General features: G+C 38.4%; 4 protein-coding genes across 8 annotated transcripts; 1 reads left to right on the top strand and 3 right to left on the bottom strand.

Annotated features, from left to right (window-relative positions):
• Positions 1 to 1,793: 1,793 nt before the first annotated feature.
• Positions 1,794 to 4,093, bottom strand: LOC117432174 (cyclin-dependent kinase inhibitor 1C-like). The gene is made up of 3 exons (XM_059002046.1): positions 3,361 to 4,093; positions 3,020 to 3,131; positions 1,794 to 2,490 (listed from the first exon to the last, which is right to left on the bottom strand). The coding sequence occupies exons 1-2, from the start codon at positions 3,923 to 3,925 to the stop codon at positions 3,022 to 3,024; spliced, it is 675 nt and encodes a 224-aa protein (XP_058858029.1). The 5' UTR covers positions 3,926 to 4,093; the 3' UTR covers positions 1,794 to 2,490; positions 3,020 to 3,021.
• A 12,770-nt stretch (positions 4,094 to 16,863) lies between these two features.
• On the bottom strand, positions 16,864 to 28,495 carry LOC117431997 (uncharacterized). Its single transcript, XM_059002052.1, has 7 exons — positions 28,408 to 28,495; positions 23,456 to 23,567; positions 22,627 to 22,778; positions 21,911 to 22,106; positions 20,195 to 20,337; positions 18,587 to 18,766; positions 16,864 to 17,189 (listed from the first exon to the last, which is right to left on the bottom strand). The coding sequence occupies exons 3-7, from the start codon at positions 22,755 to 22,757 to the stop codon at positions 17,114 to 17,116; spliced, it is 726 nt and encodes a 241-aa protein (XP_058858035.1). The 5' UTR covers positions 22,758 to 22,778; positions 23,456 to 23,567; positions 28,408 to 28,495; the 3' UTR covers positions 16,864 to 17,113.
• Positions 27,767 to 76,253, top strand: LOC117431967 (phosphatidylserine synthase 2). Of its 4 annotated transcripts, XM_059002050.1 has the most exons (15): positions 27,767 to 27,862; positions 28,510 to 28,583; positions 29,154 to 29,342; positions 29,792 to 30,010; positions 39,863 to 39,964; positions 46,046 to 46,128; positions 54,022 to 54,089; positions 58,449 to 58,583; positions 61,873 to 61,923; positions 62,119 to 62,232; positions 62,950 to 63,068; positions 63,571 to 63,685; positions 64,444 to 64,589; positions 65,929 to 66,114; positions 70,643 to 76,253. In XM_059002050.1, the coding sequence occupies exons 4-15, from the start codon at positions 29,793 to 29,795 to the stop codon at positions 70,785 to 70,787; spliced, it is 1,482 nt and encodes a 493-aa protein (XP_058858033.1). In that variant the 5' UTR covers positions 27,767 to 27,862; positions 28,510 to 28,583; positions 29,154 to 29,342; position 29,792; the 3' UTR covers positions 70,788 to 76,253. The 4 variants fall into 4 exon arrangements, with proteins under 4 accessions (XP_058858033.1, XP_058858032.1, XP_058858030.1 ...); XM_059002049.1 differs by lacking the exon at positions 29,154 to 29,342 and having other exon boundaries at positions 27,767 to 27,853; positions 28,515 to 28,583; XM_059002047.1 differs by lacking the exons at positions 27,767 to 27,862; positions 29,154 to 29,342 and having other exon boundaries at positions 28,415 to 28,583.
• A 1,517-nt stretch (positions 76,254 to 77,770) lies between these two features.
• Positions 77,771 to 121,325, bottom strand: LOC117432361 (transient receptor potential cation channel subfamily M member 5-like). 2 transcript variants are annotated; one of them, XM_034054165.3, is made up of 26 exons: positions 121,222 to 121,325; positions 115,758 to 115,825; positions 107,091 to 107,271; positions 106,497 to 106,677; positions 105,199 to 105,365; positions 103,891 to 104,068; positions 103,150 to 103,211; positions 100,427 to 100,609; positions 99,366 to 99,468; positions 96,219 to 96,337; positions 94,010 to 94,351; positions 92,802 to 92,945; positions 92,292 to 92,415; positions 91,766 to 91,911; positions 90,920 to 91,032; positions 89,968 to 90,066; positions 89,272 to 89,530; positions 88,156 to 88,274; positions 87,790 to 87,922; positions 86,563 to 86,737; positions 82,600 to 82,768; positions 81,312 to 81,490; positions 80,136 to 80,268; positions 79,448 to 79,520; positions 78,822 to 78,912; positions 77,771 to 78,521 (listed from the first exon to the last, which is right to left on the bottom strand). In XM_034054165.3, exons 1-26 carry the CDS (start codon positions 121,246 to 121,248, stop codon positions 78,415 to 78,417), a joined length of 3,675 nt encoding a protein of 1,224 aa, XP_033910056.3. In that variant the 5' UTR covers positions 121,249 to 121,325; the 3' UTR covers positions 77,771 to 78,414. The 2 variants fall into 2 exon arrangements, with proteins under 2 accessions (XP_033910056.3, XP_033910057.3); XM_034054166.3 differs by lacking the exon at positions 121,222 to 121,325 and adding an exon at positions 116,892 to 117,172.
• Between the last annotated feature and the right edge of the window lie 7,584 nt (positions 121,326 to 128,909).

The following is a 128,909-nucleotide window of genomic DNA, read 5'->3' on the forward strand; positions in this document are numbered from 1 at the left end:
TGCAACTTTAACTTGACTTGTTACACAGCACTGTAATGTTGGTGATCATTAAAAATATTTAAATGAAAAAGTGTGGCTGTTGCATTCATATGATTTTTAAACTAAACAGGTTTATATAAAGTGCACAAAATACACTCCATGCGGCGTTCCTCTAAGAGTTCATTCGGTAACAGAAAAAAAGGTTCTGATTTGCAAGCGACTCAAAATGCAAAACTATTTTCTATAATGTACTCGAAACTTATAGAGCAAACTGATATTACAGCAGACATAATGTGTGTGTACGTTTACATGAAATGTTATAATTTCATACAGCGCATTATTGTTGTGTTATTATTTTCCGGTCAGCTAGCCTATGCAGTTTTGTTTCTTATGTTTGTTTGTTTCTTTTTTTAATGACAGAATGTCCATCCAATCTGGCAGTTTGAAGGAATAATTCGAACTCTTTCTTCCCGGCGCTGTTGTGAGTTTCCAGTCACCTGCTCTCTGATGTTTCAGCGTCCCTTATTTTCATTCAAAAATGAAACTTCAGCCATGAACGGTGAGCATCCTTTTCACACAGAGGGAGGGGGATGAGGAGGGGGAGGGGGAGGGGGAGGGGGAGGGGGAGGGGGACGGGGGGTGGGGAGAGACACGTGGACTTGTAGAGAAACGATCATTTGACACATTTGGCAGTAGTAAAGTTGTATACGGGTCAAAGTGATGCTTGAGAATTTGTTTATTTTGTAATGTATCGTTGTTTTGTATTGTGTTACCTTACAAAACAGAATTATATGATTCATAGACGTTACCCGTTAAAATTTGTAAAGCTACAACAGTGTAATTTAGTTCATTTTCAAAAAAAAAAAAAAATCTAGTTACCTGCAAAATACCGTTTGTTATGGTTACACTGTATTTACAGACTTTTAAGTGGTTTTGTCTGTGTTTTCATTTTGCCATCGCTTTTTCACAATATAGTCTACGACTAAAAAATCACAGATAACCAAATAATTTTAGGTCAACATCATGTTGTTTTTGCATGAAACTTGACCTGAGCAATGCCGTCTTAAATGTAGCTTTGATCCACCAAACGCATCAATTGTTCTACGCAGGGTGAACCAGCTTTTTAAACCCAGCGCATCTGGTTCTGTGGCAGCTGCCATTAGGGATATCCCTGAATTTTCAGTCTTAGAAAGTTGAAACATAGCGGGGATATGTTTTACAGAGGGGCGCCAAACCACCATGTTATTTATATATGTATCTCTTTGTTGTATTTTGTTTTTAAAGGGCTGATGGTAACAGGTGTTATGGTCTTTTGATAAAGAGAGGATTAAACACACCGGCTTGGAACTCGTCGTGTAAATGAGTTTGTTTATATTCATAGCCTTTGTAGTTTAGGCTAATGCAATTTCTGAACAGGTGTTTAGAAACTGAGTCACCGCCTCCTCTCCAACAAACAACTTGTATGTATTATATACCGAACCTCTTAATAATGGTCACTGGATTTTAAGCGATAGCTTGATTTTAGTCAGATGTTTGGTCTGTAATGCGGTGGCTAGTTTCAAAATATAATGTGTGTGTGTATATAATATACAGCGATATAGTGCTATGACTGTTGTTTGATTTAACAACACAGACGCTACCAATACCCCGTGCATACTAATGCGCCTTTTGTTGTGTGCGTGTTGAGGGGCTTTTCTTGTAAAATACCAGGGTTTACCATCTGTGACTAAAACGTCTGCACTTGAACACTGGAAAGAGGATGATCAGAAAACATCTCATACAAGGAGGGTAGACGAGAAGAAAATTAACAAAAATCAGAGTAAACCATTTTTTTTATTCTGTTCTTGTGAAATTATTGTAAAACGGCAGTGATACATACAAAAACAGGCTCAGAAACATTTAATTTCAAGTACACTAAAGATTTCAAAGCTACATCATGATGTGATTGCAAGAAACGAAAAAAAAACTATAAAAAATAGAACATTTGTTTGTTTCTGTTTTTTTTTTTTTTTTTTACATTTTGTAAATAAGCAAAACAAAAAAGTGCCCTTTGGCTCAAAACATAAAAAAATGAAACTTTCGGCTTTCGCCAACGTGAACTCAATACATAAATACAAAATATAAGTTAGTATATTTTTAAAAACCTTTGTACAAATATACAACTCAAGTTGCACCAATAACACATCAGCAGAAATAAAAATATTCTTTTAATATTTAGGACTTTTAAAGCTTTACACTTTTGCCAGTGTAGACAGTATAGAAAAAAAGAAAAAAAACACACACACGCTCCATTGCACAGTTGTTAATTCGTTTAACACTGCGTGGCTACATTATAAAGCCACTGGTTTGCTACATTTGGAAGCAGTCCCTCCCGTCCCCTTTCCTCTCCGCGTCTTTCGCCCGGATAGACTTTCTTCAGAACCATCGAGGGGGACAGTCTGTCTTTTTTTCTTGATCAGAAAAAAAACCAAAAAAAAAACACGAATCTTCACCAGGATTTTGTGCAACTATCTGTAAATAAAAAGAAAAGATATCGTGAGCAATCAGATGTTCCCCGGGCACAAAAAACATTTATGTGTTTCCCCTCCACCTCCAAGCACAATCAAACCCCCCTACTCCCAACACTAACTGCATGAGTCAGCTAAAAAAAAAGAGAGAGCTGCTAACGTCACCATGCTACTAGAGCGTTTCCCGCCACGTTGACGTCAAATCCCCCCCCCCTTACACACAAGTTTTTACAGAATGAACTCCAAATACTTAACGAGGGAGTTTAAAAGTCACTGCTACTATGTTGCCAACAGCCATTTTATATGCAAATCACCACATTGCGTTAGCCGTGCAAGTTTAACTAACACACTTAAATCAGCCCTTTATAAAACTTCACCAAAACGTAACTAAGATTACATTTTTATTTTCTTTTGATTTTACCTTTTTTGTTGTTTACTACAACTCCACACACCCACATTTATTGATAACCAACTGTAAGTAAATACAAAGAATCTCAAAGTACAGAAAACACACTAGAAGCGCTCGTTCTTACCTTCATCGGATTCTTTTGCGAGGAGTCTGTTCTGTTGCCATCACAGACGCCGATGGGGAACCGTTCTCAGACTGTTTACATTCCAATATTCGTTTCCTCTTTACAAAGAAATCTGGATAGAATAGAATAGAAGTGATTAGTATAAATTGCAGGGAAAATGATAAGTCAACGACATAACTATATTTCTATTAAACCAGGTACTTAAACCACTGCTACACATATTGCTTGACGCATATTAATCTTTACATCTAGGTTTGTCTACGTGTTTAGTACAGGCTATTTAAAAACAAATCCACATGGTACAAATGAAAGCCTCAGAAATGCGTGGATGCAATGTTTACCTGTAATGTGCGCTGTTGCTGAAGACGCAGATGCCCTTTTTCTTGAAGTGCAAGGATCGCTTTTGCTGGTTTTAATTCCTGAGTTTAATTTATCCGATCTATTTTCTTGATTCGTTTCCCCGGAGCGAACAATGCTATCCAAATCAGACAACCTGTCGTTCTCCTGGGAAGGGGGAGAGGATAATTCCTGGCTGGAGTTAGAGTCCATGCTGTTCTTGATAGTGTCCAAAGATGTTTTTGCCCTGACTGGGACTGTAATCCTAGTTTTACCCATCTGGATGGATTCTCTGTAAAAAACAGGCGTTGCATCCACCTCGCTCTCTTCCCATTCGTAGTGCCCACCTTCCAATGGAGTGCTGGTCTCGAAATTGAAGTTCCATCTACGCTGGTCTCGCTCGCTTATCTCCCGGAGCTTGGACTTCATCTCGCGGTTCAGCTCGTCATGGTCAATCGGCCCAAACAGGTTCCTACAGACCCCCGTCCTGGCGTGAAGGGGGAAGGTCCTTCTGGCAGCCAATCTGTCCAAGGACGTGCTGGACAGCTGAACGCTGGACATAGTGCTCATATGAAAGGGCGATCCAACAGAATTAAGAAAAAACAAACAGAAGCGCACGCAAAAGCCTGGGATTAAACCAAGTTTTATCGCCGTATCGTTTGCGTGTATTTCCTTAAAGCCGCTATTGCACGTTGCTCAAACCTAGTGCGAAAGGTTGGGTTCTGTGGCTGAGTTGTTATCAACCTTGTATTTAAAGTCCATGAGCATTCAATAGGGGCGTGCACTCATATGTTGCTCGTAAAACTCACTCGTGATTGGTTAGTCTTAACCACCTATTCAAGTCCTAACCCGTCTCTGATTTTTTTATTGGATGTTGGGCAGGCTTGGACTGGCGCCAACTTCAGGGTTGCTGTGATTGGTTGTTTATAAAGTTAGTGTTGGAGACTGGGTTCTGTTGTTGTAAAATGAGTTGTAGTTTAGCCCTGGGCAGGTTTTGCTTACTCGGGAGTTTTTTTTTTTGTTTTTACTTTTGGCTTGGTTTGTAATCACACGCATTAGAGTGAAACAGTTACTGAAAACCACAGTTATACAACCGTGAAGTAAAAGCCAATCTGTAACGCCGCTGGATTGTAACACCACAAAGCAATATTGGCACATTTTGTAGGCGTGTTAATTTTAAAGCGAAGTTTCAGACAGACCGATACAACTTACTACGGCCAGACCTTTAAATGTTTAAACTTTTGATTCCCACCCCAGCATGCAATGCATTTCATAGACAAATACAGAGCTGTTCGTGTGCTTTCTGTCTGCATATTCAGCGATTCATATTTTGATGTATAAAATCGGATTATTCTTTGACCGTTTCGTTCAATATTCATTTGAAATAACTGATTTATTTTGGAATCACACCATCTCAAACGATTTGTATACTTGATTCAATCTGCAAAAAAGAAAAAGCAAATAGATTTACTGCCATTAAAATGTGTGTAAACTAGCAACTGAAAACATTTATTTGTAGTGGTTTAGTATAACGTGATACTACATCAAAAACTGCGCACCGCAACACTACATTTGCGGTAGCAAATGGCAGCTAGATATTTGCCTCGCTATGGTAATGTATAATTAGTGAACCAACACCCATGACTAAAACGATCTAAAATAAACAGATACATAAAAACAAAGTAACTTTCTTAGAAAATACACAAAACAATGCATAATAATAATAAGAAAGGAAAACAGTGTTACAACGCTAAGTGTAGGCTAAATGTGTCTCATTCGCATACTGCATTTTATAATGTCTAAATGCTGCAACTTGGGAGAAAAAAAATCTTTTAAGTAGCTACTTGTTAAATGCGAAATGTTCAATTTGGATGCCCCAGCTGTTAAACAGTGCCACCAAGCGGTTGATTCTAGTAATACAACATACCGTTTATACGACAATAAAAAGTTAAAAATAAAAATAATAATAGTCACGCTGTTTTTTGGAGAACCTCGGAAAATATGGTTGCAATTACGAAACTTTGCCTGTATAATAATGCTTATTAAGTGACTCGGATATCAGATTGCTGCATAAACTAATATTTACACACAAATATATTTTTACACCCCAATTGATACAGAATTACGGGATAGAGTCTACGGTATATTTCACGTTCTTCTGTAAATGTTCCGGTTTATATGATTGTGTATATTTTACAGACATTCAGTTAACGAACGCTTAAAAGAATACTAAAAAAGAAACTCGTGCTTTTAAAAGACTAGGGGGATGGTGTGTAATTAATCCACTACCGACTAGTTATATCCACAAAACAACTGCTATTCTTGAAAGGGCTGCTTTTATAGAATGCACATTAATGAATACATTAATTAATATAATTGTATAAAGAAAAACGTTGTTTAAACTAAACGTTATCAAGATCAATTTTTTAAAATGCAGCAAATGTCAATTTATTAACACTTATGTGCGGCTTAAAGTGGTTAGAAAAACAAAATCTCTCATTTTGATGTTGTAGAGTGTTTTGCCTCAGGGAAATGTCATGCTGTACGTTTACAAAACTGTATTAATATAGCCTATAGGCCTACTTGGAAGTGGCTGAAGGGGTTCGTTAAGACCTGAAATAAGAGCGCCACTGAGCGCCAATAAATTGCCGTTTACTGAACAATCTTATCAGTACAAGTCGACCACAGTCGCAACCGAAATCTGTAGCGATCAGATGAATGAATCAGATCTGTGGACTTAAGGCGGGGCCCCTGGAAACTTGCCGCCAACTTAAACCACAACGTTAAATTACTCCTGAGCCGTGCCTCCAGCGTGTGCTTCAATTCTACTGCAGGACTGTGGAGCACACCGTTTTATCTGCTTCATTTCAACATGTTGTTATTTACAGAGGCTAAAGTGTGTGTGTGTGTGTGTGTGTGTGTGCGTGTGCGTGCGTGTGTTTAATTATGAGTTGCACCCATATATAACTATAAAACCTAGAATTGAAAATGACTTAGTCCAGTCAAGATTTTTTGTCAGAATGTTTATTTTGGCAAAATTCAACAAGTAAAAATCAAATAATTATTTAAAGGTTAATGTAATCGTTTGTGAAGAATAGGCCTTATACATACGGGCATATTAATTCTAGTGTTTAGGTGTAGTAGGCTTATATGTGATATTAAGGTCCCATTATATTTCATTGTTACGTCTCATAAATGTGTGTGTGTGTGTGTGTGAGAGAGAGAGAGAGAGAGAGAGAGAGAGAGAGAGAGAGAGAGAGAGAGAGAGAGAGTTTTTGCATCACTATATATAACTAGGGTAATTAATTTTGCTTCATAAAGTCAAATGAAACCTGCTGAATAATGTTACTTACATACCGCTTTATAGTTTCCTATAAATGCCACTTAAAGAAAAACTGAAAAAATGTGACATATCGAAATCTAACATGAAATACTGTACTAATATTATGGCTTCTGGTAGACTTATGCAATATCATTTTGTAGTTTCTTTGATGGTAAATAAAATACCTAAATTATGTTCATATATATATATATATATATATATATATATATATATATATATATATATATATATATATATCCTCTTGCTAAAGGCAACACACTTATTTATATCGAAGCAAATAGCAAATACACACTGTACATTGCCAATCAATGTATAATTTATGTAAAATCTGACAAAATATGAATACCTACTGATAAAAATAACATGCAGTATGATATCCTATGTAAATCATTCAGGCATATCCCATAAAAGAAAACCCTTGACGAATATCAAGTTGCTAGGTGCACGTACACAGGATGAGTCCTGTGCTAAAATGCCCTTACATATTGTCGCTACAACCTTGGGACTAAAGCAATCGAAAAGTTAAACAAACAGTACCGTCTGGATTGAGTATTTGAAGAATTTTACAGCACCACGCACAATAAAGCTTACAGCGACCTACTGTCTCCAACATTATTTAATCAGTGTTAGAAAAATGCAATAATACATTGTTTAATGGCTGAAAGTGATTTGAATGATGCTTATGCATTCCAGACATTTTTGGGATTGTAGTTTTAGTGCTTGCAGACAGAGCTCATTAAAGAAATGCAGGAATGTTATTCACAGTCCTGTTTGGGTTAAATGTTGGAGAAATATACGCAACATAGCGGACAAAACATACAGACGGTGTAGAAACAGTTCAACGGAGTTATGCAATGACAACCACTAAAGCATTCCTGAATTACGACCTCACAATAGCGCACGTTAATTATGAACATTCCAAAATAATCTTATCTGATTATATAGAGGTGCAATTTGATCATATATTTGGAGTTTATTTATTTAACTTTCAGGTTATTTCCAAATATTTAAAAGTACCACACACATTTGTGATTAACCCAGGGTTTCGCTAAACTACTCCTTTATAGTTTTGGAAAACACTTTTTATTGTTTATTTTTTATAAAAACAATTCCTCAATTAAATCATCTGTTTCAAAGTGATGCGATGTGATATTACAGTACAGATATATTTATAGCTAAACATTGCTGGTAGCGTTTCGCCATCTTGTGGAACAACATGGAACAGCATGCAAACAAAACTGCGTGATTTCATGATTTTTAACACTCATGTCAGTTTTTTTTTAAACTCGGCCTTGTGGAACTTTAGAATTAAAAGAAAAACCATTGACATTTAACGACCGATTATAAAATTACTCAACCGTGAAGTCGGTACAGATTATGAAGTGCAGTATCAATTATTTGCAGCCAAAACCTGATAAGTGAGACTAATTACTTTCCTACGGGGTTCCACTTAATTTAGTGTCAACTCATTATGGAATTCACTTCTCGTAACTTCCTTACATCCTACAAACCTGTCATCTTTAACACCTGTGTGGTCAGCAATACCGGATTTAACAACAGCATCCTCACGTTACTATAGTGAAATCTGTTTGAACACTACAGATTCATTTCCAAACAGCTGTCTTATACAGTACAATGATATGATTTAAGAATACCACGTTATATTGAATTATAAGTAGACATAATTAATAGGATGTTTGTTGTGACAGATGAATAATATCAAATAATACAACTAAAAAACTTTTGTATTTTAACTATACATCTGTTATATCATCCAAAACTTTTTTTTTTAAAACTATGCAATGTACACGACTGTCATGTTATTTTAAAGAATAAATTAAGTCGTCATTATAGCCATCTCTTGTCATCTCTTGCTAACAAGCACATTTTAAAAAAATAATGCTGTAAAAAAAACACACACTCCTAAGTGCCACAACTCGATGTTAATCTTAAAAGACCAAACCGAATAACGTGATACTAATCATTTCATAATGGATCACATTTTGACATTCTAAAAATGAGATAATCAGCTGTTAATAGTTGTGAATGAGAATGTCGCCCTGCAAAAGATTATCACAAATGCATCGTTTCTATGGCCTTCGTTCTTAAATCCTGTTTATTGAACAAAAAACAGCTTGCATTGGACAGTTTGAAGCTGTTGCTTGACATTATGCTGTTCTTGCGTTATTGAAAGTGAATCTGTTCCTACATAAAAGGTCCTACAATAAAAACACGTTTTTTTTTCATTCAATAACAGCATGAATATGTTTTATATTTAACAGTATTTTAGATTTAATCCTATCGAATGCGTTAAGCTATTATGTTGTGATTAAACTTTTTTTTAACCCTTTAAATGCTGCTTAACCTATTAAAGTCCGACTATATTTAATATGGACATGTACAACACACAACGATACATTTTATACATACAGATCTATTTTATATTTTAAAATACAATTACCAACAAACAAATAAAATAAATAAACACACACACACAATGTTTTAAAATACAACAAGTAAAGCATTTTGTGGTTACTTCAGGCTGTTACGTTTGGTTTTTTTTATGAAAAAATTATGTAGTCATAAAAACAGACAGAAACCCCTTCACCCTGGTAAACACTCTCAACAGAAGAAATGAGGTTCATTGGAATATTGGGGACGTCTCTCACATAGCCTCCCTCTCCAAGCGATTCACTATAATTTTTTAATCAGAAGCCATGTCAAAGATGCTGCGCACACATTTTCCGATGCCCTCTGTCGCTGTAATTGTCTCAGCCTATGTCTTAAAATACACAGCATAAATTAGAGCAGCCATGTTTCTCAAAGTTCAATGGAGTTAATGACTGGTGCTCCTGTCGTATCTATACGACAGGTGTATAGGTGTCGGTGAACTAGGTAATACGACCAAGTAGTGTGAGCGACGTTGATAGAAACGAGCCCCTTGTCTATCATAAATATTCTCTATTGCGTTAACAACGTTTTAAACTAACACATCAGAGAAAATCAATGGGTATAATCATGTGACTTAAAGCGGGATCAGCCGTTTATCCAATACACTAGCCAGATGTATGCAAAACAGTGAGGTAATTGCAGTAACACCTGTGAAGTGTAGACTTTATAGTTTCACCAGGCAAGGTGACATATTCTCACCGTCCGCGAATCCGCTCATTCGACAGCTGCATAACATCCTTACCGCCTGCTGAAAACGGAAGCCTGAAAGTGGTGTTTGGGTACATTGGACCCCATGTGTCAAATTAATTAAAAACGAAACATCATATTGAGAGGCAAAGTGAACTACAGGTTATTGGGTTCCTTTTCAGAGTAGGGCAATTTTTGGTTGAAAATTGTTGAAGTTCAAAAAACAATGCATTAAAATCAATGTATTTGAGAGAGAGAGAGAGAGAGAGAGAGAGAGAGAGAGAGAGAGAGAGAGAGAGAGAGAGAGCAAGAGCAAAAGAGTGGGTATATCTAGCGTGGGATATATTTTTGTTATCTCACTTGAGTGGGATAACATGCTTACCGAGGGCTGGTTTTGAATGTGTCTTTGTTTACACTCCAATCCAGTGATGTGCTGTGTTAAGTAAAATCGTATTATAAGAAATAATTTACAATAAGCGACTGATAAATTTTGCCCAGACCTTGTAGAAAATTCGTACTAACAGGAAATTCGTATAATCCGAGTTTGTTTTTAATGAGAATTGACTGTATTTTACAGTTACAAGTGACGTGAACAACATTGGAACCAGTTACAGTAACTTATTACCGGTACTTTGAAAAAAATGTAAAAAGTTACAGTTATAAATAAAAAAAAGACTTCTCGGGCACAGATGATTGCATTTAACAGACACATTTTTCTGTTTGGACAGGCTGCAGCTCAATACATTCTTTGAATGTCCCATTATCGAACCCACTCGTACCCTCCACTGACGCCATGTTCTAGCAAGAAGATATGAAAAGCGCATTCATGTGACATGTAAGATTTGACCTGGTTTCAGATGTAACTGAAAGCAAAAACGTTACTTTTTCATGTAAATGTAATCCGTTACATTACAGTTACAAGTTACTAAAAAACATGGTCGATTTAATATGGTCGATTTAATGCTGTCTCATTTATAGTTTCAGACAAAGTGATGGATAACACTATGTAACACAATTTTTGTTCCTGGGTATTAAGTGTTATTTCCTAATTGCTTATGCCTCAAAAGTATAGAAAATGGCTATTATTCCCCACAAACTTTGCTTTTGTGACCAGGACAGTGATATTTTGAAATTTACCTATTTCCAATGAGAAAACGGGCGAATTTGTGTCTTTTCGTTCACATAAAGTCAGAATAAAACAACATATGAATCCAAATTAACATGTATTTATACTAAAGTAATACAAAAATGACTACAAAAGATTTAGAAGTGAGTAGTTTTTCGAGATTTACGATTATACTGTAAATCACTTTCACGAATCAGCCCCCAAATGTAGTCTCCCATCATGTTCTCGTTATACTGTCCTTCATTGACAGCTCATCCAGGAGCCTCAAAGCCTTGCTGCTCCATAATGGTAACAAGTACCCGTCTCTTCCCCTGGCTCACTCGGTGCACCTCAAAGAGGATTACAACAGCATCAAGACCTTGCTGGACGCCTTGAAGTATGATGAGTACGGCTGGGACCCCCGGAAGGTGCTGATGCCACCACTGCACATCAAATTGGGCCTTATGAAACAATTTGTCAGAGCTCTAGATAAGGAGTCGGCAGCCTTCAAGTACCTTCAAGACTTCTTCCCTAAGCTGTCTGAGGCAAAGGTCAAAGCCGGTGTCTTCGTCGGACCACAGATAAAGTAGATCCTGGAGTGCAATGAATTCCCCAAAAAGCTCACTAGTAAGGAGAAAGCGGCTTGGAACAGCTTTGTCACAGTGGTTCGGGGCTTCCTGGGCAATCACAAGGCCGAAAACTATGTGGAGCTGGTTGAGACTCTGGTGAAGAACTACGGCACAATGGGCTGTAGGATGTCCCTCAAAGTCCATATCCTTCATGCTAATCTTGCTAATCTTGAGAACGAAAAGACACAAATTCGCCCGTTTTCTCATTGGAAATAGGTAAATTTCAAAATATCACTGTCCTGGTCACAAAAGCAAAGTTTGTGGGGAATAATAGCCATTTTCTATACTTTTGAGGCATAAGCAATTAGGAAATAACACTTACTACCCAGGAACCAAAAAAAAAAACAACTGTTACACGGTGTAATGAACCACCGTACAAGAAAAGAAAAGATGTTGCTACAGATTTCAACATTCCCACAAACACTTTGTCAACCATTCTAGATAACCAGGATGCAACAATACAGGCTTATGAACAGCAAACTGTGGATGCAAGTCATCAATGTTTCTGATTTGCTCAATACCCTGATGTTGGCGACACCTTCTTTTGTGGTTTAAAAATGCGATCAGAATGCAGGTTTCAATTTCAAGTGCAGTTCATTTGCAACGCATACTTTTTAAAAGTTCATTTATAGCTGTATTTTTACATTTACAATACTTTTCATTGTTCTGTAATTGAAATTTGATTTCAGCGTTACTGTAACTTCAATAAAAACTTGGCTTTAGATTCCTGATAATATGAATAACTACATGACACATTTTTTTGCTGGTCCCTTAAAAGTCATGAGAATTGACTGTATTACTTTTTAAAAGTAACTTCCCCACTGAGCATCATCAATCGCTGAATTGTGTCAATGTGTATCAGTGACTCATCCTAGTTCTATAGGAGTTCATATGTTTTATTTTGATTCAGAATGACACCCCTGGGTAAGGGCATTGGAGCCAGGCTTCCCTGTAGTAGTGCTCCCTGTGGGGGCTGTCAGCTGCTGGGCACGCTCACACATCTCCGCAATCCTCTTGTACAGCCCCATAACTGTAGAGGAACTGCAAACAACACAGTTTAAAGTTATAGTACCACATGGAGGCCTTACAGGGTACACGAGGACCTTTTAATTTTATTGTGTTACCATCTGTTGCTATAACTGTTTACGAAAGATGTGTGTATTGTTTTAATGGACCTCTCAGAACTACATTTCCCATCATCCTCCTGCTCACTGGTAACATGTAGTTCTGAGAGGCCATCTTGAGGCAGGGAATGCAATTTAAAAGTTTAAAAAAGTGGTCAAATTTTTTTTTAAAAAAATGTTATTAAAACAAAACACACACCTTACGTAAACAGTTGTAGCAACACATTGGAACATGTAACACAATAAAATAAAAAGGTCCTTATGTACCCTTTAATGCATTGTAAAGTACCAGGTACAGCTGTGCATAAATAACTTATAAAACAGCCATATTCAATATTAACTTTGAACACTTAAGTGAGCATTGATTCTGAGTATGAATGAAAGTTAAGTGAGTCTACACTGTTGTTTCTGAATATGGCTCTTAGTCTAGTGCCCCTAAAAAAAAGAACACGTTTTTAATGTAACATTTAAAACACATGTATAATAAGCGGCATCTACTATGTGTGTATATATATATATATATATTGTAACATAGCAGGGAGGGGGTTAAAATCCTCCCTGCGTAAGACATGTGTGCAGGCACATTATTGTTAGTTTTGTTAATTGTTTGGTTTGGTTTAATTTGGTAATTGTTTTATTGTTTAATTATCCCCTGCACCTGGGTAGTAATTGTAAATTAGGACCAGGTGCAGGGTATAAAAGTAAAGCAGTTAGTTTCCTCAGGGCTGCTGCTGAGGAGAAGGAGGCAGATGAGGTGCTCTGCTTCCAAGCAGTCGAGAGAAAAAGAGTGTACAATTTAAACCTGTGTGGTTTGTATAAAGTGGTTTGTATTACAGGTAAACGGCTTAGCCGTCCTGTGAGGTAGTCAGGGAGTTACCTGTGTAGTCAGCGCTCCAAGAAGGAGTTAGGTTTTTATTTTGTGTTTGTTTTACTTTGTTTGTGTGAATTAAAAGAATAGCGCAATCGCTTGAAAAATCTAATTCTGGTGTCTGGGTCAATTTTTAAAGGGGCAACAAAGCCGTGTAGGTATATATATATATATATATATATATATATATATATATATATATATTCAATGACCATATTGTGAACTATATATTGACGCACAAAGAAAATACAGAAATGTCTTCTGATACTGATTGTACAGATCTTGTGCTACATACTTGTTGGTAGCTCCTGCAAGAGAAACGTGATTCTGTAAGCGGATAAGTTCATCTTTCAGCAATCGTATATTAGACTCCAGCACAGTACTGTGAAGATGCTGCTGATGTAACTGGTCTTGAAGCTCCTGTACACACAGACACGCAAACTTTATCATGCATTCAAAAGAAAAGCACTGCGTTCTAGTTCAGTATTTCTCAACTTTATTGATGCTGGTTCAATATCTGGGAAGATAATGTTGGGGAAGTTACTTGAACCAAAATGTACCTAGTTACAGTTTCAAATAGTTTCTTCTCAGGTATGGTTACATTTTACAGAGAGTTTTTTTTTCGATTTGGTCAGGCTGCAGCTGGAGAGCCATCTATAAAAGGCCCTCATTCCATCTGATGCCATTTTCTAGCAGCATGATATAAAAACCGTGTTCATGTGACATTAAGGTTTGATGAGCACTGATACCCCAACTCTATGTCCCCAGACCTGCGTTGGCCCTCTAATCTGAGTCCCCAACTCTACGTCCCCAACTCCTGGTCCCCAACTCTACGTCCCCAGACCTGCGTTGGCCCTCTAATCTGAGTCCCCAGCTCTACTCCGCTACGCTTGCCCCCTTAATCTGAGCCCAGCGCTATCCAGACCTGCTTTAGTCCCAGACTGGCTGCTGATCCCTGCTTGCTCAGACTCTAAGAAACTACAAGACTGCACCTGGAGCCCTCAGCTCTCAGTATTTATCCATCAAGGTTGGGGGCCCTGACACTCAGAGAAACACAAGGTAACAGAACTGCTTGCCAGGCTAGGTAACAATACAATACTAAAATATCTATTCAGGTATTGTGCGATCCCTTTTTGTTGTGTCAGTATGTACTAGTATTTTGTTGGTAAATTGTTGTTTTAAACCTTAGTTCTCATTATAATGCTTTTAATGTGACTTTAATTGTGTAACTGTTTTGTGTGATTTTCAAACTTTTATATTGTTGCATGCTTAATAAATACCATCTTTCTAAGAAGAGATTCCCAGTATTGAGTCATTCGCTCATGTTGAACAAACACAATTTATGAACTTTGAACAGTCTGGAATGTGGTCTATTTTTGGCTTGTTGTATTGTGTAAATCCGCCATCGTTTTCAGAGAGCGATATTAAAAACGGGTTTGTACATTATAATAGGACACTGTTTATTGTAGAGGTCCCACCGAGATCTTGACTATCGAAGGTATCTCTTTATCCCCTACAGTTTTTGGAGGTCCTTTAATTTATTGCTCTTAAGAATATATTAACTGCCTACAATAGTACCCACATATTGTTTCAACAGAAAATGTAATCTGAAAAATATAATTGGAGTACAGTAAGTTTACCCATGCAAGTTACAACACAATTGGATGAGTGGTTTTCTAGATTCAAGTCAAAATGTAAGTGTGAACTATACACACTGACAGACAGGCAGGCAGACTCAGATATATATGTCCAAAGCAAGATTCATTACTGATACATGTAAAACTGGTTCCCCTGATACATGTAAAACTCTAAAGTGGGAAATATGTATTACGTACAGACGGCTGCATTATATTGAGTAAGTATATAAGAGCAAGCTGCTTCATATTATATTCTCCTCATTGTTTTTACTGATTCTTCACATTTTTATGGTGTTATTCTTATTGTAACTACACCAATATTGTGTTTATATTGTTTGAGAAGTCTGTGTTAAGGTGCTTTGCTTCAGTTTAGGAGCTGCTCTTCAGTTCTAGTTGCCTGCCATGGACATGTTTTGTGTGTCTTCATTAGTAAGTGCCAGCCCTATCCAGTGCAAACCAGTGCATTGTCAACAAAACCAAAGGAAACCTGACCCAAAGTGGCACTAGATGGCGCTGGCTCTTCTGACTATGAAGAGACTGATCTAGCCTGGGTTACATGTATCTGTGGCAGGAAGCTAGAGCAGAAGAGCCACTCCTAAACTCAGCTGACAGAACATTAACAATGGTTGCAAATATAATAAAAAAGGTAAGGGGACGGTAAAATAAAAAGAAGAAAAAAAAGAGATCTGAAGCTATCAGATATATTTCCAGTAATCGGTAATATAATAAGTCTACCTGAACCTTCTGCCTGGACATTTGGTATTCCAGATAAACTGATTCCTCCCCCAGCTGTGCCTTCCTGGACAAGGCTGCTGCAGCATCTCTCTCTATCATTGCACAGCACTGCGACAAACTGTTCAAATGAATTGGAACAAGAATGAAAAAGTACCTTACTTATACGTAACTTAAAGGCAATACCTTCTAGTATCCACAGTTACATTTAATTTCATACCTGTTAAATATCTTGTGTGTCCTGCATGGTTCTCTATTTTTGCTTCTGCTTAGATCATTATTTCCCATGTTTACTAATTATTCCAGCAAAAAAATATTTCTAATAAGATTCCTCAAGGCTGATTGTGGGGAAACATATTAGCGTTGCACATGCTGCAAAATGGTTCACCTAACGTGCTTCCCAACATCACTTCCCCACAATGAGGAGTTTGTTCAGAAGCATATGTTGACGCAATAGTTAGTAAGCATATGTAAGGATCAAAACAGGCAAGACAATACACATTAGGAAAATGTAGATGATATGAAGCATCTAACTTTGTATTATAGACTTTATCCATTACAACACATGAGTACAGACTTTAATATAAAATAGCGGTTTACAGTTATTGTTTTGCTGTTCGGGTTTGTAAAGCAGGATATTTTTTTGTTTCTGAAAGGGAAGCAGGATCATTCAATTCTCAGTGTGGAGAATGGATAGCATTCTCAGGGCAGGTTGAGAGAGCACACAGGAGAAGATGTCATAGGTGCAGAGGGTCAAAATTCCTAAACTTAATTTCAAAAGCTGAGATATAAAAATGTAACCTGGTGGAGTGATGAAGAACCAAAGAGGGTAGTTTTTAACAAACAATAGAGAAGACGTAACTATTATTAGTATGTTATTTATTCTTTATATGTTTAAGTAAGCTCTTCTTTTACAAACAATGTTTGAGTGGACAAGAGGACTTTTACACATAAGCAAAGTCCTCACAAGAAGGCTTGTACCAATTAAAAAAAACAAACAGAACTATTGTATATATCAATAGAATTATTAATCATTATTAGTGGGCCTACATCAGATTCGATACACATGGAAAAATTACAAATGTTAATTTCGGCAAATATTCCCTACGGTAATTTCATTATAGGTGAAACAACTTTCATGGTAAATATTTCATTTGTTTTCCATTTTTGAGTTTGAAGTCTTTACCAAGGATGTCCAGGGTCCTGTTGATAAGCTGTTTCTTGATAATCCCCTGCCTGGTTGGTTGCATTCTTTATTCTGCAAATAACATGAAGACGACATTAGTCGCAATACCACATCTCAAATGGTTATGCTGTGTAGTCCATGTTAGAACTCCATGTTGGGATGATGAGCAAGATCGAAAGAGCAAAGGAGGTTACCAAAACAAAACCATGTGACGCAATAATTTAAATTCTGAATGGATTAGTGTGCACATATCTATAGAGGAGAGACAATGGTGAAAACAAGAAAGCAGTTTCATGACCTTCTCAGCACTATAAACCTTACCACTGGGACTGAAATAATCAGGTGTCAGGGCTTGACTTTTAGACCACTAGGCCGTGCTGACTTCTTAAATGTCTCTTTTATTTTATATATAAAAATATGGCTCGAACCACAACCCTGTAGAAGGTCATTAAATACTGTATGTCAATTCAAACAAAAAAAAAAAACATGGATCGAAATGATTTTTATAAAATGAATACACTTGCTACAGAGACCAATTGCATTGTCTAGTTCATCTCAATCCTTACAAGTATGCGGAGTTTCATGAATCCGTCTTCATTTACTATATGTTTTTTTCTCTCTCCAACAAGAATGACAAGAAAAACAAGAACAATATTATCCAGCACAGAAACAACAGGGATAGCTGTGGCAGTATCTAGAGTTCCCATCAAGTTCAGTCCTGCATCGGTACTCCATCCTTTATTTTAAATTGCTTGATGTAACCATGACTCCCAGTATAAAGTGTTGTATTTGCAATATATAGAAACAAGTATTGGTTGTACCGATGAAGCCTTGAGGTCTTGACATTGTTGTTTAAAAATGTGTATTCATGTTTTTCAAGATGCAGGATCAGTGGGTAAATTATGTTTTTTTTATGACTGTTACATTGTCAGGGAATCCTGAATAATTGTAAACATATAACTACTAAATGCACATAGTAAAATAATGGAGTTTATCAAACTAAAAAGCAAAGAATCAAAACATCTTTATCTTTAATGAAAGGTAAGAAACTTCATTTCAAAGTCTTGGTTAGCACTCTCCTAAAAGCAGATACGAAGCAGATATAGACATAATGTGATGTGTAAAAAATCATTGCAAAATGAATGCCTCTCTACCTTGCAAATCTGGTATGTAGACTAATCTGAACCAGTTGGGACTGGACGGAGTTAAAACCATTACCATACTAAAGAATGTCTTGTCTAATCTTTGTTGAATGCTTTAATAGTCTCCAAACACATATTTGATCAAATCAGTAAAAATACCATTGGAATAAAAAACAGACAGCTATAAATGTTTTTCTAACTTGAATAAGCCAAGTTACTTAGAAGTTCTGATCTGCACTGAACTGTAGTATACAGGAGCAGGTAGCTGTTTGGTATATAGGTCAGTTCGGACTACTCATCGTAGTAGAACGCTCACAAAGGTCTTACATGGTCAAAATGTCATTGGTCTGTGGTTTGAGACTGTCAAGTGTCTCGGGGACATTGCAGTCACTGCCCAGTGTGATGAAGTGCTTCACGTTCTCTCTGAGGTGTGCGGTCAGCTGGAGCATGCGTCCGTGCTGCTGCCTGTCAATCTGATGCTCTCTGGTGAGATCGGACAGGGTGCCTCTGAAACACAAGCAACAGGTTTGCTAAAGTGTAGCAAATAAAACATTCCTTTCATTTCCCATGCCAGGGACACCGATTCACTATATAGGGCTCAAATCTGGTTCTGCGAACTGTGATGGAGTGTATGTCCCACACAAGAACCTGAGGTCATTAGGACCCTGGTAAGGGTTGTTCGGACAGCACTCCATCATGGATACAGGGACATAAGGCAAAAGTCCTCCATTTGTGGTAAGAGTAATCTCTCAAGTGATTCATGATTAAATGGAGAACCCAGTGCAGCTGGGACTAGTTCTCTTGGGTATATAAGGGTGCTGCTGTTCTATGTTTGTTGGTTCTGTTTGGAATGGAGGGATCAGTGTGTTGTTAAACCCTACAACTGATTGTAAGTTAAAATGACTATGGGTTGGGGTTGGGGTTGGGGTTGGGGTTGGGGTTGGGGTTGGGGGGCGGGGGACAGAGATGGCAAACCACCTTCAGTGTTTTAGTTCAGGGCTCTGAACATAGAGCTAACGTTATCTTTTGTGTTTGTTTTTGTTTGTTTGTTAAAGGGACAGACAACCTTTGGAAAATATTGTAAACAAAAGTGCGCTAAGATGCTTAAACACATTCTTGACACCAGTTGTGCCTTTTGATTACTTTCTTTCTTTTAAGGAGTATCTTAATTATATTTGATATATTTTACTGTAGATCTTTTTATGTAGACCTTTTTTTTTTTTTTTTTTTTTTAAACACAGGCTAGATCAGGGCTTCTCAAACTTGGTCCCGGGGACCCGCTGTGGCTGCTGGTTTTAATTCCAACCAAGCTCTCAATTACTTAACAAGACTTAATTGAACTAATAATTTGTTTAATTAGACATTTTTACTTGTTTTCAGCTCTTAAACAGTTGCAGTTCAAGTTACTTATCAAATGCTCTAGCTAACTTGAAATATGCAACTGTTCAAGAGCTGAAAACAAGTAAAAAGGTCTAATTAAGCAAGTGTCATTGTTAGTAAGAATCAACACCATCTTTGAACACCTGCTCTGTACTTCCAATACAGAGAATTGTGAGGGTCTGGAACCAACTACCCAGTAATGTTGTTGAAGCTGACACCCTGGGATCCTTCAAGAAGCTGCTTGATGAGATTCTGGGATCAATAAGCTACTAACAACCAAGCGAGCAAGATGGGCCGAATGGCCTCCTCTCGTTTGTAAACTTTCTTATGTTCTTGAAAGGTAACTTGAACAGTGGAAGTTCACTAGATGGGGCTGTAGCCTACAAATCTCAGCACAGGCTCTGTCAATTAAAAAATAAAAAAGCACAGTATTTGCAGCCACTCGGAATGAATGCAAAAATCATAAAAAAGTGGATGATTATGAGAATGTAACTTTAAGCTACTTACTCTTTAAATAAAGCAAGGTTTAAAGCTTTATATGACAATGATAGCTACCTAACGTCTTCAAGAAGTGCAGCAAGACAAGTCTCTTTGAGTTCAGCTCTAGCTTCATTAGCTCTTCTATGCTTTTTGTAGACTCTCCTAGAGGATGCAAGCAATGGCTCAGACTCACTCTCAAAAGGGTAGGGTGTCTCCAGCTGTGGAAACAATGCAGTAAAAGCTACAGAAGGAATTCTGTTCACTTAGCATAGTGGCTTTCGAGCTTAGCAGTGTTCACAGTAAACCCTTTAACTTTGACCTGACTAAGTTTGGTGTAAATAGTGGGATACCGCCCAGTAGCTACCCAGAGGGCAACTATGCCACAGTTGCCTCATGTGGTATAGTATTCAATTCAAAGAATATCATTTTTGTTGCATATTCTATGCAGATATCTTTAAGAAATAGAACCCGAAGAAGCAGGCTTTACCGTCTAGTAAGGCTTGCTTCGTGCCGTTAAATGTCCCGAGCCGAAGGTAAAGCCTGCTTATGAGGGTTCTATTGCCATTAGAAAATGGATACGGTAAATAAAAATTTAAATAGATTGAACGTATAGGACAGCAGGGAAGCAGACAGACAGACAACATTCAGAGGGCGTGTAGTAGAACAGAGATTTTCTTTCATCAAGCAGAAAAAAATGGTAAAATACATGAATACTATATTTACATATTTTCCAGCAGATCGATTTGGTAACAGTGATTAAACATAGCTTGAAAGATAACATTCAAGGTCCTTTACCAAGAAATCTCATCCATTTTCTAATAATAATTCTGACCAAAATATCTGAAATGTACAAAAACAGCCATGTTAGAATAAAAGGGTTGGGCGTTTAAAGTTATTTAAAAAATGAACCTTTATATGTGAGCCCTTAAATGCAGTGCCAAGTTAGTCCTGGTTTAAATAATTAGTTCAGTTCAAGATGAAGGCTGTGGAGGGTAACAGGAAAATACTCAATAATATGCAGACAAAGCTGTTTTTTGTAAATTCTTCTTTTCTAGGTTGCTCCAACATTGAGTAATCATTGTTCTCTAAGTCTGCCTCTACCTGGCTTTACACTTAAAGCAGGCTTAAAGCCGCTGAAAGCCAGACAAACTTGGAGAAAAATGATAACTCAATATTCAATTTAAGATTATGCAAATTCACAGAGTATAAATTGTTCACAGTCATGTAAAAGTGCAGGATTTGAGGTACTCATATGTAATTTATATGTGAGTCATTGATATACAAATGTAGAAAATCAAATGTATTAGCTTATAGTGGTTGTAGCTAACAAAATAACTTCATAAACCTGGCAAGCACTTCCATTAATTATATACTGTCATCTGGTACTATACTAGGTTAAAGAAAGATTTCAATTTTCTTGGCTTGCCTTCTAGGAAATCTGTTATTCATTTGACCTCAACTGTGCCTTCAGGGTCAACCATCTTACTGGCTGCAAAGCGTGTCAATCATAAGAGGAAGCAGCTGTTTGGTTAATGACAGGAGAGAAAGCCCTAGAGGGGTGGGGACCATTTCATTCTCCAGGTGGAATGACCATGACCAGATTTGTTTAACATAGTGTCATAATAGATGTCATGTTTTAAAACTACACACTTGACATCTATATAGGAATGTGCATGGCATGGAATTATTTTGTTAACTACAGTCACTTTAGATATTTTATATATTTTAAATTTCAGACAGTTTAATTTTATCCAGTTCCAATGATTAATGTCAAAACGAGATTTGCCGTACCTTTGTCTGTTTGCAAGTTTCCACGTCAGGTTCGGCTGTAGGCTTTGCTAAACTCAGAATGGAAGGTGGCTTGGCTGTTTGTCTATCTTTTGATTGTAAACTCAGTTTAGTGGGGAGGTCTGTGTGTCCATAGGAGCGTCTCAGGATACTTCCAACTTCCAAACAGTCCAGGGAAGTAGGAGACAGTGTTCTTAACCTATTGGGAAAGAATTATTACATAGAACGTGATAGACGACAAATTGTGTATTATAACATTGCAATCCCATAGAGGGGATCTGGTGTAAAAATAAAAAGACAAGAGTGAAAAGGAAGATACAGTTATACAAGCACTGAAGTCACTGCATTGGAATGATGTCATTTTGTTCCATTTCAACCAGCATGGTGCAGTGACATAATTGCATAGTAACAGTATCCATGGCGTTGAAATCACAATGGGATGAATATTCTCTTGCTAAACGTATGTTCAGTTCTGTTCACTACTAAAAGGACACAGTGGCCTTGGAAAGAGTCCAATGAAGAGCAACCAGTCTAATTCGCCTTGACATATTTTTTTTTTACTAATAATGTCTACAGACTTCTAGTTGAAAAGTCACTGAATTTCTTTCTTGTAGTATTTCTTGATGTAGCACTATTAAGTATTTAATAGTTATGGATAACAGTTAAAATAAATCAATAATAAATGCTGAGGATGTAGGTCCCTTTCGTTTGAAACATACCAGCCTAACACAGGTGCTGTCTCTTCATTATCCTGAGGAGTTTCTATTTCTCTGTCCTTCAAATAATCCTTGTCTGCAGACACCTTCCACTCAGCTGCTTGCCAAATCATTTTAACATGCACCTCTGTCATTGGTGCAGATCTTCCCTCCAGCTGTTTTAATGAAGTCAAGAAAATAAACATGTGACTGCGGAGAAGGACGTGTATTCCTTCCACTCAATTAAAATTAACAGGAAACCCAAAGCAAAATTCCAGAACATCATTTGGCATTCTAAATTAAGGACAAAAACAGAGGGTGAAATTAATTTGGTATATTGATTTTATATATAGAGAGAGAGGAGAATCAGGATCCAACAGGATACTCTTCAATCACTAGAAATACTTACTGAAGAAGAAAAGTAATTGATAAACTGATAACTCACTATTTTGATAATTGGCTATAACATTTCATTTTCTGCCTTCTTCAGATAGCATGGCAGAACTAGCGGGTAGACTGTTACTATCACTGCGCAACTTACAAACTTAAATAACATACGTCTACTTAGTCATTTCTGCCATGCTATCTGAATAAGATATATACAATGTTATCTAGCACCATACTAGGTTAAATAACACTCTCTCTGTGCATGCCTCATTTTCATGTATACTCGTGCACTTCCTAGGTCAATTCACCCCAGCAGTGTCTTCGAGGTCATCTGTATCAGATATAACCCCTGTAATTCACAGCTATTCTGAAGCCTTTACACTTGAATTATGGGTTATCTGACTGCAAGACAGTAGCTAGTTTAGAAATAGTTGAATCAAAGTGATTGAACATTGTGGGTACTTACAACGGTTGAGCCATTATCATCTTGTTTTTTAATAGAGATGTCTGTGCAGGCAAAAACACGTTTGATTGTTTTCTTTAAGTCCCTGATAGAAGCAGATTTGTCGCTTGTTAACCTGTTGTTAAAAACAGAAAAATGCAAACTTAAATGCAAAAAATAAGGTATGCAAGTAAGTAATTATTTGACAAGAATATGAACAGTACATTACTGGTGTCAGTACCATAAACATGTAGGTCTAGTGATGGGACTTGAAGCCTCAGCTGGTTTTACCCCACATGAACCAACTGAAGCAAACAGTTTTACGAAGCAAAGCTTCATATGCTTCATTTGAACCACTAGATCATGTGACCCTTGAACGGTGTTTAGCAGTAGCTATTTTACGCAATACGTACTCTTTTTGTCAACAGTGCTCACAGTGTGGTGTTTCAGTGTGATGGGGTGCAGCCTATTTTGTGGTGGTTTTGTGTTTTTGTATTGTTTAGAGTGGATATGAGTGAGTTTGGGGTGAGTGTCTGTCAGAGTGAGAAGACCTGTGTGAGAGAGTGAGTGGTTCTTTTTGGATAGTTCGAGTTTAAAGCCTGTTTTTGTGTTTGTCTTTTTGGTTGGCCATCATGCCTTTTGTTTTGTGTATATTGTTTAATTAAAAGTCTTTTATTTTCCCTGCACATCCTGACTTTGGACTCTGGGTCTCCTTACCCCGGTCAGCCTGTCACATTCAGTCAAGATGAAAAGAACATTTTTTTAATCATGATGCTACTTTTTGTTTTATAAATCATAAACATTTACATATTTTTTCAAATTAACAACAAACAAAAAAGCAATAAGTATGTACAAACAGAGCTCTTTATGAACATTATTGGTAAAAAAAATAAAAAATCCTCTGATCTGTTATAAGTGTATAAAGGATACAGAGTACACAATTTCTGTAAAAATGGAAACAGCAGGGATTCAAAGCCACCATTTCCACCACTGTGCTTTATAGCTAAAGCTATATACTACAGATGCGCTACCGAAGAATCTGCTTGTAAGTATGAATCAAAATGTCCTACTTATCACATCATTATTATTATTTGTTTATTTAGCAGACGCCTTTATCCAAGGCGACTTACAGAGACTACAGAGGGTGTGTGAACTATGCATCAGCTGCAGAGTCACTTACAAGTGCGTCTCACCCGAAAGACGGAGCACAAGAAGGTTAAGTGACTTGCTCAGGGTCACACAATGAGTCAGTGGTTAAGATGGGATTTGAACCGGGGATCTCCTAGTTACAAGCCCATTTCTTTAATCACTGGACCACACAGCCTCCTTACACACTCTTACACACTACGGTTGCTGAAGTCGCATCAAATTATGCTATCTAGTTTAGGCAAGAGCTTGTTTTTGATTGGACAACATTTTTCTATTTCTAGTATGATTATTTAAGAAGGTTTTATTGGTTAATCGCATTAGTGGTTGATATGTAAAATAAATATTCCAGGCAATTTTGAAAAAACAGCTAAATGTTCCTTTACACTGAAACGATTGTTTAAATTATAGATGCCCAATAACCGAGAAAATTTAAAATGAAATTGCTTGATATTGTATGTCAAAAGTGTATGAAATGTCACTATATAACACATTGCCTTCTCTGAGCATTACTGCAACTGTCCACTTTACTGTATGCCTTCTCTCTGGAGATAGGAGGCTGTCTTTACTCTCAATGTATTGAGCTGTGCAGATCTACCAAGAGATGGCACTAAAGAGCATGAAGCGCTTCATGTGCTTCGGCTCAGTGAATCTTTTTGTGAACCAAATGATTCAGAGGGTTCAGTGGTTCACGAGGCTTCACTTTTCCTATCACTGTGTAGGTCACCATGATTTTCATCCACAGCATATGGAATACAATAGATTTAGAACTCTTTAAAGCACCCTCTGGTCTTAACAGAGCTCTCAGAATCACGTCTAACCATTAACTGTTGTTCAGTGTGGTATTTCTTACTGATTAATTTCTTAAATCCACTAGCGGCAGAGTATTGCAGGGGAATAGGTTAATGGTGACCCCCAGGTGTACCAAGTAAGACATGAATCTAAGAGCTCTATGGAGGGTCATTGGTGCTTTAAACTCCTTGAGTTTTAAAAAGTCACAAGTGTGCGACGACTGAAATTAGAATATGATACAAAGTGATTCTAAACAACATTTGTACATTAGTTAAGATAACTCTGATATTTCATACCCATACTAACACATACAGTATATAAACATATAAGTCACCATTCAGAGAAAAAACACAAGCATAGTTAGAACTCTGTATTTGTAACATAAAAGACTTTTAATTAAACTGTCTTGCTCTTAGATACAACTTTTCCTGCAATGTTTGCCAGTTCTTTGATGACAAATTGAAATTTTATATATTTACTCCATTACATTATATAATTGTAAAACTATAGTTAGATAACCAAGAAACATGTTTCCTTTTTTTTAGTCCAAAATAAATATAAAGTAAGAGTTGTCCCAAAAGCTACAGCTTTTAATCAACACTTTTTTTCTTTCCCTCTGATGAAAAAAAATAAAATAACAACTTACCGATCAAGGTCAGATTGAGAAGCAGATTCCTTACTGTTTTCTGGGGTTTCTAAAATCTCTGGTAATTTGTTCAATTTTAATTTGTTTGATTGCCAAATAGTTCTTGAAGCAATAGTTTTCATTTTCTGAGAACTGCTTTCGGTACAGACTGCGTTGACAATGTAGATTTAGTCTTGATTTGTACTTGCCTGTGTTTGGGAGTTCTGCATTGTGACACAGCTAAACATAAGCATGAAGTAATAAGAGGGCATCATATTGACTTTGTGACAAAGTCTCTCTGTTGTCACGGTACCCACGACATTTCAGTATGTAATTCTATGAGGATCTTATATTGATTTTCACTTATATATATATATATATATATATATATATATATATATATATATATATATATATATATATATATATATATATATAGTATTTTTATGTATTGTAAACCCTCATAAAAACCACTGTATTTACATTGCTTTTCCCATGGTCAAATTATGCATTTACCATAATCTACCCTTGTTATTAATATGCTTTACCGTATCTCACTGTTCTTTACAATGCTTTACCACACTTTCGCTGTGCTTTTTCAGACTTTGCAGTGCTTATACTATGGGAATCTTGTATAAGGTAATGAATACTGCATGTGAAATTTAACGTCATTTTAAATTATTACAAAACTAAAATATATCGACTACTAAAAATACTAAATAAGGTCTACTTTTTCATGGCTAAATATATATTACTAAATATAAATTACTAAAGTATATAAATTACTAAAGTTGGCACTTTGAGGAGAGAGAGAGAGAGAGAGAGAGAGAGAGAGAGAGAGAGAGAGAGATAGAGAGACTTAAAAAAAAACATGACCAAGACAATAATCATACTACTTTTACAATTATTGAGGTTTATTTTAACACACCTCGGAGTATAAACCCATAATGCTGCTGCACTAGTAATTAGATCTTGTCATAAAACGGAACACTAGAACACCGAATCATCTTCTACCTCCCCAAGCAAGCCCCTTTACAGGTCAGATCTGTTCAGTGCTTCTCCTTGTCTCACCACTAGGGCAGCATTATCTCTAACAGAAATTTACCAGATATAGCAACATGTCACAACCAGTTTCCATTACACAAGTTGAATAACATTACTTTGCTCATGTAAACGAGTCACAACAAAATTCCAACCACAAAGGCAATAGATTATCACCATATTTTTTGTTTTAATTATTATTATTTTTTTGTATTTATATAATTGACACTAATGTTTACTTTGGTAAGCCTTGTGTGTTTTGTTTGTATAAAGTACATTTTCAAACAATTACAATAAACACTAGAATCTTTTAAAACATTTTGATAAGTCTGTGTTAAGGTACTATGCGTTCAGGAGCTGCTCTTCAGTTCACGTTGCCTGAGTTGTCCTGAGTGTGGAGTCGGGGTCCGAGTCCTTGAAACAACCTCAAACCAAATGAATCTAGTGGTAGTAGTTGGGGAACAGTTTACCTAACGGATGTTGTCCGATATCCCCCAGGAAAAATACACAAATAATAATAATAAAAAAATTCAAATAAATTATTTTGATTTATTTTTTCTAGCTAGGTTATTCTATTTGCATGCCTTTTTCAACTTGTCTGTCACCCAATGTATTGCATATAAAAACGATTACATGAAAAACAATGTAAAAGACTGAAATAAATTCAATTTAAAAAAGATATAAAAGACCGAAAACAGCACCAGACTTGAATGGGCATTTCCCTGCTTTCTTAGCGGAAGTTGTTTTAGGCATGGGCGAGCAAGCACAGTGTGCTGAGTACCACTTTTAAATGCGTACCTGGAAATAACACTACACCGGTAAGAAATGTATGTATACAACCAATAATACGGTATATTAGCCATGAAATTAATTTAAACTCCCCCCCCCCCCCCCCCCAAAGTAAACCAGAGTGTGTTCTGTTGTTTTCATTTAATTACTGCTGTGTTTGTGTAACCCGATGGGTTTGCTTGGTTGGGTGGTTTCAAAGGATTTATAATCTGCTACATTGGCTGGATAGACTGTTAGATTTTAATTTTTAATCTGAAATACTTTGTATTTCCAATACAGAAATAACAACAGAACCAGCCATATCTATTTCAACAGCTTGAAAGAAAGTGCATTAAAAAGCCTGTTCTGTGCAAATGATGCCTGTCTGATCGGTCATTTATTTTTCTAGTTGTTTTAATAATAATAATAATAATAATAATAATAATAATAATAATAATAATAATAATCTTCTTCTTATTATTATTAGCACATGTTTTAACACTATTTATACTTAATAAATTAGCTCAGAAACGTGTCAAGTTGAAATATATAAAACCAGGCACCCAAACTAAAGCAATAACAAAATGTGGTCCCACTACGGTACCTCCTGTGGTTTTACTGTGTCAGTCACAGCCTGAAGCCGGGCTGTGATTCTGCATACTCCCTCCCCGCCACGAAAAGTTGTGAGTCAGTCACTTTTTTACAGTGCAGCTGGGAGGAATGGAAGCGGTCGATTTTTGAAGACCGATACTTGAACAGTGAAACGAGACAGTAGATCAGGTAAGAGATATCAGAATTGTCACCACTTTGATAGTTTACGTTGTTTTACACACAGACTTTTATGGTAATTATTAACTCATTCACACATCACATTACAGACCAAAAATTGGCTCAGCCCATGACCTGTTTAGATACCATATCATATGATGACAACATCTGTACTAAGGTGTTACCATATTAACGTCTCACTGCTATCAAGTGTTTAACTATAAAAATACCACAGGATTACATATCAGTTTACCACAGTAGGTTGCAGATAGCCTTTATTTTGCAAAAGTTAAGGTCACGTTCTCGTGTTTAAACGGGGGCAATTATAACTGAATGGTTAAAATAAATAAATAAATAAATAAATAGTTTATTCAACTGCAACTTCACATACGTAGTAAACCTTTTTTTAAAAAAACTACCGAACATACACTTGCACCGTGTTTCACAACGTGTAGTCGCATCGTAATGACCAAATCCACACGGTTCAGTGACGTCAGGGATTTGTGTAACTCGACATAAAAGAAGTGACCATAGCAAACGGGTCCAACTCGCTCTGCTGATTTATTATAATTATGTTCACAGAGCGGGTTCCGATTGGCTGCAGTGGACCCCTGCACACATGCAGTGCAGCGACCGCTTCGAGATAGGGCGGACTTCCGTCATCATACGATTTAAGTCCTCTCCTCGCCAGAGTGCAACAAACATTTGTCAAGCGGTTTGATTAATTAATATTGGACGACCGTTCGGGTACAGCGAATCAGATCTGGCCAGGTAGTATTTTATGTGCAGCAGTAACATATACGTTTGATCACTGCACGGCAGTAATTTGAATGTATTACGTTATTTTCACACTGATGCAGTAATGACTGACAGACATTGCTTTATGAAATGCAGTCGCAGGATTTATGACAACGACGAGAAGATTTTGAACAACGACAAAATTCGTGTACTCCCTGGAAGAAAGACATATTAATAATAAGCCATTTCAAGATTTTGACAGGAACAGCAGACTCCGATAATATTAGGTGCAACATTCACCTATGAATTCTTAGCAGGACAAGAAATACCTCTTTTTGGATTGGAACGCTGCTTAGTACAATCTGAAACTTCTCTGATCCCGTAACATTATATCCATCACAGTGAGAACTTAAAAATATGTATATATGACAAGCTTATCAAGTAATTCTGCTGCTGATCATCTGTTTGACTATCAACCCTAGAATGACCAAAGTGGAGAGGAAAGGTATCCCGCTAAGGAGGTCCTCTGCAGAAGACCAAGTCAATGGGTCAATGGTCAGTATGTTGGCTCACTCCTTCAGTTCCAACGCAGTCCCTGACCTCATGAAGGCCAAGGGTTCTGTACAGTTTTCCAGAGAGAACAGTTTCAGACGGACCACTGAAACAGAAGTTTTTGATGATGGAACCAACACATTTTTCTGGTGAGTAGAAATTAAGTTCACTCTTGTGCTTTTGGTGGACAACAAATCTGGCAAACACCTGCCATAGCATTGTCAGTCAGTCACATATTTGTGCAAGCTTGGATATTGTGTCTTCTGTCTGTCAGTCCCCTATTACTGCCAGGGCTGCTGTCTTGCCCATCCTGACTGAAACCCACTTGCAACAGGGATATGCAGCTTTTATACTACAGAATTGCATTTGCACAAATAGCTGTGTGCTACATACTACAGTAAAGATGATGGGTTTCAAATGTTTTGTCCAATCCTGCTCTTAACATCCACTAATATAGTACGAAATTTACCTCATGCATATAGCATATTATGTGGTTATAATTCAGGTTTTCCTTTCCATCATATTACAATGTTTGGTTAAGAAAATATATCATTTTTCATAAGCTGCCCAGAAGTGGTTATTGTGTTTCATTGTATATTAACTTTAAGGACTTTTGTACGACAAAGCAATACATTTCTGCACTTGGTCATTATTAGAGAATATAAGGTTTATAATGCAAAAAGGTATAAACATATTCTTAATAAGCCTTAAACATGCTACAGTTGTTGTTACTAATAATAGGTTGGTGTTGAGAAATTTGAAATGACCTACAAACTGGATCATTCTCATGAAACTGATGTAGTTCAGCTGTTTTTAATGCATAATGCAGAATTGCTTTCTTTAGTTAAACTTGTAAATCTTGTTTCATCACTTATTTAATTCTGTATTCAATTAAACAACAACCACACTCAATTATAAATCAGTCTTTGCATGTTTCCTATACTCTCCTGTTTTTTGGAGATATAGGTTGTACAGTGCTGTACCCAATTTGCTGTTAAATATGATCATCACCAAACCATAGACGACCCAGCTGAATTCTAATAGCTGTCCCATCAGGTCTATAAAAGTGTATTGTGAAATCGCTATTCTAGATTTACCAGATGAATATGATAGATTAGACATGGTTTGGATAGACATTAACAAAGCTTTTTTTTGTATGTTTTATGAAAGCTTGTTATTACGTTGGCTAACTAACTTGCTTGTAATTTTCCCAGTCATTTTTAAATTGATGTAAAAAACTAATACCTTCGTGTGAAACTAAAAATATATATTATACGTATAAACTTTCTGTTTAAATGGTCGTTTTATACCATCACACGCATTTGCAATGACAAAGTAGACTTGATGTCTTGTCATATTTATATTCTTTTCTTTCAAATTTTCCATTGTTATTTAGACACAGTAGGCTACTCGGTAGCAGTGGTTTAAAATCAAATTCGAATAATAAAAATGAGAATCAATGCAAGATCTGCATAAAACACTACTTTCCATTTAAACGTTTAAAATATACCGTTAAGGATTTTTATTTTCGTTTACTGTTTAAACCTTTCCAGTCTTGCAGGATCTTGGTATCATACTAATCTGCCACAGCCTCCTAGGCTTTACCTGGGCTTGTTTACAGTCCCTAAATGTAGCTTTACAGTAGCAACAATAGAGGAACACAACCTTTCCCTATGAAACCACAATCCCCTCTAATCACCCTTGTCAGCTTGCTGTGTGCAACAGTAAATTGGTTTAAATTGCAGCTTCAAGGTCTGTTACTGTAATAAAGAAAACTAGGCAGCCAGTTGTACCATATTTGGTTTGTCATTGATTTTTATTAAAGTGGTCTGGACTTAGTGGCTAAGCATTCCAGGTCCACTCCAACGGTTATCCATGCAAGCTAGCCTGAGGGTGGGGATAGAAATGATATCTGTGTATAATCTGCCTTAAGCATTGGAGGGGTCAATGCATGTAATATCCCTAACTATGCCTCTTCAGCAAAGTGCTGTGGGATCCTTCAAGACAGATGGGACTTAAGGGTTCCGCCTTTCTGAAGAACCGGTTCTGCACAGGTCCTGCCACACTCGCACATACACGCATGCAGGCACATACTGTATACACACACACACACACACACACACACACAAACACCCCATGCTGAAGTGGTGCACTGTAGGTAGACGGAATGCTGCTGACTTACCCAGATTCTCCTTCAGCATGATTAGCACCTGTAACCGACTGGGTGCATCTGTGAGCTAAACCGAATTGCAGTGCCTGCTGAGCTGCAGTCTATATGGGGTTCAGAAAGAGAGGGCCATGCAGCTGGTATCAGGAGGCAGGTAGGTCCTGGAGCAGTTCAGTTTGGCATTCTGACAAGCGAAGGTTATGTACCAGGCAGGCTATTCAACAAAACTGGAGTCTTGGAAGGTTGCAGTAGCAGCTGTGGAAACGTGGTGCTAGCTTAGACAGCGTTTGCTACAGTACTTGCATAGCAATTGACAGGGAGAAGCCATGTACCACTTTTGTGTTTTTATACCTGTAGGAATTATTTTAACGTAGGTTTTCGGCTAATGCCTTCAGTGTTCAGATTCGGATGTTTTCTACATGAGTTACTAGTAGCTTAATGATTTAGGATTTATTGAATTTCATTATTTTACCTCTGCGTTAAATGAAAATTGACCATTTTTAGAGCGTTGTAATCTTGAGAGAATTTGGTTGGTTGTTGCCTTTTAAAAAAAAAAACAAAAAAAAACAATGTTATTCAAATTATCCTTGTGAAAGGCGCAGGTGGAATTGTGTCTGAGGTGAGTAGGTAGATCCCTGCTTTCTGTGGAGGGACAAGGGGTAATTTTAATACCCGAAGCCCTGGACTGGCTAAGTTGAGCAGAGGCCCACTTAATATGCAGAACTTACTGTACTGGACCTTACTGTCTTCTGCAGACCTGTAAAAATGAACTGAATTGCCAGCCCTGTAGGCCTACGTACTTTGTAGTCTACTGTCAGGTTTGGACTGTACTGTAACAAACTGTCTTTAGTCTTAGATTTTATTTATTTATTTTGGTTTTGTTACAACCTTCCAATATACAGTAAAAGCATTAATTCAAAAAAACAGCCCCTTCGTACGTCCTCCTCTCTCTAACAGCTTTCTTATTTTCTACGTTTAAAGAAACTTAACTCGTCTTATATCACAGGCCTTTTTAACTATTTCCTAAAGCCAGTTGAAACAGTTTTCTTTTCCTTTCCCCCAAAACAGAAGTTTAGAAATACTGAGCTCTGTTCAAAGGATCCAGTTCAAATTCTTCCTCTCTCTGTCACAGTACTGTACCCACAGTTTATGTCCATTTGCTTCAAATCGTCAGAAATTCGGACTTTTCTCTCATTACGCTTGCTGCCCACCATGTTGTTTGTAGTTTTTGTGGTTTGTGTTTCTGGACTGTACTGAATGATGCAACGTAATGACGAAAATCCTTAACCCCGCCCCTGACCTGTCTTGGCTCCCAGCCAAATTCAGAAAAATTAAATGCCTGCGGCTTCGGGCATTATAGCTCCCTGTTGGTAACAATAGTCTTCCCTCAGATTAATTTCTGTTCCTGCCAGAGAAATGTAGGGATTAATGTCGCCTGCATGTAGCAGGCAGGTATTTGAGAGAGAGAGAGAGAGAGAGAGAGAGAGAGAGAGAGAGAGAGAGAGAGAGAGAGAGAGAGAGAGAGAGAGAGAGAGAGAGAGAGAGAGAGAGAGAGAGAGAGAGAGAGAGAGAGATGTTTAGTTAGTACTCCATGTGGGAGTTATGTTTTGTTTTTGTTTTAAATAATTCAATCTGCACGAAAGTCCTTAAAAAATACAATTCTTGTCTCTTGGTCTGCTTCAAAAGGGCTATTGAACCTTTTATACAAGTGAAATCTTTCACATATGGTGGCAGCGGTATGTGCCATTTTTTGCCAGGGGAAAAGTTTCTGGAGAGCCCTGATCAAACTCTCATCACCTTGGTCTGACCTACAGTACATTTATTTAAAAATGTGCACACACCAGGAAAACCTCATTAAGTTGAGCAGACAGCTTGTTTCTAAGAATGATCCAGGTAACAAACCAAAAAAACCTGTACCAGTTTAGTTGTGCAATTCCTTTGAAAGTAATGTGTCCAGTGGTGGGAAAACAAAAAAAGTCTGATGGTACTTTAGTAAAATAGGCAGACATTTGGTTGCTCTATAAGTAGTTCTATAAGCAGCGCTGTCTTGTAGGGTAAGCTGGCCGCACAGCTGTGTGCTTATCTCATTGAGGGATAAAACCTGTGCTGTGTGGTTGAAGGAGACTGTGCTACTGTAGGGATAGCTTTTTGAGATTACTTTACCAGTGCTTGAAACTCACACTAGCCCTGCACGATTGGGTTTCAGAACTAAATTAGGTATGTTACTTTAATTATCAGGAGCCAGGAGTTTGATGTTAAATTGTTCTGTCCATAGCAATAACAGCTTTGATTAGCAAATCTATTCATGCTGTGTTTATGCAATCAGTTTAAAGCAGCTTTTCAGACTCCTGACACCTGGGCTACATTCAGTAGGCAGAGCGCTCTGCCGTGGCGCTACGTATTCAAACACATGCAAGAGTCCCGTATGGATTGAAAACTACATTGAGAGCATTGTTCCTCAGTAGTGTGATTGTTGCATATTGCATGTTTACACTTGCAATTAAGATGTTTCTATTATAGGTAAGTATTGTTGTATAGCAAAATAAAATTAAAAAATAGAACAATTTCATTTTTTCAACAATTATTCAACCCAGTAACATTTTATACAGCAAGTAAAATAAAAACTTTGAAAAGAAATGATTTCTTCAGTGATTCTTTGAATACATCTGTGAATGACTTAAGCAGTTTCTTTGTTTTGCAACCCCAGGTGCAACCTTGTGCATTTCCATAAGCTCCTGCAACTGCCTTTTCTGTTCCTCTTCAAAGTCTTACAATTGAAATACTACTGTTTGTTTTTTCTCTCCAATATGATTTAAGTCTTGTAGTACATGTATAATTTTGTTTATAATGTGCTCTTGGTTAGATCGAAATGTAACTATGCAAAAGTGCCTAATAGTACTTCTCTTAGAACAAAACTATAATAATAATAAAAAATGCAGCGTTACAATAGTTCACCTTTAACACAGCGGTATTCGTCCATTATTTTTCTTTTTAAATGCAGTTAATAAAATATTCCTCAAGGCCAACTACACAAACAGTAACAATCTGAGCTTTTTTACGCTGTTAATTTAAATAAACTATCAGATATTTTTTTCTTTTTACGAAAAAGAATGCATACAGATATGTTGGTTTAAAAAGTCCAACATGTGGGGGAATTACACCACAGCCTCCACACTGGTATTGTACCTCCGCCATTTTGAAACGCCCACCGAATAAGCTCGTCAGAATGTTAGCTAACGATACGAAGGGCTCGTCGTGCAGCTCATTCAATAGAAAGCGCCATGTAACGCTCTGGAGCCCACTGCCTATTGAACCTGGTCATTTTAATAATGTATCTAAACAAGGGGACTTCTGAAAGCCAGGAGTGGATGCAGGGATAGTTCAAGTTTGAAGCCCCAAAAATCTGTCATATAATATTATAATATATAATATAATATAATATATATATATATATATATATATATACACACACACACACGCACGCACGCACGCGCGCGCGCACACGCACACACACAGAGTAGGTGTTTCATTGATTTTTGTCGGCATGGCTGCAGATTGTACATGGTGAGGAATGGTGTGTAAATCAATTTTAAATGTACAGATACAGAAGATACAGGCCCAGGCAAGCTGTGAGGAAAGCAGGTTAAAACAATAATGAAATGATGATCCTTCCCTCTACCTTTCTCTTTGTTCCACTTGTCTTTACTGAAGTTGTAACTGGTACAATTTTGTTGGAAAGTAAAATGTTATGGTACTTGGCATACAATTTTATGCATGTCAAAAATGGTTTTGTTTGTATAAAACAAATCCGTTTCTTGTCTGCAAATGGCTTTACCCCATGTTATTTAAAAGCAAGTTTTGTTTTTTAAATCCCTTCATTAACAATTGGCCTTATCGCTAAGTAACAGATTGTGAACATGATGACTCAGGAAGGCTTCTTATCCCTGGCTGGGTTCATACCCCTGTGACTGTACATGTATACTAATGTCATCCATAGCTTCTGTATAAAACACTCTAGTGGTAAACTGAGAAATACCAAAAGAAACTGTAAAATTCAATGACAGACATCCAAGACGTCTTCAGTGTTTTCTATTGAAAACATTTGTCATTGAATTTTACAGTTTTTCTTGTAGTATTTCTAGATTAGGGGTGTTATTAGTTTAAACATTTAGATGTTATCCAAGTGTAAAATGTTTGACCGTTGCCAAAAGTATGCAGGCCAAATATATGTTAGCCTAAATTCAGTACACATACAAAACAGATTTAGGAATGCCATTGCCGTCAAGGGAACACAGCGATTACATCGCTTCATCACAATTTCTCAGTCTGGTGAAAGTCTTGAAATGAGTCAGCTTCAGTGTCGAAGCTGGTGCTCAGGAACAGGAGAATGCAGTTCATGACTTTAAAGTAGGGTCATTCATATCCTGTGGACATGACACTCATTTCTGGTTTGTACTGATTGAGAAGAAGTCAGATGAATTTGCTGATTACCTCATCAGATTTATGCACCCAAGTGAAATATCAAGCCAGTATCACTGGCCAGAGCATGATGCATACTGGGCAATTTTGAGATTTTTAGGGTCAATGCTAAAGACATTAAAAGTGAATGGCCATCAACATTTAATTTATAAAGCAATTTCTAACAAAATGACACCAAAATCATATCTATATCTCAAATGGATCCTGAGATATAGCAATTTGACTGTCAATGGAGCTGCTCAAAACCTAAAACTTTTCCAATAAAAACACCATACATGTAGGTACAGTAACAAGTTTGATTAAAATATGAGATGAAGATGTCCAGATTTGTCATGGAAATACCTGTTGTAGTGGTGCATAAACTGAGCTTGCTCTAAAAGTTTAGAATTAAAATCTCACATCAACTGACATTTCCTGAATTCTGCTAAATTCACTCTTTAGGTGTGTGTGGCAAAGTGGTAATTAGTGCGCAGGTGTAGAGCAGGTGAAGTGCAGGTGCAGTAATCCAATGAAACAAACAGACAACAAAGTACGGGTGAAATGGTTTGTTTATTTATGACCAACCAGTAAATAATATGGCGCTTGCAATACACAGCAATGTGTATTGCACAGTAATAATAAAGGGTTGCAGTCCCGAAAATAATAAGCACAGTACCAAACACAATTATGTACAAAACGATCACAAGTCCAAAGTTAGTGCTGTAGTGCTTGTGGTGAGGTACAGTTTATTACGTGCAGTAATGGTGAATGCGTAGTGCAGTGTTGTCAGGGTTTAGTGCTGGCCATGTGGGCAACGGCTCCGGATCGTGTTGGCCGTCTAGTCTGGTGAACAATCACAGAGTTTTCAGACAGACAAAACACTCACGTTTCTCTGTAACAACAATACAGGTCCTTCCAGTTTCTGCGTAACCATAGCAAGGAACAGATCCCATCACTACGTCCCCTTTATGTATCGTCAACCGTGACCCCTTGGTTAACGAGCGCTCACGCTCCCCCAATCCGTGGATGCCACACCGTTAACCTTCCGGGTCAATGATTTAGTGTACCGTAGCTCCGCCCCCTTTCTAGATGGCCGACTTCCGCCTAACCCTGGGAATGAACTGTCGGGCCATCCAGTCCAGGGTACTCTCTTCCCTTTAGACAGCCCCCTCTTAGGTCGGGAGGGATATCTAACACCACGAATCATTCTTTCTCTGTCACAGTGTGCTTTAGGAAATGTGCATGCTCAAAGTCTACTGTAAAGGTCTGCAAATAAGTACATGAATTTACAAATGATCTGAAACTTTTTTGATATCTTGCAAAAATGTATACAGGTTCCTGTAGTTGTTTAGCCTATTATACCTGCCTGCTCCAATACAATCTACTGTAGCTGTGGCTTATCCTGGTGGGGTGCAAGTTTAAATCATCCCCTTGGTGCTTAATGGTGGGAAAATACTGACAGAAAGGGGGGTTGGTGGTATAGCTAGTCATTATCTTTGCAAAGATTGAAACATTGGTACATAATTGTTATAAGGCATTCCTTTGCAAAATCCCAAATGACCTTAATAACTTGTTATTAACCTATAGTAGTACTTATAATCTTAGATCTCAGACTGTTCTAAGTTTCACAGTTCCTAAAGTTTGTACGCAATTGGAAAAAAGGCATTCAGTTGTCTTGCTCCTGGTCTTGGAATAAACCTCAGGAGGAAGTGAAACTCAGCATTTTGATATCTCTAAAGGAGTTTAAAGAAAACACTGGCATCTACTGTATGTAGTTGAGAAATGTTTTGTTTTGGTCGATGCTGCTTTGTTTTTTGGAATGTGTTTAACTTGTTTTTATTGGTTTTGTCCATTTTTAATTTGTGTGTTTTGTTGTATTATATGCCACATTCTTGACCAGGTCTCCCTTGGAAAAAAGACATTTTAATCTCAATGGGACTTTCCTGGTTAAATAAAAAATAAAGTGACCAGAGCATAATAAATGTAACTGTTCTGTTTAATAATAAAAGCAAACAAATAACTTACTGAATGACTTTAGTGTCTGGTATCCAGAGTGTACCGCAACAATACGCTAATGTCACAATATGATGCTTTGTATGATGTGTAGTTAAATCAAGTGATTATTCTGTATGGTCTGTTGGTGGCTAGGAGTCAAATATCTGATGTAGATTACTAGAAATCAAAGTCTTATTCTGTTGTCCTTGTAAAAGCAAAACTTGTAACCTAGCATGCTTGTAAAGATTGATGTGGACTAGGGAGTTAGCATGTGTATTAGTTTTATATCTGGTTTTAATGATTTATTATTTTTAACAACTTTTAAAGGAGTGCTATATAACCAAAACATTTTCCATACATACCAAAACAGCCAGCCTAGAAAAAAATGGAACAGAGCTGTGTCAAGATATATTTTCAAAAAGGGCAAAGTTGCAAAATGAAAGTTAGACAAGACACAATTGGGGCTACCTTGGTCTTCCAGTTTCAGTCACAAACCCTAACTCGGCAGCTGGGGAAACCAGTGTGGGAGCACATCTACACTCAAAAATGGGACACCAATTTACCTCCAATGGACAGGAGAAATGGATACTTCCTGTATGGAAATGGAATGTCCCATAAATCAGACATCTTAGGCAATATTCTATCATTTGCAGATCAGGATGTTGTCGGTTTAATCTGGCACCACACGTGAACATGAGATGAAGTTGTTCCTCTTTGTGCTGAAAAGCATTTCACACCTGAAAGACGATGCCTGACTTATGGGTCACCGTGTATATAGAAGTGTAATCTCCCCGTTGCAAGTCAGTTTCAGTTACCACAGTATATGCACAACAGCAAATCTGACAGACTTCAAAAGTTGTTTTATAGTTGGCGTTCAAATTACTGATGTTTTATGAGGAACAGTCTGAAGAAGTGCTCCGGACCATTGAGGAATGGCCATGTAATCATCCAGACCAATATTTAAATGCTTTACAGACACATCTGTGCTTATTGACTGCATTATGGCAGGTGTTTTTTTTTGACAGCCTTGTAAAACTAAATCTAGTTTATCCTTTTAAAGCACCTGTCTCTCCTGAACAGCCCTGGCGTGCGGTGCGGGAGTGGGTTTGGGTTCTGATAACTCTTTCCTGAACAGCCCTGGCGTGTGGTGCGGGAGTGGGTTTGGGTTCTGATAACTCTTTCCTGGACAGCCCTGGCGTGCATTGCGGAAGTGGGTTTGGGTTGTGTTCTGATCACTCTTTCCTGGACATCCCTGGCGTGCAGTGCAGCGTGGGTTTGGGTTGTGTTCTGATCACTCTTTCCTGGACAGCCCTGGCGTGCAGTGCGGGGGAGTGGGTTTGGGTTGTGTTCTGATCTGTTTCTCTGTCCCTTGTCTCTGCAGGAGGGCCCACACAGTGACAGTGCTGTTCATTCTGACGTGTGCGCTGGGGTATGTAACACTGTTGGAAGAAACGCCTCAGGACACTGCCTACAACACCAAGAGGTAAGGAAACCTGTGAAAACCTCTGGCAAGTCTTCATTTGTTTTGGTGCTGAGCGTTTCCATACTGGCACTGTGCCTGTAGGTCTGCCAGCCAGTCAGGTAAATTGTTAGAATTGTCTAGAATGCCTCTTGTGTACTGAGACATGTACTGTGCAAGTTCTGTGGCAGCTTATTAAAATATGCCTGCACTTGTTTGGCGTGAAACTATTGATTATTTTCCTTGAATTGATATTAGACTGCAGAGATTACCCCCCCATGCTGTTTAAAAGCTGACACCTGCTATTAAATTGCGTAACTCCTTTATCTTTCCCTGTTTGTTGTTATTGCACTGCATTCATGTGAGTTGTGAAATGCTAATGTAACACAGGCAATCTTCGAGGCTATTTTATCAAAGCTAATATGAACGGCTTCACAAAACAACAGCATCAAAAGCAGACTGACTTGCTTCTTTTATTTTGATTTTTGTGTACCTGTTTTGTCAATTGTAGTAAATATTTTGTAGTGAATTGTACTTTTCTAATAAATAATGATACATTATTTAGAATGTAAAAAATCTACATGTAGATTTTTTACAGTATGGAAACGCTCAGCACCAAAACAAATGTATTATAAAACAGATTGTTGTAATGCTGCATGCTGATTGGCCAATCGGTGGTTCTAAGCCGTGATATAACCCCTGGTATAGTAACTTTTGGGTAAATCACTAGACCCGTGGCACGATTGTATCACTGCGCCTATTGAAATAACAGTAAAAATAAATAAATGGGTAGAAATAGAAGCTGCATCGGCTCATTTTTGCAAGTCTCCCGAAAGCAAAGCAAAGAAAAAGTTAAACCCTCACGCTGAGGTACAGAACTCTAACATTGATGTGCTAGAAAAAAACTAGAAGTGAAATGAATATCACCAAACAAACCAGTTGGGCTGTTAAATGCTTTAATGACTGGCTGTCTAAAAAAAAAAAAAGACATTTAATTCACACAACTAACAAAAGAAGAGCTAAATAATATCCTGAAACTGTAAAGGCGAGCAATACGGAATCAGCAGCTATGTTGGGCTCCGTGGTGGATTGAACAGACATTTAAATGACGCCCCGTTAAGTTTATCCTGGTGTCTAGTGAGCGACACAGAATTCACAAGTTCAAACACCGTGTTTGTGAGTATAATTAAAAAACTTAGACGAGAAGGCGGGGATAAAACACAACATCATGCTGCAATAACTGAAAGAAATTTTCAAATAATCAAACTTTCTGAAGCCCTGAACCCTGACACAGCTGCTGGTCTTGTGAGTAAAGTTTGGTTAGACGTCCATTTACATTTTGGATGCAGGGGAAAAGAAGGAAACGGACAACTATTAGCAAATTATTTTCTTTTGTTATAAAAACAGATGAAAACGTAGTTAAGTATGCCACCATGACCTATAATGAAAGTACAAAAAATCAAAAAAATCGCAACGAATGGAGCAAAGAATGTCATCGCGGATTCATGTTTGAAGAGCCCGGGAATTGCCTGTGTCCAGTAGCATTATTAGAGAAGTACTTCCAGCAAATCCGCCTGCCTCTTATCTTCACCCTAACAAAGGAAACAAAACACGTTTAATTATCACAGTGTATGGTATAGGCTAGAGCCAATGGGAATGAATTACCTAGCAACAGTGTTGCCTAGAATATGCAGAAAGGCAGGCACTACACAAATATACACCATCATTGCATCCGCAGTACCTTAATACAGAAACTATCCAACGCTCGATTGCAAGCGAGAGAAATTATGTCCGTCAGGGGTCACAGATCGGAGAGCTCCCTGCAGAACTATTGGGAACAGTTGCTAGAAAATTGAAAGCGCTGGAGCAACATTTTGACCTGATGATCTGATGAAAGCAAACCCCCTTCCTGCACTTCAATGCCCCCTTCTGCAACAATTGACAGTCACTTTAAGAACTGTAAAGTTAACGGCAACATTTAGATTAATGTCTATGAACACAAAATTGCAACTCAAATAAAGAAAAATCTTACCTGAGTATCAGTAGTTCATAGGAACTATTTTCTGTTGCGGAAGGTAATGGCTGCAGGTACCAGAATACATGATTCTAGTTTCTTGAAGTCTGCCTTTGTTATCTGTGTTTCTATAGCTGGCAGGGTTGCTGTAATCAATTTTCATATAACTACAGTGATTACACCAAACAAAGCTTAGTCAGTCAAACCTGCCTTTCGGGGAGTTTTCCGAATGTTAAAGCTATCTGTTTTCAAGGTGTGTGGAGGGGTAAAGAGGACTTCATTTTGAAAATGGTGCCAGTGACACCGTGGGAGGATGAAGCAGCACAAACATGTACAGTATCACATAAAGGGAACGTTCATGTACTGTAGTGAACCGTTCAACCCCTGTTGCTAGGTTTCACTCCTCAAGTGGTTGGGCCTTTCTGACATCGGCTTATTCAAATAAAGATCCAAATTCTGAACACGTTTTCACACAAATGCTTATTTTCTCTATGCTCTATTCTGTCTGTGAGCTTCTTCAGAGAAGTGAAGTGACAGATGCTCTCTTGAAAATATTTCCTAAAAAACACAAGCATTAGTTAACACAATAATTCCCTAAATCTTACCTGTGGTGCACTTACATTCGTTATATAGGTCTCAAATGTCCAGTTTAAAAAAAAAAATAAAAAATGTTCTAGTAACATACATTTTTATTTTACATCTGCTACTACACTTGGTTAAAGAAATATCTGTTTGCAAGCCATCCTTTCAGATAGTATTGTGCCCGACCCTTCAATGGATTCTTTGCTGTTGTTAACCAATCAATTGCTCCCCCTATTGACTGACATGCTTTCAGCTAGTAACTTCACCCAGAAGACACTGCTGAGGTGAAATAATAAAATGATGGCGGTTCTAGGTAGAAGTGCCTAAATTGTTATTTTTGCATATCTGCCACTCAAACGCTGTCAGGATATCTAATACATATATTTAGGAAATAAAAAAGATACCTGAATCTCGCCCTCACAATGGTGGTGGAGGGGGGGGGTTTCGACTTTTACTCCAGCAAATACGTTACTTGTTGGAGGGTAGATTACTGATATTCCGGTTAACCCAGACTATAAGGTCACCATTCTGTAGTGAGTCTGATATTATGTGTATATATTTAATGTAAATGCCCTTCTGTAATACCAGCTGTTAAAGACTTGATTTTCATACATCGATAATCTTACATCGATTTCAAAACTGCTGCATTCACGATTCACACACACTGTCCTCAAAGGGGATAACGTGATCATGCCCTGTTCCGCCCACTCTATAGCAAATTTTGTTATGGATGTTTGCTTTTTACTGCCATCAGTAGCTCCATCCACGGTAATTTCTGAATGTTTTAACACTGAACTTTGTTTTTGTGGAACAGCAGTTTTGTTTGGCATAATTTACATATTACATTTCTCGTCCGGTTCCTCAAAATACTTGCAAACATTGCTTTGCCTCGTTCCTTTGTTTAGAGATGCCATTTCATTAAAAAATATAACAAACGTTAGAAAAACGTGTGTCATTCACTCTGTTACCACATGGAGTGGATACCATGCCTCACCTATTACAGCATGAACACAGAGTGTGCCACTGAAGCGCCAGATGGACTGAGTGTAACACCCTCCCCAGTGTCAATGTTTCTGTTGCACCAATTAGAAAAACTACTTGGAGGCAATTGCCAAACCCCTTCCTTTTTATAATATCCGCCTTACTCTTGCACCAACGTAGTTGCATACGTGACGGACTACTGTATATGATGATAAATTACTTAAATGAATACATTAAATATGTGTTTGGTGAAATTTGTCACATGACTGGTTATATGTCTAGCATATTATTAAACGTTTGACCACTTCTTTGGCGATTTTTTTAAACTTTAAAATTCCCATCCCAAGTAGGTAGGATATATATATTTTTTTTTCTGCTCAAGAAAGTGTAGGGTTTGGTGGCATAATCTTGTAATAATCGCACTGCACCTGAAAAGTTAAAATCTTTTTTTTTTTTTTTTTTAATTGAGAGTAGATCGGATACTGTAATAGCCAGATACAATCCAAAACATCTATATCAGTGGGGTTATAGCATTTAGTCCGACCCCTGCAATCTGTAGAATTACTGCACCCTATTGTTTGTTCTTTCTTTGGCAGCTTTGTAACTGCTGCTTGTAATCCTTTGTCTGGTTGAACAGAAAACCCCATTGTGTTCTCTTCAATCATTGCTGTAACTGTTTGTGTCAGATAACAACCCAGCTATCAATGTTAAAGGAAGTCATTGCAATTTGCTTCCTCAAGAGCGTGCTCTTAAGAGTTTGTGTCCTTTGAGAGAAGCATCATTTTTATGGGGCTCTATTTTCAAACTTAATAAAATAAGGTTTGATATCTATCAATCTGCTAACAAAAAAAAGAATATCAACTGCCGTGCACTTCTATATAGGTCTCAAATGAAATATAGCAAATCTGTATTTTCCCTTTTAAAGCACGGTATCTGGCACTATACTAGGTTAAAAAACAGTTTGCATGCCTTGCATGCAGGTATTCTGCATGTCCTAGGCCACTAAAACCGTTAACGTCGTCTTTCCTTTCGCTAACCCAGGAGTTCCCAAATTTGCAGGCCGCAAAATTGTTTCATGAGGGCCGTAGCACATACAAAAATTCTCTCTCCCAAATGACCCTGACAAAGCAATGTTCCCCAAACCAGAGGATCAATTCATTTCCAGGAATGCTGCTGTTCGGTGCTTGGAGTTATTTAGTCAGCTTGTGCCCATGCTACCTGTACTGTGTACAATTATACAACAAAAGAGGGTGATTGTAAGGAGAACAAAATAGGCAACTTGAATGAACATAACTATAACATCATTTTTTAAATTAAAATAAATAAATAAATGCCGGATTTATGGTTTCGGTAAGTTCTTGATCCATTTTCTTTGCCTACATAAACAAAAATGTTCTGTTTTTTTTGGTTTTTTTTGCAATTAAAAGAGAACAGCAAAAACAAGCTTCTGTGGCCTCGGGATTTGCACAGTACACGTTCTTGTCAGCCTATTCACAATTATTATATGACAAGCATGTCATTTTCTTTCTGTTGGAGAAAGGTCTTTTATTTCTGTTTGTTCATGAAGGTGATCTCGTAGTAGTGAGTAGTTGTTTCTTGATGTGACCTAGATGCAAAGAAATGCACAGAGTCCTTTTCTTAAGATATTAGTTCAGTTTATTTAATGTATGCAGGGAATCGTTTTCCCATTACAGAGCAAGCTGATTAAAAAATGCATACAGAAACACGCTCTTTAATACCTATGTGCACCTTGGTTTTTCCCTCCCCCGTTCCTTTTGTAGGTCCAATCACCACAGGACAACACCCTGTGGGCTACACCTGTGGAGGGTCTCATGCAGAGAAAATGACATGCCTTGAACTAAAGTGATCTAAAGCTTGCTATTGCAGAAAGCAAACCAGTTCTGGCTTGATTGTGTTTTGTACTTGTTCTTTCGTGTTCTCACACTATACCTCAACTGTGGTATCTTGGTGTGTTCCTTTGCTCTTTTGTGTTCTCAAACTGTGTAAACTATGCTATTTTGGGTGTATCGGGCCCTCCAGCACTGGGCGAATGTAGTTTATTCTGCTGATAAACTGCCGCTGTTGTTTTATGCACAGATTTCTGCTGTCAGCACTGCAATCTTGCACCTATCAGTTTCTTATACCTTCTCTGCCACTTTTTCTGTAAAACTAACAGAGTGTACAAAACTGTAAATGCTTGCATCTTGTATTGCGTTCATTCTTCATTTTCCATGTTCTCCAACAGTTCATATTAATAATTGCATCCTTTGGGATTATAGGAGCTGTCATACAAGTGAAAGGTGTTGACCTTTCAATAAAGTGCCTCACTTATTTTGTGATTCCCTCCACAAAATCTAACAGAAGAAATGTATTTCCGCAATGGCCTATCAGAAACGTTAGTAAGTCTGCCTCTATCCCGTATTCATTGATATTAACTGTTCTGAACAGCATCGAGAAGATGCTGCACTAACTGAGATTATGGTATAAATCCTATAAGCCTTTAATTTTGTGGTGTCTTTATTTTTTAGAGGGATTGTTGCCAGCATCTTGGTGTTCTTGTGCTTTGGAGTAACGCAGGCTAAAGACGGACCTTTCTCAAGGCCCCATCCAGGTAATAATAATCTTTGTTATTATTAATTATAATAATAATAATAATAATGATAATAATAATGCATTTACTGTTATGGTGATGCATATTCACAGCCACAAAACTATATTGGATGTAAGTGGTAGTGTGCCAAGTAACAAGTAAAAACAAGTATTGTTCCAGTTCAAATTATTATTCATACTTGTTTTTAAGGCAATAACACACTTATTAAAAAATGATCAAAACCACTATCTGAGAACATAAAATAACTGTCTGGCCACTTTCTGATTTGATGGAACTGCTGTGTGAATGCAAGTCACAGTGACCTACTTTTTCATGGTACTGACCCCTGCAGTGTGTTTTGTGTCCTTGAAGGGGGAAGTAATAAAATGCCTTAATACAGTTTCCGAGCTGTTCTTCTGTCCTGTTGCAAATAGACAGTTCTGCTCAGTTCTGTCTACATTTCTCCAGATAGTTAAGGGATTTTCATGTGTGTAGATTAAGCATGTGAGCAAACTCATTTCCAGTATGTGCAACCAATAACAGGTCTGCATTGGTGGTGATCACACACCGTATGGACATATGTAGGATGGAAAATGGGATCCCCTTTCCTAGCAGAGACTGTACTGTACTGTACTGTACTGTAGGATATTTGTGATTTACCAGCTAGACACCTCACCTGGTGCACATTTTATATTTAAGTGACCCTAGAGGGGTGTTCAGCATTATTTCAATTCAGGATGTTATGGTTTTTAACACTTGAATATACAGTACACATCTCCTGAATATCACTACATTGTTTGGAGCAGTGGTTTTAGTTTTTATAGGGTATGTTATTTTGCTGACCAGGCCACATCATGGCTGTTGAAATTCACCTGTATGTAAATCTGGTCCTGTATGTAAATCCAAACTTCATGTGTGGTTTTTGGAATGACAATTTTAGAAACACATTTGCATTTGTCATTACAAAAATCAAATTTTAATTAGAAAAATCAATTTGGTGCTGAAGAAATGTGCCGGACTGATAAAGCAGTAATGGAACAGATGTCCCCGGGCTCTCTGCGCAGCAGATTTAAAATGAAATTCCCAGAATGCCCTTTTTAATATGTCAGCGCTGCTCAAGAAGAGTGGCTCTTTTGTGAGGGGAGGGTAGGCCTAAATCTGTTGGTGCTTCAGTACTGGAATTTATCAGGAGATTTAGTTAGTGTAAAGATTATTAGATTCATCAGTCCCACACATTTACTTTAATCAAATACAATTTTAATAGAAAATGAGTCATATTTAAATGTACGATTATGCCTTTACTAAATGACTTTGTCCTTGTAATTTGTAACATAATAATTAATATTTAACTGAATATTTTGGGTGTAGACTTCACTTCTTTATCCAATGGGACTTGCAGAATAATTCATTCGCATTCTTCAGCTAATTAAAAGGTAGTGGTGTAGCAATACACTAATTTCACTATACAATGCGTATCGCAATATGCATCACAAAAATAATGAAATGCTCATTTACCATAACGTGTACATACTTCATAATGAAAAATGTCAGATATATGAAGTGTTGGCAATATTATAATACGTACGATTGCCTGGAATTCTTCTATTGGCGTCATGAACAGCAGCACCCTGGCTCCTGCTTGACTGTTCGGACAATCTTGTGGAAAATCTGGCACGTGGTTAACAGAGGCTGTCATTGTGTGTTTACTAAACCAGAATCACCTTTTGATAGATTGACTTGTTTGCATACCTTTTGTACAGTAAAGTACCCACTTTGAGTGTAGTTGGCATTTTGCTGTGAGGAGGAAAAAATAAACCTTGTTATACCTGTGGTACACAGTACTGTCCTTGACCTGTTGGGTCTACCAGCTCACATCATATGGAAATAATATGAATTTACTAAGGAGTAGCTGCCGCAAAATTCCTGAGGCGGTAAAAGGAAGCTCCTGTTTTGCAGTAATTTCTTTTTAATGGTTTGTGCTACTTGAAAATGTAAGATGCCTTTTATGAAACTAGTACTATCCTTAGTGCTGTGCTAGAGTATGCTCAATGTATAAGTTGACCTCATACATAATTTAGACACCCACTTCCCAGTCAGTAACTCTAAATTAACATCAATGTGTATATTGGATTCTGCCGGGTCAACGCCCTGGTTTGAACGATCTGCAGCTTTATAGTTTAATGTTTGTTTTGTGAAAAGATTTGGAATGACAAAACAGTGGACATACTGCAGCAGCTTTGAATTGTATTTCACCAGTCAATAATTATGTTAACTGCATTTCTTGATTTTTATCGTGACTCGGCAGAATCCAGTATATATAAATAATAAAGCCATAAGAGATTTTATTCCCCCATGTTTTAAAGGCTTTTGAATTCCATTATATTCTGGCCAGGACATTTTACTGTGGTGATAGTAAGCGGACAGTGACCATGCTTTATTAAATGTAATCGTCACTTTGTATATAGTTTTCTGATTTCAGTCATTGCATCCTGCTGACGTCTTAGAACTTAGATGTTTAACGCACCCCTGTGGCTTCAACAGAGCTCTCCAACATTTTTTCTTCCTTAGTACAGCTGCTACACAGAGTGTAACCATTAACCCGTCCCCCTCCAACACTCTGTCCCCAATGGATGTAGGAAATGCCCAACCTGGCATTTGCCGCCTAAACAAACCTGCTGCCAATATAAAAATAAAATTAAAGTTACCGCTCTGGCGACCGAAGAATTGAGTGAGTCATGATGTGAATTTCAGTTAGAAAACTGCATTTCCCAGGTACACACTGTGCTGCACACCAAGGATACAAGTGTGCTTAGATAAACAAGGACGATCGCAGAGTGCTGTGATAGACTCAGGATTCTGTGTTCTAGGGGTAGTGAGCTCAGTCAAGTGGTTTCAGTGAGTTGTGCCTGGTGTTAGCAGCTGGAATTTGTTCACTTCTGACTGTGAAATTAAATCTTCAGTGTCGTGGTGGTCACTTGGCCACCAAACTGGGAAGGTATTTCTGCCGCCCTGGGAATGCCACATTTGTTCTATGTGATATTTTTTTTACATCCAAAAGGGGATTTCAGAGGTACAGATTTCCATTACACGAGAGTAGATGTTAAAACTTCATGCTGATTTGAACTCGGCTTTCGCCAAGATAAGCACCAAATAAGACGTAGCTTTATAGTAAACTAATGTGATCCATCTGTGTCTCCATCCATTTGCGCTTCTTTCCATATGATGATGTAGATATCCTTCTGTCTGGTGTTGATGGCTGAAGTGTAATGCTGGCTCCAGGGATCAGCTTATTGCCTCCCTAGCGCATCAGCACACACAACGGCTGCGATGCTGGCTCCGGGGATCAACCACAGTGCGGCCTCCCCAGCGCATCGGCATGACAACCGTCTGGATTGAGCTAAGTAGGGTACATCTCTGGGGTCTTCAAGTGGGCACCTTCCATCCTCGGTGTTTCGTCGACTAGCCCACGACACCTCAAAAGGGCTCGACGGTGATTCTGGCGTCCCAGCATCACCCCCCTCTGTCCCCCACTCAACTCAGCCCAGCTTACTTACCCATACATCAGCGTTTCTTTCTTTCTATTGTGCTTGAGATCCCCAGCCAGAATCTTTCCGTCTCAACCACAGCCAGTTGCTGCTCCTCTCTGCTGCTTCAGATAAGTTCTTCACTGTGCGACGCAACTCTTGGCCACTGAATCCGACGTCTCTGAGAAACCGGGTTGTAGAGGTACAGATTAATGGTTACAGTCTTTTGAAGCCAGAGGGGATCTTTTAAACTAAATGAGTCATCAGGACGTGATGACTGAAACAGAAAACCATATTCACAAAGTGAATCTAAAGGAAGATTACATTTAAGATAACTATTATTGCAAGCTGCTGCTTAGTACTTTGTACCCCATTGTTTGAAACGGAGAGCATGTGTTTCAAGCCTCTCACGTGCCTGTATTTTAATTGTAAGCCTTAACTGGCTCCTGCTCTTGAATACAGCTCAGAGGTATTTGATACACGGACACTCGAAACCTCAGTTCTGTATCTACCCTTTTAAACAACTTGCTTACAAGACTTTGTTAACTTGAGACAGCATGTTCTTAGACTGCTAGCCTTGAAATCTAACCCATACTTGCCTTGACTTGTATCGTATCACAAGCTTTCATTGATGGAAGCCAACATACTTGTTACATATACACTGTGGGATGCAAGGTCATTTTACTCGAATGCAGAATCTCTGGTTTGTCACAAAATTAAGGGATGGTAAACCTGAGTCATTAAGTATTTAACAAAGAAGACCACTTGTGCATTTTGAGCATTTTAAACGTTACATAGTGAGCAGCTTAAGCAAATCGAAACTTCGTCCTGGATATCGGAATCCTGTAAAGATTCTCCTTTTTTCCGTCACTTGTCTGTTACACGAGATCTATTGAGTCGGGACTAATCGTCCTGCCAACACTCTCACACAGGAATCCACAGAGCCAGCAGAGAGGACCGAATCTTAGGATGTTTTTCTAAGGAACTGTGGAGACTTAAGACTGAACTTCAGCGTAGATTAGTCCGAGCCAAGAGATTACGCACTTGGAATAGTTGTGTTTCATACAGTTTATAGTACAAAAGCTGCAGGTTCACTCCCATCTCCAACACACAAAAAGCTGTGCAACAGGCTACTTGTTTCAGATGGAATCAAATGTCATCAGAACACACACAGAGGAAGGCTGGGGCTGGAGCCATTCCAAGCTTCCTTGTATTGCGAGTGCCAAGATCTGTGGTTCAGAAACAGCTGTGTCATTGCTTTTTATTCTGCTCATCAGTGCGGTAGATGAAGCTGTGTGCTGACCCTTGATATTGTGTAACCTACTTAGCAGAGCTTTAAAGTGGTCCCGCTTTTGTAAGGTGGTCTTTTATACCACAGAACCAGTTACAAGGCTCCCATTTCCCCATAATGCCATTTCACCAGCACGTTCATGCTCATTATAAGGCGGAACACATATATCTCGTAACTATGGCTACCGCCTACAGTGTTATAAAGGGGGAGCGCTGTAATAAGGCTTGTCAGTAACATACGTTCCCCAGCTAAATGATACAAATGTGCATTATTGATGTGAAAATTACAGTTATCGTTACTATGCAAAAACAAAGACATTTGGCATAACTGTATCCATGTCTTAAAATGGAGTGACTCTAATGCAACATCTGATTGCAAACTATTACACCACCAATAGAGTTATTATGTTAAACAACAGTCTTTTCATGTAGCTCAAGTCCTTAGTGAGTACAGCTGCCTGCACTACAGTGAGAGATGATATATCTAGTATTCAAGGCAGCTTGTACTTCCTGGTACATTTGCATTGTCAATCGTTCTTGAGTTGCTTCTGCAGGCTCCTAATGTTGTACATAAGCCACTTTTCTTCCTGCTTTTTTACATTGCTGTGCATTTTGTGTGGTGCTGCTTCTTCCTCGTACCGTTTATAAGATTAATTCTAGTTGGTAATGGTGATGGACCCAGAAATATACAAGGTGTTGCCGATTTCATTTTCCGATTCTGCTTCAACAAGGAAGGTCGTTATTTTAAAGGGGTAATATGCAGGGCTTTCTTGTTCCCTGAAAAGCAAAACATCCCTTTTATTTTTTCTGTTGATCTTTTAGTTGGCTTTCATTTCACTTTGAATTAGATGTGTATTCCTCCACCTTACTGTAGATTCACTCCTTGTGCAGCAGTTATTCGGATCTGACACCATTTGAAATGTGCAGCTAAAGGAGTTTCACATTTCAGGTGGGCACCCAGTGCTGCACTGTACGGAGTGAATCTGCAATGTGGAGGACTTCACCAGAGTCAAAGAGAAAATAAAGTCTTGGAGGCTGGTTTAAAGCTTTGGTTAGTTCCCCATTTAAAGTAATATGAGCAGCTCACAAAACATCCTCTAACTGGGGAGTATCTTTAATTGTATGGGTATATTTAAACTGGCAGGAAAAAACAGGCTGACAAAATTAGTTCTTGAAGTGGATGCAGGAAATCCTGTTCTATTACATGTTAACCCTACGTTGTGCCAATGCGCCTGGCTTCTGCTTAGGAAAATGAACAGCCAATAGGAGAGTTATCCTTTAAACCACTGTGCATGATACAGTATGTGTGCCAGATGACCTGTGCATGGACTTCAAGTTATGTAATCACTAGCATTATACTTTAACACAATATACTGTGTATAGAGTATGACATAGGGTGCTGTATGATGCAAGATGCTACACACCCATATTACATTTCCACTTACACCTGAAGAAGAGACTGCCAAGGGCTTGAAAACTAGTGTTTGTATATCATAGCTAATCTAATAAACGGTATCGGCTCTTCAAAAGTATTACCAGGACTGCCTTGATTTAAAAGAAAAAAAAAAAAGAAAGAGACTGATACAAGCCATCTAATGCTAACTATCTGATACAAAGAAACTTCACATGGCTGAATCACATCAATATCAGTGCCTACTCCAGAATATATGTAGTATAAAGTTATCAATATTATCTCTCCAGCAGGGATGGTCTATCATACACACGCACACGATCATGTCAAACTTGCATTTTTTATGTAAATCCAGAGAACAGCTTATGCAATTGTGTTGAAACTTTTTGGGGCTTTTCCACAAGTGTACAAGAAGTCTGAGGGCGAGCTGCTGCCTTCTGGAGGACAAAGGCCAGCCCTGCAGGTGTCCGCTTGAGCTTATCAGGCACCTGGCCAGAAGGGTTGACAGTAGCACGAAGAGGAGCAACAGCCCACCAAACTGACCTTCAGTCCTCTTTACCCTAATAGTAAACTGTTAGGGTCCACTCTAATAATATACTTCCTTCTACCCAGTGAGCCAGTCTTGACCTGTGGAGATCATTTAATACCCTTATTCCGTAGATATTGCTAAGGTGTTGGGTTTTATTATTTGCAGTGCATGTGCTGCTGACTGTATGCACAGCATTTAAGCAGTACGTGTGTACATGGGATGTATATAGTTATTATGATCCTCGGATGAATGTGGGCACTTAATAAAGATAATTTGCACATTCAAAAATATACAGTAATTGTCCTACTTTAGGTGTGATTTTAATGTAATCCAAGTGGACTAAATTATGCTACAGCTTCTTGGAATTTAGAAATAACCTGCCCTGTAGGTCAAACAAACCCTGGAGTTATCATGTTCAAAAGTTTACACTGAATGAGGCTGAAAGCTGTAAGCGATATCAGATCAGCCTTGATCTGGTGTGATGCTGTAGCTGCAGCAAAGTACATTCATAACCTAGTGGCAAACAGGGAAGCATTACATGTGCCATCTGGTTAAGTATCGTTAGTGGTTCTGTGAAAATCATGACTCCAGCACAGTGACTTTGTGACAGACAGGTTTCAAGGAGTGAGGAAGCTTGCACCTTAAGCTTTAAGCAGCAAAACTGGGGATGTAAAAAAAAAAAAATCCTGACAAACTGCAGTATGGAAGAATTTTGTAAAGTGACTGAAATAATGGCAGTGTTTTTAATATTGTTGAGTCCTATATATTGATGTGTTTACGGAATAGCAACTGTAATCTCTTATTGTGTCGGTTTACCTATTCTATTAAATTGCAATGCTGGCTGTCTTCTTAAAATACCATTGTAAATGAATTAGTGCTAATGTAGACTGCAAGTGCATTTGTGATCGCCTTTAGATAATATATACCGGCTCCAGTCAGGCATGAGCTGTGTGGAGCGAGAGCACCTGAACACCCCCTGCCTGCTGCTCAGTCCTGGGCTTCTGCTAAATCTGCTTATGTGTTAGTTTTTTTGATGTTTGTGATTAGAACCACCAGACTTGTCTTGTGACATGAACTGGTTTTGGACCCAGATGGAAGTCATGTGAAGGAGTGAATTTAGCCTGAAATATTAACTCTCTTGTAATTCTATGTCTCTGCAGCTTACTGGAGATTCTGGCTGTGCGTCAGCGTGGTGTATGAGCTCTTCCTCATCTTCATCCTCTTTCAGGTAGGTTATTGCCAGACCAAGAAAAAACTAACAGATTTCTGTCTCGCTTGATATCTCAAATCCTTCTAAGCATACCATTAAAAGTTTCATGTTGCTGCACAGTATAGTAGACACTTTATTAATGCATTTTATTCATCATTACCTATACTTGACGTTCCACAGTAAAGCAGGCGGATTTGTCATCTCAACACTTGTTCTTTATTGTAATACTTATTTTTCCAGGTTATTGGTGAAGTCATGATAAAGTTAACTCTGGTTATTGTCACTATTTATAAACCGTCCCTTTTGAAGTGATATTAAAATGGTTTGACTGACATTTGATCTTTGTTTTAAACATTTACCTAATAGTTTAATACTAAAGAACATTCTCACAAAGCCAACAGAATTGTTTTCTCCACGGTTTACTTCCAGTGTTACAAGAAATTGGTCCCTCACATAATTTTCCTATGAAACATTTGTTCCTGTTAGGACAAGATTTAATCAGAATAATGACATCCCTTTATTATCCAGCAGCATCTTGCAGGCACAACATTTGTTTTTTACATTATAGATAAAACATCATGGGGTCTGTAGCAATAAACTGTGGCGGATCTTAATACCACCGCCACATATAAAGCAATCAATAATAACCCAAGACAAATGAGCTGATAAAACGTCAAACCTTTCATTTAGAATCTCATCCTCCTCTAGTGAGAACAAAGACTTTCTCTGACATTGAAACCCCCCCACCCAGACTGAACCCCTTAGGTATTGTGTGTATGGGATTTATGCCTACAAGTCACGGTCAAAAATTAGATATTTACTAAGGAAGTTGTTTCACCTTAATTGAACTACCACAGGGTTTACTTGCAGAAATGAACTTGATCTATTGCCACGTCTTCCTATGTTTCATTCTTTTTTAATGTGAGCACCATCTTTAAACAACTTCAGTTTTCAGTTTGTTGTATGAGATAAAGTAAATAAAAGATTTGTTTGTTTAAAGATGGCACTCATTAAAAAATGGATGCAAAGTAGGAAAAGTCACCTTAAAAATGTGCAGAATTGCACAAGTGGGTCTACATAACATTCTAATCAAATGGAAAAATAAGACTGTGACAATAGGCACGTTCTGTTCTGCAAAAATACAGTTTGGTACAGTAGTTCCATTAAAGGTGCAACAACTTCCATTGTCAAGATTTATTTTTTGCTGTCACTTGTAGGCAGGATCTTTTAGACCCTTAAAGTCAATACCAGACCAGGCTATGTAATGGCAAGAAGGGTTGAAATAATGTAAGACGACCTCCAGGTATTTCACACATTGGAATATTCTTTCCGTGAGACAAACATGTGATTGAACTCAAGAAAACCCCTGACACTGATATCTGTGCTGTCCCTGCTGAGCACATTATCGCCACAGAGTGCTGTAGTGCCACCAGGCTGTAACTGAAGTGATGGCAGCGTATTGGGTATCTAATTGTGAACGAGACCCAGGTGAGGTGAGACTCTTTGGTTTAGCCTCCACTAGTCTAGAATTCGATTCAAACACAATTAGGTTAAAAATTGAGTTCTCAGACTAGAGATTTCAAGTAGTGTTTACAAGAAAGCTATTACTTTATTGTTGCTGTGTCCTGTGTTCTGTATCGCAGTATTTTGTTTTTCAATATATATTCACACAGCACGGTAAATCAACAGAGGACTTTTTTTTTTCGTTCTTCTAATGTTTATTCAGGAATGTTGGCCAGGAAAAAGATTATTTTCTGTGTGTGCAGTTTATGCTCCCTCCTGCAACAATACTGGTGCTCTCCTTGAAGTGAGTGCTGTATTGTTGGAACAGATAACCAACATTGTTGCAGGAGGGAGCATGATCTGGAGACACAGTAATGTTTTTAAGATACATTCTCTGTGACTGCTGCAGAGTAAACACTGAGGTTCCCCAGGTGATCTACGACCCATGCTCAGAATATAAAGCTGCAATACTGACAACATGGGCTACAGCAAAGGGACAGTAATGTGTTTCCTGTGAACACTGCCGGGTGCTCTGTAACACTTTAAAAATGCATCTTTCTTCCTTATAATACAATCTGCTGTGACATATTGGAAACATCGAAACGGAGTGAAGCAGATCAGTTTTCCGCTTTGAAAAAAAAAAACTAAAGAAAGACTCAATCCTGAAAGCAGCATTTTTGCTCTTCCACATATTGATTAAAATGTGTTGCTTCCAAGCACATCAATTCTGTATCCATTAATCAGTTCTTGTTTATTTAGCACTCTGAAAATTACAACTCTACTTCTGCTGAAGCTTAGAGGCAGCGGACTTTGACCCAGCGGTTCATATTGTGTACACCACCACTGTTGAACTCGGCGCAAATAAACAGCCAACTAAATAAATAAAAGGGTCTCCTAGAAAACGTTAGCCACATTGTGTCCTCATCACCTAAACCTTGTAATTCCATGTCTTGAAAGTGCAGTGCATTTATTTATTTATTTATTTATTTATTTATTTATTTATTTATGAATGTAAATTTTTTTGCAACGTCAACATTGTAAGTGCTATACCTATAACATCAAGACATGACAGTTATTCATATCTTTTCAGTAAATCACACACCATATAAAGAAAACCTTATTACAGAACATGTGTTGTATTTGCTTCATTCCAGATTTACAAGTAGTCAGTCATGAAGGGTACACTGCCTGGCCACATTTTATACCTGTACCGTTTTCCCTGATAAAGCCTTGACACAATGTGACTCCACAATGCGCTGGGACGTATATTAAGGGATGTTCATTTCATGGAATTGGTGCAAAGAGGATCATAATGACCAATAATGCAGGTGGTTCAAGTCAAACGCAGACATACTTAACAGGATTGAGGAAAATGTCTGAAAAAGTCATGCACAATTCTGGCACGGTGGATGGGTGCATTATCATCTTGAAAGTAACCCTTGCCATCAGGATACAAGTGCAGCCTTGTTGGGTGAACTTGATCTGCAACAATGCTCAAGTAAATGACGGCATTGGATCAGCCTACCAGAGTAATCAATGGACCCAGGGTATACCAGGAGAACATGCGCCAAACCAGCCAGGGCAATGCCAAATCCAATTGGGTAGTCAGGGAATGTACAATCTAAACAGACTGCAGCCAAGTCTACGTGTAACCCTGAAACAAAAGGAAGGACAAGTTATGTAATCCAATTGTGCAGTGTTTATGAATCACCAAATATCATTTGGTTGGTGGATATCTCTTTGTACCAGTCAGTTTCGAGTTGCCATGATAATGAAGCAAACCCCATCCTTGACACTGAAACAATGCTATAATTCAGAGCGTAAGCTGAAAATACAAAAAGGTGTTTTCCATTACTACAGAGCTGCTTCCTACAGTATTCAGAGGTTGAATGTGTTTGCTGATCTATAGTTTGTCAAACTGTCCTCATAACATCATCTCTTGGTGCATGCATATGGAAAATGAAAACATGAAATACTCCTAAAGCAAAGCAAGCTGACATATTATGTATTCTTGGCTTTGCAGCACAATGAAAGCGATGGAGATATTGTAGACTAATAATTGGTTATTTGAATATGCCCTAACTGTGACATGATAGCAAGTTGTACACATTTTGTTACATCCTGCAGCTACAGACAGACCTGGGATTAGCTGAAAACCCACCTCTCATTTCCATGCAAAGTGATTCCTGTGCAATTAACATGATTTTCCTTTTGTTTTTTTCATAAAGTGATTTTATTCTTGAAAATGTTTTCAGCACAGCTAAAAGAATTCCCTCAGCGTGCTTTGATATAAACTAGAGCTAGCCTTTTTCAGTAATTTAAGTGAATAATGAGATCCCAAGTGTAACACTGCAAGGTTTTCGAGACAAAACTTACTCAGCTCTTTCTATCACTGAGGTAGTGTGAGGAACACCCCTTGACTTACTCTTCTACGAGTGAAAATAGATTCTTTTGGAGTGAAATAGGAAGCTTGTGTCCCTACAGTTAAAACTACCTTTGGGAATGTAAACAAAAAAGCTAGGCAGCAAGGTCTGCATTTTGAAAAAGTGTTGGCTCAATAACAGAGGCGTACAAGTCCCGTCCTCACAGCTCTCCTATTCTTTGTTCCTCCTGAACCTAAATACTGAATTGAATCAATTTAACTTCCTTTCAGGTCTTAATCAGTTCATTATTTAATGGTACCTGTAACACTTGGAGGACTGGATTTGTACATCCCTTCTGTAGAATATTGTGAATGTGGGACACTGCAGAAAAAAAAAAAACGGACACAAATGTTCTCATGTGAGGAGACCTAAAACTTCTTCTGGTTGCTTTATTTGTGCAGCGACCTCTGCCTTTCAAGGCCAGTCCTCACAGATGCTTTGTTTTTTACAGACTGTGCACGATGGCAGACAGTTTATGAAGTTTATTGACCCCAAGTTGGGTGTACCACTGCCTGAGAAGGGTTATGGAGGAAACTGCCTTCTCTACGACCCGGGGGACAAAACAGACCCTTTTCACAATATCTGGGTAAGTGTTCGTATTTCTGTTTTGACCAGAAGTGGCTTTTGTTGAACTAGATTGAAACTTGCATCCCAATTGGCTAATGCAGGGTCACATGATGAAACACAGTTTGTGTTGTTGTCCAAAAAGATCCTTATTTCCACATGCTTGCTAGCGAGTGGAAAATGCTTCTGCCAAGACAAAGATTATGAGGAAGTGAGGGGGGGAAATTAATTTGCACTAAATCCCATAGGTAAAGCATTGTCCACTGCAACCTGTGTGCAATTCTGATGTGTTTCCCCAACTCGCATCCCCACAATCAATCTCATTGTTAGTTAGCATATCATATAATGATCCATGCAGAAAATAGGGATGTAATGGGCTTTGCAGTACTGAAGCCCAATTCTGTCCCCGTCCTTTTTTAAACTGTATTATCGTGCATTCATATTAACAAACAGCAAACAATTTGTTGGCAGTTGGTAAGAAAGTTTATCGGTCAACACACATACAGCTGATAGTGGCATCGCAGTGTAAATATTTAAGGGAAAACAGTCAAGATATGAAACAAACAAAAGCCTAACACCCTAAACCATTTACCTCATAGCCTACAATGCTACCCATAGGTACTATTTTCAAATAATGTTTATAAACACACTTCAGAAACATTCCTAAAGCAGTCCTTGAAGTGTTCATCTGAGGCAATATTCAAACTGACACGCTTACCCAAGGGCCTAGACAAATTCCAGTCCGACCACATTCTTTGTATACGTGTGTCTGCGTATGTAAAGTCCTTCAAGTCCTACATTTCTGTAAATGGAGACAGCAATGAATTTAGAATGAGCTGATATTTTGTAAACGTATGGAAAGGTATGCAAATTGAGCAAGAACCAAAAAAAAAAAAAAAAAAAGAAAAACTGAATTTAACATTCTAAAATACAATCTTCACAGCGCCAAAATCAAAAATGCGGGACGGATATCCACAAAGTGCATTAGTTCTTCATTTCAACTCGCCAGTAACACTGTGAAAAGCAGAAATCATATAGTGACACATGTCTTATTTGAATAAAAAAAATGCCGGATTCTGCCAAGTGGGCCCAATGGGCATAAAGTTGTCATTAAGGCAAAAGTGTGGGGTGGGGCGTTGACTAAGTAAAAAATGACAAGCATTATTAACATTAGGTAAATAGATTACGTTTATGATTAGGCATGCTTAAAATTAACCAGGGATGAAAACGAAATTCTCTGATAAAAAAGGAATAATTATTGCTTTTCTGTGTTAACTCGAAACTTGAATTTTCCCCAGCCACAATATAGCAAGCAAAAAATTAGTTGGTGCATGACTAGTTTTATATTTTGCTTTCAGAAATCTTTGCCCTATAGAAACCCAGTCCCAAGTTGCGAAATCATGTTTACAGCTGGCCTCTACAGAGTGTTATTAAAGAAACAGAAGAAAATGTTCTTCCAGTTTCCTGTTTGTTTTTGTTCTGTTTTTCTCTGTGTGTTTGTTTTTTTTCAAGGTGCAGTACAGAAGAGTTATGAATTGTAAATCACATGAGGAATCAACCAATCACTAAATTCCAGTCCATCTTATCCTGTTAGAGATGTAATCTTGTGCATAGTCCATATGACACATTTCTAAAATAATAATAATATAAACACTTTTTTAAATGTGTATTAGTAGTTCCTGAGTACATTTTTTGTTTGTGATTTTATAATATGTTGTATGTAGGCTGTCTTATTATAAGATACACCATTTTGCATAGTTGGAGCCGCCAGCTCTTCGTACAGTAATCTTCCTGCACAAACTGCACAAGATGACATCTTTTATAACAGTAATGGACTCCCTGCACACAACAGATTAATATAATTACAACTACATCAGGGCTCAACCCATCCTCCTGAAGAACTCCTAAAATAGCACACCAGTAATATAGGAAACATCAAGGATTGAACCCTGACCTATAAGTTCAGAGAACTAACTTGATATGGCATTAGCCAGGTAGAAAGAATGGTCTTTACTCATGGTTGTATACCAATAGAAAGTTCATCAGTACCAGGGACTGGAATCTCATTTTGCGTGCATGAAAATAAGGTCAAAATCTTGTTGTTGTTGTTGTTGTTGTTCCGTAAGCCGTTGTTTTCTCCCACCGTTTTTAACCCTTTGTCTTCAGTCCAGCTTTAAATGACCCAGCTGCACTTCTTTCTTTGTTAGCAATTACCCTACAAATTCCTCAAACATACCCAGGGCTGTGAGCGTCAGCTTAACCAGCTACGAATGCAGAGCTCCCAGGAGCTGATTCAGTGCTACCCTGGCAACCCGCCAGGTGCTTAGACAAGGTGTCTGTGGAATTGAGAAGCATGGTAAACTTGCTTCAGGTAGATTGAGTTCTAAATATTCTATTAAGACATATATCCTTTAGGGGCTCCAGAGTGGCGCACCCGGTAAAGACACTCCGCGTGGAGTGCAGGATGCGCCCTATAGCCTGGACGTTGCTGGACAATTGGCCGAGTGCTGCCTGGGGGGAGGGAGGGTGGGTTAGGTCAGCCAGGGTGTCCTCAGCTCACCCCGCACCAGCGACCCCTGTAGTCTGGCCAGGCACCTGCGGGCTTGCCTGTAAGCTGCCCAGAGCTGTGTTGTCCTCCGATGCTGTAATCTGAGGTGGCTGAATGGTGAGTCTGCAGTGTGAAAAGAAGTGGTCGGCCGATGGCACACACTTTGGAGGACAGTGTGTGTTCGCCTTCGCCACTCCCAAGTCAGCGCAGGGGTGGTAGCAGTCAGCTGAGCCTAAATAATAATTGGATACTATAAATTGGGAGAAAATAATAAAAAATTATTGGCGACTACTAAATAAAAAAAATAAATAAATAAATTAAAAAAAGACGTATCGTAGTTAAACTGCCAAGACTATATTGAATTATATTGGCTATTTTGAATAGGGAATTATCTTGTTTTGTTTTCTTAAGGCCATATATTTTAAGTGTTGACTCAAGTCTTTCACTCCTTTTTTTTTTTTTTTTAAAGGTAAAACAGCTGTTCATTTTCCAAAACTAGAGACAAACAACTAGTAAAACAATCCAAGTTCTCTTAAGCATTCGGAATGTGTTTGTTTCTCATTTTGTAATTTTTTTTTTTTTTAATTATTATTTTAAATTGAAGACTGGAGGAAACACCTTGAAAATATGGCCCTAATGTTTAAGCATTGTTAACATGCATTCCTAAAGGGAACCTGTGTGAAAACAAGCACTGTGTTTTTCGTGCAGCACAATAATGAGAAATATATTGCATATTACTAATAACATGTTATTTGTGTTTCAGGACAAGATGGATGGCTTTGTTCCAGCACATTTTATTGGCTGGTACATAAAGGTAAGTTTGCCCTGGTGTACTATACTATACTGTACTATCCCATACCATACCATATGACTCTAACATACTCTGTATTCAGCACAGGCTGAGTATTAGAAAGGCCATTCAATTGTCAAAATGCAGGATCTTTTTCTGGTAAAGCTCTAGATTGTGACAGACGAATCTGACCCATCTTTCCCACTCTTCTCCCTGCAGACTCTGGTGATCCGTGATTGGTGGATGTGTATGATCATTAGCGTCATGTTCGAGTTCCTGGAATACAGCCTGGAGCATCAGCTGCCAAACTTCAGCGAGTGTTGGTGGGACCATGTACGAATGCGTGGGAATTTCACTGAAATTCCATAAAATTCTACATTGGAACTTCGACATTTTATGAATTTTCTTAACCATCATATTATGTGTGTTTTGTGTAAATCTCAGATTTTCGTTTCTGCTTAGTTGATTTTTTTGTACCAGGCACACCACTAGTGATCATTAAATAAACTGACTTCAGTAATTCAGCTTTTAGTTGCTGGAAAAAGCCATTTTTGTTTCAACAGTGACCTTTGTAATTAATCATCTAAATGTACTTTTTTTATACCATCTGAGAAGGCAATTGACCGATTTTCTTTCTGCTCCAACCAAATAATAGCACAGATGGAAATCACTGTAAACTGCACTGTGAACAGGGGGAAGTGTACACAAAACAAGTATTCTGCGCTATTCTTTAGAATATGTATTTTTTTTGTTTTAGGGATGTTTAATCTGTTTATCTGTTCAAGCCAAAAATTGGAAACTAAATCAATGTTGAATTTTTTTTATCATCAAAATGTGCTTCTCTGTAAAAGAGTGCTAGCTGGTTATATATATTTTAGCAACCCAGTAGAGATTTCTTCTTGCCAGTTTGTATTTCTTTCAAAATAAAAATGAGAATTTGCTGCGAAATAGAGCCATTTTATCAAGTGAGAATGGTGCTGGGGCCGGTTCTAGTTCCTCAAGATGCTGTGCTGTCTGCCTGTCTCACGTCTTGGCTGTGTTTTGTTGCAGTGGTTGATGGACGTGGTTTTCTGCAATGGCTTTGGGATTTACTGTGGCATGAAGACCCTGAAGTGGCTCTCAATGAAGACCTATCAGTGGCAGGGACTGTGGAACATTCCAACATACAAGTGTGTCACCCCAGGCTTGATCCTGGGGCTTCTACTTTTTAAAATAGTGTATTTGTATACTAACTGCAATACACTGAACTGTACATTTTAAAACACTTGGGGTGATTTGTTAAACCTACACTAGGGATGTTAAGAATTTAGAGTTTAAATTATTTCCAAGTAAACTGTTTTGGTCAGATTTAGTATATTAAAAAATACTAAACAATACAAATAAGTCTTCAGTTGCTCATTTCAAGCAAGCATGCAAACATATCCATGTGTAGTTTTCGTTAGTCAAATATTTATCCAGGGTAGCCACAGTTAGAGTGCAGTATCTCCAATATAATGATTAAAGTGAGAGTAAAGATTGAGGACAGTAAGTTGGACCCCATGAATGGGACTGAAGTCTCTTTAGAACTAACTAGATAAGGTCCTGTGTTTGTGTGCTGATTGTTAACACCCACCTATGTAGCTTTTTATTTTGCCTTTTGCTTATGCTGTTTGATTACTTGTTTTTTCACAGGGGAAAAATCAAGAGAATTGCATTCCAGTTTACACCCTACAGCTGGGTGAAGTTCGAGTGGAAACCAGCCTCCAATCTGCGCAGGTGGCTGGCTGTGTGTGGCATCATATTTGTGGTAAGAGTCATGCACGTGTCTTCAGAACCAGCGAGCACAGTATAATTACATGCATGCAATAATAAACACCTGACATATGTACAACACACTTGAATGTTAATAGGATGCCCCTCACATGATTCATTTGTTCTGTAGATAGCATCTCTTACTTTCTGTAATATATAGAAGCTGCATCTCCCTGTTGCACACCAGTTTCAGTCATGATTGAAAAATGTTTGAGGGTGATGCCCCCTATGGGCTATTGTGGGGAACAGACTTAGCTTCAGATTTCAACTTCCCTGAAGGAAGGAATGGAGTTATCATAATTAATCATCACAGTATTAATCATACCTATTTTCATTTATTTGTCATTTTAAATCTGTTAAGTCAAATCAAGCAAAGTTTGGATTTGGGGAAATCCCTGTTCCTTTTATCCTCTGCATAGATGCCATCCTGTACATTTTAATAGCAATTTATCAGTAGGGTCTTCACTATTGTGATTTATAAACATTATGAGTAGGGTGTCGTCCTATTGTATAAGATGTCAGCACAGCTCAAGCAGCCAGAAGCACTTGGCATATACAGTAAGAGACACCCTTTTCTGTGAGCTCCACAATAGGACTGTATCCCATTCAAGACTTTTGCTGGTGGGTTTGAAAAGACAAGGGGAATCGCTCATCTGGTAAAAGCAGTCAAAGGCAGTAAAAGTGTGTATAATCGGGACACTGCAGCTGTTTAAGCTCCTCTAAGATCTGGTGTCTCTCTTCCTCCCCGCACAGTTCTTGCTGGCAGAGCTGAACACATTCTACCTGAAGTTTGTGCTGTGGATGCCTCCGGAGCACTGTCTAGTGTTGCTGCGTTTAGTTTTCTTTGTCAACGTGGGAGGAGTGGCCATGCGAGAGATTTACGACTTCATGGATGATCCGTAAGTTTACGGGCCTCAGTGGTTTCTGTAGTACAGCTGTGTTCTCATGGAAAGTGTAGCAAATTATTTTTAAAACCAGTAAAGATGTACTTGGCAAATTATTTCCTAGTCAGAGATCATCCATAACTACTGAAAACTCAATAGGGCTAAATTTAGTTTAGGTGGCAGTTTGGTCTGCAGTCCATGTTCATGTCTGCCCCTGTCGATGTAAACCATCTGGTCCCACCCTCGGTGGTAGACTCTGCTTTTAGTATATGGTACAGAGGTGGTATTGAGTCAGTTCAAGATGTATACATTGCCAATAATTTTGCAACATTTCACCAGCTTTCCCTAAAATTTAATCTACCACAAACACACTTTTTTAGTTAACTGCAAATTGCCCTTCACTGTCTGCACTGAAAATCGTGTGGGAACAGGATTTAGAACTCAACCTCACAGATGACATTTAGGAATTGATTCTTGCCCGTGTGCATTCCTCTTCAGTTTGTGCTCAACGTGGGCTCATTCCATTCAAAGTTTTACATAGCCTCCACTTGTCAAGGGTCAAACTGGCCAAAATTTACCCTGAACTGGATCCAACCTTCTCTCATCCATATGTTCTGGTCTTGTCCCAGGTTGGATTCTTTGTGGACCTCTGTCTTTGAGACCCTCTCAAACCTTACACATGCCCATTGACCCCACCCCACTCACTGCACTTTTTGGTGTGGTACATCACAATGTTCCCCTATCTAGGCTGCAGTCAGACACTGTGGCCTTTGCAACCCTTCTGGCTAGATGCCTGATTTTGTTTGGATGGAAGCAAGCTGCCCCACCCTCTTCATTGGATCAGGAATCTTATGCATTTCCTCAAATTGGAAAAAAATCAATTTCGCACTAAGGGGATGTACTGGAAAATTGTATAAAGCATGGCAACCCTTTCTTTCCTATGTTGACAATCTCAGACTGTCCTCTCTTCTGGAATTTTCCTTTAAAGAAACCAAGCGCGATACTCACATTTTTTTTCTCTTTCCTTTTCTGTCTTCTGTCATAAATTAGTTTAACAATTATTTGTTTGTCATTTGCCTAACTTGTTCATTTTGTAAAAACCAAGAAACAAAGTTTTTAAAAAAAAAAAAAGCATTTATCATACTGTCTCTAAAATTGGCAGCATTGGTTATTACATGCCATTAACTTGAAGCTAGTAAATCACCTGAATTCAGTGCTTTTGGGTGTCCCTGTCTTGGTCAGGAAAGAAACACTCTTTTATGAAAGTTCAGTAACAGGACAGCTGCATGCTCTGCTTTCCCGGTGTAAGAAACCCTGGCTTGCCTGTGAAATTGCTTTTGTTTCTGTGCTGTAGGAAATTCTATAAGAAGTTGGGACAGCAGGCCTGGATGGTGGCGGCCATCACGGTGACAGAGTTTTTGATTGTGGTGAAATACGACCCCAACACCCTCATGCTGCCCCTCCCCTTCCACGTCACCCAGTGCTGGATTCTGGGAATCCTTGTCATCCTCACCTGGACCATATGGAGGTTCTTCATCCGGTAAGAGCACTGAAACCCATTATTGTATGAGTTTTTGAAAATCCGCCGCCACACTTACAACTGTAATATCTCATAAACCATTTCAGCTGGCAACCTTGTGTTATGGATAAATCTAACGGCACCCTTTACTGAAGATGGCGACCATGTTTTGGTCACATGACCTGAGCGTTTTTTTCTGTTTAGAGACAGTGCACTGTGAGTAATTGTTTAAAAAAAAAAAAAGCTACATTACAGGTGGTATCTGGTGAATCAAGTACCACATTGTCTAAACCCCTGACCATATTAATGACACAGACCAGACAGCGTCTTTCCAAGCTGTGTTCTATGATGCGACTTTTTGATTTCCAGATTAAACCACTAGAGGTAGTGACTTCATATTTGCATGGTTTTATAAACCCTTCATGCTAAGTGCACTGCTTGACATGGAACAGAACACTTCGAGACAGCGGGATATATCAATGATATATTTTTACATTTCCAGTTCACTTCATGAATTCAAACCGTTCAATCTAATATGACTCGCACAGGTTGTGCTGCCGGGGATTCTTCGTTTCTGTTCACAGTTTGTATTTTAAGTTGAAACTGTCCTTTTGTTACACAAACAGCCTTTGTTATCCCAGTGTGTGGGTAAGAACAAAAAATTACCAAAATGAAGCTTAATGCTGTTTGCACATCACAACAATTGAATAGCATTGTAACTAAAAACAATAAGAAGGGTTTTCTGAATGAATACGTTGCTTTTTTGGAGATTTAAGTATGACAAGAATGTGCTTCCACTGCACGGCTTGAAGAGAAGTATTTTAAGTGTTATTTGACTGCCAGTGTATTGGAAGGTTTTGCTGTAGTTGAAGAGAGCTGCACAAATCTTTTGATTTGAAGCATATCAGATTTTACTGAGCCTAAAATTCAATAGAAAGGGTTTAATGGTACAGTGGGCTTCGCATGTAGGAACACCTCCTAAGAGAACACTTCGCCTAAGGGAAACAGAATTTTTCCCATTGTAAATGCTCCGGCTAAAGGAACAGGAACTTCACTTAACCCTTTGCGGTCCATTTATTCAGCGTATCTCAGGCGCATCAGGTCCAATTTATTTTCACACACACAGTTTATTTTAGACGCACTGTTTAAAAGTATTTTTTTTTCACAGTAGAACAGGTTTAAAAGGAACTGCATATCAACAGGACACTCAGTACTGCATCTCCAGCCCCACCCCACCCCTTGTTTGCTGTATTTTTCACATACCTCTTCATAGTTGTGCATACCGATAAATCATCTCCTGATCACTCATTTTATCACCAAACTCCTCAATAATGCCAAGTCATTATAAGTCATAAATCCAAGTCATTATTTTATTACTATAACATCTCAAAAAGCTCTGCAATGTCTGTGATATTCTTTGAGCGCTGGATGCAGAAGCAGCTATCTTGTTTGTTTATGTCCGTGTTATCTCTGTGGTGCTGGGGCTATGTGTATTGCTCAGATCCGCCCCTTTTTTTCTATTTTCTTTTTTTTTCCGGCTTCTCTCGGCTCCTATCGGTCATTGAATGGTTTTCTCGGCTTTTTCCGGAGAACGACTAGAGACCTGTGTTTTACGTCTTTTTGATGCTGTCGGACCGGAAATGGAAAATTGCAATGTCGGACCTGGTCCGACATAGGACCGCAAAGGTTTAAAAGAACACCTTGGCACCACTAGCTATTCGTTCCCAACGGATACAGTACTGTCTTGTCATCGCGAGAGTGTCTTGAGGCACACAGAATGAATGGTTCATTAAATCTTTCCAGAACCGCCATCATATCATTGACTCATTTTGTATTCTGATTTCCATGAGTGCACCTCATCGCTATAAAATGGCATGTAAACAAAGGCGAAATACCCCACTGTTTCTCTTGCTACAAAGCGACCAAACTAGTATCAAGCCGTCCCGGTTATTTTATACTTGTTTTTGCTTTTATTAGCACTATACGAGACGTTTTAGATTAGTTATGTAATTGTTTAACCACTAGTCCCACTAAAAGGAATGTCTCACTCCAGGAACCTACTACTTTGTTCTTTATACTTTATACTTTATGCTTTGGGATCAACATCTCCTAAGACCTACTTTTGGGCTCCTGGAGTACCGACATTATCATGCCGACTCCGGCCTTTTCAAATGGCCTCGGCTGGGCAATGCCTTCAAGAGCACCGTCTTGGAGTGGAAGGGTTTGGTGTAGCAGTTCTCTCCGTGGAGCAGATGCTCTCCTGCTCGATGTAAACACAGCATCCTGCTCCATGTAAACACAGCATCGGCTTAGCCTTGTAGCATTCCGGTCGTGCGGCAGTCTTGCCTTTGCAACAGCTTAGGTATACTGACCCATATACTGACCCATTTGGTAATGGTTACATTTCATACTTGAAAGGGAACGTTGGGTTATTATCATATCCCTGGTTCCCTGAAATAGAAATGTAACCATTAACCTTCAACAGGAGTTTTTCTAGCAACAGAACGTTGTGACAAAAGAACAAAAGTACTTGTCCAACAGGCAAAGTATAACAGTAAAACTTGTTGTCCCTCACATAAATCTTGTTGTCTTGGGCATCGGGCGATATGAATTGCACACCCCTGGACATACAAGGAGTTGGCAGGAAGTAGTTATTGAAGGTAAATGAGTATTTCTACAATATATTGTCAGTTTAAAATAAAACTGTACCAAGATGGGCAAACACATGTCGCGTGTATCTAGTCCAATTGACTGTGTTACTGTTATTTTTGTAATTGTGTTTTTGCAGCGGGTCATATCTGTAACTTCAAAACTGCAAAAACAATATGAGGGTCGCCATATTAGTTAAACAAATATACATCAAGTTGGTATAACAACATGATTCTGTTTTTTACTTTTGAAGTTACAAATATAAAGTGACATTTTAATATTACATTCTGTTTACATTTTGAAATCGGAGAATTTCCAATAAAGGAATAGATACACACACATTTTTTATTAGGGCAGTGGTCACAGGCAATGCATTTTGATTTCTGGTGAGACAAAGAGTTTTTGTAATCTTTGTCTAATAATAAAATATGCCACACGCCATTCAGAAACCTGTTGGGATTAGCATGTTTTTAGCTGTGCAGTATTTGGAAGGTGTCAGCCATGTTTGGCCACTAGGGGTAGATGCACAGATTTCTTGATTTCCTATAGAGACAACAGTTGCCTGTGACTGTGCCCTAAATGCTCGTTTATTAAGACGTCTGAATAATTGCTGTTGACTGTGGTTACGAGCTTTGTATAGGTTTTTCCCCGCATGTTAGCATGCCCATTAAAGCCTGTCTTGTGTTCTTTCCCCATGTCTTCAGCGGGAATGTACATGTTCAGTGAGGTAGGTCAATTTGGCTTTTCATTTTTGTGTTTGACAGCTGGCTTGACTTGTCTTGACATTCCTGCACTTTACGCAAGGCTGAAAATAAGGGCTTTCTGAATGATTACATTTTCTTTTCCCATCTTGTGTGTGGAACATTTTTTACTTCTGCTATTGTGTTATTTATGTACTGCGTATGTCGTTACTTCTGTGTGTGTACATTTCTTGAGCAAGATCTTGAACGCTCATTCAATTTTTAAACTTTATTTGGACATTTCGACGCAACTTTGCACAGACATTTAATAGCAGTTGTGTTACATGTTGTGAATGTAGCTTATTAACTACTTCATGGCACTGACTGGCTATATCTTTTGCAATATCATTTGTTTTGAGATTCTGGATGTAGGTCGTAGTGGGTTAAGTTTTCATGGTACTGACAGCTGTAGTTGAACACTTTTGGTGAATGAAGAAAACATTTTGAATGTGGAGCAAACAAAGTGTAACATGCATCTAGTGAAATTGTAGGGCCTCCATCCGTATTGTTTTCCAGTCTAATAGTTTTTTAATGGTAAATTTGCAATCTAATGTTTTCCACAGCTGCATTTTCTCATAACTTACAATATTTGTTAACACTGTGCTGTAACATTTACTGTACAATTGCTTAAGCAACACAAAGGTTTACCTGCCAAATCTGTCTGTAGTTCATCCAGTTACAGATGTATTATTGCCAATATGCTGTATGTTAATGAAAAAAATGTAATTGTATTGTGTATAGGAACAATGGCATTGGCTATAGTCAGGCAGGATTTGAGCAGACACCAAGAACGTCCCCTCACAGCTCGCGAGTGCACCTCAACCCTGACCTGAACACCCCATGCCTGCCATTCAGTCCTGGGCCTCTCTCGAGCAGAGACTGTGCTGAATTGAAACAGTTGTGCCCTCTAGTGGTAAACAGTGTGAATGGCAGTTTCTGTATTCTTCTGCTAAGGGGAGGAAAAGCTGTTACTTGAAATCTGCCTTGCTCAGTTGGATATAACTGTCAGCACCTGGGTGAAGATAACTCAATATTTAGATTTTTGTTGGCCATTTTTCACTTTCTTTTGTTGCTTTCTGTCTGTTTTTCACTCTGCACATAACAACCAGCGTGAGTTGGTGAGAATTGACTTTGCTAACCATGTTGTTTCTGTGGTGCAGGGACATCACTCTGCGATACAAAGAGACGCGGCGGCAGAAGCAGGAGAGCACGAGTGAGCAAGAGAAACCCCTGAGCGATGGCAGCGAGAATCCAGCGGCGCATAGTAAGCAGAACAGAGAGGGGGTGCGGCACAGGAAATCCTGAGCAGCAGGACAGTCTGGCCTTCACTCTTACTACCACTTCTACTGCTACCTTCAAAAAGGATTTTAACAATGATATTCAAGACAATGATGTTCCACTCCACTATACAGTCCGTTTTTTTTGTTGTTTTTTTTTTGGGAGGGGGAGGGGGGCTCTTAATGCATGCAGACCTACATGGAGGAGTGTTGATGGTGTGTTTTACTACACCTTTTAAAACTGGAATAGATTGAAAGGGGTGATATACTCTGTCTGGCCACTCATTAGAAGTACTTCTGTTACCTGAACACATGGGTGATTGGTAGAGCAGTTATACTGCATACTGGTTTGATTTTTGATGTCCTTGTTGCTAATGATGTGGATGGTCCAACAGTTTTGGGTGATGTTAACTTGACAACATTCTCTTGTGCCATTAGTTCATTTTAAAATATGTTTTCTGTGTTGCCATGCTGCTTCTGACTAGCGCTCAATTAGATAGAAGACTCCATTTTGAGTCTACATAACAGCTTGGTGTGCAACTTAAAGATGGTGTTTTTAAAATCGGGTTTCTACTGCTGGCTTTGCTACCACTTTTTGTGTTCTTGTTCAGTTCCACTTTTTTATTGATTTGATCAACTTAAACCGTGAGGTACACCACAGCTGGAGCACTGGCAAATGAGCACCTATCAGTGGTTATCCCAGGATTACTCCTAGAAATAAGTGGTTGCTGTAACATGCTTCTAAAAATCAGGGTATAGGTTGATCAAATCAAGTCACTATACAGAATGTTGGCCAAATGTTCTATGAACTGTATGCAAGCCATTAAATGCCAAATAGGGTTTCTATTTTTAATACAGGTATGCGCCAAGTTCTCTTCACGGGTGAAAGAAGTACACAATCCAGTACCGAAGCTAGTACAGGATAGGAGATTTGATTTTAAAATCATAAGAACTGCACTTACTAGGGAAATTGTGGAGGGAAAAAAATGTCATGAGTTCTAATAAGGTGGCAAGGCAGAGTATATCATTATTTTGTGTGTTTTTAAGGTCTATGTGTCTGCTGTACTGTAAGGGGAGGGAGATTTTGCAGGTGGTTTTTTTTTTTTTTTTTTTTTTTTTTAAGGTTGAAGTGCTTAAAATAACATTAGCACAGGGTCTAAATTTAACTGGGAATTATTTAACTGAAATTCTATCTAAATGGAGAAATTGTACCATTTCTGAACTCGGGTAGGGACCGGAGTGTATTATTTTTTTTTTTATTATTTTTTCTTTGAAAAATTTAGTCGTTGCCAATTATTTTTATTATTTTCTCCCAATTTGGAATAGCCAATTATTTTATTATGCTCAGCTCACCGCTACCACCCCTGCGCTGAATCGGGAGGGTGAAGACGAACACACACTGTCCTCCGAAGCGTGTGTCGTCAGCCGACCGCTTTTCTTTCACACTGCGGACTCACCATGCAGCCACCCAAGAGCTACAGCGTCGGAGGACAACGCAGCTCTCGGGCAGCTTACAGGCAAGTCCACAGGCGCCCGGCCAGACTACAGGGGTCGCTGGTGCACGGTGAGCCGAGGACACCCTGGCCGACCTAACCCTCCCTCCCCCCGGGCGACGCTCGGCCAATTGAGCGCCGCCCCCTGGGAGCTCCCGTCCTCGGTCGGCAAAGGAATAGCCTAGACTCGAACTCGCGACGTCCAGACTATAGGGCGCATCCGGCACTCTACGCAAGTGCTTTTACTGGATGCGCCACTCGGGAGCCCCACAGGGACTGTAGTGTATTATGACGTGATTTCTTCTACTGTAGGGCATGCTATGAACTAAAAAAAAACAAAAAACACATTGATTTAAAATAATAATATCATTAATAATAATGTAATATTTTGATGCCAGTTAGTGCTGTGCGCCAACTTCGTAACTTCGTGGAGGGGGGGGGGGGGGAAGTTAAAGGTAAACACTAACATCTTAAATGGGAAAGTGATATTGCTTTGGTGAAATCTGTTTCCACTAATAAGTAATATCTTTTAATTATGTTAAATTTAAGGTAAGATAGGATTTTGTTTTCTGTTTTCTGCAAATTCTGAATCTGCACTAATTTAACCCCTAAAAGAATGTGAAGTGCGCTGCGGTATTATTAATTATCTCCTTCTTGTCTTCAAATAGAATAACAACTTACTTAGAAAGATACAAGTTAAAGTCCAGATTGCACTTAAAAAGGATTCAGAAGGCATTCAATGAAGATTATTTATGTTCTAAAAATGGATGCCAAAATTATTCTTTTGACATGTAAAATGCATGCAAGGGAAGCAAAATAGTATGCAAATGAATGCATTTATAATGATAAATACATTAATCCATACTTAACAAATAGTACATCCAATTTGATTGTATATCCAAAAATGGCAATAGAATGCATAGCAGGAATGGTTTGGTGAAATCTGCTGCCTGTTAAGATCAATAAAACAGACCTTGCTGCATGTCATGCCTATTAAACACAAAGTAGGGAGGAAGATTAGCCTCTTATAGCAGAATCCGCTCCTCCTTTTATACAACTTTATATATAATATTGTATGTTTGGTTTCCCCACATAGTCAATAATTACAGTTTTATAACCAGACTTGCTGATTTGCATATTTTATGTTGATTTTGATGTTTTAAAATTGAACATGTATATAGCTTGGGGCTAGATTTTTTTATAACACCTTTTAAAAAAAATATTTTTTTTATGGATTATCAGTTACATACTGTGTACCTTACCAGATTTACAACCTTATTTAAAGGACTAAAATCTAATTAATTGGTAGATATTACCTTGAATGCTCTGTTTGTCTTGAAATAAACACTGTTCATTAAAATATTATTTTATAGCACAGCCAACAAGAGATTCTTAATCAATTTATTTCACGAGGCTTAACCTGCATGCTTTCCTGGTTGCTGGAATAATCAGGTGTCTACAGCCAATCGCTGTGTCTCATACGAGTCACATGCGTTTTGATTTTTAAGAATTCTCTTCTGCTACAAAACATATTTATCTGTGCTTTTCATAACCAATAATTTAAGGCAAACTGTAGTAAAATTCACATCATTTGTGGTAAGATTTATTAAATAAATGTATCTGCTTTAACGTGTATAAACTGTGCTCTGCTGTAAAACCGAGAGATTTGAAGTGACTGTACCTTCTAGAACAGGATACAAAATATGAATCTGGAAGTAAAAATGTACCTGTTAAAAATGATACATTTTAATTCTTGGGAAAACGATACAACTTTATTACACTAACATACTTTTTTTTTTTTTTATGAAATGATTTTCCTAAAATAATCAAATGCCTAATATAAACTCCTGGAAAGGCTGTGCACAAACCAGAACAAGCATGTATAACATATAAATAGGCTCCTAGAGTGCCAAACTAAAGATGGGCAATCAAATAGATGCTATATGTGATGCACAATAATTCTAATGATGTATAGCAAACCTGAGTATAGTCCATTGAAATTCTTAATCGAAACTGCTTGACTGCGTCAGATTTCAAGATTATAGTTATATAGATGTGTCAGATTTATTATACCAGGATACAGAAATATTTCAGTTTTCAAATTGAAGCCATCACAAAGGCACCTTAAGTGGGATTAAATGGAAAGCATACAACTGAATTTTTTGTGTGTCAAAATATCAAACCATTCCTATCAGTATGTAACCTTGGAGTTAGCTGTCAGGCATTTTACAGCATTCAGGAATTATCCTGTATTTTATCAACTGGATCAACTACCTATCTTTTGGTTATCCCAGGATAATCCTTAAAAATAAATTATGGAAGCCATCCAAGTTCTGTAAAATGCTGTAACAAAATCCAGCTGTGGTTTATCCCGGTATAAGTTGATCAAATCGAGTGCGAGTGCGAGTAAGAACCTTGCTGTCTAACACTACAGTTAAACTCACATTCTTGGTTTAAACAGTCAGGTTTATCACTGCAGTACTTGCATGATGGCTTCAATTATTCAACGTGCACCAAATATGAGTGAAATTCAGCAAGCCTAGTTATTGATGTGTAATGCTGCGTTCATTATTACTTTGAGACATCTATTGGTTCATCTCATAACTTTCCAACCTTTTATTGTCTAATTTAATTTATATATTAGTATGACTTGACTTATTTTTTCATTTACTAAATATTTTATAGCAAACCACAAGCATGGGGAGGGGCATAGCTGTATATAACGTTGCATCTTGGTGCTTTTAATTAAATACAGAACCCTTGACATTCATGATGATACAAATAGCTGTGTGTGTGTATATATATATATATATATATATATATATATATATATATATATATATATATATATATATATATATATATAATATTTTTCTGGGTTCAGTTCTGTTTTAACTACTGTGATGGGTGTAGTTCTCTGCAAAGTATTGTGAATAATCTGGATCTGTCTGCCTATCCTCAATATTATGTATCAGGTAATGTTACACATTCTATGAATATGATGTTGTTGTTTGAAATGCCAGTCTGCCTCCTTTGATGTAACTTAGGAAATGCATTCTGCCATTTTTACTATTGAATGTAATCCGAGTCAGTTTAAATTGTACAGGCCCAGGGCATTTTTAGCTGGCTAGACTACTTGGATGCTGCTTATCAAACAATAATCTGAAATGCATTTAATATCTGTTGGAACTTTTCTGACTTGATATACCAATAGGCTGTAGTTGTTTATATTTCAGAGCTTTAGGTAAAACCTAAGAAAGCATAGCAGAAAAACACTTTGTCTAGACACTAGTTGAACCGTTTGTCGTCTTGACTTTTTATTACCTTTATATTCAGATGCCTACTTGTGCTTACTAAAGAAAGTCAATCTCATACAACTTCAGACACCCTTGTCTGTCTTTAAAAAATGCCCCTTTCCTGACCTTTTTAGACCGACTCACTCAGCAAAAATAAATTCACTTTAGAAGTTGTCATAATGTATTGTCTTATTTATATAAGTAAATGAACAAAGTCCACTTCTAGCGTCAAAATTGTATGAAAGTCTCTATTAAAAAAAAAAAAAAAGAAAAACCTGTTATTTAGATTTGGTAAGCTTATCAATGCCGCACAAGAGGACTCAAATGTCTTCAAAGATTTTGAGCATCATAGTAGGTTCATGCTTCCCTCCTGCAACAATTTTGGTGCACTGATTTGAAATGAAACTCAAAAACGACCACAACTGCAGCACTTCTAAGTTGCTGAATTACCCTCCAGTAAACCGTCATTGAGAAGCAAATCTGAACCTCGTGTTTTTCCATCAGTAACATATTCCATTTTCTTCCGGTCTCAGAGCGTTGACAGTTCTCTAAATAGCTACTTTATTTTAGGAAATGCTGCAGTAGCACAGCGATGAAATGGAGTTAAACTAATACAAAAAAAAGAAAGATGCAAATTACTAACAACATGTTGACTTGTTTTTGTTTAATTTTTTTGGCGTTGAGTTAATAAACAAACAGTTTCTACTTGTGTTTTTTTTTTGTCTCCATATACAGACTGTGACCCCTGATCAATATAGAATGTATAGGTGAATTGAGGTCCTTCGTTTTTCTGTGAGCAAGTAGCTTCACCTTTTTTTTTTAACTGCCCTTACCTTTTATGATGTTTGCAGTTATTCTGAGTGGTTGAAATTGCAATTACTCAAATACTGTGCTTTTTATTATTAAATGTTACATCTGACTCAGAAGTTGCTAGAGCAGGCAAATTGTCTTTAAAGAGGTAATGAACCATCTAGAGTTCTGCCACTTTGGACACAAGTTTCCTTTTGTTTTCCTGGCAATACACTAGTGTGCCCTAGAGGGTGCCGGTGCCAACTCAGAGACCCTTTGGCTGATCTGGCCTATTGCATGTGTCTATGCCAGGTAACTAGAACTGAAGAGTAGCTCCTGAACTCTTTGTCAAAGCACCTTAACATACTTGAGTAGCTGCAATATGCATAGCTGAGAATGATTGCAAACCTCATGAAAAGGTAAAGGAGAGAGTTTGAAGCTCTTTGAAGTCCACTCTAGTGCACTGATAGTGTAAGGATACATGATGTGGTATGGAACAGAAAGGCCTGAGCACTGTTATGTTGCTTTTTTATGTTTTATAGCCCTTCTTGCAGTGATTCAGAGGACAGCTTTCAAACTCCAGTGCACTAGAGCAGACATTTTGAGAAGAGTTTTGAAACAAATTTAAAAGTTATAAGTGTAAAAAGTTGTCAGGATGTTAACAATGAAAAGAAAATACAGGTACATTATTTAAACAGTTGTAGCAACACATGGGGGACGTATAACGATATGTTTTTCAGAACCCCACCACTTACTCTTTAAGTGAGGAATCTGTTTTAATGGGGTAAAATGCAAAGAAAAAATGTGTTACCATCTATCCAAATGAACTGTTTTATAAATTATAGCAATCTGGCTTTAAAAGATCTGTCAGTGATAAAGCTTGCAAGGTAAATGTCTTTACAACAATGTGTCCGTAGTACATAACCAACCACTTTCAAGACAAAAGAAATCTCATAATATCCTAAACCCTTGTTAAAATCATTTGGATGTATTCAAAAGCCAAATGCAGGAATTGTTTTAAATTGTAAATGTTGTCAGCTATTTAAATTACTTGACTAAACATTTACCCTGACATTTTGGCTATGGTGACTGCCAAACCTTGGCAGATAATAACATTACTGATTTCACTTGTTTGCCAAGACAAAATAATAGTGCCAGGCAGCCACCTAAACTTACTGGCTGAGAAACAAACATAAGCAGTCAATTACAGCAAATGCAGTCAGCTATGCCGGAGGAAGAACTGGGTTCTCGCACAGTTCATAGTTGCTAAACACTTTTAATTTGGACCTTGTGACATGAGAGTCAATGAATGAAGATATCACATGGAGAGAGAAACACCTACAGGTGAGTAACTAAAGCTTGCCTTGACATTTGCACTGATACTTTGAACAGTTCTAACGTTAGGTAACATTTTCACATTCAACTCAATAATATGGAGTCTTTTGGGCACACCACAGTATTCCAAATTAGACCACTCTGCTAAACGGATGCAGGACTATATATAAGGAAAGTACTTCATTGATTCCAGCTGTATTTTATATACATGGTCCCTGTTTTCATTGTTATAGCCCATGAGATTGGGTGATCTGATCGATAACAGACTGAGCTATGTTCCAATCAAGTCAATGCATCTGTTAGCCTCTTTCAACAATATCATCTTTTAATATGTATCTTTAAATAATATGTATCTCACAAAGCTAAAGACTTAAGTTGTTTTAATTGTGCTTGCATAAAAAATGGAAAAAGCTTAAAAATAATCCAAATTGCACAACCGGGCCTACGGGGGATTGTGGCATTAGGGAAGAGAGCTTCCAGAAATATACCCATTGGTACTGTGCTGTAGTTACATTAAAGTAGAAACCACTTCCATAGTAAACGCTTCATTTATGGCCATCACTTGTAGGTAAAATCCGATCTTGCAGACCCTTGTTTGTTGGTTAAATTGGAGGTTTCCACAAAACTACATTAAAACTAAATTTATTTTTAGAGTTACTACACTTATTAATAACTGACCCTTGTTTTTAATCCTTCAGTGCAAATGTGTTTAACTGGTCCATTGTTGGTTTGTATTACATAGTCAGTCATCAATGTACTTCAAGTCAGTCATCAAAATGTCTGTCCTGGCAGTGCTCTCCTCCTCAGCCATACACCTCTGCTGCTTCTTTGAACCGCTCACCATGGAACCTACAAGAGAACAGGTTCATTCTACATGTAACATGCATGCGCCTCATCCTGATTATGCAGCATTGAATAATGACAAAACTAGTGAATGGTAATAACGATTCAATTCTGTATAGGAACGTTTTCCATATGTTATGTCATGATAGCTATTGCTGTAGATAAGTGAGCATTTTTGTATACTGTATTTTAAATAGCACTTGAATTCAGTTAAACTTTGTCTGCTCTCCATTTTACCAAGTTTTCCTCCTTCACAAAGTGCTTATAATATATAACCTATTCACTTTTCTGCAAGAAGGGTCTTACTTGAGTGTTTTGGAGCTGCTCTGTTACACTTGAGGCTGCTCTGTGTGAAACAGTCTGCAAGCCAGGAAAGCACGTCACTGCAGTACTTAATCTGCAACACAACAAACAAGACACACACAGGTTACATTCCTCAGGAGATTCCACTGTTTGATACCATGCATTTACAAGTGTGCTAGCCAAGGTTTTAAAATCCATTTCATATGTTGTAGTGTTTAATTCAGTATATACAGACTGACTTGCTTCCTGTGCTGTAGGTCACACGACCAATCCTTTAATCTATTGTGCATATTATTAAAATATATTTTAAAAAAAAGAACCAAAGATCTTCAACCTAACAAAAATGAACATGTTTCTTTTTAAAAGTTGTTTCTCCATGTTGCATGTTGGTTTCAGGCATGATGGACAAGATAGATCTGAGAGAGGGCTGATAAGTTGATGCTTGGTTATTAGGCGCATGTAAGAATATTGCACCTCACAAATCAACGATTGGCCAGTTGCTGGACAGGGAACTGTTGTTTGCTTGTAGCTAACAAATACATGAATAAAAATGTACTGCTATTAATGGGTTTGTTTATTGGTCTATGTTTACATGCATGAGCTAGCTGTATCATTGGTAACCCCCTCACCTGCGTCTCAACAGTCACTAGTCGTTTTTCTTGCTCCTTAAATCCTCCAATAATCTTTAAAAGAGAATCCACCCTAGACGTTCAAAAAACAACAACATTTTATCATTAAATGAATACTTTATACACTGTATTCCTGTTTCTGCACTTATGGGCATTTGGTAAGTTTAATAAAGTCATCAGAATATACTTATACCTGTGGGGCAGGTAGTTCTGAGAACACTATTTTTATACTGGAATAAGACCAGTATAAAAATGACCACTGCTTTATTTATTTCACCCTGAAACTGAGTGTTTGTTAGATATTTCCCATTGAAAGTCTTATTAATTACTGGTGTGCATCCCAAGCGCACCACTAGTGGTCACTTTTATACTGGCCTCACTCCAGAAATTGCCCAGGTTTGCCAAGTCAAGTACAGCATGCTGGTGACTTTATTAAACTTGTCAAATAGGAGCTCAGTCACAGTAATAAACAATGATTAAGAACACATTTGTGGAACAATAAACAAAGTGTAACATCTCCTGATGACAAAATTATTTTTATAGTTACTTGTAATTATGAAATGTTTTATTTCTTAAGAATTGCTGGATAACCTTATCATATAACCAGTTTAATGTGTGTGCGAACATAAAGCATACTGTAGGCCCGCTCCCATTTCAGGTAAGTGGAAAGGTGCAGTGCAGTATGTACTTGTGAGAGGTTTTCTTCAGTCTCTCCTCACTGCTCTCTCTTTCCTCTTTCTCCAGATTTGCCAGGTAGTTCTCCTTCTGAACTGTTTCCCAGGTCATAAGTTTCTGATCAAGACCTTCTGGAAAGTCTCGCTCTTCAAAAACAGCAGAAATACAGTAAAATAATTGTTTGTAAGAGATCTGGATTTAACAGCACTGTTAATGAAACGTAACCATTACCTAATGGGATATAACCTCTTACAGCCCAAATTACCTGAGCACTTATATCAAAGCTGCTCCTTTTAAGAGCCATGTCTGCATCAGGCTTTGACTCCGCCCCCAGGAGATATCAACGTCAGTCGCACAGGGATCAGCGTCATTTTTTCTTCAGGCCTGCAGCGTTGGAGTGAACGCAGCGACCTTGAAGGGTAATGGTTACATTTCTATTTCAGGGAACCAGGGTTAAGATAATAATAACCTAACGTTATTATCATACAATTTAATTTAGACTCCCAAAGATCCGAGCAGCAAGGGAGAGAGCGTGAGCTTAGCCACAAGAAGGTACTGAATCCTGGGGAAGGGGTGGGGAGAGCCGCCGGCTTCACACAGGGCACACGGCCTAAAGCTAAGAAGAATTATCACAAAAAAAAAACAATATTTCAAAATATGTGAATGAATCAATTTAGCTACGTTTTTTATGACAAAGTCAGAGCTTACTCCTTCCTCGGGCAGGCAGAAAGGCGCCGAGCCTTATGCGTCATTCGAATTTATCTCCTGGGGGTGGAGATGATGTTTGACGCAGACGGGGCTCTTAAAGGAGCAGCTTTAATATAAGTGCTCATGTAATTCGGGCTATAAGAGGTTATATCCCATTAGGTAATGGTTACATTTCGTACTTGAAAGAGAACTAAAGACATACGTACAACTTGTTACATCTTCAACTATATCAAAGCATTTGTTATTTGGTTGCAAAATAATTGTGCAAAGTCCAACAAAACTCAAAAAGCAACTAAGAATGACCTAGAAACAAATCCATATATAATACACAGAGACTCAAATGAGCTTCAACTGTGTGCCAGAACAACATGAGGTTGTTCTGAAATTCCAGAGAATGCTGCACTGCTTACAGGGTATTTTAATTTCATTCACCAGATATATGAGTGGATTGCAAAGTGAAATCACTAGAAGACTGACTAACCTAAGAGCTCCTGCTTGGGCTCTGCATTTTTGAACATGCTGCAGATAACCTGGGAGATGTGGCTGATGATAATGAAGGGCGGTGCCAGGGAAGGTCTGCTGAAGTACTCCACTATCAGGTTGTAGCGCTGGAACTTCCAAAAGATGTCTGCGTTTCCCTGAACAACCTGGAAGGTATAACTGGAAGACAGCGATGACAGAGAGGAGAACGTGTCACATACAGGCACTCAACATGAGACAGAGAAGCTGAGAGTGTTTCGCTGTCTCCAATACAGTCAGCTTGCTGCGTTAATAAACATTTGCAAACTAGCTAAATCTCTTTTATTATACCAAATCCTAATTTAACAAATGTGTACCCTATTATTACATGTGATTGTCCTAAATGGAATTCAGCATCATTAGGTCATGCTTTCTAATTCTGTTCTAAAATACATTCATTCCAGTACAGTGATGCTGAAACAGTGTTATAATGCTGTGACCTAAGTAAGAAAGGTTAACCATGCAACACAATAATGCCTGCTAATACACTGCTTACCCTGCTTCCAGATCAACAGCACTAAAGCTAAATGAAAGCAAAATCACAAGATTCAATCAGGGCAGCAGTGTGGAGTAGTGGTTAGGGCTCTGGACTCTTGACCGGAGGGTCGTGGGTTCAATCCCCGGTAGGGACACTGCTGTTGTACCCTTGAGAAAGGTACTTTACCTAGATTGCTCCAGTAAAAACCCAACTGTATAAATGGGTAATTGTATGTAAAAATAATGTGATATCTTGTAACCATTGTAAGTCGCCCTAGATAAGGGCGTCTGCTAAGAAATTAATAATAATAATAACCTCTTTGGAAATCTATTTTAGATCATATGTCAGCTGTTTATGAAACTTTACATACAAATCCTTATTTTATATATAAGCATACTTTGTTTTTGTATTTTATCTGAATATACTGTATTGTTACATTTGCTTTTATCTATTAAATATTACCTTCTTGATTTATATTGTGTAAAAACTAATCAAAATATCCCACAGTGGGCTGTAGTATGCTGACAGACGATGTCCGCAAACTACAGCCCACTGGTGGTCAAAGGGCAGCCCTGCAGGTGTCCGTCTGGCTAGTAGGGGCTGTTGTAGCACAGTTCCAGCTGATTTTGTCTCCTAGCCCTCAGGAATGCCAAAGCCAATGCAGTTTTATTATTTGTGTTGCACCCACTACTGCTGAAAGAAAGGCACTGTCGGGTAAAATGTCAGTAGAAAGGCTGTAAAGTATGTATCGTGGAGTTTCTGATGTACTTACCTGAACATTGCGATCAGGAGGTTGAGGAGCAGCACGTTGGTGACCAGGAGGAAGATGACCAGTAATAGGATGACCAGCCAGTTTGCATATAGATTAGGACACGGGGAAAACGTTTCTTTCATTATCTCAATGGGGTCGATGGTGCAGTTTTGCTCTGGCATGCGAGCGCCTGGAATAGCAGTAAAAAGGATTTTATTTCAACGTTTCACTTGGGCAACCACTTTGAGAAATGGTCCGGAGAAGCATATTTTCAAAGTGCTTAGTCTTTGCAGCCAGTTCCATGGATCTTACCAGTCATGTACTTCCATCACTATATGTACAGTTTTGAAAGAAACACATGTTATAGCAAACATCTTTTTTCATTTCAAAACTTGATATCTAATTTGGTTAAATAAATATCTGTTTACAGCCTTGTTTTAGCTGTTCTGTTGACATTTTACCCACCCTTTCAGGGCTTTCTTTCCTGTCATTACCCAACCAGCGGCTCCCCCTATTGACTCCAGGACCATTCTTTGACCCAGAAGACACTGCTGAGGTGAAATGACCTAGGTGTAAGAGTAACAGGCTTCCTGAGGGGGAAGGAAAGACAACTGAAAACTTTTTATACCAGCTATTCTATTATAAAATGAAAATACAGTAATCCGTCGCATATCCAACTGCCGTGGCATCAGAGTACGGGCGGATATTTAAAAAGATGGATAAATTAATCCGCAGGCAAACAGGATTTATTTACATATCAATGCAGTACATTGAACAGCTCACGTAACACTACAGCAATGACAGTGCACGGAGCACATACAACACAGTGTACGAAAACTTTGGTAGGATCTACAATCTCTGAACTAATCTTCTCTGTTCAATAATAAACTAACATTGCTCAAGAGCTTGATCATGGCAGATAAACAGTTAGAGCGGATACATGACTGATTACTGTTTGCCTATGCAAGGGCTGCTGAGGACCGCCAGCATCTAGTCCTGGTCCTTCTAGTGAAGGGAGAGGCAGCTCCTGCTCCTCTCCCCCTGATGGTGATGGAGGCAGAGGCAGCTCCTGCTGCTCTGCTCCTGCCGGTGAAGGTGGCGGAGGTAGAGGCAGCTCCGGCTGCTCTGCTCCTGCCGGTGAAGGTGGGAGCAGCGTGTAGTCTCCTGGCGCCGAAGGTGGGAGCAGCGTGTAGTCTCCTGGTGATGTAGGTGGGAGCAGCGTGTAGTCTCCTGGCGACGGAGGTGGGAGCAGCACGTAGTCTCCCCCTTTTGCAGGGGACTGGTGTGGCTCTGCCTGTCTTGCAGGGGACTGGTGCGGCTCTGCCTCTCTTGCAGGGGACTGGTGCGGCTCTGCCTCTCTTGCAGGGGACTGGTGCGGCTCTGCCTCTCTTGCAGGGGACTGGTGCGGCTCTGCCTCTGAAGGGGAAACCAGCAGGCATTCTTACTCTGCTGGTGGAGATGGGGTCAGCAGGCATTTTCCCTCTGCTGGTGGAGATGGGGACAGCAGGCATTCTTCCTCTGCTGGAGGACATGGAGACAGCAGGCATTCTTCCTCTGCTGGTGGAGGTGGAACCAGCAGGCATTCTCCCTCTGCTGGCAGCTTGGGTCCTAGGGCTGTGGAAGCCCCGACTTCCCTCTCTTTGGGCTGTGGACGCACCGACTCCTCCCTTTTGGGCTGTGGATGCACCGACTCCTCCCTTTTGGGCTGTGGATGCACCTACTCCTCCCTTTTGGGCTGTGGATGCACCGACTCCCCCCTCTTGGGCTGTGGACGCACCGACTCCCCCCTCTTGGGCTGTGGACGTTCGGGCTCCCCCCACTCAGGCGTAGCACGTTCGGGCTCCTCCCACTCAGGCGTAGGACGTTCGGGCTCCTCCCACTCAGGCGTAGGACGTCCGGGCTCCTCCCGCTTGGGCTGTGGACACTCAGGCTCCTCCCACTTGGGCTGTGGAGGCAAAACCAGCAGACATTCTTCCTCTGCTGGTGGACATGGGGACAGCAGGCATTCTTCCTCTGCTGGTGGTGATGGGGACAGCAGGTACTCCACTGCTGGTGGACCTGCTACCTGGGCTGCTGTTGTGGTTATAGCTGCCTCCAGGTAGCTGAGGACCAACTCCAAACCTTCCTCCAAGGTGTTTGGGGTGTGTTTCCTCTCATAGGCCTCCCATCGCTCCCTGTCCATCAACCACAGGATCCGGATGGCTACTGGCATAGACTGGGCCTCCAGCCCAGCATTTTCCAGGACCCAGTCCCACATCCCGATGTAGTCATCTGCCATTGCCCCCCCACTTTTTTTCTCTGGCCTGAGTCTGGAGGCGCTGTCATCCCGGTTCTGACACCACGTGTCACAAAGATGGCCGGAGTGGGTGGCGTCAGACCAGAAAGGAATACACAGACAGACGGTGGTGATGAACTAAGCTGAGTGCAATGGTGGCACTCAGCGTTTATTAAACGAAATAAAAGGTTTAAACAGACAGAACACAAAACAGGACACGGCACTTGCGCCAAAATATATAAACAAAACGAACTAACACTTAACAAACGGTGCACGGAGACAAACAAACACGGTGAGTAAAGCAAAAACAAACGTTACGATCTTTCTTTCTTTCTCCTCTCTCACCCGTTCTCCACTCACGAACACCCAACCCCGAGTGAATGAAAATGTGTCTATATATGCTGTTGTGCTGGGATTCAATTACTAATTAATTATTCACTTGAATCCCAGCACGTGAATTAATTCTGTGCAACCCCGTGCTCACATACTATACTTTAAATGCACGTGCAGTGATGTGCAATCCCGTGCCTAAATACAAATATACAATTTAAATCACACGTGAAACACAGACCCGTTTATATCCCGTGTACCAATCTCTATACACCAACATTAACACACCACACGCAACATACAACATATAACACACACATGCACACAGGGGCCGGGCACATTGCCACACACAGACATATCTCTGTCGTGAATATAGGTTGTCAAAAAACACTCTTTTTTTTGGCTTGTTCAGCAACCATGCGGCAAAGCAAAATTGATTTAGAGAAAAAAAAAAACTTTAGGATCTGATGAACTTTTCATGTTGGTTTGATTTGGAATAAAAGTTTGGGATTCTTGCATGTTGGATTAAGTTTTGGTGCACTTTGAAACGATTTGTGTCAGAATGATTTTGAATAAAAGTTCAGCTTCAATTCGGGATTTTTGTTTTTTGTACTGCGTTTTAATTCTTTAACGAATAGGATAAAGCAACGGCAGAATACTGCATACATGAGACAAACAGGTATGTCATGTTCGAGGCCCTACAGTTTACATGAGACTCACTGGATTAATTAGGCTGCCGTTTCAGCTCGTCTGGTCTCGTTGGGTCTTCACAGTCCTTGTAGTCTCTATAAAGTAGAAACGTTGCTCTGGAGATACACGACTCGGACAGGTGTAACTTTGGAACAATACCTCAAATTTTATTAGCGAGTCATGTAACGCTGCATACAAATCCGAACATGCTCTCCGTCTAAACCTAGCCCCGCGCCAACAGCACATTGTGTCCTGCGTAGTGACGCGGCTCAACATGATGCATAATGCATTACGTGACAAGGTACATGTAATTCTACTTTTATTCACAATATCATCTCATCAACTTACTCTACAGTTTATCGTTCATTTTGATTGTCCTTTCGCTATAACGAACCCCTTGATATAATGACCAAAAGGCTTGGACCCCAACAGTCTCGTTATAGTGAAGGTGTACTGTAATTTTGTTAACTACAAGATAATACTGTAGTTGGTTTATTAGTTTGTCTGTTAACTTCAAAGACTAAATCAAAGCTGTTTGTGCACTAAGAGCTGTCTTTTACACAGAGCAGATACTGGTTGATGCAGCCTTAAGTACATTCGGGATGCACAGGCAGAACCTTGCTATTTAGTCCCCAAGTAAATTTAGAATCAAACGATATGAACCATGAAAGAGTTTTCATTTTTATTACCATCAATCTCTTCCAGTGGGATCTGTCCAAATATATGTAGGTAGGGCCGGTAAAGCACGCGTCGGAAGATCCAGTCGACCCGATTGTCGTTGGGGTGCAGCAGGGCTTGAGTGGCCACTCCGTAGGCAATGAGCCAGACACTCAGGAAAAAGAGGAAGAAGAAGACATCCTTCATCTGAAACAAACACACAGCTTTCATTGCCCTGGCCAGCGGTAGCCTCAAATAATTCTCTCTCATTATCCAGAGCAACTTGGGTAGGAAATAACACATCTTCTCTTTTTGATTTTATAGATAATTGTCGGTTTCACTCATAACAGCATGGTGACTTCTAAGAACTTCAAAGTTTACAGTACCCCTGGTTAGCAAGGGGCTGTCAAACATATCTTATATCTGGTACACCTCTAATTTGTAATAGGTATTACAGTCCCATTCCCAATGTTCTCTGTGTTTGACAAGTGTCCCTTCAGGTCCTGCCCCACAGTTTCACTACAGTAGGATGGCACAGCACGTGCCCTGTGGGGTTCTAGCTTGACAGAGACTCCATTTGTCCAGTCATGAATGCAAGGAGGACACCAGCAACACTGGTATGTTTATAGAACAATAATTGACAAAGTTCAAGATCTACTGCTTACTGTGTCTTCTTCAATCTACCAGCTTAGATCGGATGAGTTATTACAGTTCCTAAATACACATCTAAATTTGGTAGATACTCAAATGAATTTACAGCAGCAGAAAGCTGTAATGTTTTTACATACATATTTGAAATGAATCAATTTAGTTTAAAAATGTGACTTTTATCTCTGCACAGAATGGGATGTATTTTATTATTTTTCCTTATATCTGCTGCTGTTTTGTCTGCGATGTTACGAATGTTTTGTTTAATGTTACTAATGTTTTGTCTGTGATGTTACGAATGGTTAATTGTGTGCTGTCATTGCTGTAGTTTGAGCCTTCTTGGCCAGGTCACTGTTGTAAATGAGAACTCTTTTTACCTGGCTCAATAAAGCAGATGCTTGGTGGAAATGTGGGTGTGTACTAAAAGAAACCAAAACAATATTTGAGGTTGTTGCAGCTTTAAGTACAGGTTCAGTTAAGAATGTTTTTTAAAAGAGGTAAAAGTCAAGGGCTGTAGAAATGATAGGATACAATAGTAAAAAAAAATCTCCCCTAAATTATTAGGTACTACTGCTGCTCTTTGTGTTTGCAGATGGCACTGGATGACTTACCATTCTTTCAACAATTATAATCTTTGGGCCGAGCTGCTTGTGGATGGCGAAGATGTGAATCAACCGGAGAGCAAACACCATGAAATCTAGGGCCAGGACTGTACGGCCTGCTTCGTATGTAGACCATGCCATCCTATAAGAGGAACAAAATCACACATAACATCAAAATGTATTCATTTAGTTCCCAGATGCAGCTTATCCGGCAAGGTGTAGGCTGATAAAATAAACCCCAGTTTTAATGTTAAAATAGGAATATTTTATAATGTAAAAAAAACTGTTTTTTGTGTTCCTTCAGCTTTAGCTCATTATCTCTAATTGAGCTGTATTATGATATTCAATGTAAAGATACATCCTCAATAGTCTAACCTGCAAGACACCCCGACCACGAACAGCAGGATGGCCACCATGTCACACTTGTTCCAGCTGTCTTCCACATAGAGCTTGAACTTCTTTATGATGCTGGTGTCTTCATCAGTAAAGAAACTCTGAGAAGAAATTGAAATATAATGATGCATACATTCAAAATAATTAGAATACAAGCAGAATACATGTATTAAGTGTACCTGTTATAAATGCAGAACCTGGATGGCTATCAAGACGGGTCCCATATGAATGCCATACCAGTCTTAACAGTTGCAGAAGCCCATTTCAGACTTGTGGGACGGATTGCTCTGCCCACTGTACTTTCACATTAGCTATTTTTGCTAAAATGTATGCTGCATTCTTAGGGTTTCTGATTTTAGGTTTTAACCAATTAAACGATATTAAAAAATCAAAGCTAGGCAGTGGCTGGTCCAGCACAGTTCAGAGGTGGGATGTAGGGAACTTCTAAAAATAAAGCTGGAATCCATTGTAGAGGTAGCACCAAACAGTCGGCAAATCGAATAGAAAAGTCGACTAATCGCATGTCTTTATTTTGTTTGTGGCAATCTAAAGGTAATTGTACATTTATTGAAAACCCTGTTTAGTGACTGCATCACAATAATGAGATCACAAGTGTTAATGTTTAATGCAAAAACAGTTACCGTAAAAAAAATATATATATAGTTACCTTACGTACCAGTGCTTGTGTGTGTTTAAAGTTAATGGTGCTGTAGTAGTGAACTAGCAGCCATTAACAATAACATTTAAGAACATCAATAAATAGTTTTTAAAAATTCCAAGCAGTTTTAAAATAGTGCACAAACATCAACACTTTAGAAAACAGTACACTTGCAGTTAGAGCACCAGACATTATCAAATGCATGATTTGTTTAGATAAGTGGCGACTAGACCTATTCGACTACTTTTGCCTCAACTTTTTGACTCGGAATTAGTAGTCATTCTACTCCTAATCCATTGTGAGCTGGCCGTATTTAAGAACCCAACTGTAAAATATGATCTTAATTACATGGCAGTCTTATTACAGGGGAGAGGTAATAAATCATATTCTCTAGCAGTATATGCTGAGATTCAGACAAAGGAACAGTATGAGAGTCTGACCTGTCGCAGCTCCTCCAACACCAGGGTGAAGACCCAGAAGTAGAGGGTGATCTCTGGGATGGACGGGCCGTAGGGAGGAGGGGGCTGGAAGTCCACCAAGATGACATAAGTGAAAAGGAAGAGGAACGCAAAGTACATGATGACATTGCCCAGGAACACAGTGACCGGGGCACCCCAGAACTTCTTCCATCTCGTGAACAGGAACTTCATGCAGACGTTATTGCTGGCCGTTACCTGTTTTTCAGGCTTGATCGTGTCACTAGAAAAGATATCACAATGGCAGGAGTCATTCAACAGGAGATCAAAACATAATGGAATACAGCTGCTCTGAGACACTAGTGTCTTATTATCCCTCTCGTGTCAATGGCAAATCAAAATATTTTCCAAGAAACTGTTAACAGCTATCTTACTAAAATGCACCTTAACACAGAAATGAATAAAAAAAGTAAACATTCTTACTTAATCTTTAGTAACCTTTATTAAACAATAAAGCATATTAGTTCATCAAATAGCTTAGTAAATTAATTGGCGTTCATTAAATTAAAGTATAGCTTGCATTACAGCCTCATTTTTTAAAATAATACTATATAAATATTAGATTATTTTGTAATAATCTGTTTATTCCCTTTGAAAAGCCAGGTTTGACATGCAGACAGCGTGCTCAAGGTCATGACAGAGAGCTGCTTTCAGGCTGACCTGTTCTGCCTCTGCGTGAGCAGCATTGCCTTCTCACTATCCTGGCTGTCAAGTTCTTTAAACTGCTCCGCTCCATCCACTGTGTGATGCTCGTCCTCACTGCAACCAGAGAAGCAGAGAGGGGTGAGCCAGCTCATAAAAGCAACGTTAACTCCCTGAACAAATACAGTGTAATGAGAACTAATGAACAATAAATACTAAACAATCACACGCTATAAGGCATAGAGAGATCCCTGGCACAGGGCTACTGCTAGGAGTGATGCCAGCAGATACAATAAGAGCCTTCCCTCCCAGTTCATATTTCATTTCTTACCCTGAACACTCCCTGTCATTCAGTCCTGGGCCTCGCTAAAACATTATACCCAGTTTGTGATGCTGTTGTGATGTGGACATAGTTTTGCTGCTCCCCAGTATAAACCCATGCTATAAAACAGTGACCTATACTAAATCCAAAAACTGGCACGTCAAGTTTCAGTTTTAAATGTGTACTTTATATATGGTTGTGTGGGTTTGTTTTGAGTCTATTCAGTAACAAAGCTGTGGTAATGTTGTTCAAACAAACATGACCAGCAGTACATTTCTACTCTCAATAGATTGCTGTCTTTTTACTGTTACATGAATACACAGGGTGTATTCCCCTTACATCCACAGGGGGCGGATGCTTGACTTTTCTTCACAAAAACACCCATTTCTAGTTATTTGTTATGCCTTTTTTTCTTTGAAAAACAGCTGGCCGTTTTCCTGGTCTAGTGAGGGACTAAGTAGTGGTCTGTAATCTGTAGTGAGATGGCCTTTGAAGGTATTTTTTATTGTGAAGTCAATGGAACCTAATTAAACATATGGCTTTAGCAGGGTAGACTCTATACTGAGATGGTGAACTGCAAGGTTTTCCATATTTGAGTTTCAACACAGAGTCGGTGGCCTGTAAATAACTTTGCGCTTGGTTCCATACCTGAATGTTATTAAGTTGGTGTAAATTAGAGGAGGACAGAAGAATGACAGCACTAGTTTCCATATCCGGGTGTCTGACTTCATGGCTCCCCACCACATTTTCGTCAAGTGAGACTGTAACGCAGAAGGAATAATGATTCAGTAAGGGTTTGATAAACAATAGGATGGAAAGACACCACCTGTATACTACATACTGTATATAGTACTGCAACCAGGCAGAGGAAAGATTACATTGACTTGTGTTGATATTGAGGAAAAACAGAGAAGGAATCAATATCAATGAAATGATTATATATACTCAGGAAAATGGTTGATCCATTACTGTAAAGTGCCTATGATGTCAATGGTACAGTATCACTTTGGTATAAACCAATACACTCGTACACACTTTTTTTACTCTTAAAATATATTGTTTTACTGCTACTAATAAAATAAATACTTTAATATTGCTGCTACTACATATTATAACACATCGTTGGTATTTAAATGCATTTATTTATGTAATTATTTATTAAATTTTTTTATTGTAACTAATATCAAGTAAAGAAATTACCAACCATTACTTAGAATTATTTAAAATCATTTATAAATAAGCGATTGTATTACTTATTATTTAAAATGACTTAATTATCTTAAATTACTTGAATAACACACATTTCTCTGGTTACGTACTGGTGTGAAATACTTTGAACAATTATTAGTAACTTAGTACATTTGTACAAAACTGCTAACGCCAAATCCCTTGTGTTGCCATTCCTGGTAATGCGGTTGTCTGCTAACGGTATGGCAAGCTTATGGTAGACCCCTGACACAATGGTATTCTAAAGGTTTCCGTAATGCCCTGTACCTGAACACCATCATGGGCAAAGAAGGACTTGGCATCGGCTTCTGTTGCCAGGTCTAGGCAGGTGGTTTTGTTCCAGGACTTTGTCTTTCTGACCAGCAAAGCGAAGGCCCTGTCCTCACTGTTGGTGTAGCATTCACTGAACAAGTCTAGGAATAACAGACCACAACCATTACGGAAGAGAAACTCCTTTCATGTTTAGAACTGGAGTTGGCAAACGTCGGTCACCCATTCCACCTGGTGCTGCAAAATGCTCAAAAAAATTCAGTTGTGGCTTATTGATCAGCCCCTAAGCAATAAGTAGATTCAAGAAATGGGATGGGACTGTGGAAAGAGCAAGACTACTGTCTCTTGAGTACCCAGTGTGTTCCTGGCTTTAATAAGATGATACAAATAAGATGAGCATGGGCAACATTAACTGGCATTTAATTTGACACATGAGTGTGCACAGTTTAATGCGGCACTCTGAGCTGCTAGCTGCATAAGGAGAGTTAATGTGGCATTGTGAAGGTCAGCTGGACTTCCTCACCCAGTGCGAATTGCTCATATTTAGCCTCCTTCATGCTTCGAGCAGACTCCGCCTCTGATTCCAGGTGAGCCATCTCTTTCAGGATCTTGCAGCCAGCTAGAGCTGCTGCCACTGCCTCCGGGCCCTGCCATGCAAAATATATAAAAAAACAAGACCTCTGGTTAGATATCATGGAAATGTACCCACCGTACAGTAAATCAAACACATTTTAATCTGCTGAAACAGCTGCAACTCCACTCAGCTAGCTTGTGTTTGCAACATAATTTTTAAATAAAGCCCATGCATGTAGGATACAGTCCATTTTACTGTAAATTCATGATTGTCAACTGACTTCTGCCTACATTTCAAATACAATACAAAGAATTCATCATACCTGTCTATCTAAAAGTACAAGAAGAATGCATTATTATGGGTTAACAGACTGACCAGAGGCCCCTGACAAAGCAATAACTTTCAGTATCATTAAAATTTATAAATCTCCTCCCAGCACAGAAAATGAAGATGGCTTACCGTAGCCCAAAAGTAGTTGGCCATTTCCTGTCTGTTCTGAAGGACTGCCCAGAGAAAGAGATCCCTCCACGGATTCTCACATTTTTGGTTCATGTTAAGTGAGGCCTTTTGCACATGACTGACTCGATTTATACTGGATCTTTCCTGAAAATAAAGACGAAACAAGGCCATGTTACAAATGTAGACACCACGCATTGTGTCTCTAATCACTATGCATTTACCGTAAATACATGTACACTTGCACATAATTATAATGTTATTATGCATAGTTACAATGTACTTCATGTGTACATTTTTTGCAAGATATAACCCTAGCCCTAACCCCTAACCTTTTTCTGATACAACTGTGTACTTACATATATTGTGCAATAAGATCAGCAAGTATATTGCTGAGATACAGGCATGTGATACAGCAAATGTAAAGTAACGTGTTTCTTGTAAACACTGCTGGGTGTTCTGTAACAGTGGAATAATGTTTTTATTATAGTGGAGACCACAGAAATGCCTAACAGACCCCATAGCTAGGTAACAACCTACAACTTTCAGGCAACTGATGCAAATTCCTATCACCATTTTCCTACCTGCCATTGTCAAGTGAAAACACAACCCCCCTAGCCAATTTCATGGGTAACTTATTAAAAACAAGCTGAATAGGCGAAGGAGCTTGGTTACAATACAATATCTAGGCATTAATAAATACATTTTTTCAAAAATATCTGGGACTCAATTTTTCACCAATTTATTGGTACTAAGATTTTTGCACCTGAGAAGAAGAGCTAGGCCAAGGCCTATGGAACCCGATGCGGATGCAAAGACACGTGGATTTTTAACCTCAAGGATCAATTATTATAAATGATGCTTCACTGAATAGTCTGCAGTTAGTAAACATGTTGCAACCCCACTACTTTTACAAACTAAATCTACCTGTCATATTTCTAACGTCATTACCCTGGCTTACAATAAAGTATTGTATATCGTATTTGCGCTTCACCTATAAAAATTTAAAAATCACTTTAATTTTCTAAATGTTTAACTTTAAGGATTAAACTTTAAAATATTTGGAATTTTGTAAGCAATCAAACATGCCACCAATAGAAGCCCTACCTAAGAGTACTGTTACTTTAGGATACAAAATTAATCTGGATGTGACTATGTGTGTTTTATGTGGGTATGGAAATGTGTGTAATAAATAACCTGAAAGCACACACCATTGTTCCTCTCTTGGTGGTCTCCTGATAAAATCCTTTGCAGGAATCGTGCAGGAAGTCTTTGAGCACTCTGGAGACCTCATACAGAGTGAACTTTGGTTTCTGCTCTAGGGAATCTGCCATGCTGTCATTCCGTGCTGATATGGAGAGTTTGGTCTCCTCGTGTTTCTTCTGCAGGAGTTGGTAGAGAAGGCACTTCGGAGGGATTGCACAGTACAAGTCCTGGAGTTTGCTGTATGTCAGGAAGTCGCACATGTTCATCCCGTTGTCAATGAAAAGCTTCACAAAATCGGGCTTGTTGCTGACCAAGGCATCCATCATGACTTCTTCCAGGTCACAAGGCTGCAAGAAGAACACAGAAGAGCAACTTGTGTTCAGTAAGAGCAAGCAGCTCTCGTTACTGTGGTTGTAACAAAATCGTTTCAGAAAACCTGTTGTGCTCTACAGGTGTCAAATGTGCAGTTTTGAGAGAAGCACATAGCAAACAAGTATTTTCATTTTAAAAACATGATATCTGGAACTGCACAAAGATCTCAGTTTGCTTGTCTTATTATCAGGAAGCCTGTTACTCTTTCACTTCCTAGGTCATTTCACATCAGCAGGGGTCAAAGCATATTACTGGCTGCAAAGCATGTCAGTAATTTCAGGAAGCAACTGGTTGGTTAATGACAGGAAAGAAGACATTGAAGGAATGGAAACAATGTCAATCTCCAGGTGAAATTAAATAGGAGGTGATTTATTTAACCAAGTATAACACCATGTACATTGTATCAGCCCTGACATTAATAATGGAAATCAAATACAACAAACAAAATCTGAATCCTAAACTCAGGGAATTTCTTAGCTTGATACACGACTAAGACCAAGGAGGGCTATCTTTCCTTGAAAGTAGGAACCAAATCTTGAGAGCAGGAGGAGGGAGGGGGAGAGTGATGTGTTTCTTTGACAAAGGCTCTAGCTAAATGATAATATGAATGTGCCTAAATTCAAGGCAATGCTGTTAAGCGTGAATGTGGTCACCAGCATACTATAGAAAATCATAGGTATTTTTAACTTTAGATTGCATCTTCTAATACTAAACCACATATTTTACATATTTATAAAAAATATATTTTAATCTGATCATTCAAAACAGCCTGAGAACTCACTTCCTGAAAGATGACGCCTTGCTTTTTCGACTGGCTTGCACTTCCTTGATCATTTCACCTGGAGATGTTTTTCAGTCACTAGCATTCTTTGACCCTGAAGACACTGCTGAGGTTAAATAACCTAGGAAGTGAAATACTACCAGACTTTTTGAAAGTCAAGCAGGCAAACTGAGAACATAGTATAGTACCAGATACCTTGTTTTTTAAATGAAAATGCATGTTTGCTATAATGTATTTATTTTAAAGCTGCACATTTACGACCTATACAGTCAATGGAAGTGCATGACAGATAAGATTTAGGGAACTATTTATTTATCGTAATTATTTATTTTATACATGTTACTTATTTTTTTTTATCTATAACTATTAAACACTCAATCATGCTAAATGTAGACATACTAACAGAAACTTTATAGTCCATGACAGATTTTTTGTCTAGAAGTCTCTCAATGTCTTGTCAACATGTATTACATTTCTTTTAGTATGTCTAATTTATTGATATTGATTTTAAATGTATCTCTTATGTTACATTTGAAACAGTAAATGGTGTACATGCAGTATGTAGCTTGGCAGTCAGTTGTTTATTCAGGATATATTTGAATCTTATTTTCTTAGCAGATTTATTTCTTAGCAGATGCCCTTACCCAGGGCAACTTACAATTGTTCATCACATTATTTTTTACATACAAATTACCAATTTATACAGTTGGGTTTTTACTGGAGCAATCTAGGTGAAGTACCTTGCTCAAGCGTGCAGCAGCAGTGTCCGCCACCTGGGATTGAACCCACGACCCTCCGGTCAAGAGTTCAGAGCCCTAACCCCTACTCCACACTGCTGCCCTGATTGAATCTTGTGATTTTGCTTTCATTTAGCTTTAGTGCTGTTGATCTGGAAGCAGGGTAAGCAGTGTATGAGCAGGCATTATTGTGTTGCATGGTTAACCTTTCTTACTTAGGTCACAGCATTATAACACTGTTTCAGCATCACTGTACTGGATGAACGCTTGAGCTCTTCTGTTTTGTGTAGCAGCATCACACAATAATATGGGTCTGTTTCTTACCCGCCATTCCACCTCTCCACTGAAGATCTCACTCTTGGCAATGTCCACTCTGTTCCAGGCTACAGCCAGCTTCAGCTCATCCAGATATTCCTGGGCTTCTTGGCTTTGGCTTTTACAAGCTGCCAGAACAACAGAGGCACACATGAGGACTTAGAGGCTGAACGACAGTGATCAGCAAGCCTGCTTGTGATCAATTAAAGTTTAAGGTACCACAAGCAGGTTCACAAGTCAATTTGTAGTATTAGTATTATTATTATTATTATTATTATTATTATTATTATTATTATTATTATTATTATTATTACATGTTTTTAACAAGATTGTACACATATCTCACAGTCATGGCCTAGATTCTCAAAGTGTTCTTTACCCCATTTTTTTTTTTAAAAAAAGATTATGTGTACTGTATTTATTAAAAACTAATTTGAAATCCATGTTACCATTTATTAGCACGAGCAACATTATCACCGGTCCCTTCTTCTTGTGTTGTATTTTTTATACTTTCATTCGGGATATATAAATGTTTCTGTTGCTGTTCTGTATATCTGTTTCACTCCTTCAGTCCAGCAAACATATACAATACCAACACAGTTTATGAAACCAACAAATGATTTCCAGCAAGAGGGGGTAGGGATTGCATTGCCTATTTTCCCACCCTCAGACCCCTTACTTACTAAATACCTTGGTATATCTGAATAGAAATAGAACATATTTTAATGAACAACTAATCTCACAATAAGTATCCCAAAATGTTCTCCTTTTACTTGGTAAGCAGTACAACTGGAGATGGGGAGACTCAGACTACTTGCTGAATAAATATATTGGTACCTCTAAATAGAAACTCGTCTCCTCTAAAAATCTGTAAAATAATTTAATGAGCAGTTCATCCCTCAAGTGCTTTGGTACCCTAAAAATGATCCACTTACTACCAATAGGAAATGACTGGGTGTGCCATTTTCTTTACATTTAACCTTCAAAAATAGGATTCTGGCTGAGGACTGCCAGGGACAACACTACATTGAATAATTGTCAGACACCGCTAAGAGAATTCATTGTTGTTGTATAAAATAGAGAACAAATACTCCACCCAGTCATTCAGTATTGCTAGTACTGTAAATCACTATATATATATATATATATATATATATATATATATATATATATATATATATATATATAGACACATCAGTATACATCATGTTTTAACTACATACATATTTTTATTAAACATCTGGGGTTTCTTTTTTGCACATTTTGATACAAACAGACCTCCAATGGAAAAATTATTTAATTACCATAATTTCTCATTAGCGGCAGTAACAGTAATGTACAGTCCCCCACTCTTTCATTAACTGCCTATTTACAGTAAATACTGCCCATGTCCTCTATAAAAATACAATAATATATATATATATATATATATATATATATATATATATATATATATATATATACACACACTGCCCTACTATTGTGGGGCTGTCATAATAATTGCACATAGAGCAATCTACCCATTTAAAGAAAAACATAGGAATTGTATTTCACTCCCATTGCACTGGGCTCCAATATACAACAAAACGACTCATTCTAAATTAAGCATCTGCGCAAGTGCTAGTCAGAGCTTCCGTTTCCCTTCAGACCATGTCTGTGGTAATGGCTGAGCCTTGACAACTACGATTGCAAATATTTATTTAAAATATTTTTTGCCTACAGATGCCTTGACCAGACTGTACCCAGCTACCTCCAGACCCTCATCTCTCCCTACACCCCAACTCGACCTCTCCTGCACTAGAAGACTGGCTCTACCTCCTTTACGCTCCCCTGCCTCCAGAGCCCTCTCCTTCTCCACCCTCGCCCCGCAGTGGTGGAATGACTTTCCTACAGATGTCAGGACTGCCCAGTCCCTGACCACCTTCCGGCACCTCCTCAAGACTCACTTCTTCAGAAAGCACCTGTAGAACTCCTCTTTTCCCTCTGGACACTTATCACTCTTCCTTAAATGCACTTTACTTGCTCTTATCTGCCCCCTATTTTACTGCATTTAATCCTGTACTTTAGAGTACTGTAATCTGTCACAAGTGTTATTTAATCTGTAGTATTTTGTATTGAATTATATCCTGATGTAACTATCACTGACACTGTTATCTGCTCCGTTATTGAATGGTATTTTGTTATACTTGTACTTGCAAGAACCAAAGTCATTGTATTTTTATCTTGCTCCTAATTGTATTATTACTTGTACGGTGATTCTTGAGTATTTTTGTTTACGATTGTAAGTCGCCCTGGATAAAGGCGTCTGCTAAGAAATAAATAATAATAATAATAAACCTCCCAATCTAAAATTGTCATTCTATGTTTGCTTTATAATGAGTTTTCGTTTTATTTCATTTTATATGTTGTATTTCATGCTATTTCATATTTGCGAAAAACACGGGGCTCTAGATATAGATAATGCATACACCATATCCAAATATATTTTTTATATAAATTGTTCATTAATGATACACTTAATTTTGCATACCAAGCACATCCCATTATTTAAATTGTGCCCTTCACTTTATAATGCATTCTTTAATATGAATTACTTTATACATTTTGAGCCGAGTTAAGGGGAATTCAACAGCAACTTGGTATGGGTGTGAAATATCTAAATTAACTTAACTAATGTATTCTTGTTGTTGTTTGGATTAACTTTGTATATCATTTTCTGTTCAGTCGTCACATCCTGGTGACTTTTTAAAACTCAACAGAGCTCTCCGAATCCTCTACTAGGGGCAGAGTGTTGCAGGGGGACAGGTTAATGGTTACACATTGGTGTACCAGATGTAGACAGGATTCTGAGAATAATATTGAGGCCACAGGGATGATTTAAACTTTAGAAAGTCTCCACAATGTGAAATTAAAAAATACAGACATTCACTTACTATAAACAACAAGAAGAATACATTGTTAAGTTAAGAAACTGCTGTATGATATTTCATACCCATACCAAGTTGCGTCTGTCTGTTGTGCTAAATAAGCCTGGCATATTCAACTCTGTCAGTTTCTGGCAAATTGCTATATTGCTTCTCTTGTTTGTATTGTATTGTACTGTATCTCTGCCAGGACGACGGTAATATATGCTGGCTCCATTATTGCTATCCTTACCTTTTACTAGTGCCTTCAGAATGACCGTGTCAAGTTCGTCAGATCCTTCCTGTCCTGGGTTGTGTATGGTTAAGAGGTGACGGTGCTCTAGGATAATCTGAATCTGTTAAAGTAAAACAATGTGATCTATCATGTTTGTAATGTGAATACCTACTCTGCAAAGGCAACCATTACAATACCCCCCATCCACGCTCTTTACCTGTGTTTGGATTTTAATAGAGGTTCAGCCAAACAAAGGTCTGCGCAACATAGTGCACACAAATTGAAATGTAATTATATATGAACACAAATGTGATCTACTATCAAATCTAATGATTCATACTTAACCCTCACACCAAAATTATTATTTATGATGAATAAGCACATCACCAATATGTGTAAGTATTGAATGAACTCCTCAGACTCCCAACATTTTCCTGACAGTAATGCATATATCTCCATAGCAAAGCATTCTGAGTGCATATGAAGCATTACTGAAATTGAGGGGAGAGATGTTATTTACTGCGCTAATACTACTTAAAGAGACAGTAATTCACAAGTTTTCCTCTATTTGAAATGTGTATAATACCTTAAAAGGTAAATGACTGTTTACACACATGGTTTAAATGTATTCATCTATTATACATTGAAGTGCAAAAAAAACCTTATCTATCTTGCACTTCCATTCGGCCCTCAGAACAGGAGATCTGATTCTACACTAGATTAGAAAGTTTTCAGTTTGTTTGCCTTTTTGCAGGAAGTCTTTTACTCTTTCACTTCCTACAGTTGGTCATTTCACCACAGCGGTGTCTTCGGGATCAAGCATGTTACTCATTAGGGGAGGCAGCTGGTTGTTTAAGAACAAGAGAGAAGATGTTGAAGGGGTGTGGACAATTTCACTCTCCAGGGATTTGCAACACTAACAGAAAACAAGGCTTGTAAACAGACTTATTTAGCTAAGTGTATTACCAGATATTTGTGCCAACCTGTGTTTCTTCTTCTGACTATTTCAGACATACACAGAAATAGAAATGCACAACTAGTAAGAGTTAGCCACTGAAATATATGATAGTATGACTTACAATCTTTGTACATTTTAAGATGTCCGTCCATGCGAATTCTGTATGGAATTTCTCCTGCAGCTGCTCCTGCACATTATCAGGGTCACAGGGTCTGCTCATCATGTCCACCAGGATGTCAGCAATCCCCCCAGACCCTGCCAGGATGAGCCAGGGAGTTGAGTTCAACATCCCCCTGTATATCCTCTGGAGACGGGAGACACAAGAGTAGGTACAGCGTGAGAAACCGGAGGACAGTTTGACCACAGTCAGTGAAAGAAAAAGCACTCGTGTGCCAAATTGCACCATGAAATCAGTCTATAAAACTCAATCTTATCTCACTCCGATATCAAACTGGGGCTGCAGACGGTTCCTCTGCAGTCTACAGTCCAACCTGCAACTGGATTACACAGCATGTATCACGTTTTGTATAATGCTATTTATAAACCGCCAATATTTCCAATAATATATTCACTGCAAGCATGTTCCGCCTATGTTTGCAGTTTAAAAACCTGCCTCTCGTCCTTCATATCCTCTAACATCTCAGAATGCCTCTCGGCCATCTCAACTTGGATGCATTCTCACCACCTCAAATTCAACCTCTCTAAATCTGACCTATTTTCCTTCTGCTTCCTCTCGCTCCTCTGACGTCTCTATCAGTAACCCTTGATTCTATCACTCTCTCTCCATTCCCTTCTGCTAGAAACCTGGGTGTTATTTTTGACCCCTCCCTCTCCTTCTCTAAACACATCTCTTCCCTGACAAACACTTGCTGCTTCTTTGTTAGCAACATCTACTGAATCCATCCTTTTCTCACTACTTATTCTACCCAACTCCTGGTCCAAGCTCTTTTACTCTCCAGACTGGACTACTGTAACTCTCTCCTTGTTGGTCTCCCTGCTTCGGCTATCCGCCCCCTTCAACTCATTCAAAATTCTGCTGCTTGTCTTGTCTTCTCCCAACCTCGCTACTCTCATGCTACCCCTCTGCTTCACACTCTCCACTGGCTACCTATCTCTGCTTGCATTCAATTCAAGACCCTTGTTCTTGCCTACCACTCTCTTTGTCCCACTGCCCCCTCCAATCCCTCATATCTCCCTACACCCCCTCTCCGCTCCTCCTCTACTGGCCGACTGGTCATGCCTTCCCTCCACTCTCCATCCTCCTGTGCCCACTCTTCTCTTCCCTAGCCCCTCTGTGGTGGAACCAGCTAACGGAAAACTTTAGGACTGCTCCGTCTCTCACTGCCTTCCGCTGCCTCCTAAAGACCCGCCTGTTCAGACTGCACTCCTAGATCTCTTGAACAAACTTGTTGTAATCCTAACTTGCTGTATCCTAGTTCATATTGTATTTTAGTAGTATTATTTGCACTTACTGTAAACTATACTGTATTATATATTAAGCTTGCATCCCTGTACTGCACTGTAACACCTGTAAGTTGCCTTGGATAAAGATGCCTGCCAAATATAATAATAATAATAATAATAATAATAATAATAATAATAATAATAATAATAATAATAATAATAATATTATTATTATTATTATTTATTTCTTAGCAGACGCCCTTATCCAGGGCGACTTACAATCGTAAGCAAAAACATTTCAAGCGTTACAATACAAGTAATACAATAAGAGCAAGAAATACAATAACTCTTGTTCAAGTAAAGTACAAGTTTGACAAACCACAATTCAATAATACAGCAGGTAATAGTGATAGTTACATCAGGATATGATTAAATAGTGATAGTTACATCAGCCAATAATAATAATAATAATAACAACAATAATAATAATAATAATTTTCAAGTCAATCTCAGTGGCAGATAGAAACATCATGTTAGATGGATTGAGTAGCTGTTAAAAGTTTTGTTTCTGGGTTCCCGAGTGGCACATCCAGTAAAGTGCAAGATGCGCTCTGTAGTCTGGATGTCGCGAGTTTGAATCCAGGCTATTCCTTTGCCGACCGAGGACGGGAGCTTCCAGGGGGCAGCGCTCAATTGGCCAAGCGCCGTCCAGGGGAGGGAGGGCTAGGTCGGCCAGGGTGTCCTCGGCTCACCGCGCACCAGCGACCCCTGTAATCTGGCCGGGCGCCTGCGGGCTTGCCTGTAAGCTGCCCGAGAGCTGCGTTGTCCTCCGACGCTGTAGCTCTTGGGTGGCTGCATGGAGAGTCTGCAGTGTGAAAAAAGCGGTCAGCTGATGGCACACGCTTCGGAGAACAGCGTGTGTTCATCTTCACCCTCCCGAGTCAGCGCAGGGGTGGCAACGGTGATCTGATCCTGTAATTGCTCTCAATGACTGTATGGTCCCAATGTTGACATAGTAGTCTCAGTGCAATTAGAATAAGCACACTCAAAACAGGGAATAGTGTCATTATTAGGGCTGTGAGTCAAAGATCTTCTTACCCATCAATGCCCCAGATATTTTCCATTACTTTAGTAAAGCTGGCTGTTTACATTATTATTACAGTAGGTAGGTATTTGGCTGGAATGAGAAAGGCTGTCATTTTGAGTGCTTCTGAGTCTCCAGACAAGCTCAAAGCCAGGTAAATGCAGATTAAGGGATAAAAGGTAAAAACACAGATGAATGAAACACCATGTGACAGTAAGGGACATACAGTATAAAGATACAATTAATTACATGTGAAGCTATATACTAGGAAAACTAAGGTATTGAAAATCACGTAACAAATATGATCAAATACATTTTTCAACTAACAAGGTCCAGTAATTTTGAATAATCCTCACCTCAAGAATATGTGGTTGTCCATGTACCAGTAAGCAAAGTACAGGGATCTCAATACCAGTTCCTGTAAAAAAAAAAAAAAAAAGAAAGGTTTAAAATACAATCTTAAAACTGGGAGAATATGTGTACAGCAGCTGTACCAGCATGTGCTTCAGTTTCATCTGTGATCCATCTAGCATAAGAAATATTTCTTTGCAATACAAACAATAACTAGGATGTTGGCACAGAGCTTGTTTGCTGAGATGTTGTGTGGCGGATGTAATGGTTTGTGAAGACAATAAAATAAACTAAAATGAAATATAGATACTTCTTTAGAACTCTGCCTAAACATAATATATATATATATATATATATATATATATATATATATATGTCACCCCTTTAATCTGAGCCATACCCTAATTTCAAAAGAATACAAACCATCTTAATGAAAGTCGCATTCAACTCTAAATAAAATCACACTATAGCTAGTGCCAGCATAAAATATTCTATTTAAATCACTAGCGAGTTTAGCACCAGGATAGTAACTAACTAGAGCGACCAAGCATATCAAAAAACATGGCGAAACATAGTAAACTATGGGAATGCATGGGGAAATGACGATGAAAATTTACTGTGTGGCCATACAGTATATATTTTTGTTAGTACGTCACTGAATTGGCGCACCACCATAACACCACGATCTTGTGCCAAAAGAATCAAAGTGACTAGGAAAGTGTTTTTTTCTTTGGTCATGTTCATACCTCTATACCCTGTGCGCTGCTCAGAGATGTGTTTCAGGAGTTTGATTCTCATCTCAGTTGTTCCATCTTTGTGCCTCTCATCCTCATCCACCAGTATGAAATGAGAGTGGTTGCTGTCCAGAGAATATAATGAGCCAGATGGCTGCTCTGCTGTCTCATAAAATGCCGGCTTGCCAGGCTAAAGAACACAGAACAACAATTCCTATTTTGTTAAAGACATTCAATATTCAACCAGTCAGTGGCAATAGTGTAGTCAAGGGTAAACGTGGGTAAACAAAGTTTACCCATTTCTCATTTAAGGAATAAAGCGTTTACTCACATCCTCCTCTCCTGTGAAAAGTAAATCCTGGCTATACCAAGGGTTAAAGCCAAGGAATAGTCCAATTTAGGTTATAAAGTGACTCTGAACGTTTAATGATGGGCAGAATCCCTTCCCATTGATCTTTAACCCACAATTCTGCACGACCACGTCAACTGACATGCATGTTTACAAAGGGCATTTCTACACATTCTTAGTGCCTACCATGCCACTGCCCTGCCTGGAACACCAAAAAGTTCAGTTTAACCACTTATTTTTTCCCTCTACACCACTGGTCAGTGGTTTTTAAGAATGGTCCCCAAGTATCCCCAGCAACCCATTTTTAAAGTTGTATTGCAGTCTGCTGATGAACAAAACCTCCAGAGCAATCACTTTACCCACATGCCTCACCAGGGTTTATTTTAATGATCTAAACAGCGGTGGGTCTAAATACCATCCCTCTACACCTAGGCTTTATCTGCTGGCCTCTTATTACTATTACTTCATACAATAAAACTACAGGGAACTGAGGTCCATGACAAGTCAGGTTTATACATGTTAGAGAACATGTATGAAGTGGAGGAGGCCGTTCAGCCAGTTCCAAGGAGCAGATTGATCACAAAACGTTGTCAAGTTGGATATTAAAAGATCTCATTTATTCAGCCATGACAACGTGGCTTTGTAACCCATTCCATACACTCAGTTTGTGTAAAACAAGTGTCCAGAATTGAAAAGTGCAGTTTCTATGCTGGATTAGAACATTAGACTGCTAGAACTTTAAAATATAACAAAATACTTTCTGAACCTGAATTTTTTGACATGTGTGTCCCATTATGTATTTGCATAACCAAGTCCAGCTACAGTGTACCTAATGTCCCAGCATGTTGATGCCTATCCCAATAAAGGGTGGGTTCTGACACCCACATATCTCTGTATTAGTGTTCCCGCTGCATACAAGCAACAGAACACACGTAGCTCAGATGACATAGCAAGATAAAATGGATGCAAACCTTAGCAGTGAGCAATGTCTCTTTGTCATGGATCATTTTCCAGGGTGCAATTCCAATGGCAATGACCTTGACCTTTGAAGAGGTGCTGGCCAGTGAATGATCCCGGACTGCCTCTCCTACGTGCCTGGTGATGCCGACACGCAGCCCGCTGGTGACGATCCAAGCACCTGCAGAGGTAAAGGATTTGCTTAGTTGCATGCCACTGGAAGTGACAATACTTCTTACTTTTTTTTTGTTTTCACTGCCCCCTTACTTTTTTATGATGTTTGCAAACAACGGTTCTTTATTGAAATGATTTAATGAATGTATTAAAACTGTAAATGTGCTTTCACCTGAGTTAAGAAGTTGCTCTTCAGTTCTAGCTGCTTGCAATATGTACTGTAAGAGCCAATGCCATCTAGTGATATGCTACTTTGGCACTTACTATAACCTAAGTATACTGCCGGCTTGTATATAACATTAAAAATTTGTAAAAGCTTGACATTATATTCTAAAAATTACAATATTCTTTTTTCATTTTGCAGTACATAGTTTTGTGCATGTTATCAGATTTTGTGGTAACGCTGTCTGTGAATTGATAACTATAAAACATTCTTAACCCCTACATAAAGGCTATATTTGCATAATCCCTTTGAAAACCAACAAAACAATATTCAATCAATGTGTTGTACCTGTACAGTATAGCAGACTATAAGGATTGTCAATGCATTTTATTAACAAGTATTATTGTAATAATGCAACACTAAATTCCAAGTTCAATATCAACAATTGTGTTTCAAGGGTTAGTTTGCTAGGTTATTGGTGAACTCCTGAGGAAGTCTTATTGCCACCCTTATCGTTCCATTGAAGTGAAATTAAACGGCGTGACTAGTACATAGTGGGAATAATGTAAATGCTAGGAGGTATTAATCTCATTAACTTAGTGGTTCTCAAACTGGGGCAGCACATGCAGAAACAATCTCAAATCACCTTGACCCTTTGTTTGCATGCTGTTAGGTGTCTGGGGTTATTGAATTTCAAGTGTAACACTACTACTTTGATGCAGCTCTGTCATATAGTTACAATCTTCTTTTAACGCCTGTGCACCATTATACAGTGAAACCTCACTATTGTGACCGTTTTGATGTTATTAGAGTATGATATGTTTGGGGCTGCAATTAGCCAGCAATATGAGCAAATTGTGACCAGACAAGTGGCCTTTATTGAGGTGGCCTTATAAAGAGGTGTTAAAAGAGAGGGAGTGATTATATTACAGCAGGGAACCCCTGCTGTAACCCACCCTGCGGATATGAACCCACCAGTGCTCTGCGCTGCTTTCACAAGCCCCTTCCTCAAAGTGTCCCTCAGCCAGGGTTTCATCTGGAAGTCCTCATCCCCCCCCACGAGCGACACTACCAGGTGGGGGGGTGTCAGGTTCCATTCCTCCGTCAGGACCTCATAGAGGGCTGCTGGGTCTGTGGTGCAGTGCTCTATCACAAACTACAGGAAGAGTCCAGGTTAGAAATGTTAAAACAAACACTGTGACCAGACACTGTCGTGCACAATGGGAATGATGTTATCCAAATTGTTATCAATGTAGGATGATGGGAGCAGGGCATTTATCACCCATTTCAGCCCTTGCTAAATATATTGGTATGACTTAATAGGTAATTGTCCCCTCTTTACAAATAAGCAAAACGTTTTATTGAGTAAGCTAAATCGCAATTGTGGTGGTACCCCAAATATCACCCATTTACTACCAATATAGAATGTCTGGATGGGATAATCATTCTTCATTGATTTATTTATTCATTAATTGGTTACCACTGTGGTGAACCATAGGCTTAAAACTGGGAAATTAAATGGGTGTAGAATATCAATGCAAATCTTAAAATCGTGTTTCAGTGCTGTACCTTGCCTCGCTTCTTTCCAGATCCCTTGAACTCAATGTTCCCAACGTGATGCATGGGCTCTCTTTTCCTCGGGTTATCGGATCGACAACCATTGTACCGTTCATCCCTCTTGTGAATTCCCTGGACCGGGGATACTTTGGATTCATTGGCGGTGTAGAAACACCGACAGACACCTTCCACACTACAAGAGGGCACACACAATAAGACCATTTATCTTTTACTACACAACACAGTATAGATTTATATGGACACCATGTCAAGGTGCTGTACAAGTTAAGAACTAACTTGCTAAAGCATTTAAAATGTGGGGAAATGTAAAGATTACATGTTGCCTGTGTTTTGTACTTTTGTTATTGATCCATATGAAATTCCTTTCTTCTGAATGATTTGTTCTTGCCAATGACAAGTGGTCTTGTCATATATATTTAAAACACACTATCTGGCCAGACAGGGTCCCATTTTGATCTTGCTGAGAGATGGTTACCATTTTATGATATGTCACAGTCATCTGAGCCTAAAATAGTAAGCATAACTCTTATACATGGGCGGTATAAAACACTTTCTTATTTAATTTCCTAATTAAGTATTTGAAGGATAAAAACACCAGGAGAGAAAAGGAGGGTGTTGTAGGGATGTCAAGTTTAAACATGTATACAATAGAGCTAGAAAAGGCCAGTGTCACTGGAAAGTTACTTCATGGATGACTTGAGTAACACTATGAATCAATTAAGCATTTTCCAGTAGTGATATGGTCTGGAGATTTGGTACAAGTCAAATGATTCAGAGGAATAGATTTGCATGAGTGGGAAGTAATAATGTTGGCTACAAGAAAAATATTGAAGCTTGTTTTGAAGTCTGAGAACTGTGACACATTTATATTGTTCTTCTGAAGCAGGATACACTTTCACCTCTAGTGTTGATTTTTGTACTGACCTCATTACAGATAATCCACCCTGCTCAGACTAAAGGTAAAATATGTTGGTGACTTTAAAAACATACCAAATATCCACTAGTATAGAACCAGTAATCACAAATGATTGAGAACACATATCATAGCATAAAAAGAGTTGAAAGTATACAATTCGGGGGCTCATTGGTTAATCAGTCATCCTTATTCCTGGAATAACAACAATGTAGATGAATGTTCATAGTGTGTGTTCTATATAAAATAATAGTGCAGAGAATTCAAAAACAGCAAACAGCTCTATGTCCAAGGAGAATCATCAATCACTAGAAATACCTAATGAAGCAGAAAAGTAACTGATAAAATGAAAACTCGCTATTTTAATAATTATCTACAATGTTTCGGCTTCTTCAGATAGCAGGTACACTGATATTGTTGTTTTTCAAACTTAAAAAAACAACATAATTCTACCTAGCAATTTCTAACATGCTAGCTGAAGAAGGTGGAAGCCGAAAACGTTATAGCTGATTTTTCAAATAGTTTTCAATATATAAATAATAGCATGTCCAGAAAATATTCCAGGATTACTAGTCTTGTGTGTTTATGAATGGCATACATTGTTTTTGCTGAAAATACTTCTGCCCATATAAAAAAAATGTATCAACATGTCTTTAAAAAAATGGACAAAGCTAGGAACTTCTGACAAATGTTTCAAACTGGTAACTATTCTGATCCGGTTGAAATTCTGATGGTGCTCTGGCAAGACTATGAAAGTATGATAAGATAAAGGCTGCACAAGACTCACTGATGAGCCTGAAAGATCTTTCATGTCAGTCTAATTTGCATACTGCTGACAAATTCTGTGGCACCTAGCAAACGAGGGACGTGAGGGAAGCACATTTGCATGACACAATTTAAATCCTTAAAACCTTTCCTCCGCCGGCTTCAGGATCAAACCTCAGGATGTGATTCTGACTCGAGAGAGTCAGGCAGACCACAGAGCTCAGTTTACACTGGACAGGATCAGTTTCCTCGCTTATATACAGAGCCAATGAGCCAAATAATTGTTGTACAAACATTTGTACTAACAAAATACAGTGAAAGAGCTGTCAGTATTAAAATAACCACAGTGTACCAAGTATAACCCATACTGACATCATTGCTTAATATAGATTGAAGTTGGGGTTATTGTAGATTCCATTGTCTAAAAAGCAATTCCATGTAGAATTAGGGGAGAGACATACTGTACATGTCTAAATCAGGGCTGTCCAATGGATGGATCTTGAGCCATATATGGCTTGTTGAGATCCACAAAATAAACAACACAGGTAATGAACTATATTTTATGCTCAAATATATGGGAAAACCATATTCTTTTATTCTAATACAACTGCTCAGAGAAAAAGTTTTTTATTAACAAGTAATACATTTTTTTCTCAAAAAGATAGGTGTCAGAATTATTGGCACCCCTAACGATTCTTATAAATGAAATCAAACAAAATTAAATCTTCTTTAAGTTCATCTCAGTCTTAAGGAACTGTATTGTGGCCTTCCATGGCTTCCTGTTTCACTGGGGTATAAAAATGAGGTAACATGCATATGAAATCCATTTGTCATCCATCACCATGGGGAAAGGCAAATAACTGACAAATGAAAAGAGACAAATGGTTGTTGACCTTCATAAATCAGGCAATGGGTACAAAACAATAGCTAAAAAACTAAATATACCACTTACCACTATTAGGGCAATAAATAAGAAGTTCAAAACCACTGGAACAGTGGTAAACTTGCCTGGTAGAGGACGCAAGTGTATCTTGCCCCCACGCACAGTGAGGCAGATGGAGGCAAAGGGAAATCCAAGGGACACAGCTGGAGATTTACAGAACTTGGTTGCATCTTGGGGTCACCAAGTCTCCAAATCTACAATTAGACGCCACCTCCATGCCAACAGGCTATTTGGAAGGGTTGCCAGAAAAATGCCTTTATTGAGAGCAACCGACAAACGTAAGCACCTGGAGTTTGCTAAATGGCATTGGCACTTTGATTGGAACTGGGTGCTATGGTCAGATGAGATGAAAATAGAGCTCTTTGGCCACGCACACCAGCGGTGGGTTTGGCGTCGAAAGAAGGATGCGTGTGCAGAAAAGAACCTCATACCTACTGTAAAATATGGTGGTGGATCTTTGATGTTATGGGGCTGTTTTGCTTCCACTGGTCCTGGGGCCCTTGTTAAGGTCAACAGCATCATGAACTCTACCCAGTACCAGGACATTTTAGCCAAAAACCTGGTTGCCTCTGCCAGGAGGCTGAAACTTGGCCGCAAGTGGCTCTTCCAGCAAAACAATGACCCAAAGCACAAATCAAAATCCACAAAGATATGGTTAATTGACCACAAAATCAACATTTTGCAATGGCCATCTCAGTCTCCGGACTGGAACCCCATTGAAAACCTGTGGTTTTGATTAAAGAGGGCAGTCCATAAGCGCAGACTGAAGGATATCAAGGATCTGGAAAGATTCTGTATGGAGGAATTGTCGAAGATCTCTCCCAATGTGTTCTCCAATCTCATTAAACATTATAGAAAAAGACTCAGTGCCGTTATCCTTGCAAGGGGAGGGTGCACAAAGTACTGAAAACAAGGGTGTCAATAATTGTGAACACTTCATTTTTTTTTGGAAATAAATTTATAATTTGAGAAATGGAATGAAAATGGATTTAATTTGGAGTTTTTGCCACTGATCAGCACAAAAAAGTCCATAATGTCAAAGTGAAAAATAAAATCTACAAATTGTTCTAAATTAAATACAAATACAAAACAGAAAATAATTGATTGCATAAGTATTCATCCCCTTGAGTAAATATTTGGTAGAGGCACCTTTGGCAGCAATTACAGCCATGAGTCTATTTGGATAAGTCTCTACCAGCTTTGCACATCTGGACACTGCAATTTTTGCCCATTCTTCTTTGCAAAATTGCTCTCCGTCAAGTTGGATGGGGAATTTTGGTGAACAGCAATTTTCAACTCTTTCCACATATTCTCAATTTGATTGAGGTCCGGGCTTTGACTGGGCTGCTCCAGGACATTTACCTTTTTGTTTTTAAGCCACTCCAGTGTGGCTTTGGCTGTATGTTTGGGGTCATTGTCCTGCTGGAAGATTAATCTTCTACGAAGTCCCAGGTCTCTTGCAGACTTCAGCAGGTTTTCCTCCAGGATTTCTCTGTACTTTACTGCATCCATTTTTCCCTCTATTTTCAAGAGCTTTCCAGGCCCTGACGCAGAGAAGTATCCCCATACCATGACGCTGCCACCACCATGCTTCACAGTAGGGATGGTGTTCTCAGGATGATGTACGGTGTTAGGCTTGCGCCAAACATAGCGCTTAGCTCTATTTTGGTCTCATCAGACCATAGAATCTTCTTCCACGGTCTCAGAGTCTCCCACATGCCTTCTGGCAAACTCTAGCCGAGATTTGATGTGAGTTTTTTTCAACAATGGCTTTCTTTTTGCCACTCTCCCATAAAGCCCAGTTTTGTGAAGCACCCAGGCTATTGCTACACAGTTTCTCCCAGCTCAGCCATGGAAGACTGTAACTCCTTTAGAGTTGCCATAGGCCTCTTGGTGGCCTCCCTGACTAGTGCCCTTCTCGCCCCGGATACTCAGTTTTTGAGGACGGCCTGTTCTAGACAGATTCACAGTTGTGCCATATTCTCTCCATTTCTTAATAATGGACTTCCGGGGGATATTCAGTGTCTTGGAAACGTTCTTATATCCTACCCCTGATTGGTGCTTTTGAAGAACCTTATTCCGGATTTGCTTTGAATGTTCTTTCATGATATAGTTTTTGTTAGGAAATGTACTAACCAACTGTGGCACCTCCCAGAGACAGGTGTATTTAACCTGAAATCATGTGAAACACCTTAATTGGTGGACTCCATTCAACTAATTATGTGACTTCTAAAGACAATTAGTTGAACCAGAGCTTATTTAGGTGTGTCATAGCAAAGGGAGTGAATACTTATGCAATCAATTATTTTCTGTTTTATATTTGTAATTAATTTAAAACAATTTGTAGATTGTATTCTTCACTTTGACATTATGGACTTTTTTGTGTTAATTAGTGGCAAAAACTACTAATTCAATCCATTTTGATTCCATGTTGTAACACAATAAAATATGTAAAAGTCCAAGGGGGGGGTGAATACTTTTGAGAGCTACTGTATATTCATACCCTTTGATGCTATGATAGTATTGTCTACAAGGTGCTAGAAATGTATATGATAATGTAGATAATGATAATGCAGAACCTAATTCTAGAAAAGTCTAGAAAATGCTGGATTGTAGGTGAACATTCTTAGAGAGTATAAAAGGGTTAGGCATAGGATGATTGCTGTCATTGCCAATAAGTCAATATGGGAAAAAGTAAAGAGCTATCTGAAGACCTTAGGCAGGAAATAATTTATTGTCATAAAGCTGCAGAAGGATACAAGAAGATTTCCAAGCATCTGGGTATCCCAATTTCAACTATTATTTCTATTGTCAAGAAGTACAAGACTCATGGTACTGTCACAACGCTCCCTCGGTCTGGAAGAAAGAAGGTTCTTTCACCAAGGACAAGTAGAAGAATTGTGAGGAGGTTAATAACAATCCGCGATTGACCGCCAAAGATATTCAAAGTGAATTGGCTGCAAGTGGGACTGGGGTTTCCATTTCAACCATAGGTTGAGTATTGCATGGTGAAGGTCTCAATGGTCGCAGGCCAAGGAAAAAGTCATTCTTAGGAAAACGTCACAAGACAATTGCTTAAAGTTTGCAAAATGGCATTTGAATGATGGATATGAGTTCTGGTCAAAGGTTTTGTGAAGTGATGAAACAAAAATCAAGCTATTTAATCATGCTGATAGTCGTTACATTTGGAGAAAGTCTGGTGAGGCGTACAAAGAAAAGAACACCATACCTACTGTCAAGCATGGAGGTGGTAATATCCTTCTATGGGCCTGTTTTTCCTCTAATGGCAAAGGAAATTTAGTTCAAATACATGGTAAAATGGATTCCATAGCATACCAAAAGATATTGGCTAATCATGTGAAATCTTCTGCTACAAAACTTGGTTTAAAGCGCAACTGGATGTTCCAACACAACAACGATGCAGAGCATATATACACTACCGGTCAAAAGTTTTAGAACACCTCCATTTTTCCATTTTTTATTGAAATGTACGCAGTTTAATGTCTCAATGTACTCTAAAATTAAAGCATAGAACAAATAAACAATTGGAGATAAAAAAGAAATCATGGAATCATTTTGTTTAACATAATTTAATCTAAATTTTTGACTCATCAAAGTAGCCACCTTTTGCAGATATAACAGCCGAACACACTCATGGCATTCTTTCTACAATGGAAATCAAATATTGTTCGGAAAGTTCTTCCCAACACTGTTGCAGAAGTTCCCACAAATGTGTTGCACTTGTAGGTTGCTTTGCTTTCACCCTTCTGTCCAGTTCATCCCAAACTAGCTCGATGGGGTTTAAGTCTGGAGACTGTGCTGGCCATTCCAAGCCTACCGTCTTGTTCTTTTCTTCTAAGGTAGTTCTGACATAGCCTGGAGGTATGTTTTGGGTCATTATCTTGCTGTAGGATGAACCCCTGACCAACTGGGCGTATACCAGAGGGTATTGCATGGCGCTGCAAAATGCTGTGGTAGCAGTTTTGGTTCAGGGTGCCACTCACTCTGTGGAAGTCGCCGACTCTGGATCCAGCAAAAGAGCCCCAGACCATCACACTTCCTCCTCCATGTTTGACAGTTGGTGTCACACACCGAGGAACCATCCCTTCGCCTACTCGACGGCGTACAAAAACCCTGCGTGATGAACCGAAGATTTCAAATTTTGATTCATCGGTCCATAAGACCTTCTTCCAGTCTTCAGTAGTCCACTGGCGGTGCTTCATGGCCCAGGCAAGCCTCTTTTTTCTTATTTTGCCATCTTAGCAATGGCTTTCTTACTGCCACTCGACCTGTCAAACCTGCAGCTCGAAGTCTTCTCTTCACAGTTGAAACTGAGACTTGCTTACTTCGACCAGTGTTAAGCTGTGCTTGAAGCTGTTGTCCTGTGAGCCGCCTCTTACGCAAGCTGTTGACTCAGAAACTTGTCTTCTGATTCTGTTGTGGCTTTGGGTCTGCCAGACCTCTTCCTGTCAGAGTTTCCTCCAGTTTCCAAATGCCTTTTGATGGTGTAGGAAACTGTACTCACTGACACCTTGGCTTTCTTTGCAATTTATCTAAAGGAAAGACCTACACTTTTAAGGGTTATAATGGTCTATTTGTCTTCCTTTGTTAATTGCCTTTTTCTCGCCATTATGAGAGCAATATACTAGTTCCTGCAGTACAATACTGTCCAAATAATGCTTAAGAGGGTGTAGTAACACAGTCTGTTCCAACACTGCTTTTATACAGACAGAGGGTTTGTAAGTAATCAACAAAAATTGGGACACCTGTTGGAATTGTTAGCATCAACTTTCAAGGCTTAATTTACTTCCATTGCTGCAGAACAGCTGTAAGTTGTTAACCCATTACTTGTTCCCTGAAAAAAGGCCTCTTTGTATAACTCTGAAATGTACATTATTTTTCAGTTTTTGGTAACCTAAACTTTTTTTTTTAACCTCTGGCAGTTTACTGCTTACCTTTGTACCATTTCAGGTTATTCACTGGACTTGAACTGCTTAAATTTCAATAAAAACTGGAAAAATGGGGGTGTTCTAAAACTTTTGACCGGTAGTGTATATATATATATATATATATATATATATATATATATATATATATATATATATAGTATACTCAGTATGGCCAAACAGAAAACGGTGCTCTCATTGCACTCATTGTGCTACTGTACTTTGTTGAAGTTTCCTTTGTAATAATAATGAATTTGATCTGACATCTGTGACACGGAGAGAATGAATCTGAGCTGCAAATCTCCCTCCCAACCTAAGAGGGCGCTAGGCAAGGCTAGAAGAATCTCCAACAGGAGATGCACCAGTTCAAAGGTCACCATAGGTGTGGAAGTTAGACCGGAAGTCAGCCATCTTTCTGTGGGGCAAATCTGTGGAGAACCCGGATTTGTTTTCTGTGATCAGCTGTGTTGTTTGCAGCGATTGGACTGGAGGCTGTGACATGCTGATCACAGGAAGGAGTCTGGTAGTATTTAGGGAACACAGTTTCCTGAATACTTCCCCTTGTTTGGTGCTTGGTACGCAACGGGCTGGAAGCTGTTTTGTTTATTTCTTGTACACAGACGGTAGCGGGAGCCCTTGGAGCTGGAGGTTAAACTCCCGGACAATCACTGCAGCTGGAACCAACGGGCACGTCACCCAGCCCTACCTCACCACCCCCTTTGTCATGTGAACTGGACTTGACACCTGAACTTATCCTACCCCCAGAGGCAGCTCACCCAATCAGATCAAACAAGTCGTGTGTTTGAAGGGGAGTACAGCAATTGCACTTGCCTGTATAAACACCTGGTCAATGCTGCTTTTTTTTTGGTATTTATACTCTTGTTCAGATCATTTAAAGTAGTGATGTATCAGAAGGCTTTAAAATACATATAACTTGCTCCTATTTTAATCGTGCTTTTTTTGAACATTTGAAAAAAAAAGAAAAAAAGAAAAAAACACTAAAAAAATGATAATGTTGCTTCCTGGTACCTAGGCACTTCCTGAACTGTAGGTCACACATTCCTTTAATAGTGCCCCTGGATTTGACTTACTTCCTGCCTTGCGGATACTCCAGGTTCTCCCCACAGTTGCTGCATGTTACTCTTCTCAGAGCCACATTCTAAAAGAAAGAGAAAGAAGTTTACATTTTAAAATTGTGAATAATTCCATTGTAATTATGGAGCCGCTATCCTTATAGTCAAATACCAAAAACCATGATAATTGTGTGCAACTATTTAATGCTAAAACTCCATACATGTCCCTAAACCGCATTATCTTAAACAAAAAAGGGTCACACTTTAATAGGGCCGTCTATTAACTATTAACAGCCAGCTAATAAACATGTTAATATACATGATTTATTGTTAGTTAATAAATAATAGCTAAAACCGCAAACATCAGAGCCCTATAGATGACCAATTCCCTGTCGATCATATATTTGAAATCGTTTACAATTGTTACTGTAGTAATGTTGAGCAAATTAAATCAGGTTTTTATTAGCGGGTGTCTTAACCACACTGCAGACGAGCCAGGCTGGTCTGCATTTGTAGTTAAAGAGCTTTCACCTCATCTCACTGACAGGGAACCGAATCCATAACGGCAGGGCATCACACAACACTGCCTGTTACATTAGTTTAGAAAGATCTCAATGTAGAACCCTTAGCTCAAAATGAACAATGTTTGTTAACAGTTAATAAACTAAAAAATGGACCCAAAGGTGTCAGTTTTGTGATAATGTAATTGTAATTGCTCTGATGGGTGTTTTCCTATTGTCAATTAATTTACCATTAATTATACATTATTTTTTGCAAACTTAAACTGGAAACAGACAATCAATTTCTCTAAAAAGAAAAAATAAAGTCCAGCGCAAAGTTGCACAAATATAAAGATGTACAAGACCCAATGTATTTCATATGATAAATATTTGCATTTTCTCAATGGTGGAATAAATATGATTAATTACAACGATGTAAAAGACTAGAAAATATGATTAATTAAATTTAAAAAGATGTAAAAGACCGAAAACAGCATAAGGTACCAGATTTGAATGGGCGATTCCCTGCTTTCTTAGTGGAAGATGTTTAGGTATTATTTTAGGCATGTGCGAGCAAATGCAGTGAGCTGCATATCAGGTTTTACCACATACCTAAAAATAACACTACACCGGTATGCCGCAGAATACTCACAGTATTGAAACCTTTTGCATGCTGAGTTTAAATGATTTGTTTCGTGCGTTGCAGGCTTTGTAAGAAATATTTGTGGAATCCATTCGGGTTAAATAACCATCCAGGAGCTATCCACCGCGTAAGAGAATCAGCTCTTCATTTGCATGTATTTGCAATGGAAAACAACAAAACTCTGATTGTTTTAGATACCAGTTGTGAGACAGAAACGCACAACAAAATCAATAGCCATTCTGATTTTATAATGTTGCCAGTGACTTTTGACTTCCATTTTCTAGGTAACAATTGCTGGAGCTTTTATTTGACTCTACATTCAAGTAATTTGGGACCAATGCATAATGTAACACAGCGCCCCTGGTGGTCAGGATGGACAGGGTGCTGTCGCAGTATTACCTCTTTTGTGGGTATCTAGGAAAGGCAACAATTTAGTCTGGGGGGACCATATTTCATGGGGGACCATATTTCGCGTGACAATGGCACTTTAATTGCTTTCAACAATTAGGATGGCTGACCCTTTAAATACAACCAATTAAAAATACAAACAATACCTAACCCTAACCAAGCATTATCTGAACTTTTAACAAGCGTCTCTCTTGCTCCCTTACCGGGCTTAACTAAATCGTAGGAGGCAGGATAAGCCTAGCGGGTTTAATCCAGGGTTTAAAATGTACTGACAGGTTGGATCTGTAGGATATCTCACTAAAGAATATCCCTCGCATTCACTCCTTTCATGAGCCTGGTAAATAGACCATTACTCTATTATTCCTTGATTGCCAGACCATTTCCTTATAGGGGATTGCTTATTATCTCTCCTGGAGAGCTTATTAACTGGCTGTAGGCCCTTTACTCACTACTCCCTCCAGTATACTGTTTCGGTTATCCACAAAGTTCAAATGAAAAACTATTGCAACTTATATATAGGACCCCAGGTATGACACAATACATGCAAAATGACTAGGACATTGAAAAGGGTTTCTGAATCATGATTGCCAAGACCGGTACAATATTCAGTGTAGTGCCAATCACGACAGCAGTAAAACTCGAATGTGCATTTGTTACATATAGAACATCATATAGGGTGTAGCTGCTTGTATCTTACAGCATCCAATACTCTATATATTTTGTTTAAGATATATTTTAACATCAGTAAATAAACTGTGTACTGTCACTACTCTTAAAGTGGTTGTAGCTGACACAATAGTTACAATAATATATAGATCTTGAATGTTGACATATCATACTACCCTAGGTAAAAGAAAGTTTGGCTTGGCTTTCCTTCCATAGAGATCTGTTTCTACCTCAGCAGCGTCTCTAGATCAAAGCATGTTACTGACTGCAAAGCATGTTAATCAGCAGTGAAGTGGTTGCTTTGTTAATGACAGGAAAGAACACCATGAAGGGGGGAGATTCACCCTACAGGTGAAATGACCCTTGAAGTGCAAGGCAGTCTAAAAGCATGGCTTATAAACAGAGATTTCTTTAACGTAATGAAATGGGTATGAAATATCAGTTATTATTATTATTATTATTATTATTATTATTATTATTATTATTATTATTATTGAATAGAATAATGTGTTCTTAATGTTTCCCACAATCTGTGTGCTTTTGGAAGGGCATGTTGTGAGCAGGGATGGTCTGGTACAGGTCCTGTAGGGTAGCCTACTCAGGTTGAAGCAGAAGGTGCAGCCACTGTTATGAAACTTAGTAACAAAACTAAAATGTGTTGCTTTTGAACTGAATTGTGGCACATACATTGCATTGTTAATATGTAATAAAATTGTTACAGGAGTAAAGTGTGTATTTTTTTTCAATTAAAAACAAATCATTGGGGGTATTGAGGGTTCAGAACTGTACATCACAATAGTCAAGAATAGGAGCAGAGCACACCATTTTATAAGCAGGTTTATAGGCAGAGGAAGGAGGAGCCTGTGTCCCTACGGGGAATGTAAACAAACTCGACCGCAGGTAGGGTCAGCTTTCTTTCTGAGTCAAAGAAGAATACGAAACAATGAAGCAAACTTACACGGGAAAATAGCTAATATTATATTAGATATAACCTCTCTAGGAATTCTGTTTCTATTAAAAAAATGTTTTTCTTAAAAAAAAACATACTAGTGTGTACCAAAGAGAAGTTAGTAACCAAACCAATATGTGATGTGTTAGAACAGTATTCAAATAGCTGTCATTTAACCAGAACTTGAATTAGTTCTTGGCTTAAATACAATAAACCACATTTATGATATAGGGCTGTGTCCGTCTATTTAGAATCAACGGCATAGTTAAAGCTTACTGTAAAGAATTTTCTCCATCCCCCCCCCCCCAAAAAAAAAAAATCACGTAATGAGCTCTTTACAAACCAGAAGGTGAGGCCCATTTGAATGATGTTCTTTATTCAAGTTGCTTTCGTAAGATCTGTGCTCCCACACCTGAAGCATTAAAAACAGTATCCTGACTCTCGCACGCGAACTGCAAATTGGAATTTGCATGAAGGTCAGTCACAGGGCTGGGGATCGGTAGCAGCATCAGGTGTGCAGCTGGTGAATCTTTTGTTTTGTTCAAGACTGGATCCCTGATGAATGCTATAATAATGGTTACCACAGTAAAGTTGCACGGAAATTTTTCAATTTTCCCATGGTTATGCTATGCATTTCCCATAATTCATCATCATTAGCCATGTTTTATAATATGGTTTACCATACCTCTCTGGGCTTTACATTGCTTACCCATGCTTAAGCATGCTTTCACTATGTATTGCACTTTACATTTTTTTTTTTACTATGGTAAGCCTTTAGACTAACACTGAGAAAGCAGTGTCCACTATTTATGTCCCATCCAAATGAAAGTGAAAAATATATTTTACAGCATATTTGGAAAGCATACTATACCAATCCAGTGCAATAAATTAAGATTTTAAAACAGCAAAACTTAGATTTATGCAACATTCAATAAGTTTTATTTAAATTAAGTATTTGTCAATTTCAGAACAACATTCCAGATCCCGTGCATAGAACTTATGATTTTAAATTTTAAAAAAATTGCAACTTGCTATAGCAGGTTCCCAGTACAAGCTGTTTAATATGTCATGTGTAGAGTGTCTCTGCATAAGATGGTTGAAGTTGATACGCCCCGCAGACGAGCAGGATTTATTTACATATCAACACACTGAACAGTGGGATCTACAATCTCTGAACTAATCTTCTCTGTTCAATAATAAACAAACTGGCTGTCGGCAGCTTCGACTTGCTTACTCTTCGGTATCCTAAGGGAACCCTCTCTCACCCTCTCCCTCTCTCTCTCTCTCTCTCTCTCTCTCTCTCTCTCTCTCTCTCTCTCTCTCTCTCTCTCTCTCTCTCTCTCTCGCTTTGGTTTTACAGCAGCCCAAAGGTGTCAGGTACTTCATTAATTAATTACAATAAATACACACTATTTACAATATACATTTACACACACACACACACACACACAAAAAAAAAGTTTTAAAAATTCCACAAAGAAATTGTTAAATTACAAGAGAATTGATCTGAAGAATCTATTAGCGGAACCATTACTAGACTACAGCATAACTTGCAATGGATTTGGAACAAATACTGCAGTGGGTATCTTGTTATAATAGCACGCTGGCACCGACATGGTACGTAAATATGTCAGTACCATTGTCTTTGGACATCATTTGATTTTTTTTATTTAAACCCAGTAGTATACAGGAACATTCCATTACAAGACTGAATAAATTCAGTGCAACACACAAAACAAAAATTCCTTTACAGATTAACCAACAATGCACCACTAGTAGCAATGGACAACGGAAGGCATACATTTACTGAATTGTTTTTTGCCAAATGACCTGTAGTATCTGAATAATCCCTTACTAAGACTAATATATTGACACTCTTGTTTTCTTGTTTAGTTCAGGTGTACCTGTAGTTACCAAATTACATATGTTCATGTTTACACACTAAAGAGTCATACTGTATGAATCACAGTATATTTCAATGTGTCATTTTACAGGTAATTCCTTCTGTTTTTAATGGGGTAATATATATATATATATATATATATATATATATATATATATATATATATATATATATAATTTAGTTGTAATTAGTTTAGTTGTAATTCAGTTAAAGAAGTTCTCAAAACTTCCCTTGACTTAAATACGCCAACAGCAGCCTTGCAAAGTATCTTTGAAACTTTTATGAAAACAGTCAGTACTAAAAACGGTTGAACACAACACAGCGCAAATCAATTAATAGACAAATCAGATCTACTTCCCCTTCTTTTAAGGAATCTAAGTTTCTGTATTCACATTTCATAGCAGGTCGCCTACCTGTTGCTTTTCTTGTATTACAGGCATTGCTGAGGGTCAGGACTCAGTCAATGAAGTGTTGAGTTCAGTATACTAGCTTCTGTCCTCGCAGTCCTGTCCCAATCACCTGTTCTATTTCTAGTGATGTCACTGTTCCTATTGTCACTGGCCCTTGTGTTTAGCAAACATTATACAGGTAGGCTGCAATGGAAATGGTTTTGCAGATACTGCGTACAGCGAAATGCAAATATTTACAATGCAGATGGCAGTTATTCAAATTACATTAGTTTAATATTGCAGTCATTTCATCTTGTGATAGTACTTCGCTTTAACATGCATTATAATATTTCAATTGAAGTCTTAAAGAATAAAAGCATTTTACTTGTAGTTTATTACAATAGCATACACAGTCTCATGGAACAAATTATCTCTCAGACTACTTGCTCACGAAATATCTAGTCTTGCAGTAAATGATTTGTTGTTTCCAAACTTTTGAACACTACTGTATATTTAACATTTTATTGAAGGTTTTTACAAAACATTGAAGCATGTTTGTCACAACCATAGATTTTTAGCTGATACATTCAGGGATTTATTTTAATGATCTAAACATCAGTAGGCCTTATACTGTATTGACCACCACTTTATTATTATTATTATTATTATTATTCTTTAACATCAGCCAGTACAACAATAGTATAGTTTTCTGGGTCAAGTTGGAGACAATTTAACCCTTCAGGTAAAATGACCAAGTAAGTGCAATGCTAACTGAAAACATGGCTTGAGATTTCTTTAACCAAGGGTAAGGGGGTGCAAAGTAAACTTGAACTTCATTTTTACAGCAACATTTTAAAACTAATTTCAATAGCAGCACCACCACATTTAGTAATATCTGTGTGACAGAAAAAAACACACACACACACATGCTTATCATACACTGTAACCGTTAACATACTACAACCCCATAGCACAAATATTGATGAATTTACAGTTTATCCACAAGAGGGAGACATATCCTATATTAAAGACAGGTCTACTTTTCAAAACCCTGTACGGACATTCACGATCATCCCACTATAGTATGTGTTTAAAATAATCTATAACTCTTTCTTTATTTGTCTTTGCTTTTTAATTGGGATTAATTTAGTGATGTGGTTTATTTTGGTTTAAAGGCATTGGACTTCACAATAATGTACGTGGTTTATATTAGCATTTAGTTACAGCTGAAGAAAACTAGCATTATTTAAATTATTTTCCTCCCATTTTTCTACACAACTTGAACGCTAACACACTATTCCAAGCCACGAAATTGGTTGAAACATTCTGCTTTCTGATAAAGTGTACAAAAGGCTATAGAATGTAATATGCTCAGACTCCTAGTGACTATTTTAGCGTATGATTGAACATGATTGTTGAAACTATCTTTAAGAACCAGATTAAAATCATGTATCTTTTAGAATAAAGTGAAATAAATTAACATAAAAATGCAAAAATTAAATACATATAATAAAACAGTGCTATGTCACATTTCACCTGGATGTAAACAGATTGATTGATGTGCAATGAAAAAAGACTTGCGTTTCTTTTGCCCCGTGGGAGAGAAGTACTGTAAGTGAGGCACATTTTCTGTAGTTTTAAAAAGGCTTCTTTCTTTCAGTCAGTGCGACATTCACGTTAAACAAAATCAAAAATGCAATCTGTGTAAAAATCTCTGGCCTCCATCTGTCATGATAAAAGTATATTCCCACTGCAGCCTATTATTTCTCTCTGAAACTATTTTTAGATTCACAGTTCATCCTTCAAATCTTTTCAGATGGTTTGCATGCCAGCGATTTTACTGAAGGAGTACTCCCAGTCCTTTTATATGTGTGCCATAGGGAAGCTATACCCCCTTCCCATCTGCTGCTTTCAGTGTATGCAAAGCTTTGGTTCAGGAGCTTGTGCAGGCAACAGATACTAAACACTATAGTCATGCTGTAACTCCAGCGTGTGCTTTTAATGGGCCCTACTTGCAAGCTTTACCACATGAGCCATTTCAGTGTTATTTCAGTTTTTATGAATGAAATACAGTTTGATATATATGAAACCGACCCATTTTTAGCTTCTTTACCATTCTACAACAGTTTAATGGGTAACTATTTGAATCAGACATTCATAACACCTTAACATAAACCACATGCATAATACAGCAAAGAAGCAAGCTGTCTGACTTTATAGCCTTTGTAACTATTAAATGACATTGCTTGTCATGTTTATTGGTGCTATAATCAATTGCCCCCCTTTTGCAATGTGAAAACCAGAAAGAGATTCTGGATGGTATAATCAGCACTCCAGATAAGGTTTTGGGTTTGGGAGTAACTTACCCTCGAGTTTTAAAACTGAGAGAGTAAAATTTATTTTCAGGGGTTGAAATGCAACATTACCTTGAAGTCATGAATAATCTCAATAAATACTGTGCAATCTTTGTTGGTAATGAGGTAGATATTAAAAAATAGTCTTCCATTTTAACTGCAATGCTACTTTGAATTACTGTACAAAACCCGGTATTAAAATAAAATCAGAGACAACAGCTCTTTTTATTCACTTGCTGTGTTCAAAACTGGCAAAGCTAACGTTCATTAAGAGATAGGCCTTTGACCTTTTAAAGCAGGCGGCAGTCTGTTAGTATTGCTGCTGTATTTTCTGAAGTAACCTTTGACATGTTTTGTTATTAAGCTTGGCATTGATGGATGTTATTTTAGAAAAAAAAGAATACCATTGAGACTGTGGATGTGTAGACTGCCAACACTTGCAAGGCAGAAAATGGTTAGCTAAAATATGTTCCCCCAAACTTCTGAATTACAACATTTGTTTGTTTAGCAGACGCCTTTATCCAAGGCGACTTACAGAGACTAGGGTGTGTGAACTATGCATCAGCTGCAGAGTCACTTACAATTACGTCTCACCTGATAGACGGAGCACATGGAGGTGAAGTGACTTGCTCAGGGTCACACAGTGAGTCAGTGGCTGAGGTGGGATTTGAACTGGGGACCACCTGGTTACAAGCCCTTTTCTTTAACCACTGGACCACACAGCCTCCCTTTCTGTGTTTTATTCCTAACACTCAAGAAAATTTCAATGGATCTCTGTGCGCACAGACGAATCTGCGGAAATCTGCGAAAAGATTTAAATAGAAATAAATACATATCTGTTCATTTCTCAGGTATTTCCATAGTTCTGTTTCTCATGCACTGATGGAAGTCTGAGGTACTGGCAGTCTGACAAAATGAGATTTACATTAGTACAGGTTTTCTGGTGGCACAGCAAGAACACTTCTGTAGTACATCGCTCTGTGCTGTCTTGCAGTCTGCACCCCAGTGAACAAAAAATGCTTCATCAATACCCACCCAAAGCAACTTAATAACTACAAAGACTGCAAGGAGTGATAAACTCAAGTGCCTCGGGCTGCTGCTTCAGATCCAATTGAACTTAGAAGATGCTAAGTGTGACAGGGATAAAAAGAGACCTGGTGGATTGACTGTTTAATAGGTTTGCTGGCAGATGGTTTTGACTTCTGCAGTTTTAATATTTTAATAAAAAGTGTCATTGGCTAATAGCCTGCTATAATCACTGGGAACCTGTTAGGGCTGCTGCATTTAATGGTCTTTAAAAGGAATCATTTTCTCTTTTTGCAATTGAACTTTGAAAAAAACTATTTAATCAAAATGCAAACTAGGAACACCTGCCATAATGCATTATACATGCGAGCAACATCATTTTTACAAAGGAACACCTAATGAATACTGGTAATTAAATCCACATGAATAAACAGGGCTGGATTCAAAATGAATTACTTCAGAACTCAGAAGAAGTGCAGAAGATATTCAGGTGTTATTCCTCTGGTATTCAGCTGGAATTCATTATGAATTTGCGGCCATTATTTTAAAGTGTTACCCTGTCCCTTACCTCGTTGTTATACTTGCAATCATCCATGGTGCTGCTCCTCTATTCTAGTTGCCTGCCATAGATGTAACATAAGCTAGATCAATCAAAGTGTTTTTATTGAAGTAAGGGCCAGCGTCATCTAGTGATCTGCCACTGGTGCTTACTAATATAAAGACATGGGGACAATAAATGTGAACAATTTCTCAGTTTTATAAAGGGATAAAGGCAAAGTATGAATACAATAACCAGAATCTGCTACTCAGTGTTTATTTACAGAATGGTAGTACCAAGATTCTTGACAACTGGATAAGCAGTTTTCCAGCTATGTGCATACTGTAAGTGTGACATATCGAGGGACGGACAGACATCCATCCCCATAAGCACCCCCCAGCCCCACTGTTTAGTGTCCTGCCTAGTAGTGGGGTTCTTCATAAACACAGGGCACAATTCAATAGAATTGGTAGCCTATGCTTAATAAAGGCCCAGGACTGAGATGACAAGGAATAAGCAGTGGTGCAGATTTGGTGCTATGGCACTAGATTGTAGCACCAGAGTACCAGCAACTTTAAATTCTGGCACCAGTAGACATGTTTGAATTTTTTTTTCAATTCCTTAGCAACCATAGATGATGATACTTTCTCATTAGGTCTGGACTACTCACATGACCCACCCACATTGATCCACATACACAGGAGAGAAGGTTTGGGCGTGTTGTTTTATTCACCGCTGCCAAGAAACTGGTGAGGCGGAAGTACATGCACTGTTGACTGGATTCAAAGAACAGTTTGGTGACATCAGTATGTCAGCGAGAACAAAGTTAGATTCTGATTCTGACTTTGAATTGGAAAAATAAATGCCTGAGTTTATTCGATCTAAATTGAGGAAGGTAAAAATTCAAGGCTACTAACATGGTGTGAATCAGTACTCCGACATGGATTTCAAGAGTCATTTCAGACTGAGCAGGGCTTTAGTTCAGGCGTGGCACTGGCGTTCATTTTGAAGCACTGACTTAACAGAGTGCTAATACACTGCTGTATTTTCAGCTGAGGTTATATTCCTTATATTTAAATGATACACCTGATTCTTGTAAAATAATTGAGATTAAAGCCTTATTTTGTAAAAAATTCTTTCTAATTTGCTGCTTCACATGACACCAATGTGAAATTACAGGTGTTTTTTTTTTCCTTTTCATGGTTCTTTGTACAGATAGTAACTAAATGAAACTTAATAATAATTTCGTACAAATATTTGATGTTTTTTTCTTTTTATTAATTTATTATACTAAGCAGTACTTTTTTCTATGACATTAAACACCACAGTTAGATAATAAAACTAGTGTGATCTTTACAAACTCAATCAACTTAAATTCAAACTTCTTTGCTTTTGGATATTTGCCATCTCAGAGCTGACTAAAACGTTTCATTTGGTCTCTCCACACTGACAGAGTCCGTGGTGGCATCCATGTTGTTTTTGGTGAATCTCACCAGATTTCTAGAACGGTGAGTCTGGTGGCTCCTTGACATTGGTGAGTTTAACAGCGGTTTGTTGAGCGTCACTCTACTTTAACAACAGTTCGGTGACCACAGGGTGTCACCGGGTGAGCAAACGGTGAATAAAACATTGCGCCCGTTGTGTTGTGTGGGAAGTTTAACTGCAGAAACTGATCACAAACATGTCTTCGCAGCACAATTTTATCCAATTATCAAAAAGGTATGTGGTCAATAGTAGACTGCAATAGTAAATGCATTTTACGGTTTTCAAATATTATAAAATAATGCTTCGTGTTTGCCAGGCTCCTCATTTTACTGCAAAAGTTTAACATGTGTGGTGCCCCCTCTCTACAGGGCTATTGTTTTGACTACGCCACCCCTTATTATACTAGGAGTAAAGAGAGCTCCGAATTAAAATATCCCCCATATATTGTGACCCCCCGTTTGAGTCCCTTTCAAACAAGAAATAATGAGGAAAACGTGCATATGGTTTAAACCAATGTGATATTTATTTAAATTGTATTTATTTAAATACAACGAAAATTCAGACAAAAGAATAATAAAAACAGTTATTATATGCTACAGTAGGGTCAAACCCAAAAGAAAGCAAGGATGGGTTGATAAAGCACAAGTGAAGTCAGGACAGCCTCTCCCATATGCCACTGTCACCTGGAGAAGAAAGTGCTCAAAGTAAGAAAACAAAAAAAAAAACTACAAAATAAGTGTTTTAATACAAATACAGAATACAACCAAACAGTGAAAAACAAAGTAAGTTCTAACACATCTTCAAATGTGCTCAAAACCAAATAATGAATAACTTCAACACAACACACCAGGGGGCAGTGTGATCTGGGGGAGGCTGGAAACAACTCCGCAAATTTCCACAGAAACAATAACTATTCGTCGTTATAATGTTATTCTCTTTTTAACCCAAAGGGTTGCACTCAGATTTGTTAGTTTACCGTCTTCTATTAAAAATATAAAACTGACAAGTATCTAGTTTCTGGTGTTTAGAACCAGAACCAAACAAAAAAACACAAGACAACAAGCAAACACGTTAGCAAAAGCAAACAAAAACGTAATAATAAAACATCAAAGTTCAACAGAAACAAAACAGTGGCCAACATGTCTCCTCGGGTGAACCGGACTGTCCACCTGTCAAATAGTATCAGGGAAACCCAAACGAAGCAACCACAGCAAACAATCATGATTCAAGTATTACTAAATTAAAATTACAGTAAATAGCAAAAAGGTCTAACCTGCTACACATATTTTGTTGATTTAAAAAAAAAACAAAAAAAAAAACATAGTGGTTTGAATAGATGCATGTAATCATGGATTTAAGTTCAAACTAAATCAGTTGTTGCAGCTAATTGTAAATCTAAACCATAAATAAAATGAATCAACAGCGTGCGCATCTCTAACGAGTGTAGCTAAATTCATGATCTATTGTTTTGTTAATATGTGGAAAGTTTGAGCTACTCAGGTCTGTCGTCTTCGGTTTCTTAATAATGCAATTTTTGGTTTTAAGCGTTTATACATATAAATATACAGCACACGTTTGTGTCTTATGCCATTTATCAATAAAAACTAATCTTGACTTTGTTAGGAAACCTTACCTCAGCCAGTGCCATTAAAATAAGAATTTGTCTTAGCTGTACAACACCCTGATAAAAGGTAACATGAAAGCAATGTGTTTGTTTTACCTAGACTAGCAATCACTAAGCTTGTCAGCTCCCTTGAATAACAATCTGTTTGTTGCGCACATACATCATTTTGTTTTAGAGACACAGCCATTTCAAAGGACTGGTTAGATACTGGTGAAAGGATGGGAGCGAACAAAGCAGCAGGTGCGGAGACCTTCACTGCACACCCAAAGAGTGACTCCAGTTAAGTTTGAGTAAACGGTGGCAAAAAAATACTGTGGCTTTATAGACAATACAGAAATTTTTGACAAACCCAGGAGAATCCACAGCTGTTGGAAGCCTTCACTGTGTTTCTACACAGATCTACGCACTCTGTAGTCTCAAGAACGACCACACTTAAATGAATATCATGGATGAATAAAGCAGTCACAATTGGGAAAGCATTCTTCCTCTTTTTCTTGAAGAAGTAAAACATACAGCAAATGAAGGTGGATTTTCAAGAAACTGTATAATTGTAGAGATTAATGTGAAGTGGGGAACACGTCAAAACCAAGGCAGCTCATGAGTTGTGTCTATAATCACTGACAGTAAATATAGGGACAAATGCAGTGACTAAGGCCAAGTCTGGCGTAGCAATACAATTTAGATA

Source organism: Acipenser ruthenus, chromosome 27, assembly GCF_902713425.1.
Source record: "Acipenser ruthenus chromosome 27, fAciRut3.2 maternal haplotype, whole genome shotgun sequence".
Lineage (NCBI taxonomy): Eukaryota > Metazoa > Chordata > Actinopteri > Acipenseriformes > Acipenseridae > Acipenser > Acipenser ruthenus.

What these genes read in the sequence shown, in the direction of transcription:
- LOC117431967 (XM_059002050.1), top strand. Translation starts at nt 29,793, where the DNA reads ATGACCAAAGTGGAGAGGAAAGGTATCCCGCTAAGGAGGTCCTCTGCA. An exon ending in TCATCTTCATCCTCTTTCAG is followed by an intron (nt 54,090 to 58,448) that starts GTAGGTTATTGC and finishes TGTTTTTTACAG; the next exon opens with ACTGTGCACGATGGCAGACA. An exon ending in TTATTGGCTGGTACATAAAG is followed by an intron (nt 61,924 to 62,118) that starts GTAAGTTTGCCC and finishes TTCTCCCTGCAG; the next exon opens with ACTCTGGTGATCCGTGATTG.
- LOC117431997 (XM_059002052.1), bottom strand. Translation starts at nt 22,757, where the DNA reads ATGACAGAGGTGCATGTTAAAATGATTTGGCAAGCAGCTGAGTGGAAG. An exon ending in AAACTTGCAAACAGACAAAG is followed by an intron (nt 20,338 to 21,910) that starts GTACGGCAAATC and finishes TTGTTTCCACAG; the next exon opens with CTGGAGACACCCTACCCTTT. An exon ending in ACCAATGACATTTTGACCAT is followed by an intron (nt 17,190 to 18,586) that starts GTAAGACCTTTG and finishes TGTTATTTGCAG; the next exon opens with AATAAAGAATGCAACCAACC.
- LOC117432174 (XM_059002046.1), bottom strand. Translation starts at nt 3,925, where the DNA reads ATGAGCACTATGTCCAGCGTTCAGCTGTCCAGCACGTCCTTGGACAGA. An exon ending in AGCAACAGCGCACATTACAG is followed by an intron (nt 3,132 to 3,360) that starts GTAAACATTGCA and finishes TATTCTATCCAG; the next exon opens with ATTTCTTTGTAAAGAGGAAA.
- LOC117432361 (XM_034054165.3), bottom strand. Translation starts at nt 121,248, where the DNA reads ATGCCTGTAATACAAGAAAAGCAACAG. An exon ending in TCTTAAAATGTACAAAGATT is followed by an intron (nt 99,469 to 100,426) that starts GTAAGTCATACT and finishes TTACTTTAACAG; the next exon opens with ATTCAGATTATCCTAGAGCA. An exon ending in TGTTGGAGGAGCTGCGACAG is followed by an intron (nt 88,275 to 89,271) that starts GTCAGACTCTCA and finishes ATTTCTTCTCAG; the next exon opens with AGTTTCTTTACTGATGAAGA.